We start from the raw sequence: 142,980 nt of genomic DNA on the forward strand, positions 1-142,980 counted from the left end.
AAATAGCTAGAAGAAGGATGCTGAATATTCCCAACACAAAGAAATGATAAATGTTTGAGATGCTGGATATGCTAATTACCCTGATCCGATACCTTATATTATATGTATCAAAACATCACTATGTATCCCATGAATATGTAACATTATTACTTGTCCATTAAAGAAAAGAATTTTAAGTGTAGAAAAAAAGAAAAATATGTAAGCTGATGAAAAAAGAAGGAAATATACATTTTCTAGCGTTCAAATCATACAGTGCTTGTCCTAAATACTGCTCCATTTGTCACTTGGAAGGGAAGACTAATCTTTTTTGGAACATTGCCATTATTTAGCATATAACTTTTTACTATTTCTTAATTATAAAGGTATCATTAAAAACTGCAAACTCAGTTTTTGAAATGTTCGATGCTTTTAAAAATTCAGGTCTTTTCATCTACTAGATAGGCAAAACAGATTATTGATGAGATTCTATTCATTTCATTCTAATGAAAATAGAAATGAAATAAAATGGAACAAACAATACATAAAATGTTTATTTGGAATCATTTAGAAAAGGTGCAAAAACAGCACAAAGTTCCCATAACCTTCACCCAGTGATGCAGTCTGCATGTTTGCTTCTCCAGAATTCATGGAATCCCCAGTGCTGGAGGCGGGGCCTGGTAGGAGGTGTTGGATCACGGGGATTTCTCATGAATGACTTAGCGCCATCATTCCCCTGGTGATTAGTGAATGCTTGCTCAGAGAGATCGGGTTGTTTAACAGAGTATGGCACTTTTCTCCCTCTCTCTCTTGATCCTGCTCTGGCCATATGACACGCTGGCTCCCTGTCACCTTCTGCCATGATTGCAGGCTTCCTTAGGACCTCACCAGAAGTGGACGCCAGCACCATGCTTCCGGTTCAGCCTGCAGAACCATGAGCCAATTAACCCTCTTTTCTTTATAAATTATGCAGCTCCAGGTATTCCTTTATAGCAACGCAAAAATAGGCGAACACACCCAGTCTCCTCTAATGGTAACATCTTACATGTCCGTGGGGCATTTGTCAACACCAAGAAATTAACACCAGTACAATCGTGTTAATGAAACTGCTAACTCGATTTGTGTATCACTGGCTTTTCTACTAACGCCTGTTCACTGTTCCAGGATGCAATGCAGGATTCCACATTGCATTCAGCATTGTGGTTTGTTGCTTTTTATTTTTTGTTATCCCATCACCTCATTCCAAAGGAAAAGGGCCTCAGTGATGCGCACGAGCTCAAAGAGAGCAAATACGGACAGCATGAGACAAGCCATGTCTCAGAACAATTTAGAGCAATTTCCCTCGCTGTCCATTGGTAGAGGAGCCCTCCTGTTAGAAATTGGCAGCAGCAGGCCACAGTGAAGACCAAGCTGGAGCGGGGAGCAGGGACCAGGACGCATGCCAGCATGCAATTGCAATACAGAATTCCAGCCCGGAAGCCCTGAGCAAGTTGGGGTATCTCCTCTGGCAGCATAATGAAGGGTAGCAGAACGGAGAGCCAGGGCTGCAGAGGCAGGGACAGAGGAGGCCGGCGGGGCCAAGTAGCGGAGTAACAGTCTCACCAAGGGGATTCCACGAGAAGATGATGAATCTCTCCAATTAAGCGTGTCATGGTTGGGCTTCGAAGCCATGGATGAAAACTGAGGTAAGATAATTATTTCCATGGGACGCCTGGTTGTGAAAAAAATCACACGGTCATAAAAATGAATGAGTCGCCCAGCCAGAAACACTAGAGAACTCAGTCAAGATTTAGAAACCGTGTGTGTTTAATGTTACTCTCCCAGTGGATTGGGTTCTCACAAAAGGTGCTAAATTAAAACCAGGAAGGGTGAATCTAGTTTTCTCACTGAAACAGTGTTTTAACCCTGAAGTTCCTGACCCCAGGTTTGATGCTTCTGCTGTAGAAATAAACATGTATACCACGTTTAGTTAACATAAATGACACGTGGCACACCTTTATGTTATATGGATTAAGACTTCTTCAGATCAGCTAAACAGGGCTATGCCGTGATCAATTCCATATAGACCTAAAAGGCAGAGCACCCCAGTGGAAAGAGTTCTGTCTTTCTTCAAAAAACATGCTGCTTTATTTTTTGGACAACTACTTAGAAGGTAAGGGTTCTCGTTATTCAGGGCCACGAGACTCACAAATGTTTCTGGGAGGGTACTTAGCACTACTCTAAGACTTTAGACAATGGATCCAGATATGCTGGGTGAAATCACCTCCCTCAGTTGTAAATTCCTTGTAGCCAGCAGTGGTCTCGCTGCAGCCTGACAGTGGAAAGTGATTCTTCCATTTGCAAGGTCCGCTATAGGAGTGCCAGCAACCTAAACAAGGCAGATGGAAAAACCAAGGACCACTCCTTCTTCCCAATAGAACAGATTTCCCACCCTTTGCCCTTTCTCTGCAGAACTGCTTCACCAAGTCAAAAACTCAGAGACTCATTTGAATGGTGTTTAACTCTAGGGCATGCACCACTGAACCAGATCCAAATCTATTACTTTTGATGGCAAAAACTGTAATTATTATTATTATTATTATTGAGATGGAGTCTCACTCTGTTGCCCAGGCTGGAGTGCAGTGACGTGATCTTGGCTTGCGCACTGCAACCTCCACCTCCTGGGTTCAAGCGATTCTCCTGCCTCAGCTTCTCAAGTAGCTGGGACTACAGGTGTGCACTGCTGCACCCGGCTATTTTTTTTGCATCTTTAGTAGAGGTAGGGTTTCACCATGTTGGCCAGGTTAATCTTGAACTCTTGACCTCGAATGATTTGCCCACCTCGACCTCCCAAAGTGCTGGGATTACAGGCATGAGCCACCACTTCCAGCCTGTAGCAACTTGTGCACCAGTGGTTCAAAGCCTCATGCCCTGCTCTGGACTCCACTTGAATTCATATGGAGACTAAAACTTTGTCTCTTGCTTTACCAGTCATGTAAGGAGTGAGGGGCTACAGATACAATGCTTCTCACTCAAGTCCCCCACCCCCCATCCCGCCCCACCTCCCAAAGGGTGAGAAGGGTTTAAGATCACAGAGATGGGAAAAACTTAGGAAACGTATTACACACGTTATTAAAATAATGGCAGATTTTTAAAAAATTCTCACTTGGGAGAACAAATTAAACAAGAGGCAAAACCATTTTATTTTAAATCCTTCTAATGACAGTGTTCTGAATTGAAGGGTACACTTCTGTGCCTTTGTAAGCAGAAGATTCTGACATACACTTTCCTTTTCTTGGCAAACCAAGGCCACTGTTAGGAGCTTTTGTTAGCCTGTGGCAGCTCCTGGGTTTACTTGCCGGTTTCTTAGACCTGCCCTCAAAAGTCAGGATGGTGTCTCTGGCTTCTCCTGCATCCGGCAGAGTCCTCCCTTTCTCCTCCGCAGCTTCCAGTGCACTGTGAGTTAAGAAACCAGATAGCCAAACCCAAGAATTCTTTGTTAAACAAACTGTCCTGGTGGGGCTTTGATCCCTGGGGTTGGGAGTAAAATGGCTGGAAAGGCCTCCTTTTACTTCTATCTGGGCTAGTGCCTGGATCTATTGGGGGTGCTGTTTCTCTACAAAATGCACTCAGAGTACATTTCGGAATTTTCAGTATCCACTTGGCCTGCCCATGACCCCCACCCTTGAGACTGTGAACGAGGACGTCTGGGGCGATGCTGAGAATGTTTTCGAAGATGCTCCCAGATGAGGCTGATGTCCACGTGAGATTGAGTGCTGCTGTCGCCTTGAGTCTAACCTCCGCATGAACGAGGTTGAACTGGAAGTCAGAATCTTAAAATGTCAGCCTCAGCCACACGTCATCTTTCTTCTCATAACCTCTTGGACAAACTCCTTTACTTCAGAAAACGAATTTCCAAACCACACACTATTTCATAGACCAAAATAGAGATTTTTATTTCTAAACACAAAGCAGATACATTTTTAAAAACATAAAACAACAGCAAAAACGTCAAACCATCTTTTAGAACACTGCTACTTCCAACTTGCACAAAAGGAAGGGGAGGAAAACGTCAATGCAACTTTAAAATATAGCACTAAGAAGAAACTCTGGGGTCCTGGTGTTCCTCCCTGGATGGCGGGGAAGGCTCCATCGGCTTTGGACTTGATATGAACCGAGATAACACACACATGTTCCGAGACAGTCGTTTGGCTCCAATACTGCTTGCCTTCCCAGAAAGCTTAATTTATTGCAAATGCATGTTTTACCATCACAAATAATATGACAAGAGTAGATATGGTCCCTCTGCATATTGTTTACATAATAGAACATTTAAAACAATGGAATGAGTTTGCCTTTGACATCAAAAATCATTTATGCAGCATCTACATGCACATATACACACAAAAGTGCGCACGCATACACATGCACACACTCACAGACACACACACACACACACCATGCCATTGCTTGGTCCACATTGCATGAAATACACCATTCCAGCTACATGAACAGGTCAGTATCAGGTCCAGGTCTCCAGGTACAAAGGATGAAGTGAGTTTGCTCACATAGACTTAGCTTAGGGTAGAGTGAATTTGTAGAGTGAACTTGTTTATGAGGACTGCGTTTATGCAGAGGTTGGACTCAAGGCGATCGCAGCACTCAATCTCGTGTGATTATCAGCATCATCTGGGAGTATCTTCAAAAACATTCTCAGCATTGCCCCAGACCTCCTTGTTCACAATCTCAGGGGTGGAAGTCATGGGCAGGCCAAACTCACTCTGCCCCACCTGCTGCATCCAGGATGGGTTCTTTTTTTTTTTTTTTTTTGACAGTCTTGCTCTGTCGCCCAGGCTGGAGTGCAGTGGCGCAATCTCGGATCACTGCAAGCTCCGCCTCCCGGGTTCACGCCATTCTCCTGCCTCAGCCTCCCAAGCAGCTGGGACTACAGGCGCCCGCCACCACACCTGGCTAATTTTTTGTGCTTTAGTAGAGACGAGATTTCACCCTATTAGCCAGGATGGTCTCGATCTCCTGACCTCGTGATCCACCTGCCTCGGCCTCCCAAAGTGCTAGGATTACAGGCGTGAGCCACTGCGCCTGGCCCAGGATGGTTTCTGAGGAGACATGGGGCCCTCCCATGGGAGGGATGACAAATGAAACTAAAAAATCTATCTGGGTGGATGCCCTTTGGAATGAGGGCTCTGGTCTTTTGGACTTGAAATGGAGGGAAAACATAATCATTCTTCCAAAGCTGGTATTGGAAACTTGCCATTTTTCCTCACACACACACACACAGAACGAGAGAGAGAAAGGAGAAAATTTAGGACCCATAGAATTAAGCCCTCTTTCACAGCAGGTTATCTGCTATCCTGAGAAAAAGAGAGGGCATCGTTTCTAAACCAGCCCAAGGAAATTCCCAGATGACACAGATCTAAGGGGTCATCTGACCTTCCCTTCTTTATGGAGAATGCCAGGGAGAGGCATAAAACTCTGGACCTCGGGGAAAACGTCCTGAGCCCAATGCGGTCTCCCTGGGTTCAGAGAGACCACAGGCTGGGGTCTGTTGTGCTGAAGCCCAATGCTGGAAGCCAGGGCTGCCCAGGTGTGCTTCTGCATGGAGATGTATGTGTAGTACCCGCACATGCTATGCTCACATACGCGTGCATCCCTCCCACGCCGCCTACTCCCTCACACGCACACACAGCTTCCTCTGTTCGCTTCCTCCTCCCCAATAAAACTTCTGGAATATGCACAAGCGACTGCCTCCTTGTTTCTCCCATGAGAGGAATTGGAGCTGCTCACCAGGCAGAGACTGCGCAAAGCCAACTCTGCCCTCTGCCTGCCCCCCAAGTGCTGGCCTGTCCGTGCTTTTCCAGTGGGAAGGTAGACAGTCAGTGGGTACCTGCCACCATCCCCTGGGGCCTCATCCTGATGTTGCCAGCTCCCATCAGCGGTAGGAGTCAACAGACTTCCCCGCGGGAGTGGGCACAGGAGGCAAGCCCTACTGCCCTGCTTTGGAATGTCACCCTCCAGCTAGCTCACCAGCTGCCAGAGTGATAGCAGCCCGCAGCCTGCAAAGGAAAGGAAAGCAACTGAGGCCCAGGGAACATTCCATAGAGTGGAGCATCGGGCTTGGAGTCAGTCTTGCCTGGGTACAAGTCCCACATTTACCACTCACCCCCTAGCTGGCTGCTCTGAGGCAGGCTGCTGACCCTCCGCACTCTGGTTTCTGTACCTGGTTTCCGATCATGACTCCATAGCACACAGGCTTTTTGAAAGTGTCATGACCATATTGCAGGCCCTCGGGGTATGTCTCCTTCCCTCTCTTTCTCATCCGAACAGGAAGACGGGCCGTAGGACTTTGTCCCTCATCTCCACAGAGGTGCTGGGGATGGGCTGGCTGGGTGTTCCTGGTTGCTGAGCTCAGAAGCAAGCATTTCAGAAAGGAAGCCCAGGATCCTCAGGGGAAACTGAGGTCCCTCCTTGTGATTGCTGTCTCCCGGCTGGACAAGGTGGTTGGGTTGGGGATGGTGTTACCATGACAACCGGAGAGCAGGTGCTGGGAGATGCTGAGTCCCGCTGACTGTGTTTTAAGGCCCTGAACATCCCGCTGAACCACTTGCTTTTAAACCCCGAGCCTGTGTTTTAATGTTCTTTTAGAAACAAATTCCTCCTTGTTCTTACTTTGAAAAACAGAAGGCGTTTCTCTCATACACAGAAGCTGAGAGAGAAATGACAGCTGGTTTTAAGTCCTCTTTGACTCTGGGCCTCTGCTGAAGGAGCCTGCAGGCACTGGCAATTGGGTGATGAGGGCCACCTGTGGGGTGCCCGCACCCACTTTCCCTTTCAAAGCCTCAATTGTCTGCTGGAAAACAAAGGGCTGGCCTGGAAGGGCTCAGAGATCCTCATTTTCCAAGATTTGCACCCAGGAACTTCTCAAGCTCAAGAAGAAATGAAAGCAAATATGCATTGCCTGGGCTGAATCCAAACATAAAGGAAGTGTTCAAAAGCTTAGCCCTGGTGCTCACGGCCAGGACAAAGACGGGAGGGGCTGTTCCTGCACAAAAACTCTAGCAAGCAGGGCACACCTATTTGTCGGTTCCCAAGTCTTGCAGGAAGAATGTCTACAATGCCTTTGGGTAGACCTGTAGGACTCAGGGACCCCTGAGACGAGGTGGCAGGCCATGGTGGCAGGTCACTCATCACCTGCAAGGATGATGCCTTCAAGTTCCGCATAAGGAGCATACGGCCAAGGCATGGAGGGTCAGGACGAACCCCGGTTTTTTCCTCCAACTGTAGCAGAGACAGCTAAGTCCCACTCCAAGCCACCCTACCCTTCATTCTTACTAGAAGGCTCCCATCTTTTTGGGTGCATGTTCCCAGACTCCTTGCAGATGTGGGGAAAACATGTGACACCACCCTGGTCAACAAGATGAGAACCAAAGTGGCTGGTGGAGCTTCTAGGAAAACTCCTCATGAGGAGGGCAGATTCATCTAACTCACTCCCCTCCTTCCTGCTTGGAACCCAGATGAAAAAGTGGAGGTACAGCAAGCATCCTGGGCCATGAAGTGACTGTGATATAAAGGAAAGAGAGTTGCAAAGCCTTGGCTCTGACATCCACAAGCTGAGGAGACGACACCAGCAACCGCCTATCTCTAGACTTCTCAGGAGGAGAGAAAAGTAAAGTCTCTCATTGGTTTAAGCCAAAGTTGGTCGGGGGAGGAGGGATTCTGTTACTTGTGGCTGAATCTAGGGATTTCTCTTCCAGATGTGAGCCCACCCGCACCCTCCTAGAATTCCTAATATTTCAAGGAGCACTAGACGTTCCAGGACTGACTTCCCTCCTTATCATTAGGTGCGGGGAGGTGGCAAGGAACTGGCCCAAGGTCACACAGCCCATCAGCAGCGGAGGTCCAACTCAACCCTGTCTAGTGCTGAGCAATGTTACCCTGTCATCCAGAGGGTGCAGAGACTGACCCCCACTCCTGGAACTAACTCCCTGAGCTCACTGGCCAAACAAGAACTGCTGAGGTCTCAGAGTCCTAACCTGTAAAATGGGTACAAAGTTGGAACAAGACAGTCTATGGAAGCCCTCCACCTCTGACAGCCTAAAAAAATCCAGGTATCCTCCTTCAACAGAGAACTTAGCATTTCCTAATCCATTTTGCCTCCCCTAGAAGTCCTACCTGGCAGTTCATCCCATTGTCTGCTTTCTGGGGCTAGTTTGTCTCACCCAAGTACTAGATGAAGGAAAAGTGATTTTTGATTGAGAACATCCTAATTTTAACATACATTCAAAAAAAAAAAAAAAAGAAAAAAGAAAAGGAGGCCAGAATTGAGAGCTTTCCGAGAGGGCTGGTACAGGTGTACGGATGTCAAACAGGTTTTGCTCACATGCAAATATGATTGATTGGCAGCTGCTTGGAGTGGTTTTGAGGACTGTGACGTTCATTGGGCTGGAGAGTAGGGAGTGGGAAAGGTTGGTGATCAACTATTGATGTCTGTCTTGGAAGCAGCAAGGGCTGTAGTTGCCCACACCTCCCTCCAATGCTGACCTAGACTGGTGACAATCAGATTGGGGTGAGAATTGGCTGAGTCCCCATGAGAGAGGGAATTAGGGCAGGATCCCACTGGGCTATGGACACAGAGGCTCCCTGGCGATCACTACAGACACCAGTGAAAAATACTCTGATTATAGAATCCAAAGGAAGCCTCTGGCATCTCAGGGTGACAGCCACAGGCACAGCCTCCCTGGGGGGGTCCTTCAGCTCCCCTCCTCTGGGGAGAAATCCTAGGCAGGGGGCAGAAAAGGGCAAGAGATTATCCTTGAGCATGGACACGTTGGTCACTGGGATGTACATGCCAACCCAGACAATCCCCAGTGGGGAAAAATGGGCTTTGGAGTAATGGAAATGACAATCAACATCCACTGCCTTAGCCTTGGGCCTCACCTTGAAGCCTCCAGGAGCCTCCCAAGCTGTGTTGTTCTGAGACTCAGCACAGCCCAACATCCTTCTGACCTCCTGAGGCTGAGTCAGTCTATTTTCCCCTCCTTCTGCCATGCCCAGGTCCTCTCCCTGCTCAGCCAGGCTGCCCTGGCCGCCTTGACCCATTTCCTCTGCCCAGCATGGTTCATAGTCATGATGGTGGCCTCCAAGAGGCAGCAAGACACTCTCATGCCCTGTCCTGAGCTCTCCCACTGTCTGCCCCGTGTGACTCTTCCAGTTTCTGTGAAGTGGGCCTGCCCCCTCTGGAGAGGCAGATAGGCAAAGTCAAGGGCAATGACCGCAATCCAGATGGGCATCTTCAATGGCACAAACCCTTTTCTTCATCTGCGAGCGCCCTGAGGGCAGGGACTGGGCTTTGCTCACCCCAAATCTCCCAGCACAAAGCCTGACACAGCCTGGAGAATGCTTGTTGCATTGGATTAAGATGCAAAGAGGCACAGGGCACGTCTGCCCACCAACCAGAAGAGAGAAAGCCGCAGACCCCAGACAGCATCCAAATGGCCAGTGGGAAGGCAGGGCCAGTGAGCACCTGGTTTTTTGTTTTGTTTTTTTGCGGGGGGCCACAGCTGGCAGGCTCCTGGCCTCCGCTGAGCCCGGTTGACACAAATTTCCGCAATGTCTCTCTTCCCATTTCTCTTTCCTTCTCTCCCTCGGGGACTCCTGCACTAAGCAATCCTCAAGCTGCTCTCTTCTCCCAACCATCTCTCGGGTTCCCAAACTTTCAGACGGCATGTGTTTTCAGGAAGAACACTGTATTGGGAGCAAAAGCAACATAGAGTTGGCAACTTTTTATTTTGTCTAATGAGGGCTCCCAAAACACAATAGAAACCATCAAAGAAGACAGAGCCACCTTTACCCATTCCTCATTTCCTAAAGGCCATTGAGCACCCTTGAAGTAGGAAGAACATAATCCTAGAATGAAGGGTCAGCATTTGGGTGAAATAAATCCTATAGAAAGAAAAACTCAAGGCGTTCCCTCATATTGTTTCACTCGCCTTTGGTCAGTGAAAGCTTGCCACTAGTGCTTGTCCTTGGAGGAAAGTTGGGAATCATGAAGGTACAGCCTGCCATTCCCATTCTCTTCTTCTCTCTCACTATCCTTCCCTCCCTCCCTCCCTCCTTTTCTATCTCTTCTCTCTTTCTCTTTTGCTCTCACTCTCTCTCTCTCTCCTCTCACCCTCAAATTGTGGTAAAATAAACATAACATAAAATTTAGCATCTTAACCACTTTTAAGCACACAGTTCAGTGCATCGAGCCTGACATCACCTCTTGCCTTTGACTCCCTCTGGCCCACTTCCCTGTCTGCCCTCTCCAGCCAGACCAGCATAAAGTGCAGGTCCCCAAAGCTTCTGCAAAGCCTCCTGGCCTCCCAGTCAGGCCTGGCTCCAGTCTAATAGAAGAGTTAAGATCCCCTCTTTACTCCCTAACTGTGGGCAGCCCCAGCCTCCCATCCCCTGCAAAGCAGGGCAGGATGATGCTGCCGGTCCCCGTTTGCCAACAGTAAAATCCATTAGGGAACCCCCAGTTAGCACAAACTGCCCACCTTCAGGCCTTTTTCTGCCCTCTGCCTGTCATTCTCTGTGGCCCCCAGGCTGCAGAGGGTCCCCAGCTTCCTTCCCCTGAAGCTGCCCGGAGACAAGCATCTTTGGACCCCTGGGCCCTGCAGGGAGCTCCAGCCACCTGCCCGAGGCAAACGGGGCCTGAGAGATGGAATTGGGTCAGGTCATCCATGACCCATTTCCTCTGGAAGGGAGTTGGGTGTCAGGAAACACATTTGCCTTGGGGTTTTTAATGTAATTCAACAAAGCACAGCCGAAGCTCTTATCCTGTGCTGGGCATTGGGGGTGTGGAGTTCTGTCATTCATGACTGAGGACCTCATCGTGAGACATTAGAGGGGCTCATCTTCCAGGTGAGCAATGTGAAGATAATGATGGATGGCCCAGGGGAATGTGCTGCTGGTGGCAACTCATCTCAGAGCTGAGGGCCAGTCCCTCGGGGAAACATATGGATGCTCCACTCTGGCCATGTCCCAGGCAAGCTGATGGGCAGGGAGTTCTGCCTGCTTGCCCAGGGAACTCCATTCCCAGAGGCTACAGAGACTGCAATCTGGTAGAACCAGCCCCAAGCCCCCCTCCAGCCTGGGCTTTGGGGTCCTCACTGCCCCATGTTGTGGGTTCGGACCCACTGCAGCATGAGCAAGGGCCTTCATATCTTTAAGCCACAGTGTTCCATCTCAAACATGGGGGTAAAACAGTATCAAGCCCTGGGGGCAGGTGTCCGTGGGGGAATTACACAAAGCGAGGCTGCAAAGTGCCACCCAAGGGGGTCACGCACCCACGAGCACCAAAGGGAGCACGTTCTTTGTCTCCCTTGTCAGTGTTCCCTCTGTCCTGCCACCACTGAGCACCTCCCAGGGTCCTGGCTTCATGTGCTGTCAGTACCTGCCCATCCCACCCCCTCCCAGCTCTTCTTTTTAAACACCCTCTGGGTGCTACATGTGCCTTTCCACATACAGAAAATGGGTTAAGAAAGGGGTGGGAGGGACAGGTAAGCAGGGATAACTAATTCATCAACCGACCCACTGGTGGCTCTCTCTCCCTCCTCCCCTCCCCTCCTGTCTCTCTCTCTCTGACACACACACACACGCACACACACACCCTGTGTTGGGCCATCAGAGTACCAGTTCTTATAAACTCTAAGACCCCTTTCATTTTGGAGACAGATGAACAAGACACACACACACACACACACACACACACGTGCCACAGCGCCACCTTTTCAAGCAGCACCTTAAAGCTCTGCATGGCTGTTAAAGAGGCTAGAAACTAAAGTCATAAGATCAATCGCCTGGCTCGCCTTTAAGCAAAGGAGACTGCACTTGCGCGTGGAAGCACCAGTAATTGGGCTGTTACGTCATATTACAAGTATATTTATAAGAAAGTACTGAAAATAGCAATTCTTTTTTAAAAAACAGTTGTGCAGACAAGCAGACTTGATGGCATCATTATCAAAATTTAAAAAATATAGGTAGATATCCCCACCCCTGCCCGCATGTTCCAGCTTCTCCTTCCCCAATATGTGGTATATGTGACAGGCTGCACACATGCCCGGTGGCTGTTTTTTTCCTGTAGTTGCCGACACGCAGGGATCACACCACAGTGAGCAGGGCACCGCCTGAGGGCCGTGGCGGCCAGTTGGGCTCTGGCCTTGCTGTCTCTCACTGTGTGGCCATGGATCAGTTTCTTCCCCGTTTCGGGCCTCAGCTTTCTCACCTGTGACATAGGAGAGTAGAAACCTGGCAAGCCCCCCACACCACAGCTCTGACTTCCAGGACTGGACATCTGTGCATGGCTGCCTGGGCTCGCTCAGCCCCTGGTTTTCCAGTAAGACGGTCGCCTGCAGAGAACGGCCCTCTGGCTCGGTTTCCAGATATCTGGAGAAAAGTGTGCTTTCTCTTCTTCCATGAAATCACATATTTCTCCAGATATTTGGAAACCAAGCCACAGGGTTGTAGGATCTACTTTTTGAACTTTTCATCCCCTGTGTACTGGTCCTGTAGAAATAAATTAAACTGAAGCAACTTGAGGGAAGGAACTTGATGGAAGGATGGAGCGTTCACAGGGCTTGTTTTCCAGAGAAAAGTATTGTTTGGAGGAGCAGAATTGTAAGCCTACAGCTTATCATAAAGCTGTTCAAAAAAAAAAAAAAATGGTCAGGCATGGTGGCTCATGCCTGTAATCCCAGTATTTTGGGAGGCTGAGGAGGGCGGATCACCTGAGGTCAGGAGTTCGAGACCAGCCTAGCCAACATGGTGAAAGCCCATCTCTACTAAAAATACAAAAATTAGCTGGGTGTGGTGGCAGATGCCTGTCATCCCAGCTATTCGGGAGGCTGAGGCAGGAGAATCACTTGAACCTGGGAGGCAGAGGTTGCAGTGAGCCGAGATCGCATCACTGCACTCCAGCCTGGGCAAAAAGAGCGAAACTCCATCTCGAAATAATAACAATAATAATAATAATAATAATAACTCAGAGCCAGGCTGTGAATGGAAATATACTGCCCAAGTCACATTCTGCTTAAAGCTGTAACAAATACAGGTGAGTTAAAAGAAAAACAAAAGGACGCTTTCTGAGTTAGGCCCGAGGGCTCTCCTTGGCAGCACGCGTTTCCTGCCCGTGAATATCCTGGTTGCCGAGGGCCGGGGCTCCCAAAGGCAGAGCTCACAGTGAAAGGCCAAGGGTCAGTGTGTGTGAGACAGCAGTGGTGCTGGGCGTCAGGCCCTCTTAGGGCCTCAGTTTCCTCTCTACTTAAAGGGCCTTTCTGGGTCTATAATACTTTATGATTCCAAAGCCAGACAGAAGGTCCAAGGAAATCCCCTCTGAAGCTCCTACTTGTAGTTGAACAGACAAAATCCATTTGTAAAGACTGGGCATTAAGTATTTTTTTTAAGGGGAAAATTTAGTGTTGATTTAGGACAAACATGATCCAGTTGCTAAGCACTTAGGAACCATCCCAGAGTTCCCTGGCAAGGAAGGGATAAGTTTCTGGCCTCGGGAACTGACATGGAGTCACCGCAGCCCCAGCTCAGGTGGTGCATGGAGCCCGGCTCGCCTACATCTGGCTGGAGAGGGCCTGGTTTTGGGTGGCCTGGGCCCTAGTCCCATATGAGAATGCACATGAGACCTCCTTGGCCCCGTGGACCTGCTGTCTCCAGAGTCCTTTCTGGGAAGGGGAAGGAGAGCCCTTGAGACAGGCCGAACTCCAAAGCAGATTCTCTCACCTCTGTCCTGGACCCTCGATCCCTGGCCCCTGGCATGGCAGATGCTTCCCTTCTGTCCTGCAGCTTGAGCTCTCGATGATGAAAACTCAGTCCAAGAGCGACAGAGGAAATGCATCTTTCCTGGGCACTGCTAGTGGGTGCTGTTCACGGAGTGTGCCTCACCATTCTGCATGGAAATCTTAAAAATAAAGCCTGTCTTCTTCCCTTTTCCCCTGAATGAAACACACAGCACAGGATCTCACCATTTCACGGGGGCTCGGTGTCATCACCAGGGACAGTCCTCATAGGTCTGTGTGATCAGAAGCCGCTGAGAGCTGGGGTTAGGGCTCCCGCGCACGATGCCTCCACGCGGCTGTACTTTCTTAGTTCGGGGATCTGCTCTCTGCAGCTCTTCTTTTTCTCCCTTGATATCGCTCTGTCAGTTGTCACTGCTATCACTGTACCTGCCTCTGGTCATTGCCATTTCTAGTTCTTGTACGTGGCAGCTACTCTCTGTGGCTGTTAAAACTAGACAAGCATACTTGTTCTCATTATGCATAAAGCCAGAGTCGCTGGGCGCCGAGTGAGGGTCTGTGCCGCTCTTCCGCATTGCAGCTCAGAGGCCTTTCATTACATCCGAGTTCTGGGATTGGCTTTGGAGAAGAGGTTGCCATGAAAGTGACAGGTTATTGTTCTTGCTTTCTAGAGTTGACTGCAGACCAAGTCAACAATACCACAAAATCCCATTGGAGGGAGACGCTGCTAGGAATTTTCCCAACTCCAGAGAGACCTCATATATGAAACTATACATACTGAGCATTTACATACAGATCGTATAAAAATTCTAGACATTGTTCCCTAGTCACATGTAGTACACATTTGGTATAAATAGACTAAGACAACACTGTATAAAAAGTAAGTCTGTTCTGGGAATGCTGACACAGCACTGATATGGATGCAGCTCTGCAGTCTTTGGCCTGCCCCTGTTTCCAGTTTCCCTGGCGGGCATCCTCAGGAGGGGCCCTGGGACTGCTGGAGGGTGGAGAACAAAGTCACCTGTGTGCCCCAGCGGGTTAGGTGGGTGGCGGGCCATTGTAGCGCAGCATGAGCGTGAAGGAGCGGGCGAAGTTGTTGGCCAGGGTGCAGCTGCGGTCCTCTTCCCTGATGGGGAGCAGGAACAGCAGGAGGAGGAACAGCAGCAGAAGCAGCTGCAGTGGGAGCGCCACACAGCACACCCTCCGGAAGAGGGAGCCCAGCCCTCGCCACCGCCGAGTCTGCGGAACCAACACAGCACAGGTGAGTGGGCTGGGGGACTCTGGGGGTGGGGGGCAGGTTCAGGGGGCGAGGAGGATGCCAGGAGCGGCGATGGCACTGAACTGACTGTATGACAGTACATGTCTCCGTGTTCTCATCGGTGAAATGGGGCTAATGTAAGTTTTGCCAGAAACAAAGGTTTCTGCAGTTTTCCCAAAGCATTCAAGGCATGAAAGGAAGAACAGAAAATACAGTTGCAGGCTCTGCCATTGTGACATATATCTTCGCTTGCCTGGTGTAGCAGAGGGCTGGCTATGAATCCTAAGGTCACCTGACTTCTCTGAACCTCAAGTTTCTCATCTACAGATAGAGGCAATAATGGTACCTACACGACAGAGTTGTCATGAGGATTCAATGAGGCAGAGCCTGGCACATAGTAGGTATGTACCAGCTGCTGTCATTATTAGTACACATCCTTAATATTGTCACCATCTAAATCATCGTCATCACCATCATCACCACCATCAAGTTCACCATCATCACTTTCTTCCTCCTGTCTTTCTTCCCTGTTTCCTCTTTCTCCTCCCCCTCTTCCTTTTCTTTTCTTTTCTTTTTCTTTTTTTCTTTTTTTGAGGTGAAGTCTCACTCTGTCACCCAGGCTGGAGTTCAGTGGCGTGATCTCAGCTCACTGCAACCTCCGCCTCCCAGGTTCAAGCAGTTCTCTCCCTCAGCCTCCCAGGTAGCTGGGATTACAGGCGCCTGCCACTACACCCAACTATTTTTTTTTTTTTTTTGTATTTTTAGTAGAGATGGGGTTTCACAATGTTGGCCATGCTGGTCTTGAATGCTGACCTCATGATCCACCCTCCTCAGCCTCCCAAAGTGCTGGGATTATAGGTGTGAGCCACCATGCCCAGCCCCTCTCTTCCTTTTCCTCCCTCTCCCCTTCCCTCTTCTCCCCTTCTTCTTCCTCCTCCTTTTATTTCATCATCAATTTCATCACCATCACCATCGCCATCAGTATCACATAAAGGTCAGTCTCACAAGTCCAAATGCCTAATGGACTTCTCTGCTACAATATCCCTGAGAGTGGTCAAGAAAATATTTTCTAAATTCTGGAGGGACTGGCGGAGTTTTGGCTTCATGGATGTCTGACTGCCAAGGAGTGCAGGGAAAGAGCTGGTCACTCAGAAAAGTGAGGCCCTCATGGTCAAGATGCTGCAGAGTGCAGGATGAGCCCAGCTTTTAGGATCCTAGCAGACCAGGTCCCCACCCAGACTCTGTTACTCAACAGCTATGTGTCCTTGGGCAAATCAATATTGGATCTTCTGTTTCCTGCTCTGCAAAATGGGGATCAAATACCTACCCCTATTTGCTGGGCTGTGGTGAGGGCTCAAAGCAAAAGTATATTTATGCCTCGATTGATAAATGTACCAGTTCTTACTATTAGTACTATTAGTAATTATTTATAATAATCGTGCTAGCAATTAGTAACTGTTAGTAACATTCATTACTATTAATATTAGTAATCATAGCACTAGTACTATTATCATAGAATATATGTGCTGGCTCCCTGAAGAACCGAGGTGCACCCTCCAGGACACCAAAAGCCACAGTCCCGTGATGATGATAGTCATCGTGACCATGGTGATGGAGGTGAGGGCAATGATGACAGTGATGCTTGATGATGGTGGTGATGGTGATAATGATCATGATGCTAATGGTGGTAGGGGTGGGGGTGGGGTGGTGACAGTAAGGTGGTGACGATGGTGATAATGACCATGGTAATGGTGAAAATGGTGATGATCATGGTGATGGTGATGGGGATGGTGGTGACTGTGATGGTGATTGTGTGAGTGATAGTGATGATAGTGATGGTGATGATGGTGATGGTAATGATGACAGTGATGGTGGCGGTGGTCATGATGGTGAGGGTGACAGTGGTAAGGATGATGGTGATGGTGATGGTGGTGGTGATGGTGATAGTGATGATGATGGAGGTAGAGATGGTGGTGGTGGTGATGGTGAGGGTAATGGTGGTGAGAATGATGGTGTTGGTGATGGTGGTGGTGATGGTGATAGTGATGATGGAGATACAGATGGTGGTGGTGGTGATAGTGATGATGATGAAGATAGAGATGGTGGTGGTGGTAATGGTGAGGGTAATGGTGGTAAGATTGATGGTGTTGGTGATGGTGATGCTGATAGTAATGATGATGATGGAGGTAGAGATGGTGGTGGTAGTGATGGTGACGGTAATGGTGGTAAGGATGATGGTGATGGTGATGGTGGTGGTGATGGTGATAGTTGTGATGGTGATAGAGGTGAAGACGGTGGTGGTGGTGAAGGTGAGGGCAATGGTGTTAAGGATGATGGCAATGGTGGTGCTGATGGCGGTAGTGGTGGTAGTGACGGTGAGGGTGACGATGGTGATGAAGAAGCACTGTTAAATGCAAATGTTCCTGGGAGGTTCTAACCTGGGCAGTTCTGTCTCTCTACCTCTCCTCTCTGAGTCAACTCATGTATTCCCCTGCTCCAAGTATCTCCTCCAGATGATAACACTTAACCCTGTGCCTGCAGCCTCAAATATGTTCACCCACCAAAGTCCTTAAACACTGATTTTATGAAACAGGCTGCTTATAACAATGAATAAGTACTCTTGGCTGCATGTATTTCAGCGGTGACTTTGGGAGCGGAGGGTAGGGGGTGACACATTGTTTAATGAGTGTGAGTTCACAGAGACGGTGGCTCTTCCCACAACTGCTGGGCTGGGTGGAGCCAAATCTCTGACACATGTGACCCATCCAGGGAGAGGGAAAAGAGGTAAAAGACAATGAGCTGCAGGGCCACCCGGTCTGGGTTTTCACTGCAACTAACAGCCTGTAATTAAGGATCTCCCAAATGGAGGGTCTGCTTACAAGTGTCCTTTTTTATTTGCCCCTCCATTCTCAGAGCTAACACTTTGCTTCTTCAAGAGAGGGGTTGTGCCTTGGCCGTGATCCTCTGGGAAAAACATCTTTGAAGGTCCAAAAAGTGTTTACACATACAAGTGTTGACAAGGGGTGGTCTTCTCAAAGGATTCCTGCAGCCTGCCCAGTGCCTGTTTACTTAGAGCTCACATCCTCACTTAAAGGTCCCTGGATTCCAAAATGCTCTTTAAAAAAGACATCTTTCAATATGTTTCTAAATGCTTAGAAACACACACACACACACGTCCATACAAACACAGACACACACACATATACAACCCTCTAAGAAGCCAACAAGAAAAATGACAATCTTGGCTTTTCCAAAGAGAGAAAGGGCTTCCTCAGGAAGTTATAAGCTCCCCATAGAATATGGTTTGGCTGTGTCCCCACCCAAATCTCATCTTCAATTATAGTTCCCATAATTCCCATGTGTTGTGGGAAGGACCCAGTAGGAGATAACTGAATCACGGGGGCAGTTTCCCCCATACTGTTCTCGTGGTAGTGAATAAGTCTCACAAGATCTGATGGTTTTATAAGGGATTTCCCCTTTCACTTGGCTCCCATTCTCTCTTGTCTGCTGCCATGTAAGACATGCCTTTCTTCTGCCATAATTGTGAGGCCTCCCCAGCCACGTGGAACTGTGAGTTCATTAAACCTCCTTTTCTTTATGAATTACCCAGTCTCGGGTATGTCTTTATCAACAGCATGAAAACGGACTAATACACCATCCCTGAGGGTAGGGAAGCAGGGGTCGATGAGCCCATGGGGGTGGGGAGGGAGTAGAGGAGTTAACATACTCATCAGAGGCTCTGACCAAGAATCCTCCAAGGTCTTACATGATGATCCTGAGACTCCAGATTTCTGAGGATTGCAGGCTAGAGTTCATCACAGTCCATGAGACCTAATCTTCTACCATTGGTGAAATGGGATGTGGGGAAAATAAAAGGTTTGGAATCTTGGGTTCTAACCCTGACTCTACCACTTTCTAGCTGTGTGATCTAGGGCATGTTGCTTAGCCTCTCAGAGCCTCAGTTTCTTCTCTGTTGGGAGACAGTGACACTTGCCTACCAATGTAGGAAGGATAAATGAAGCAATGCATGCTATGCATAAAAGGCACAGTAGGCACCCAACAAAGGCTTACTTCCTTTCTCCTCTGGCTGATGGGTGTGGGGCAGAGAGGCAGCTCCTGCAAGTCCCACAAGCTTCCCCTCCACCAGGGATGCAGGGATTAGGCACCATCATCACCTTTGGTCCCATCAGTGAAGAAAGCACTGCCCTCCTTAAATGCCATCTCTCAGCTCCTTAAAGACCCTCACGTCTTATTGCCGTAGGGCCTTTGCACGGGCTGTCCCTTGTGTCTGGAATGCTCATTGCCCTTCTTTCTCCACTCCACCTGGTTAGTGCTGACTGACCATTGTAATCTCACCCTGAGTCACTTCCTCCAGGAGACCTTCCCTGGCCTTACACATCCTCAGGGCACCCTTTCCTGTGGATCACTGATTAAGATCTGTGCTGCCCTTAACTCCTCAGAGGCGGGGTCCACATTAGTCTTGTACTTTACTGTATCCTCAGCAGTGCTCAGTAAATATTTGCTGAATGAATGAAACCATGAATATAAGGCTCCTTCCCTCCCTGCACCTCTGGCCATCCGCTTCTCCCTCAATACATCAGAGGCCACCCCGGAGACAGGGGCACCTGCTATCTGCGAGCTGTTCTCACTGTGCCTATGGTTCACTAGGACGTCTGGGCTCCACTTGTTAGTGAACTCACTAAACACACCCCCAAAGGTCCTGAGCTCTGCTCTTCACCTCACTCAGCGGCCTCCTGGGCACCTTGAGCATCTCTGTGAGGCCGACTTTCCTATGCCCATTTTATAGAGGAAGAAACTGAGGCTGGGAGAGTACCCAGTCCAAGGTCACACAGATAGGCTCAGCTCTCCAGTGTCAGTCAAGAGCCCAGGCTCTTCCTACTATCCCACGTGGCATTTCTCACAAGAAACAACAAATAAAACAACAACAAAAGTATCTGGGGCCTCTGTTGTTCAACCTGGATCTGTGGAGGGTGGGTGTGCTCTGACCTGGGGCCTAGAGAGAGGAAGTCACATCCCATCACCACTGAGGTTAAGGGTCTTACCCAGGACCTGTCCAGGTCTCAGTACCCACCACAAAGATGCTTCCAGGCTGGCACCAAGTGCAGGGCGGTGGAGGAGGCCCACTGAGTCAGCTGCAGGGCCCCCAAGGAAGCATCTAGTGGGCAGTTGAGGTTTTAGAACTGAGGCTAGAAGGACAGACCTGCATTAGAGATGAAGCAAGAGCTCACACAGCTTGAAGACGGTGCATAACCACGGGCGTGGAAGGAGGTACCAGGGAGAGTCACCTACGAGACGGTGCAGAAAGCCACAGGTGTGGGAGGAGATGCCGAGAAGAGAATGACCCAAGAGATAGTACATAAACCAGAGGCCTGGAAGGAGGTGCCAGGGAGAGCCACCCACCGGATGGTGCATGAACCACAGGCATGGGAGGAGATGCCAGGGAGAGTTACCCACAAGATAGTGTGCAAACCACAGGCATGGAAGGAGGTGCCAGGGAGAGTGACCCAGGAGAGGGACAGGTCCTGGAGAACCTGAGGATACCACCCAAGAAGAAAGGGGTATTGTATTTCTAGTGCCTCTACCCAGCCCCTACAGGTCACTACTTATCCATTACAAAAGCAATGGTAGGAACTTCACAGGGAGAAGCTCCCTAAGGGCAGCCACTCTTTTTTCTTTTTTTTTCTTCTTTTTTTTAAATTATACTTTAGGGTACATGTGCACAATGTGCACGTTTGTTACATATGTATACTTGTGGCATGTTGGTGTGCTGCACCCATCAACTCGTGAGCACCCATCAACTCGTCATTTACAACAGGTATAACTCCCAATGTAATCCCTCCCACTCTTAACTGATGATCAGAGTGAACACAGCCCACGTGCGACATACTGACGCCATGTGTCTCCTGATAAGAGGCACAAGTAAACCACAGCACCACTCTGTGACATTCCTGCCAGGAACCCATCACCAAATCCAATCACAAGGAAACAGCAGGGAAACCCAAACCGAGGGATATTCCACAAACTGTCCAGCCTGTACTCAAAAAGGTCAAGGTCAAGAAGAATTAGGAAAAACTGAGGAACTGGGCCAGACTGGAGGAAAACAGAGATGTGACAATAAATGCGATGTGTGATCTTGGATTGGATCCTGGACTGAGAAAAAAAAATCTACCAGTAAGACTGTAAGTGGTACGTCCAGACAATGGAATATAATTCAGTGGTCAAAAGAAATGCGCTATTGGACAGGCACAGTGGCTCATGCCTGTAATCCCAGCATTTTGAGAGGCCGAGGCAGGCAGATCACTTGAGGTCAGGAGTTTGAGACCAGCCTGACCGACATAGTGAAACCGTATCTCTACTAAAAATACAAAAAAAAAAAAAAAAAAAAAACCTAGCCCGGTGTGGTGGCAGGCACCTGTAATTCCAGCTACTCGGGAGGCTGGGGCAGGAGAATTGCTTGAACCCGGGAGGTAGAGGTTGCAGTGAGCAGAGATTGCACCACTGCACTCCAGCCTGGGTGACACAGTGAGACTTCATTTCAAAAAAAAAAAAGAAAAGAAAAGAAAAAGAAAAAAGAAATGAGCTGTGAGGCCACAAAGACACTGAGGAACCTTAAATGCATGCTGACAGGTGAAAGAAGTCAGTCTGAAAGGCTGCATAGTGTATGAAGCCAGCCATAGGACATCCTAGAAACGGCAAACCGTGGAGACAGCAGAAAGATGTGCGGTTGCCAGGGCCTGGGGAGAGGTGGGGAGGGATGAATAGGTGGAGCACAGGGGATTTTCAGGGCAGTGAAACTGTTCTGCATCATACTTTAGTGGTGGATACTGGTCATTAGACATTTGTCCACACCCATAGATTGTACAACACCAAGAGTGGGTGCTCAGGCAAGCTGTGAACTGAGTTATTAACAATGTATCAAGTGGTTCATCATCCTTAGCAAATGGACCACACTAACGCAAGATGTTAACTAATGTGGAAGACGGAGGGGGCTGGGATGAGAGGAGGTCTATGGGAATACTTTGTACATTCTGCTCAATTTTTCTATAAACCGAAAGCTGCTCAAAAACGAAAGTCTATCAATTCAAAAGAGACTATTGAGACAGCTTAAAATTTTAAAATATGGACTGTGGATTAAATAATAGTATTTCATTAACATTGAGTGTTATCAACACTGACTTAGATAGCTGGCAAACAGTAAAACAAAGAGAGAGCTATCAGGATAGAGGCAGCTGGAAGAGGAGGCCGTGGTCATCAGTCCCAGTGCCCCAGGGCCAGGTGTCATGAGGACAGCAGTTCACTGGCCTTAGTGAAGAAGTAGCTGCCGGGTACCTCACTGCGATGAATTTCAGATGAGTTGTGGGGTGGAAGGTGAGTGAGCAAGTGTAGAGAGTGCTTCTCTGGATCTTGGTAGTCAAGGACTAGTTTCAAATACTTCACCACCAAAGTTTTAGCACCAACTTGTTCACAAATCATCGAAGACTGACTGTTTCTGGGCTCTGTAGATGGATGGAGTGGCGAGGCCATGGGATGACACAGAGCAAGGTGAAGGCTGTCCCTGGCTCTGCCTTTTAGAGGTCAGAGACTGCATGGCCCTAGCAAAGCCCAGGCCTTTGGTTGTGACTAGGGAAGAAGCAGATTTGACCCGCCCCTGGAGTTCCACGGTAAGTCACAGGAGTACAAACTCAAGCTATGGTGCCTCTCCTGACTCCCATTTGACCCCATCCCACAAGTGAGAGAAGGGACCAAGGGGCCCAGAAACCATTTCCTCCCACTATAAAAGGAGAAGGCAGTTGTGAGTATTAAGGACCAAGCACATGCATGCCCAGCACAGTGCCTGACACACAAAAGGGATTTTTGCAAAGAGAGAAAGTTACAATCTAATATGGAATACTCACTGAGATTGGGTATCGCAGTAGCTCATCCAATCTAAGACGCTGATTAAAAAGTGCCTCATTATTTTACAAACCGCTAAGAAAGAAAAGAACAGCAACCAAGATGGCGCATCTGATTGGACAGCCCACATCAGTATGGGGGACCAAGGGAGCTGCACCTTCAACATAAGGAGAAATGAGAAATAAAGCCACCTCACAGAAAGGGGGGGCAAGGAAATTCCAGGTCTTCTCTTGGCACTGGGTGAAGGGTGGGAAACCAAAACTCTTCCTCAAGAGTCTGAACCACGGGCTGGAGCTCCCCAAGGTTGGCGGTCTCCGTTTACACAACCAGTGTGGTCCAAAGGAAACCCAAACAGAACGCAACCCACAAGCAGACATTTTAATTTAAAGGAATCTCAGGTTGGGGGTGACGGGCAGTAAATCTAAATCTTCACTGGAAGAACTACATTGTAACAAGACACCCGAATTCCAGAGATGTGAAAATGTGAAAAAATATGAGTCTTAAAACCTATGAAACATAGTCAAATAAATAAAATGCTACTCTCAGGTCACACAACATCTGGATCTATAGTCCAAGAGCCCACATACGAAATGGATGGGAGATGCCTGCTCTCTGTTTCCGCAAACTGGCACGGCCCTATTTCACCCTGGCTCACAGAACCTTTGGCCAATCCATCCCCAACTAAAAGTTTGCCTCAGGTAGGGCTGTTCCACCTCCCTGGGCCAATGCAAGGAATGCAATTGACTCACAGCACAACTGCAACTCAAAAAGCAATGACATTTCACGTGTCTAAATGCTGCAGGCAAACACGCCCGCGGCAGTGAGTTGGCAAGTGCGTAGGCAGCTGTAAATTTAATAAATCTTAATTATTCTGTTTATACAAACAAGCAGGCTGAAGCCACTGACGTAGCTGGGGCTTTCAGTGACTTGGAGCATGGAGGGAGGAAAAAAAGTGTGGAGAACCAACTGCTCATAAATAATTAGCTTTGGGGTAAGTTTTTTTTCCCTGTTTCCCTTTAGACCAAAAATAATACGTGGAATGTTTTTAAGTTGGCAAGATTACAGCCTCTGAAGACAGCACCTACTTTCTACCTGCCAGGCCTGTGGATGTGCATACGTGCACGCGTGCGCAGAACCACACACGTATACGCCACACCCCAACCCGCAAAGAACCACGCACACACCAAAGCGAAGGGAGGATTTCCCCCTCAGATGTGCTGTTGCTCCCTTTACCCTCAGAAAGAAAAGCAGGACGGTGTCTGCAGGTCTCCCAGGTCCCCATTCACACAGCACTTGAGAACCTACTATGTGCCATTGTTACAACACGAACTTTGCTACCAGGAGCTCAGTGAACTTGCATTTGAGTTTGGAAGACTGCGGCTAAATGACTCATTGGAGGTCACACACACTAATGGTGGAGCCTGGGTTTGAATCCAGAGTGGAAAGTGGTGGTTCTCAAAGTGTGGTCCCCGGGCCCCCAGCAGCAGCAACACCTGGGATCGTGTCAGAAATGCAGATTCATGGGCCACCCTAAAACTAATGAATCGAAAACTCCAGAGGTGGGGTCCAATAATCTATGTTTTAACAAGCTGTCCTATAAAGAAGCTATAGATGGTCTCTGTGTATTGGCCCCCACGTTGTTTACTTCTTCACAGTGGGTTGAGATCCATTAGCTCAAAAGCCAGCAAGCACCAAGGACAAATGTTTACACATCCAATTGTTTTAAACATAGCCCAAGTAAGCAGATTCTTTAGTCATTTAGAGCTTTCCTGCTTTGCATACCCCACCAAGCTGTGCCCAACGTCTTCTGGTCATAGACAAGATACACCTCAGGGCTACATGGATCCCAAGTGGTGTGACCTTCAGAGCTCTCTGATCCAGAGATTCCCATTGTGCTACTGAGAAACATCAGCTGGACACGTGTGCTCTGGCCCCATCCCCCTCTCTCCACCCAAGCAGGATGTACAGTCTACAGGACAGGTCGCTGCTCTTCTGTTCACTGATGTATCCCAGTGCCTAAAACAAAGCTTGGCACAAAGTCAGCACGAAGGAAGGAAGGAAGGAAGGAAGGAAGGAAGGAAGGAAGGAAGGAAGGAAGGAAGGAAGGAAGGAAGGAGGGAAGGAGGGAAGGAGGGAAGGAGGGAAGGAGGGAAGGAGGGAAGGAGGGAAGGAAGGAAGGAAGGAAGGAAGGAAGGAAGGAAGGAAGGAAGGAAGGAAGGAAAGAAGGGAGGGAGGGAGAGAGGAAGGGAGGGAGGGACAGAGGGAGGGAGGGAGGCAACATAGAGATAGCAATGAACACTGTGGCTATGAACATACCACAGTAACACATTAATTACAGGTTGTAGGAACCTGAGCCTGCACTGGAGGGCTGGTGTCAGCCTACAAATGTCACTACTCAAAAACATTTAGTGAGCACTTACTATGTGCTAGGCACCATGGCTAGACACCAGGGGGCCCAGACTTGACACCCACATGGATCCTGGCCTGGGGGCTGCATAGGTGGGGGCTTCCAACCAGAGAGAGGCTTGAAGTGCAGGAGCTAGAGTCGGTCTGGACACCAGGTCCTGGGTCCCCCGTCTCCCACCAGGACCCACCCGGCCGGCCTGTGTAGAACACCTGTCCTTTCTTGATGATTTTCCCTATCACGTGAGAAGTCTGTTTGTTATTCGAAACTGGGGTGTGTTGGGGGCAGGGTTTAAGTGATCAGAAGTACTTCTACTTTCATATACAGCAGTTCACACAATCTTCAAACTAAGTTCATGAAGTAAATAAGGTTGCCATTAATAGTTCCATTTTAGGCTGGGCACAGTGGCTTACGCCTATAATTCCAGCACTCTGGGAGGCCGAGGAGGGTGGATCACCTGAGGTCGGGAGTTCGAGACCAGCCTTGCCAATATGGCGAAACCCCGTCTCTACTAAAAATACAAAACTTAGCTGGGCGTGGTGGCACATTCCTGTAATCCCAGCTACTTGGGAGGCTTAGGCAGGAAAAGTGCCTGAACCCGGGAGGCAGAGGTTGCAGTGAGCTGAGATTATGCCATTGCACTCCAGCCTGGGTGACAAGAGACTCCATCTCAAAAAAAAAAAAAAAAAGAAAAAAAAATTCCATTTTATAGATGGGGAAAGTGAGCCCCAAGGAGCCAAACAACTCCCTCAAAGCCACAAAGCCAGTTGGTGTTGGGCCCAGAGCCCGGCCTTGATTTTGTGACTGCCCCGCCCAGTCCATGTGTCATCCACTCTCCTACAGATGTTACTTATGACACCAGCCTGAGGCCAAGAAGAAATCACAGATTTCTAGGAAACTCAGATTCCAAAGAATGAGAGATCTCAAGGAACTCAGAGCGCTGTGGGTCAGAGCACGCTGGAGGCTTGTGTCAGTATGGGCCAGTGCCTAGCAGGAAAACACAGCATTCGTTCTTTTGGAAACAGTGGCACCAGGGGACACCGATTTACACCTGGCTTTTCCAGAAATGGGGAGACACTCCGGGCCCCAGGGAAGTCTTCTGCAAGTCACAACGTGGAAGGTTAACAACATGGGGTTTGGATTCAGAGGCCAGAGACCACTGAGGGGCTGAGGCCTTCCTTGAACAAGTCACTCCAGGCTTGCCCCTTCTGTTTCCTCATGCTGAAAGTTGAGATTATACTGCCTCCTGGGTGTCACTGGGAGAGTTACAGGAGGGGCCCTAATCACAACTTAGCACAGTTCCTTACACACACAGTGGATGGCCAACACATAGCATCTCGCGTAAGAATCATACCTGTTTCTCATTGCTGTCATTATTACTGCTGTTATTGTTATTGCTTCGGCCTGCAAAGGCCGTGGGAGTGACTCTGAGCATGGCTCCATAGGGTAAGTGGAAACACCTGCCTAGTAGAACTCAAAGGCACGATCCCTCCCTCTCCTGTCCCTACTGAGCCCCGCAGACCCTCCACCACCAGGGTGGCCACACCGTCCAGTTTGCCCACAACAACCCAGGTTTCCTGGGACAGTCCCGGTTCACACCTGTTGTCACAGCGTAATCACTGGTAGCATCTTTGTCCACTCCCCAGCGTGTCCTGATTTGGGAGGGTGAACTCCAAGATCCCCTCTCTGCTATGTGCCTGTCACAGCGGAGGACTCTGCACACCCTGGCCAGCTTCCCCCCGAGCCTGGGGCTTCTTGAGACCAAGAATCCTGGGCCCCAGCACAGCGCAGCCCAGAGTTGATCCCCCATAAATGTTCTTTGGTCTTCCTGGAGCCTTCCAGAAAGCCCACGAGTCCTGCCCCAGTGTCACGGGCCCACCAACCCTCCAGGCACCCTGCCCGCTGGCTGTGTGGAGCAGATGGCAGACACTGTACCTTTTGGAATCCAGTCAGCTCCCCTGGAGAACTTTGTGTCTGTTATTTTAGGGAAGGAGAGGAAAAGGGGGAAAAAAAATAAGTTAAGTGAGTGAAACTTAAATCCCAACAGAGCCTGTAATGGAATATTCATTTTGTCAGGGGAGTGTTTCTTTAAAACTTCTGGTCATCTGGACAGCCTGAGCCAGCAGGTGATTCGATTTAATGAGCTTTTTAACACACTTCAGGCCCAGCTGGGATTCTGTCTGGAAAGGCGGTGGCCAAGGCCGGCTGGGGCCATGGCCGACCTGGCTTGGGCTAGGGTGACACCTAGCGGCCATCTCGGCTGCTACAGGGCCAGGAAAGCCTGGGGTGTCCAGCTTGGGCCTGGGGTCTGAGGCTGAAAGGGCCCTTAGGGGCCATCTCACCACCCTCCTCAGACTTAGGGACCTAGGAAACTTAACCTCTGTGCCTCAGTTTCCTCATTAGTTCACAGGGCATATAACAGCACCTCCTTTAAAGGACTGTTATGAGGACATAGCATTGAGCAAAGGTTATGATCATTACCAGTTTTGCTATTATTATTATTATTTTGTGTGAGGAGACACAGGGGCCCCCAAAAAGGAAAGTGCTTGCTCGACTCAGACACAGGGCAAGTTAGAGACATGAGGCTGGACCCCAGGGCTCCTGATGCCACTCCAGTGCTTCCCAAGGTCACGCCTACAACACAAGAGTGTGTCTGCAGGCTAGCTCTGCCACTGACCACCCATAGAGCCTTGGGCAAGTTTTTTCACTGCTTGGAGTCTCAGCTCCCCGTCTGGAGGCTGGAGATACAATGACTTGAGCAGAGGGGAACCATACGGACTGTATGGGACAGTGCACACAGAGCCCTCGGCTTGGGAGGTAGGACGCACTCCTTACACGTTAATTACAACGTCACTGCTGCCCTGATTGGGACTCCAGCCTCATGAGGTGGTTGGATGGCCAAATGGCATCACCTGAGTCAAGTGTCCGGGACCCTTGGGTGTCCCTGTCCTCTGTCTGAGTAGTCATCTCTGCCTGGTGTGTGAATGCACAGGGCAGGGTGGATGCGGGCTGAGCACTGTATCCTCAGGCAAATCCAGGCCCAGCTACAGTCCTGTCCCTGGAATCTGGGACCTGCACATCCTTGGCACCTACCAGCAGGTAGCCGGAATCCTTCAGCTTGGACTTGTACAGCATCCACTGGTAGCGCAGATCTTCCAGCTTGTCCGAGGTCCCCCTTGCTGGCCCGAGACGAAGGAGATGCTCAAAGAGATGCTGACCTTCTGGCACCCGAGCCTCCAGCTCCTAGGGGAAGCAGCAGTGTCATGGTGGGGTTTCCAAATGGCCCAGACAGCCCCACCTGGCCGGTAAGGATGGGTCCATCAAATTTCACTCAACAGAGAGGTAGGAAGGGAGGAGGCAGACAGAATCCATAAAGTGGGACTCCCATCTGTGCAATTCAAGCCAAGGCCTAGCCCTTGCTCTCAGGAATGTTACAGGATGGCCTCCTGCACAGAACGGGCAGCTGGGCTGCAGACCTCCAGTGGTTACTTCCAACTCGGACATTCCAGGACCAAGTCCTCCAGAGGGCTTGACTAGAGTTTGCCTCATTCTAAAAGTTGTCATTGTGAACAGGTCTTTCTGTTGGCATTATGAGCCTGGCAGAGTGGGGTTGGAATGTGCAGATTTTTCTCAGGAAATATAAGTACTGTGTTCCCTTGGGATGGAACCTTTTATTCTCAGGACTCCAGAGAGGTGGTGTGATGGGGCAGTAGGAGCGGGGCTATAAATCCGGGAGCCCAGGTTTCAGTCCTGGCTTTGGATCCTGACTCTGCCCCATCCCACTAGCATGTAATATGCGACACCTTGCTTAGCTTCTCAGAGCCCGCAGGAACGTATGCTGTACAAAAGCAAGGGGGTTTAACTTGAGGAACAGAAAGTCATTTCTGATACGGCTGGAATCGGGTGGTGGTGCGGTGGGGGGGAGTGAGAGGAGCAGCCAAATATGAGATGGGAGAGGCAGGCAAGGAAGATTTCCAGGTAATGGCCAACGAGATAACTGGGACCAAACCTCTCACTAAGGACAAAATATTTAAAGCATTTTAAAGGCATAAAAGTATTAACAAAAGAATGTGAGGCACACCGGGACACAACTTGGGAAAGAATGAAAACCCAGGGCAGTCAGCGCTGTGTTCAGACCGGCTTTTGTCCATAGAACATTTGCCAATTTGGAAGAAATAGCTGTAAAACACCTTTGCTTTTGGCAGCCTCACTGGGCTGGGGAGACAAAAGTCAAAGTCTGGGCCCTACCAAGGTAGAGATTCTGATAGGATTCATTCACCCTTTTGCTGAGCTCCTAAAGCCTTCACCCTGTAAAAAATGAACCAGAAGTAAACCTGGACCTTGCGGAGACTTGCAGCCCAGTTCAAAGTCATCTTAGTAGACCAGGGAAACTCAAGTCTTGAACTTGGATTTAGTGGTCCCAGAATGAAAGGTCCCTACTTGCCTGGCAGTAGCAAATGAAATAGACTCTGGAGGAAAAGATTATCCTAAATCAAATCTTTTTTTTTTTTTCCTTTTTTTTTTTTTTTTTTTGAGACGGAGTTTCGCTCTTGTTGCCCAGGCTGGAGTGCAATGGTGCAATCTCAGCTCACTGCAACCTCCACCTCCCGGGTTCAAGCAATTCTCCTGCCTCAGCCTCCTGAGCAGCAGGGATCACAGGCATACACCACCATGCCTGGCTAATTTTGTATGTTTAGTAGATGCGGGGTTTCTCCATGTTGAGGCTGGTCTCCAACTCCTGACCTCAGGTGATCCTCCCACCTAGGCCTCCCAAAGTGCTGGGATTACAGGCGTGAGCCACCACACCCGGCCTCTCCTAAATCTTAAATCACTCTTATACATATTTTGGCAAACACAATGTCTAGCACACAAAGCAGCCACACAAAGACACAAGAAACCAAGAGTAAGAACAGGCAGAAATAATATACAACAGAAATATTCATAAAATGCCTTGAGATATTAGAATTCTTAGATACAATCTGTAAAAAGCTATGTTTACTGTGTTCAAATAATTAAAAGATAGGCTTAAAAATTTAAGCAAGCATCTGGAAAGTATGAAAAATGATAGAGTTTCAGCTAAGACAGGAGTTACAAAATAAGAAAAAAAAGGTAAGAAAAATGATAGCCTAGATTATTAAAAGTACCAAATAGAAGTTCTAGAACTGATAACTACAACAACAAAAGTTAAGAACTCAATAGACATGTGTAACAGAAGATGAAACACAGCTAAAGAGAGAATTAGTAAACTGAAAGATGGATCAGAAAAACTATCCAGAATGCAACACGAAGAGAGAAAAGGATGAAAAATACACAAGAGAGAGTAAGAGACATAAAGCACACAGTGAGAAGTAGTTACATATGTTTAAATGATATCACAATAGGAGAGGAGAAAGGGAACAAGGCAGAGGTAATATTTTAAGAAATATTGTTAGTAGAAAAAAATACAAGTAACAAGTTTGGGAATTAAGAGAAAAAAAATAATGTTAGAGAGTTTTCCAGAAAGATCCTAGACCACAGATTCGGGAGTTAAAATGAATCCCAACCCAGATAAATAAAAAGAAATTCAAACCTAAAATTGCAGAAAAATAGGGAAACAGAAGTGAGCTGGAGCCTGGTTGAGAAAGGCCTTGAGTAATAAACTCAGGGGTTAAACTCCACAGTGAAAGGTTTTCATTAGGGGGAGGACAGGGTCATATTTGTCATTCTGGCTGTAGAATGAGCCATGACCTAGATGGGAACCCAACAGGAAGAAGGGAGGATCAGCTGGGAGGCTACAGCCATAGTCAAGGCCAAACACGGTAAGTGCCTAAATTCAGACAATGGTAGTGCGAGGAAAGAGAAACACAACATATCTAGGAGGTGGAATCAAGGAGCTTTAGCAACTGATTAGATGTGGGAGTGAAGAAGACAGAAGAGAAGTGGTAGTACAGTTGCAGAAATGGCTGTGGCTTTCCCCATCTCCCTCCCCACAGCCATATCCATACCCACTGCAATATGACTTTGCCATCCCTTCCATCAAGTGGTGGAGTCTCTTTCCCTTTCCTTGACTCTAGGCTGGTTTTGGCAAACAGAATGCAGGGGAATTAATGTTATGCTGGCTCTTAGTCTTGACCTCAAAAGTCTTTGCCTGCTGCTACTGCTCTCTTCCGCCCTGCCTCTGCTATGAGAAGTCCAGGCTGTGCCACAGGAGTATAAGAGATGTGTAGTCCACGTCATTCTCGTCTCTAATAGCCCACTAGCCCCTAGAAGTAGAGACACCCAACTGACCTACAACTGATAGCAGACAGACTGCAGGCCCTGCCCGGTTGAGTTCAGCCTAACTTGCTGTGCTTCTGAACCACGGGTTAAATACCTAGTTGTTGCTTTCAGCCACAAACTGTTGGGATGGTTTGTCACACAGCAATAGCTAAGTGACACAGGAGTCAAGTGATTAGTGGTGATATTTTCCAAGTAGGGAAATACATAAGCATGCTGAATACATGAATGAATGCCAGAAAAAGTTCTAAAATCTTTGAACCAAAAAAGTATAAAAGCCATTATCTACACACGCGGCGGAACAGCTCACAAACTGTGGGTGTGCTCTTTCTTTTGAAGAGCCCCCTGGTGCCAAATGCATCTGTGGGTGCAAACCCTATGGATGAGGGACCTTTCCTGGGGAACAGACCTGCAGCTTTGATTCTCTGGTCCTCAAGTCCTCGGCTGTAGAAGTTCTCATTGCGATGATTCTAACCAGCTTGGAATTTTCCACCTGCAACCACTGCTCAAAGTTCCTCAGGAGCTGGGAGAAATCTTCATGGCTCCCTTCTTCTTCCTGGAGAAGATTTACCTGTAGGATCACACATAGCCAAAGCGTCAGAGGTGAAAGAGGCCCCCTGGCCGTGTGTCCTGGGAATTTCACCTGAGGCAGAAGGGCGGGGACGAGGACAAGATGCCCAAAATGGTGACAGGAGAGGCCTGGGGGATGAGCAATGAATCTCTACTGAACATGGCCACATTTAGGGGCCAAGAACATTCCTCACTGTCCCCTCTCTGGTCCCCTGAGAGGTGACAGAAGCCACCGCCATCTCTTACCAGGGTGGCTATACAAATAGTCACCCTTCCACCATGCTTGTCCCCTTGGGGCTCCATGACTAGAGTGATCTGTCTATGATGCAAGCCCATTCGGCTAACTTCCTGGTTATCCACGTTGGTGCCTCTCACTCCTCCTCAGTGTGACCCGGGCGTCTTGGTTCCACTGCACGTGCTGCCTTCCCTGTCCTCTGAGCCTGGGTCTGGAGACGTGTCTTGGCCCCTCAAACTGGCACTCGAATTTCTCCCTCTGCTCTTCACACACACTGTCTCCTCTATTGGGAACACACCTCCCTCCCTCCTCTCCTCACTGCCACTCCGCCGTGAAAATTCAGCTGAGATTTCTTATCTTCCAAGAGGGGCTTTCCTGTCCTGGACCTGGGAACTGCTGCAGACTCCCGTGGCTCTGGCCTGTCTGCCAAGGTGCACCACTTTTTTTTGTTGTTTTTTTGGAAACCCTTATTTAACTGCCTGTGGATGCCACTCCCTTGCTTCTTTCTTTTCAACAAGCTCAGATTGTTTAAGGGCAGTAAGGGAAAGTGATGGGTGAAACAATGTAGTTAGTTCTTTTTTTTTTTCTTTTACAAAACATAGCCATGGCACAAAAATAGACCCATCTTGCTTGATTTTAGTTTCCATTCTGGGGCCAGAGGAAGTGTCCAGCCCCCATGCTCTCTCCCCTGCAGGTGCTACTGCTAGTGGCTTACAGAGGCGAGTATCTCCCAGACCCAGCAGCACGGGCCTATCCCGAGAGCTTGTTAGAAATGCAGAATGGAATTGTGGGCCCCAGCCAGATCTACTAACTCAGAGTCTGCATTTTATCTTATTTTATTATTTTTTGTTGATGGATTGATTGATTGAAATGGGGTCTTGCTTTGTCACTCAGGCTGGAGTGCAGTGGCACAATCACAGCTCCCTGCAGCCTCAAACTCCTGGGCACAAGTGATCCTCCCACATCAGGCCCCTGAGTAGCTGGGGTACACACAGGTACACACCACTATGTCCAGTTAATTTAAAAATATTTTTTATAGAAATGGGGTCTTGCTATCTTGCCCAGGCTTGTCTCAAACTCCTGACCTCAAGCAATCCTCCTGCCTCGGCCTCCCAAAGTTCTGGGATTGTAGGTGTAGCTCACCATACCCAGCCCAGAACCTGCATTTTAATACAAGGCTGGGTGCCCACTGAAAAGCTCTACACTGGATTCCAAGTTCTCTGAGGGTGGGAAGTGCTACTCACAGCTGTATCCTAGCTCTGAGCACAGTCCTTGGAACAAAGTAGCACTCAGCAAATGGAGGCGTGAATGAAAGAATGAATGGGAAAATGAATAATTTGATGTATTTGAATAACAAGGAATAACTTTCTTTTCAACAAAGCTCAAGTTTGCTTAAGGGCAGTAAGGGATGGATGAAACATGGCACAAAAATATTCCCATCTTGTACGGTTTTGGTTTCCAATCCGGGGCCAGCAGGAAGCTTTCAGCCCCGACACTCTCTTCCCTGCAGAGGCTGCTGCTAGCCTGGCTCTGCAGACTCTGGGATCTCTGAGGTCCTCTGTGGAGCAGGATCAATTGCTCTTTGGGCCACAGGTGGGGCAGGCTCAAATGAGACAGGATGTGGCCAAGTCCTCAGAGCAGAGCATGTTGCCCCAGACAGGGAGGCGCCTGTGCTGGAGACCCCTACCCATCTCTTGACCTGGGGCCTGGCCCCTTCTCCCACAGCCCTGCTACACAGACTCACCCGTCGACGATGCCTGGGAATAGGATCCATGGGGTTGATGAGAAATCCTGACTTCGGGATGTTGTTGGTGAAAACCATTTTCTTCCCTGAATCCACTTCCGTCCTCTGCAGGTGCCCGTTTCTGATGAGGCTGAGAAGACAAACTCAGCCCAGTCAATGCAGAGATGTGGTGGGAACCCACCAGGACATGGGAAAAGTAATAGAATTGGGGAAGCACGGGTGACGAGTCAGCGACCCCCATTGAAGTTTGTCAGAATGTTCCTGAGGCATGCTCACATCCGGTTTCTGACTTTAAACTCACAGTAACCTGTCATGAAGGTGCATATGCCCACTGATGCAGATGGGGAAACTGAGGCTCAAACCAGTATGGACTGGAGGCTAACTCCCAAGATGGGGACATTTCCTGGCTCCTCCTGCTCCTGCTAGAATAGTCAACTGGGCCAAAGTGTGAAGGTGCCCAAGGCTCCTGGCTCCACACTGGGCAGCACCCTGGCCATCTGCTCCACGAGCACCTGAGTGCCCCTGAGTGGGCAGAGGCGGTGTCCTAGACAAGGCTCAGAGCCTAGGAGGCACTCTCACCTCAGCAGACTTTCTTCCAGCAGCCTCAAGGCCCGCCACGATTCTGCCAGCTCCCTGAGCTCCGCCTGCACCACAGCAGCACCCTCCGGAGAAGACTTCTCCATCACCAGCCAGCCCTGCGCTTCCACCAGGGACAGCTGGGCCTCCTTCTCCGGGAATTCTGCCACCAGCCTCTAAAGGACACACAGACACACAGAAACATACACGGTGAAGGTGGAGGGAGGTTTCTGCTCCTCGGTGTGGGAACGTTGGCCTGTCAAGGTTGCTTCTTTGGGAAGTGGGTGAGGGAACCACTGCCTTACCTCAAACTCGGCCTCTTGGGACTCGGCATCCCCCGGGCCAGCCTCTCCCCGCTGTGCCTCCAGCTTTTGTGTGGTCACGGCGATCCACTGCCGCAGCTCCAGCAGTTGGTGGCTGAAGGTGCAGTGCTCCTCCACGCTCTGCCGACACCTGTCCACAAGGTCCTGCAGCATAGCCCGGGGAGCCCAGGGCGCCCTGAGTGCTGTCTGAGGGGGAGACCCCTGCACCACCTCCACCCTGCAGGGCTCTCACACCTGCTGGGGACCCCAGGGCTCCCCACCAAGTAGCACCACAAGAGGCTGGGCTGGCCATTCCCTCCGCACAGCACAAGAAATTTACCCTGGGAAGATCAACTCTGGTTTGAAGCCTGTCTTACTTTTAGGAAAACGACCAAGTCTAGGTGCGGGTGGGGGAAATCGGATCTCCTGTCCACCACTGATCCAAGCGTAAATTGGCCCAATCACTTGTGGAAACCATGGGTCAAAATCTACCCAAACAGAATGTGGCTGTAGCTGATGGCCCAGCCATTCCATTCCCGGTGCATGCCCCGGAAATGGGAACATACCCTCACCCAGGGGCATATATGTGACAGCCGCAAGCTGGAAACTATCCAAGTGCCCATCGAGAGTAGAATGAATAAATACACGGTGGTATATATTCACATAATGGAATGTTTTACAGCAGCAAGAATGAACAGTCTATAACCACATGCCATACAGTAGATGAATTTACAACCATCATGTGGAGAGCTAAAGGCCAGGCACAAAAGAAAACATTCTGTCCAATTCAATTGAAATGAAGGATAACATCAGACAAACCCAAGCTGTGTTGCGGGAAGCCTGAAGTCAGAGCTGCCCTTGAGGGTTGGGAATGGTGAGCTGGGCATGACCACAGGCACAGGGGCTTTGGGAGGCTGGTAATATTCTGTGCTTTATCTGTGTGCTGGTAACACAGATGCATTTAATTTTTAAAACATTCATCGAGCTGCACACTCAGATATTCACATTTAGTCTTTCTTTGTTCTTTTTCCCTGAGTACTGTTTCCTGGGCCAATCTATTGCTCAGCTCTCTGTCCCCAGGAAAGGCAGACACTGTCCCCAGAAGGGCAGCCATTCTCTATGCCCCTGACCACCCAGCTTGAGACCCTGGAGCTTTCTTTCCATAGCCTGCCATGAACCAGTCAGACCCCAGGGCCTGCCGTTCCCATTCCAGCTGTGTTAGCTGGACGAGGTCATGACTCTCTGCAGGGCTACCATAGGCCCTGCCTTCTGCATTCCACAGACACTGGCTGAGACCGCTGGATACCAGGCCCATACCAGGGGCTGGGGAGACTGCTGCCTCTGTCCTCAGTGAATCATCAATGAGGGCCTGAGAAGTTATCTAAAACTCCACTTCTCTGAGTTGTCCCTACCACTGTCCCCTCCTGGTCCCTGTGTGCCAACATTAGACCAGACGCCTCCAAGGGCTTCCCATGCATAGAGCTGTGATCTCCAACATGGGATACCTGCCCCCCAGGGGGACGCAGAGACTGCTTCGCTGTAGGGAAGGACATATTAGGTTAACAAGCCCTGGGTACCAAAATAATAAAATGGCAATTTCTCTTTAAAGAAGAATATAAACAATCAGAGTTGGAATATCATCGTTTGCAACACCTAGTGATGCTCAGTTAATGCTGCTTCTTATAAAGACTAATCGAGCCCATCATTTGGATGGAGGTATTAGGAGACTTCTGCTGCTTCTGTGGGTTTCTATGGGCTCCTGAGGAGTGAGGACAGTGTGTCCTATTTCTCTACTGCCTCGACCTTGAAACTACTCACTGCTAGTTTATTGAATGTAACTAAATGAATTCATCCAGACATCAATCGTCACTTAGACCAACGGGTCTCCACAGGTGGTACCTTATTTCCCGGAAACTGGTGGGGAGGGTTTGCGGTTGCTGAGAGAGAGGTGGTGAGGGTGACACTAGGAGGAGTGAAAGGGATGGGCACTCGCATTCCACCCTGGGGCGGACAGTCCACCAAAGCAGAGTTGGCTCACATCCCACACGATTTTCTCATGTCCTCCTAATATCCACAGCAGGAAAAAACCTGTTTGTCATGACCTGAGCTCAGACTCTCACTCCAATCAACACACAAATACAAAGAAGGTTTTGCAGTTTTAACAAACGTAGACTTCTCTAGAGCTGCACCCTTTGTGTAAGTGGACGGGAGACTGCTCTTGGCTTTGATCAAAGTTCTATCAAGCATTGTTCACATTTCAGAAAACCACATCACTAAAGGCCGTGATGGCTGTGCCACTTGACACGACATTGATAGCTGTCATGCAGGGAGGGCACGTTCTGACCCCCTCCTTATGTCTTGAGTGTGGCCATCTGGGAGTACTGACATATTGAAGGACAATATTGTATTATAATTATTTCATTTGATTTCTCTTTTCTATTTCCTGGGTGGGTAACTTATATTCCCTATGAATTTCAGGAGTGTAAAGAGGAGGTTAGGAATATTTGGTATGGAATAGGGTGTGCAAAGTCAGGTAGGATGGAGAGCTCTCACTGCCTCACTGGGTTTTTTTCTTGAGGTGTGAGCACCAGAGACCCTGCTTTATACTCCTCAGGGCTTGTTACAAAGGCAGACCCAGGACTGCATCTCGATCAGTGTCACAGTGAGGCCTGGAGTCTGCATTTCCACTTGTCCTCAGGGCAGTTTTGAAGGAGCTTCAAGTTCCATCCCCACTGCAGGAAGGGGACTGAATCCTGGGCGAACCCTAGAAAGAGCCAAGGTGGCCACTAGAGGGCACTGGCGATGATGCTCTGTGGCCTCCAGGCCTAGTACAGGCTGCTGGGGACCCAAGGCTGCCTGTGCTCTGGGCTGCCTAAGGATTCCAGCGGCCTGCTCTCTTCTTTTGCCTCATGGCCCTAATCTCGATAGGTAATTGTGCATTGACTTGTTTGCTTGATGATTAATTGTCCATCTACCCAACTGGGGCGTAACTCCCAGAAGAGCAGGGGCCTGGGCTGTCATGCTCTGCTACCTCCATCCTTAGGGCCACCTAGAGCACTGCCTGGCATATGGGAGGTGCTCAATAATTATCTGTTGTATGAATGAGGAAGGTAAGAAAAAAGGGAGAAAGAAAAAAGATAGGTTAGAAGGAACAAAGGCAGGAAAGGGGGAGAAAGGCCTCAGGCGTGTTGGATGACAGGGGTCTGCTCTCTGTCAAAGCACAGGCCCTTCTGCCAGCCCCTTACCTCCAGAGACCTCTGCAGGGCCTGGAAGTCGGAGGAAAGCTGGTCCATTTTGTGCTGGTGGTTGGGATTCTCCTGGACTAGAGGCCTCGCGGCCTCCATCTGTGCCCCCAGGTCCAGCCCCTCTTCCTGCAGCCCCTGCAGTAGAGAAGGGAACAGGTAGGCTAATCTTCCCACCTCTCCCTCCCTCAGGGTGGCTGATCAGGGCGGAGGCTCGGAGTGGGAAAGCCTGGGAGGGGTGACTTCCCCAAGGCGGTGCGGCTCTTTCATACCAACGGAAGTACCAACCACATGGCTGGTCTGATGGGCCCACTCTTAGGGCTGGAGAGATTTTAAAAATCAGACACCAATATTCTGGGACACCATGAAAATAAACTCTGCTACAGGCCAGATGGCATCTCCGGGGACAAGCTCACATCGGGACTCATAGTTGGCGACCACCTCTCATTGTGAAGAAACACGGCCCAATTTTAGTTTTAAAACCCAAAATGCACTATTTTTTTTTCTTTTTTTTTTTTTTGGAGACAGAGTCTTCTTCTGTCACCCAGGCTGGAGTGCAGTGGCACAATGTAGGCTCACTGCGACCTCCACCTCCTGGGTTCAACTGATTCTAGTGCCTCAGCCACCCGAGTAACTGGGATTACAGATTCCCGCCACCATGCCTGGCTAATTTTTTTTGCTTTTTTTTTTTTTTTTTTTAAGTAGAGACAGGGTTTCGCCATGTTGCCCAGGCTAGTCTCAAACTCCTAAAGTCAGGCAATCTGCTCACCTCCCAAAGTGCTGGGATTACAGGCGTGAGCCACCGCGCCTGGCCTAAAATGCACCATTTTTAATGTCTTCCAGAGAACGCTCTCAATTTGTGTAGGAGTTGTGCTTGGGTTTTCAAAAGAGAACTATTGTATCACATGCATTTTAAAAACCAGCAAGTTCCTTATCCAGCCAACAATGATCAACGGCCAGCCTACTTACAGTCCATGCTTCAGAACATTTATTCTTAATCCCAAAGTTGGTTTAACTGAACACCTGGCTCATTAAGAATACTTAGCAAAGCAATTCTAAAAACAAATACCAATGTTAGACTTTGGAACTGAGGAGTAAACAAAAAGACAGCTTGTCGTTTTGCTGAGCTCAAGACTCAGTTGTTTGAGGTCAGGAACCATCAGATAAACAAGCAGAGGTTCTGTTGAGATGAAAGGTCAGATCTCAACTAAGGGTCTACATTTCTGGCTCACGGCAGCTGTTGCTTTGCTGGTTACTGCTAGATGAAGAAGCTGCTTCCAGGTGCCGCTGAGCGCCTGGGCAGGACTGATTCAGGCCTCACACACCCCTCACCTGTAACCTTGAGAGCTGGGCCTGTTTTCCAGGAAGGTCCCTCTGAAGCCCCTTCTCAGCTTGGACCCTGGCTTGGAGGTCCAAGAGCTTCCTCTGCAGGGGCTCGAAAGCCGCTCCGAAGTCTTTGTGCTGAGCGAGCAGGCTCTGCAGACACACAGGACAGCGTGCGCATTAAGAGCGTTCCTCACGGGCACCGTGTTGTGAGACCTGACCTGGGCAGCCAGGCTGCTCTTGGTCTCGGCCAGCTCATGCTCACCAGGCACCACCCGCTCCAGGAAGCCTCCCGTGAGCCCTGATGGAGTTGGGTGCCTCTCCTTAGAGTCACCATAGTGTCCTCACAGAAGACTTTGGCCACATCCCTCTAGAACTGGGGCAAACTACACCCCTCCACCCACTGACCAAACCCCACAGGAGGCCTGTTTTTGTAAATAAAGTTTTATAGGAACCCAGCCATGCGCACACATTTACAGCTGTGTCCATGCTGCAGTGGTGGCACTGAGGAGCTGCGACAGAGACGGCCTGCCCTGCAGACTCTAAAACCTTCACTATCTGGCCCTTCACAGAAACAGTCTGCCAACCCTTGCTGTAAAACAGCACTTTGATGTCTTCCAGTAATTGCCTATTTATTTGTGTCCACCAGCAAGCTGTGAGTGTTTGAGGGTGAAGACCTTGGCTTCCTTTCTTCATCCCCCCAGCTCCTAGAACTGCACCAGGCCCTGGAGTTGGAGGGAACATGCATGGGAGCTGAAATCACGGACTGGGTCCTGGCTGTACCTGGGCAGGGTCCTGGCTGTACCCCATATGGACCATGAGCCACCTTCTTGACCATCCTGCTTCAGTGTCCTCATGTGTAAAACAAGAAAAATAACAGTGCCTCCCTCATCGTGCTCTTACGTGGATTCGATAAGATCAAGGATCTGGAGCTCTTAGCAACGCCCTGGCCCATAGCCAGTGCCCCATAGATCATAGTTATTATTTTCATCATCATTAGACGCTCAGCAAACATTTGTTACCTAGAAGAATAAGCTGTGCACAACGTGCCAGGCCATGTCATTGATGTAGAGTAGTCATTTTGAAATGTGTCGCTAATATGAGCTTCCAGCTCCAGGGTGGTTTAAATTTTACAAGGGCTCTTATTGCCATTTTCTTATTTGACCCTCCGGTCACTCTCTGCAGAAGACTGGACTGGATTCAATTCGATTGCAGGGGGTTTGGGGACAGGGCTGGGAGGCAGACAGGTGGTGGCTAGGAAGCCAGTTAGAGGGAGCATGCAAGAATCCTACCCAGTTTACACACGAGGAGCCTGAGATTGTCCGGGACAAAGGGATACACCCAGGGCCACACAGTGGCAAGTGGCAGAGCTGAGTTTAGAACATAGGGCCATCTGCCTCCCCAGCGGGTGCTCCAGCCCCGTGGCCAGGCCGAGTCCTGAGCAGACGCCCCGTGCTACACACCTGCAGTTTGCTTTTCCTCTGCAGAAGGCTGTTATGCAGCAGGTCTCTGTCCCTCACGGAACCCGCCACCTGCTCCAGGAGTGCCGTGGCTCTCTCCTGGCCAAAGACGCCAATCAGGAGGTCCTTCTTCAGCTGCAGCATTGTCAGCGGCTCTTTCAGGCGGGAGCTTTCCATCAGGGCCGCCTGTGGGAGACAGCTTCTGTGAACCACAGACCAGGCAGGACACAGCTCAGAAACACAGCCAGGGGCACAACTGTTCTGGTTGCAACTGTTTAGGAAGCTTACCTTTGTGCAGGTGTCTGAGGAAGCAGCAAACTCAAGTAGAAACAAAACGAGCTGGCAGGCATGCGCTGGCAAGACCCTGAGTTTTGGGGTCAACTTTGATTCCTCTCTCACCTCCCACATCTGTCTTGATACTCAAGCCTGAGTAACATCCACCTCCTACAGGCCTCAGAAGTCTGTCTCCTCTCCATGGCCTCTGCCCCTGACTGCAGCGCACCCTCAGCCTTGGGCACCTGGACCACACAGCTCCTGGACCACACAGCTCCTAAATGGCTGCTGCCTCCCAGTTAGTTGGCTCCCCACCACCGACCCACCACATTGCAGCAGAACCCAGACCCAGCCAGCTTGATCCTCTACTCAGTGATCCCCCATCACCAGTAACAGTGGATGCACCCCCAGCACTACCTGCAACAGTGTTTTGGACATTTTGAAGGGAGCTACAGGCCTGTAGGAGCATGATCAGAGAGAATTCAGGAAGGCTTCCCAGAGGAGGTGATACTCAGCACACTGCTGATGTGCAGGAGTTTGCCAGGCAAAGAGGAGAACTAAGGGGGCTCAGAAGCCTCCTATAATGGCAGCAGGCTGCCATACAGCCTGAACTCTGTACAGCCCAGACCCTACCTCCTCCAGGAAGCCTTCCCTGACCCCATTCCCAGCCTACACTCATTCTTCTTGCCCCAAAAGCCCTGCAACTCTTAGAGCCTGAACCAAGCCTCTGGCTCCTGTTGCCTCTCCAGCTGTTTCAGGTAAGCACCTCTTGCATTTCTAATCAAGAGTCTGGGGTTCTGGAAGTCAGAGGTTTTGTCTTTGGCCAGGGTTCTTTCATTTTATACCTGATGATGTTGCCGAGAACCCACTCTCAGACTGAAAACACTGAGCTAGGCATAGGGTTGGAAGAGAAAGAACAAAGATTCCAACCCAGGTAAGTCATTTCAGCTAGTGCCGTGGGAATTCAAGGCAGAGGTGGACACTCCTGGTTTGGGAAATCGAGTACTACTTTGGAGAAGGCAGTACTGATGACAGGCCTTGAAGGGTAGGTGTTTCTGGAAGAGGCAGTGTAGCCACAGCTGATACAGCTGTACTGGCATGACCTGCAAACCAGGGCATCTAGCTTGTGTTCAGCCACACAGAGGTCAAGCCTCTCACTGTAGGGGAGTCACCTCTACCCCCTTTTCACCAAGCTCAGACACAATATTATGGGAGTTAAGAGTTTAGGCTGGGGAGTTGAGATCATGAGTCTGGATTAGGTACTGGTTGGGAAGCTAGGGGCAGTTCTGAGCCTCAGTTTCCTCTTTTGTCAGATAGGTTCCCTGGCTCTGATCCCTCATCTGCAAAATAAGGAAGATCATGGTAGAAATGGAAATGAAACTACAGTGCATAGATATTCAAAATATGTGAATTATGACAATAAAAAATCAGCAACAACCTAAGCCTCTGATTGTGGAAACATTAAATTATGGCATTCTCCAAAACAGGATATTATCCAGCCATTGAAAATGATCACTTTCATTTGAATGATTTTAAATGATGCTGAGAACAAAAGCTCAAATGTGTGGAGTGAGAATATCAGAATATACAATTATAGAACTTGATCCCAAATACATAAACATTGTAATTAAATCTTCTGTCTCTTGGTGACCATATCTCATGGAAATATCTAAATGGATTTAATCAGATATAAAGGACAGATTTGGGATCTTCTGATCTAAAATTGAGGTTTGTGGCACATATGAAATTCACTCCAGGATGCCCTGAGGAGTACCTAGAAAAGATGTCCCACCATCCTTTGGAGCATGGGGCTTGAAGAAGAGGCCCCCTGGACCCTTGGAAAGAAAGGCCATGCCCTGCAGCTTAAAAACTATTAAGAGAGGTCTGGCACAGTGGCTCATGTCTGTAATTCTAGCATTTTGGGAGGCTGGGGTGGGCAGCTCACTGGAGGTCAGGAGCTCGAGACCAGCCTGGCCAACATGATGATAAAACCCTGAGTCTACTAAAAATACAAAAAATTAGCCAGGTGTGGTGGTGCATGCCTGTACTTGGGAGGCTGAGGCAGGAGAATCTCTTGAACCTGGGAGGCGGAGGTTGCAGTGAGCTGAGATCACGCCACTGCCCTCCAGCCTGGGTGATAGAGCAAGACTTCATCTCCAAAAAAAAAAAAAAAAAGCCATGAAGAAAGAAAACAAATTATTGGCCCAACATAAGCCCCAAGCAGAAAATCACAAGGGTAGATGTTTCAAAATGCAGGCACATGACCAAGTAGTGTACCCAAGGGTGAGCAGGGGCCAATCTTGGTTATTGGTTATCCCCAGTAATACCAAGGTGGCAGAAAAAGCGATGGAGAAATTGCCCCAACATGTTCATCCCTGTGGCTTGTGGGATAATGGGAGCTTTTCGTTTTCTTCTTCACATACCTTTACACTCTCCAAGTAGGTGTGCCTTTTATAATCAGAATGATTATACATCTCACACACGTTTGAGCCTTTTCCCACTCTTTGTGTCTAACAATCTCTAGACACAAAATCATTTTATGGACTTCAGAGTTCAATGATGTCAGAGACAGTACGTACAGGCATAATGGGGACACCATAATGGTGGACATCATGGCAGATGCTGTCTTCTGCTCATCCCACAGCCATTCCTCCTTCTCTCTTCCCAAACAACCAGCATTTTGGGACACAAAGTGCTCAGTTCCGCGGCACTGAGTCTAATTGGTGCAAACCAGTTACGGTAATCCCATCATCCTTGCCGGTGATTGGGCCAGGAATAATCATATGACCTTGACCAGCCAATGAGATGTAAGGGGAGTGTGCAGGAGTCGGGAGGAGTTGAAAGGCGGAAGTGGAGGTGGAGAGAGCCCCAAGCACCCGCGACTCCATCTGGAGCCAGTTGATATTCATGGTACAGGCATGTTTGGAGCCAAAGCAGCCATGCTGGGGCCAAGAAGGGAGACCTGGCTTAGACCTACAAAGGGCTTGGTCCTGGTGACACCACTGAGCTATGGCCTGGCACCCTGGACTGCCTGAATGTCCCTGTTTTAAGATACCGCAGGTCAGGTCAGGTTTCCTGCCGCTTGCAGCCGCAGTAAAGGCAATGGCCTGAAACGCTGCTCTCTCAGGACTGCTGATACCTCCACCTGGGAGGTGCTTGCGGGCGGGGAGCGTCCCTACGGAGCCCCGGGTTAACCCGGAGCCGAGCTGACCTCTGTCACTGTAACAAGCAAGCATGGACACTCCCTGTGCACCAGGACTCAGCAGACCAGGCGCAGTGAGCTCTCCCCAGATATCCGGAGGACCCGGCAATGGGCCTTGCCCTGGGAGAGAGGCTGAAACTCCATGCCCCGCCAGTGGCCCACCCCAGCCACACCCAGTTGGCAGGACCACGGTTACCTCGATCTGGGGTAGGAAGGTGTGAAGGGAAGGCAGGTCCTGCAGGCTGGCAGTGACCTCCAAGAGCCGCTGGGCCAAGGCCCTCCACAGCTGCAGATCCTGCAGAGGCCGCTGGAAATGCTGCCACAGCTCCACCCCCGCGGCATTGCGCAGCCTGGCACTCTTCCCCTTCAGGCTGCCAGGAGCGTGGAGGGAGAAAACGAGGGAGAAGAGAGAGTGGGTTCAGTCCAGGGATGAGGCCTCCACCAAGACCCTCAAGAGGCTCAGGGTGCACTGCTCCCAGGGTGGGCCTTCTCCTATCTCAGTTGCTGGGAGTGTCTGCAGCAGTAGACACAAGATGTAGCTGGAAGGGACTCTGGTTAATATCACTATGAAAAGGCATCAGCAGCAGGCCTGGGGTCTTCCTGAGGACAGACACCGGGGCTCCTTGGGACCTGTAGGCTCTTGTATAATTTACATTCCTGGGCAAGATACGGTGGTTCACACATGTAGTCCCAGCACTTTGGGAGGCCAAAGCAGAAGGATCACTTGAGGCCAGGAGTATGAGACTAGCCTGAGCAACATAGCAAGACCCCATCTCTAAAAAAAAAATTTTAAAATTAGCCAGGCATCATGGTGCAGGCCTGTAGTCCTAGCTACTCGGGAGGCTGAGGTAGGAGGATTGCTTGAGCCCAGGAATTCGAGGTTGCAGTGAGCTGTGATTGCACCACTGCACTCCAACCTAGGTGACTGAGCAACACCTGTCTCCAAAATAAATACTTAAATAAATAAGAGGCATGAGTGTTCTCTGATTCTATAGTAGGTATAAAGAGCTGGGAGTTTGGAGCCAGACAGGCCAGCTATGTGACCTTAAGTGGTTCAATATTAATAAGCCTCAGTTTTCTCACCTATGAAATAGGCAACACAGTGTCCCTCGCATATAATCATTTTAAGTGTTAGATGAGATGACACATGGAGACATTATTCTTCCAGTAACAGAAGAATAATTAATTCAGACTGGCCCTCCCACTGAGTACAAAAACAAAAGGCAAACAAAAAAATTGTTTGATCAAAGTTTTAAAAAACAAGTAATAAAAATGTGAGTCTAACATCCAAAGCTACTTTGACCCTGAGGGAACTTGCCAATCTGGAAGAAATAGCTGCAAAACTGACTTAGGATTTTGGCAGCCTCTCAGGATAAGAGTCTATCAAAAATGGGCAGATTCTGAAAACAGCACCTCACATGAAGCTGGGATCGCAAAGGTCCATGCCCTCAGGATAAAAATGCACTGCAAGCAAGCCAGTCCAACAGACGGATAGCCCAGCTGCATGACCAGGGAATACAAGCCTTGAAGATAAATTATGGAGACCCTAGACTAGTCCTGCCTGCCCCCAGGCATCTGGCAGAAGCAAAGAAAACCCTTTCTTGAGTAAGATAACGTCATTCTAGGCCCATTTAATTTCTACAAATAATTTTTCAAACACAATGTCCAGCACCAAGTCATAGGAAACCAGTACCTGAAACCTCAGTGAGAGAAACCAGAGAGAGAGGAAGACCCTTGGCCACTCTGTTTCCCTGCCTGCTTCATGCACAGGAAATTCAACCCCCCAACCCCAGTCCTACCCCTACTTTAGCATCCCATGGGGGATCCAGGCCACTGCCCCAGTTTTATAGATGTGGGCCTGAGCATGCTGTGGGATGAGAGACACACGGCAAAGAAGGAGCTCCCTTCATTCATTCTGAAAGAGCTCCCTGCACCAGGCAGAGGTGGGAGACGCGTGACAGCTGTGTGGACAGTTGTACCATGTTCAGAACACCTCGGAGGCTCACGCAGTGAGGACAGGTAACAGATTTCAAATCAACACTTGGCTCAGTTCCGCACAGGGAGGATACAGGGCTGCTGCTTTTGCTAAACTAGGAAGCTGGAGGTCCTGCTGTGCCTGAGCCCAGGGGCTGAGGGGGCAGGTGGAGGCTGGTCTGGTCTGGAGACAGCTCGGATGTTGAAGTGAGCACCCGAAGGCAGGGGAATGGAGTCTGTCTATTGAAAAGTCCTCCCTTTGGGCCATCACCCCTCCCCAGTGCTAACCTGCATAAAGAGTCATGATAGGATGGGTGGCTCAACCACTAGCCTGGATAAATACAAAGTTCAGGCCTCTTTCTGGGAGCAAATGCAGAGCAGTCAAAGGGGACAGTGTCTGAGCTAAGAGAGAACCTGCAAAAGCCAGTCATTGAGAGGTGCAAAGAATGATTTAGAAGTTACTATGTTGCAGGAGAAAGCAAGCCTGCCTTCTGGAGATGGGGAAATGTGGGTTCCAGCACACCCTGAGTCCCACCGCCCTCAGCCTTCCCAGATACCTCTGATACTCCTGGATGGCAGCGATGACACTGTCAGAGAGTGGCTTCAGGTCATGGGGGAAGACGATGAGCTCCTTCAGCTGGGCTTGCAGCCGGTCCACCCGGGGCTCCTCTGAGGCCAGCGCCGCCCGTGTTGCCTGCAGCACATGATGATACCACAGCAGGAGGATGAGGCTCCTCAACAGGATAAGTGTGTGTGTGCAGGGGGGTGACCGTGGCCAGTGGGAGTGGGCCAGGCTGGGCAGAAACTGTCACCAGGGGCAGGAACTTGGGTCCCACTCTTGAGCTCAATCCCTGCCCTCCCATCTCCAGCTCCATGACCTGGAACTCAGCCTTTCCTGTCTGTTGCTGGGCTACAGTTCTGCTCTTTTGTATCGCCTACCTCCCAGCATTGCCATGGCAAAGCTTGGAACCTAATGATACAAATAACTAATAACTCAAGGGACACCAATGCCAGGCTGAGCGCCCTGGGTGTCCCATTCGTTTAAGCCTCACAACAGTCCTGAAAAGCTAGTCTCTGTGTCCCAATGTTATTTACAAGGAAACTTGGGCTAAGAGCTGTCTGATGGTTGCAGAGTCTGCAGATGGTGGACCCGACATCAGAGCAGGGCCTCTTCATGCCTCTAAAGGTGCCTGTGAACCCGGTTATTATTCTCAGCAGGCCTAGAAGATATTTGCATGGACTATTCCTAAGTTGCTTCACTTCAATGTGTGCAGACACTCCAGACACAGCCTTTCCCTGCTATCCTGGGAAGTTCTGCATTTGACTGTGATCTGCAGGACTCCCAGTCCCTTGCTTGGCCCTGCTCAGTAGGAGGCAAGGTGGGGTAGTGGAAAGTGCATGGGCTTTGCCACAACACAGAGCTGGCCTGGAGACCCACCTCTGTCTTTTCCTAGCTATGCACTTTGGGCTGTTTCCTCATTGATAAACGGGGTCACTTTCACCAACCACATGGGTCGGGTGATATTGACAAGGCACTTGGTACAGAGCAGGGGTACATTGGTCCCTCCCCATCCCCAGCTCCCTCAATCCCAGGAGGCAGCCTTGTGCTTCTGCCCTTCTTGACCATACCGACCTCTGCTCGATCCTTCATTCACGAGGAACCGGGGGCAGCTCCAATTAGGCTTAGCCTGGGGTGACCCACGGATGAACAGGGTTTAGAGGATTAAGCTCAAGGGAGAAAGCACAAATAGAGGGAAGGATTTTAGGCAGTGGCTGGGGCAATACGGGCATAGCGGCTGCCACTATGTAGGCAGAAGGACACCGAATCTGCCCAGCCAGCCCTGTTCATTCTCAAAAATATTCCTATCGCTATTCAGTTAGTTAGCAAATGTAATGACGTCTATGAAAGTTTTCACAGACCAGACACAGTTGGTTTGTGGGAACTGGCAGGTTGAAAATCATTCATGAAGAAGCCCGGCATATCAGTGGTCAGGAAAGCTGGCTGGCCAGCAGGAATTCAGCCAAAGAAGGGCAAGGGTGCGGAGGGTGAGCAAGACTGGGGGCTGCCCTGGAGAGAGGCCTGTCCAGGCCACTGGAAGGACCCATCATCAACTTGAAGCAGTACAGGAACACCCAGGGCCCTCATTCCTGGGAAGGATGCTGCCCCATGGCTGGGTGGCCTGGCTAAGCATGACATTTTTCTAGGCTCACTTCCCTCCTTGTAAAATAAGACCGCATCCCTTCCAGCTCTGACATGCTGTGCTGGGACCTGTACTGTTATCAGGTTTAGTTTGCTGATTCCTTGGGAGGCTTAGGAGGGTGGACCCTGCCAGGTAGTTGCATTTCTGACCTGACACTGGATAAGCCACAAATCCACCCTGACTTCAACGTTTCAAGAAAACAGTCTCCCTGAAACAGACAAGGGTGCTGTTCTGGTCAGCAGAGGGATAACGCAAGTCATACCCAGCCCTCTGCTCTCTCGGGAGCATCCCAGGGTTGCAGTCCCGGAGGGGACAGACCCACTGATGTCTGGATTCCTGGTCCGTTCCTCTTGCTATGTTAATTTTCTAGAACTGGGAGCCTGAGCTGGCCCAGTGGTTGGAAGCATATGACCTTTAGTCAGATTACCTGGGTTCGAGTTAAAATCCCTATCTCCACCTATTGGATGTATAACCACGGGCAAGTCTCCCAGCCTCTCAGTGCTTCATTTCACACATAACAGAAGTTAAAGTAATTTTCCCAAAGCCACTCGGTTAGCAAGGAGAGAAACTAGGACCTAAACCCAGCTAGTCTGGCCCCAAAGTCCCCATCCCTCACCACTGTGCCATGCCACCTCCAACGAGCATTGAGGCACACAGTCCTAAAGGGTGGGGGGACAGTTCCCTTTGCAGGAAGGTGATCACTGCCGGGTAACCTGTTCTGCTACAAGATCGAACGAGAAGACAGCCCTGAAGAATATGTGCCCTTTGTTTCTCCCTACAAAACATATTGTTACGTATGGGCAAAGATTAGAAGGAAGAGGAAAAATATAACAACGGTGGCAGAGTGCAGGTAAGATCTGGGATGGCTTCCCTTGGAGATATCGCCTCTCATGGAGTCGTGATCCTGAGTTAACAATATATACAGACAGAGGTGGGGAGGGCCGTTGCTTATTATTTTAAAACTCTCTTTATCCACAAGTCAAGCTTCGGTGCGTATACCTGCAGGGAGGGGTGGGGAGCCTCCGATGGGATGTCGTGTCTGGTCTGGGAAGCACCCCCGCCAACGTGGGCCTCTGCTACTTGGCCTCCTAGAGGCCCATGTTTGTTCCCCATCATCTCCACACTAAGAGTTTCCCCTTCTGATCCAATATTCCCTGTTCCACGCAGAGGAAGCCCACATCTTATCCCACCACTGGGCAAGAGACTAGCTTTGAGGCCCAACCCTGGTTGCCTCATCCACCTCTGCTGTTACTTCTTCACAGACCCACCATGTGACTCTAGGGATGCTGGGGGAAAAAAATCTCTGCAGGCCCCAGCCTCCGCCTCCAGAAAATGGGGATAAACATCCAACTTGTCTACTCCCCGTTCAGGGAGCTGAAATATCAAGAATCCTGGAGAAGCAGAGTGAGTGTGCTCAGGGCTCAGCCCGATTCTCCATCACAGAGGAGGTCTGAGTGCCAGGACCCTGGGGCACAGACGGCAACCCGGGCTACGTGACTCGGCCAGACACGCTTACCGAGTAGCGTCTCCAGTGGGCCACCAGCTCATCCTCGGTCCCCGCCTTCGCCGCAGGCTGCAGACCCTCCTGGGCTAGCCTCTGCAGGACCATCCTGAACTCACTGAGCTCGGCCTCCAGCTGCTTAATCTGCTGCTCAAAGGCTCCCCTGGACTGCAGCAGGCCCCGCAGCCGCTCCTCCTCCTCCTCCCAGAGGGCACGCAGCTTCTCCAGAACTTTCCTCATCTCTTCCAGTTCTCCGGTGATCTTCTCTGCACCCAAAGGAGAGGTGTTCCGAATGACGCCCACAGACTGCTCCTCCAGCCTCTCCAGAGACTGCTCGCCCCTGGGAAAATCTTTGGCAATGTCCTGAAGAGGGTAGCGGGGGTGAGGGAAAAACAGGCAGGGAAAAAGAAAACAGTTGGTGCATCTTCCAGAGCAGACGGAGGACTGCCCTGCAAAACACTGATTCCTGGAGTCCCGTGTTAGAGCCAGAGGGGCCTTCCCAAGGGCTGGACTGTCTGCCTTAAGCAGCATGGACTCACCACCTGAGAACCTGATTCCTTCCCCATTAGTCTTTTTCAAGCCATTTGATTAAGTCAAGGAGGAAGTCTCTGTTGGGTGCTTCTGTCTTGAACACTTTCTGACATTTGTTTATCTTCCTTTCCACACCTTCAGCCGGAAACAGTGTGGAGCCAAATAGAACCAAAGGCTCCATTCGGTTTCATTGTATTTATTTGTGTGGTTATCTGCCCATTTGGAATCGGCACCATCTTTTCCATTTATGACAGTGATATGTTTTCTTTCTAAATAAATAATCATCAGTTTGTTTGTTTTTTTTTTAAAAAAGAGCCCATTTAAATACAAATATTAAAGAAATAGTTCAGGTACTGCACAGTTGTGGCAAAATTTATCAAGTGCTTCTTGAATTATTAAAGACATTCTACCCACTCACTTTGTGGAGGGAGTCAGGGGCTCACTGAAAGCCACACAGCAGGTGAAAAGTGGGGAGCCCACTCTCCCGAAGGCAGACCTGGTGCCTGCACCACGGTTCTTCTCCCTTGGCACCATTGCCACGTGGGCTGGATCGCTCTGTGCTGTGTGGGGCTGTCCTGTGCACTGTACGGTGGTTTTGCAGCACCCCTGGCCGCCACCTGGATGCAGTAGCAGCATCCACCCCCTCTACCCTCTTAGGACATTGCCAAAGATTTTCCTCGGGATGAGGAGTCTCTAGATACTGCCAAATGCCTCCCATTTGAGACCACTGGCCTAGACCGTGCTTCTGTGGTCCTGGGTTTCCAAATGCTCTGCTGGCCAGGGATTTCCATAAAGCGTTTAGACTAGATTCCACGCTTCTCCTCACGGGGGTCTGTGGGTACTTATATATTCTGTGGCACCAAGCACTGTCCTATTAAAGAAACTATGCCATAGAATCCACCCTCTGTGAGTGTCCCTAGGGTCCCTCTGGTTGAGACACAGCTGGGGATTACCTGCAGTGTGGAGAGGCGCTGCGTGATGGGCAGCTTGCATTTCCGCCCGAGGCAGCCATTCACCTTCTCCACCACCGCCTTCAGCCACAGTTGGAACTCGTCCACGCCTGCCTGGTACTCCTCATGCTCCCGGGCTACCTGCTCCAGCAGATCTACCCGGTCCTGCGGGAGGAGGAGAATCACCAGCCATGAGGGTCCCCAGCCCAGACAGCCCAAAGGCCAGAAAACCCGTAGCCTGCCTGTGTGTGTGTGTGTGTGTGTGTGTGTCTGTGATTGTGTGTGTTAGCAGGAGGTGCAACCAACCCCCAGCCCTTTCTCTAGACACAAAGAGCTCTCAGATACTCTGTTCTGCCTTACAAGCAATATGCCAAGAGACTTGGCTTTGGAGACCAGAGCATGTTGGCACTGGGCCCTGTCACTATGCAGCTGGTTTTCTTGTTTGCCACATCCTAGGAGTGGCATTCAAGACTGAGGCGCGGCAGCAGCAACAACATTAGCACTACTACTAATACATCACGCTATCGTTTTGAGCACTCACCAAGGTGCTGGGCATTGCTCTAAGAGCTTGACATACACGAGCTCAGTGAACTCTCCTGACCACTCCATAAGGTGGTACCATTACAATCCCAGTTTGACAGATGAGGACACCAAGATACAGAGAGATAAAGCGATTTGCCCAAGGGCACCCAGCTAGGAAAGCGCCAAGATTCAATCTGAGCTGGGTTGAATGCTAGAAACCAGTATTTTTGCTCCATTACACAACAGTGTCCACAGGGTGTGCAAATCAATGGCAAACTGCCCCATTTCCCCATGAATATGGTGATATGTGTTGCATGGGTTAGAGTCATCTCTATTTTCAGCCAGTCCCACCAAAGGTCTTAAAACAACACAGGGGCAAGATGATGTCCTGAGGGTGGCTGACATTTGGAAAAATGATGGTGTCCCTGCTATGAGCCAGACTGTACTCCTAGAGAGTAAGTTTTTCAAAACACGCCCTGATCACAGTGCTGTCTCCCCATATTCCTTCATGGCTCCCCACTGGCCCCAGGCCCAAGTCCAATCCTTGTAGCCTATCATTTCAAGGACAGGTCCCCATGATGTAGCTCTGTGGTCCAGCAGTCAGGACCCTGGGGTTGGGATCCCACTGCCTGTGGCTTGAACCTTGGCCCCACCTTAGGCACCTAATTAACCCTTCTGTGCCCAAGTCCCCTCATCCATATGGTATGGTTAATAACACCTGCCTCATTGGGAGAAAGTGAGATGAAATGGGCCAGAGCTCACACAGCTCCCAAAACAGACTGGCAACTGGTAAGAGCTTAACAACCTCGAGGCATTGCTGATCATCTCCTGCCTTCTCCAAGCTCTTCTGACACCCCCAGCGGGTGCCCACCTGCAATACTAACCCCAGGCTCCCTTCTCACTCTTGAGGCTGTGCCCATTGCCCCAGGCTGAATTAACGGCCTTCCGTCTGCGTTCCCAAACCACTGGGATGCAACTTCATCACAGCAGTTGTCCATGGCATCATCACCCACTGGGGGATCCAGGAGGCCCCTAGAAAAAAGGCTGCCCCTGTTATTTCATCTCCCGGCATCTAGCTCAGGGCATGCTCCGGGAATGCTTCCTGAATGGCAGGAAGCACAAATCTGGAGTGTTTGCCATCGGAGGGAAGTTTCCAAAGAGAGCCAAGAAAAGGGAAAAAGGAGACTCATTCAATAAGCACCTATGCTAGGTGTGTGTGAAACTTCAAAGCATTATCTTATTTAATACTCAAACAATCACAAAACCCTCCTATTCTGCAAATGTCCAGACTGGAGTTGGGATGTCACAGAACTCTCTTGCAGAAAAGATTTTTTTCTTGCAGAAAAGATTCCAACAGCAAGTGTCAGACTCCAAAATCATTGACTGTTTCTGTCAAGGGCCACCCAGAAAATGCTTTTAGCTTGGCCTGCCATATGGAGCTCCTCCATCGCCGGCATGCAACTTCTGTTGTAGCACATGAGTAGCTTCAGATAACGTGAAAAGAATGGCTGCATTCCAATAAAACTTTAATTATGAACACTGAAATGTTTTTCATGTCATTTTCACACATCAAGAAATATTTGGCTTTCATTTTTTCCCAACCGTTTGAAAATATAAAAGCCATTCTAGCTCATGCTTATAATCCCAGCATTTTGGGAGGTTGAGGCAGGAGGATTCCTTGAGCCCAGGAGTTCAAGACTAGCCTAGGCAACACAGTCAGACCTCATTTTTACAAAAAATAAATAAATACATTATCCGGGTGTGGTGGTGTGCACCTGTAGTCTCAGCTACTCGGGAGGCTGAGGCTGAAGCTAGGAATGGGCTGGAGGTGGTGCATGAACCATAGCTGGCTGACCTCAGCTCTTCATCGTGGAGCCAGGCCCTGTCCAGGAGGGTTCTGACCATCCATCAAGCTAAGTCAGACATTCTCAGCTGGGCAGAGTGAACGGGCAAATGCATCTGAAATGCACCCTTAGCTCTTTCAGACATGCCTTTATCTTCTTTGGGAAGCTCCTCACCGAATCTAGAAATATGAATTCATATAAACCTTGCAACCACCACTGCAAGTAGAAGAAAATATCCCCATTTTAGAAACGGGAAGCCCAGGCTTAGGACCAAGCCCTTCCGTAGAGAGCTGAGAAGTTCTCTCAAGGCTGGGCATGGTGGCTCATGTCTGTAATCCCAGCACTTTGGGAGGTTGAGGCAGGAGGATCGCTTGAGCCCAGGAGATCGAGACCAGCCTTGGAAACATAGTGATATGGCATCTCTACAAAAAATTTAAAGATTAGCTGGGTTTGTGAAGCACGCTTGTAGTTCCAGCTACTTGGGAGGTTGAGGTGGGAGGATTGCTTGAGCCCGGGAGGTAGAGGCTGCAGTGAGCTGTGACTGCACTACTGCACTCCAGCCTATCTCACCTGACAGAACAAGACTCTGTCTCAAAAAATAACAACAACAATAACAAATGTTGAGCACTCCAACTGGGGTTGTGAAAAACAGAAATAACATGGGAGGCACCATACATTCTTATTTAGAAACCTATTTTTATTTCTTATTTTTTGAAACAGAGACCCGCTCTGTCCCCTAGACTGGAGTACAATGGCCTGGTCTTGGCTCACTGTAACCTCTGCCTCCTGGGTTCAAGTGATTCTCATGCCTCAGCCTCCCAAGTAGCTGGGATTACAGGGGTGCACCATGATGTCTAGCTTTTATTCTCTTTTATGTCTTTTCTTTTTTCTTTTTTTTTTGTATTTTTAGAAGAGATGGGGTTTCACCATGTTGGTTAGGTTGGTCTCGAACTCCTGACCTCAAGTGATCCACCCGCCTCAGCCTCCCAAAGTGCTGGAATTACAGGCGTGAGCCACCTCACCCAGTCAAAAGCCTATTTTAAAGTTATAGTAATTGAAATAGTTTACAACTTGAATAAAGAAAGACAAAATTCTTACAAAACGTGGGCCCTGCTTGAATCTGAAAGTGGAGTAAGCGCGGGGGGCGGGGGGGGCGGCGGGGGACGAGGGAGGGGGGGCGGCGGGGGACGCGGGTGGGTGTGGTGCCCTTCATGCTTTCCGCCTGCAGCCCTAAGGATGGCTCCGAGGCCTCCGCAAGCTCCCCTGCTGGCTTCCCTTCCCGCAGGGTTATTTAAATCCGTCAAACCTCTCCTGGAGCTTCCTCCATCCACAGGAAAGGCTCATTCATGAAACAAAGCGGGTCAGGAGTAACAGGCGGAGGCTGAATGCTGGGCCCCTGGCCGCGCTGATGGTGATAGACGCAGCGGGGAGTGAACTATCCCATGGAAGTGCCGGCCGCAGCCCCAAGGGTGTGAAGGATGAGGTGCTGGCACCCGGAGAAGTCCAGGGTAAATAAAAGTCTGTGTGATGGGGAGCAGGTGCTCAGAGGGGACCTTGGCAGGAGGCGCGGGGATCCAGCTGAGACCTGTGCCAGGCATAACAGTAACAGGGCAGAATCCAGCCGTGCTGGAGAATGACAGGGTGACAAACGGGAAGGTGCTCAACCTTCTCGTTAGCCCCAGCAATTACACCATCTGCGGCGGGCAGAGCTGTCAGGAATGTCAAAACCCAACCAATTAACAAGGGTGGTGTGGATTTATGCCCCTGCAAAGGGCTGCACGAGCAGCTCTGATTCATCACAAGCAGCTCTGGTTCATGGCCAAGATGCCAGACAGACGCGCCTTCTGTGAGGGCCGCCACGGGCAGCAGCGGGGGGTGAGGATGCTGCCATGTGCCTGCCTTTGGGAAAACTAAATCAGGATTAAAAACAAACAAGCAAGCCCCTCCCCGCAGCCAGCCTGCCCTGTCTACACTTCACTTGCAAACGCTGTGGGGTGATAATGTGCCATTGCTCCCCTCTGGGCTTAGCCTTGGCCCTAGTCAAGAATCTCCCTCCATCAGGTGGTCACAAAGGCTCCAGTTCAGGGAGGACCCCATGGTGCCTCTGTGGCTCTGTCCCCATCAACCCTAGAGGCTGTGCTAATTAACATGTTGGACGTCAAAAATGGGTTGTCCTCGTTGGAGCAGTGGCCTGTTCCTAGCACGGCAAGCAGTGGCAATGGGCTCTCATAGGTAAAAGTAAGAGCACTAATCTGAACCTAGACACCAATCCCACCCCGAAGCCAGGCCTGGATCCCTAGGAAGGCACCAGGACAGATCTGTTGCTGGAGTCTGAGGACTGCCCTGAGAGAGACCTTTTATGCAGGGGAGGTCTTCATCAAATGTTCACAGCAGGGACTGGGAGGCCGGGTCCATCAAGGATCCCTGTGAGCTGCTGGGTATGTGGAGTCCCCACCCACCTTGGGATAAGGCTAGAATCCTCCCCCTTTGTCTGGGGTTGGAGGGCTGGGGACACCCAGGAGGTCGACGCGTGGGACTGCATCCCACCTTGCTGATGAGGAGCTTAGGATTGGGTGGTTAAATCTCTGGCCAAGGGCGATGGAAAAGTTTGCCCCTCTCAGGAGCCTCTCAGGCTTAGGAAGAACATAGCACCCTCTGGATCCACGAAAGCTCCATCCATAGAATCTGATGGATGCTATAGCTCCTCATACCTTACAAATGCATGCTCACACCTTCTGAATACAAGATCAAAGGGGCCGCAGGGGTCTGCCTAGCCCCTCCCCACCTACCCCTCAGTCCTCCCCACGACCAGCTTATAGAGGCAGGAAACACCCCCAGGGTACACCACAGCTCTCCTGTCTAAGAGCTGACCAGGCTCCCTGTGAGTGAGAACAAAGTCCTCAAGCTTGCAGGAAGACTTCATCAGGGGCCTTCAACCAACAGCTGAGAAAGTCAAAACTGAATTCACTTCTCCATGCAGGGTCCAGCCACCCCACAAACAACAGCACCCCATTTCCACATTGGCATCAGCATTGGCCAGCCATCTGGCAACTCCAAGGGCTTCCACCATGGAGGCAGCCTCCCCCTCACCGTCCCCCAAATCTCCCCCATCACTGCTGTCTCCGCACATGACGCAGGCTCCCACGCTCCTGCCCCAGGACACTGCCACGTGGGCCTTTGCCTCTTGAGAGCCCTGGACGCAAGGGCTCCCTCTTCAGCAGCTCAAACCTGCCTTTCACTGTCCCAGCCCGACCACAGAAGCACCCGGGGCCCCAGCGCATCCTGATGGTCACAGGTGCGGGCACTCACCCAGGACCTGAGGTGCAGCTATAGGGAGTACCACCTTAGGAGTTGCAAGCACCTCTGGCTTTTTCTACTGGGCCGCTGGTGTCTGACACATAGAATGCTTTTTAATCTAAAAAATGAGTCCAAAAGGTCGGGTACAGTGGCTTACGTCTGTAATCCCAGCACTTCGGGAGGCCAAGGTGGATCACCTGAGGTCGGGAGTTCAAGACCAGCCTGACCAACATGGAGAGACCCCCCATCTCTACTAAAAAAATTAGCCAGGCGTGGTGGTGCATGCCTGTAATCCCAGTTACTCGGGAGGCTGAGGGAGGAGAACCACTTGAAACTGGGAGGAGGAGGTTGCGGTGAGCTGACATCGTGCCATTGTACTCCAGCCTGGGCAACAAGAGTGAAACTCAGTCTCAGAAAAAAAAAAAAAGTTCAATAACAGCTTCTCCATCTACTTCATAGAAAGGTTGGGGGAGCAGATGAGGTCAAAGACAGGAAAAGGTTAGAAAAAACAGCTCTCACTGATAAGAGCTATGGTATCTATAGTGTTTTGGATCATGTGAGGGGAGAGCCTCCGGGAATGAAAATGAGGCTCTTAGAGGCAATCATTTCAGCATCTGGGCCAGAATTGATGCTCACGCAGCACCCCAGCATCCACCCTCACATACAAACATGCACACACACCCACGCACAGACATGCAAACCTGCACACACACCAACAACTTTTGATCTCATCTCTACACCCTGCACCAGGCGCTCTCTGCTGATTGGCACGAGCACCTGTTTCCTGTAAAGTCACAGCAAAGAGGCTGTGGAGCCAGGCACCTGTCCCAGCTGGGCCAGAGGGGCAGACCTGGAGTGAGAGAGAACTTCCGTGAAGCCTGCCTGTGCCACACGGGACTTGGCAGGACCGGATGACGGCCAGTTGGCTGCCTCTGCAAGAGCCAAGTCGAATCCCATCCATTCGGGACCTTGTGTAGTCTCCTGGAGCCTCCTGTCGCTTCTCTCTGCAGCCCTGGGGGTTGCTTGCCTTCAAACTGCAGGGGTGGCGTTCTCATTATTTCAATAGATAGTTCTGAGCACCTGCTGCATGGCAAAGAGCCACTGTTGTTACTATTTATTCTCACTGCTACTGAGAGTAGAAGTCCTTCTTTATATTGGCAAAATGCTTGCCAGTTTTCAAAGAGCTCACATGTAACCATACAGCCCCCACAACCTGGGTGCGGGTCAGGTGAGCTGCCCTGAGGCCACACAGCTGGGAAGCAGCAGTGCCTGGCCTGGAATCCAAGTCCCTTCCCAAGCGCCAGAGTCCTGTTGCTGGTGGATTCTCCAGCTCTGCTTATCATAGAGCTTACTTCCCTTAAACCGTCAGCATGAAGAACCCAGGAGACGTCCAGTTCCAGCTCTATAGCCAACTAGAGCGCCAGAAATGCCAGATAAAATGTAACATAGCAAACACTGTTTCAATGCAGACCCACGTCACACCGAGGGAAGAGACCTTTCCATGGGCCAGAAGTAAAGATGCCCAGGAAACCACCCTGTTAAGCTCACACAGGTGCCTGAAGTCTTGGTTACTAGAAGCTTGGGTTTAATGCTCAGGCTAGAGTAAGAAGTGAGACTTTGGGCTCAGAGGCAACAGAGACCACTGCAAAAAGACAGAGCCTCAAGTGACTGCCCGCCCCCACTAGCCATGGACTTGGGGCCTGTTGCATGATTCTGGCTTGGGGTTCATGTTTACAATATCTGCTTGATCTGGGAACCCCCAAGCCAATTCACTGACATAAAAATAGGAGTCATGAAGATAAACCTCCGGGGCAGCCCGGCTGAAGCCAACAGAAAGCCACTCTCAGGTGGTGTCCCAGCCGAGGGCTTCTGCAGACACAGCCTACTTAGGCTGAGCTCGGAGCTCAAAAGGACGACGCCTCCCAAGGAAACAATCCACCATGTCAGGGGACACATAGGTGCCTGACATGGAGCTTCAGCCTTAGACCCTGGAACTTCAGCCACTAGAACAATCTGATGGAGACTATAAAATACGTATGTTTAGAATGATTGCAAATATAAGCTATATCGGGGAGGAATGCAAAATCTCAGGGGGAAAATGACAAAATGTATTAAAAAGAACAGGGAGACATAATACAGAACCAAATGAAATTTCTAAAAAATATAATTGGACTTGGTAATTCAATGAACTGTTTCCTAATTAAGGCAAGAATGGGTTGAGGAAATGCAGACAGGGGATGGACACAGGGACTGGGGCAAGGGCAAGAGAGAGCAAGGAGGAAACACTGAAGGAGAAGGACTAAAGGGTAGAAGGAGGAAGGGAGGGGAGGAGGGAGAGAGGAAGAGAGAGAAAGGAGGAGAAGGGGGGGAAGCTGTTTGGATCAAAGTGAACATCACAGTCCACCAGTCGGTCAACACACCCATATGTATATTAAGCACTGCGCAACACTGGGTGTCTGGATGGTAGATAATGGTGGATGAGTGAGGGGGTGGTGGAAGAGTAGGTAGGTGAGGATTGGGGGATGGGTAGCTAGGTGGGTGGATGGTGGGATAAACGAGTGGGTCACGGTCGATAGTGGGTAGGTAGGTGGTGAAGGGGTAGGCAGTGGAGAGATGGATGAGTGAATGGGTGAGTGAGGAAGAGGTGGCTCGGTTGATGGGTAGGTGAATGGATAGATAGATGAATGGGTGGGCAATTGTTTGAAGAGACGAATAGGAGATTGGTTAGGCTGGCAGGGAAGTCGATGGAAGAGTGAGTCAACAGATGGGTGGCAGGATACGTGGATGAACAAATGGTGGGGTAGATAAGTGAATGGGGTGGTGTGTGGGTGGATAGTGAAGGGGAGATTTGGTGATTTAGTGGGGAGGTAGATGGGTGAGTGGGTAGATGGATGGGAGGGTGGTTGGATAGGGAACAGGTGAGTAGATGGATTGATAGTAGGAAGATAGATTGACAGGAGGTAGACAGCTTGAGAGTAGGCAAACAGTGGCTGGAATGGATAGATAAGAGTGGATACATGGATGGGTGGGTGAAGATGCAGCCCACTCAGCCTCACCCTCACCTGGGCCTTGGCCTTCACTGCATCATACTTGGCCTTCATTCTCTTCTGGGCATCTTCATCCACGCTGGGGTCCCCGATCCTGTTGAACAGGGAGGCTGCCTCCTCCAGCAGCCGGTCCAGGAGCACCGCCTGGTTGTCCACGTTGTGCAGCAGCACCTGGGCGTGGCTCAGCTGCCACTGCTTCTCCTTCAGGCCCAGCTGGAGCTCGATGTGGGGCTCCAGCGTGACCATCATCTTCTGGAACCAGCGGTAGAACTCATCTCGGGCCAGCAGGTACTCGCTCCAGTGCAGCCACACCCACTCGATGCGGCTGTGGGCACAGAGACCTCAAGGTTGTGAGGGAACCCGCCACCTGCCTCCCGGGTCGGGGATCCGTGCTGCCACCCCCTCCCCAATACTAGAGGGCTGTGGTCTGGGGATATGATGATGCCCTTTCTGGCCCCTGAGTCACTTGGGCAGCTGGTTGACACTCCAGGTTCTAGACCCTCCCTCAGTCCTACTGGATAAGACCCTCTGCCCAGTAAATAAGCTCCCTGTGTGAGGGTAGGAGCCAGGGGGAGCTCAGACTCCAAACTTCCTCCCAGAGCCACCAGTTTTGGGGATGCATCTTGGGGAGTCCTTTACCTCCAGCACCTTAAATCCTGGCCCTGAACTCCCACTATCAATGCACAGACACCCCCAATCATTTTTCTCTGGCACTGGGGCTCTGAACACAGTTTCTCCAGGCCCCTGGCACACGCACACCCACTAATATTAGGAGCAGACTGCGGTTGGGATGTGTCCAGGCAGCTGCAAAGCACCGCTGCATCTGTGGGCTTGTTGAACCCAATGAGGATGGAAGGCTGGGAGCCTGCGTGTGGGTTCCAGGGGTGCTGTGAACTCACTCTGCAACCCTGCCTCTTCGCTTGCCTTAGTTTCTCCATCTCTAACATGGAGGTGGCTCTATCTCCCCAGCCAACATCAAGCCACTTTGTTTGGAATTTCAAGCGCAAGGATTTAGAAAACAGAAAGCACTGGGCAGAGTCATTCCCATCTCCATGCACATCCTTGCTTTATAAAAAAGGAGATGATCCTGGCAGCTCTTGTTTACTGAGGGCCTACTTTGCGCCAAGCAGTGTACCTCGCTCTTGACACTTGCTATCCCCTTCTAACCTCCTAACAACCTTCAAGGAGCACTTGATCATTCCCATTGTCCAGAGGAGGTGCTTGAAGTTCAGAGAGGTCAGGTAGCTTTCCCAAAGCCACACAGGAAGTAACCAGCAGGACAAGAGTCAATGCCAGGTCTGTCCGAGTGTCTGCTCCCCACCACTCCCTGTCCCCACCGACCACCACCCAGCTCCTGGTACAGGCAGGGAGTCTGGCTACAGTGCCAGCAGGGCCCTAGGCCTTCTTTCTCCAGAGCCACTATGCCATGCTCTGGAGGATGCACACACGGTAAGTCTCTTGGGAATTGTTGGCAAAACATGCTGGGTTCCCGGTGTCTATTATCATCGTTCAACCTGATTATAATTAGAAAGACGCAGGCAGGGCTGGCCCTAATCCCAAGAGAATATCCTGTCTCCTGGAATCCCAGGACTAGAGAAATGTCTCTTGGGCAGAGGGCCCAAGCTAGTGCCGCGGTGGTCAAGGAGGGTCAACGGCGGCTGTGGACAGAGGCCCTGGATGCCCTACCTGTGACAGTGAGTCATGTAGGTGACCGTCTCCTCCCACTGGGCCTTGATGTCCTTCAGCTGGGTCAGGATCTCGGGCTTCCGGTCCCCAGGGCAGCATGCCAAGAGGGCTTCGGCCATCCGTAGCACCAGGTCCACCTTCACACGCCCCTCGGGCTCCAGTTGGCATATTTTCTGTTGTGGACACACAAGCCAGTTTCCAGGGTTGAGCCAAAGGCAGACAGGCACAGCCTCGGGAAGACAGTGGCAGGGTGCAAAGAGCCAGGACTCGAAGCCCAGAGGATCTGGGATTCACATCTCAACCCCTGCACCCCTTCTTGTGGGGTCTTGGGCAACCTGCTAATAGCTCTGAGGGTAAGAGGCGGGAGCAAAGGCGATTAGCATGCTGGGTGCTGTGCAATGAATGGTTCCCTCCTTCCCCACTCAGCCCATTTCTAGAGTGTGAACTCAGACAAGTTTCGTTCTCTCCTTGGACTTGGTTTTCTCATTTGTAAAAAGAAAGTATTAATCACATCTATCGCTCAGATTTTTTTCAGGATTAAATGATGAGAAAATGCATGTGAGGTACATGTCTCAGTGTACGGCGTGAGAATCTACCTCTCAGGGGGACAGCTGGCCCAACCCGGGGCCCAGCTGAGGCTCCAGAATCATCTCTGTCTTTTGCAGTTTGCACCAGAGGCTTGCTCCTGAGGCTGCTCCCACCAGAGACCAAGAGCAGCCGGGACACTGAAGCAGCTCCATTCCTGGGAGATGCTGAGTGAGTGACTGTAACTCACAGACAGCCCATGTTCCTGCTAACTGCCTTAGAACCCACAGCAGTCTGAGATGGCCCCTCCTGACCCTGCTCCTTCCTCCCTGCTCTTCTGGCCTTGGGGTCACATCTCCATCCCTCTGACCAGCCTCTCCTGGTTCCCTTCCTCCCCATATTCTCCCAGGGGTGATCCCCCTAATAAATGCTATGCACATTTTATCTCATCTTGGTGTCAGCTTCTTGGAGGACCAAGACCAACACATGATGTCCAGCAAAGAGTAAATCTCCAAGCAATGCTAACTGTTGTCATTGATGTTACTATTCCAGTTACTATTCCACTGTTATTATTCAGTGGCAGCCAAGGCTTGGTCTCTGCAGGCAAATATGACTGGATTCCAAACCCAGGGCCACTCCTCACTACTGATGTGACCTTTGTCACAGGAGTGACATTCTCTAGGCCTAAGAATGAGGGAAGATAAGCATTAGGTAATGTAGGGAGAGCCATGAGCACACTGCCCAGTCCACACTGCATCCCAGTCACTACTTGCTCACTATTATTATTATTATCCTTATCTTCGGATCTGTCTTTACTAACAGTAGGCATGGCCTAAAGCTCAAGCTCAGACCCCTAGCCTGTCTCCCCGGGGGCTGGCGGTCAGTGTCCTCACACTGGCTTCCCAGTAGCCTGCTTGTCTCTGACCCTTCCCCACGGCTGGGGTGAGGGAGGAGCTCCTGCCATGTGGAATGCGGCCCCACCGACAGCTATGTGACCCCAGGCAGGTCACTAGACTACTCTGAGATTCCCTTTTTCATCCTGAGACAACGATAACAATCTCTGCTTGTCCATCTCCCAGGGTTATATAATATTAACTTTAAAAACACTATTAGCCAGGTACAGTGCTGCATGCCTGTAATCCCAGCACTCTGGGAGGCTGAGGCGGGAGAATTGCTTGAGCTTAGGAGTTTGAGACCAGCCTGGACAACACAGTGAGACCACGTCTCTACAAAAAAAAAAAAAAAAAAAAAAAACCTTAAAAATTAGGCAGATGTAGTGGCACACGCCTGTAGTCCCAGCTACTTGGGAGGCTGATGTGGGAGGATTGCTTGAGCTTGGGAGGTCGAGGCTGCAGTGAGCCATGATCAAGCCACTACATCCCAGCCTGGGTGCCAGAGTGAGACCCTGCCTCAAAAAATAATATTAAAAATAATAAAAATAAAATAAAAACACTGAATTAAACATGGGTATAAGTTAGTGTACTTTGTAAACTGTTGAACAGTTATGTAGACCCTTCCCCAATGTGTGCAAATGGGCAACGGTCCCCATCCTTTTTGTTACTCCATACAATAATCATTGATGATGACTGATGGTGATGACGATGATAACAGTATAGAGGGACTTCCCCTCCTACGTGCATTACCAAACAGTGAGGCAAACAAGCTCCTTCCAAAGGCTGTCTCTGTGTGCACGTGCGTGGGGGGTGCTCAGGGAGTGAAGAATGGGGAGACGCCCCAAGAGAGGAAAGGGGGTTTGTTTGGCCAAGTAGCAGGATGTGGCAGGAGCCCAGGGGGTGATGGCCACAGCAAGTACCCAGACAGGGACCCCTAGTCCCTCTCAGCAGCAAGCAACGATGGGGCAAACAAAAGTACCATAGTGGCCAGTGTGGCCCGAAGACCCAAGGGTCAGTGCGGAATGTTCTAGACTGAATATGATTATCCACCCAGGACGTTTCACACCACCCAGGGGCAGGGTTCCACAGCATGGCTGAGGATGAATTTGTTGCCATTCAGAGAGAGATTTAATTTGATTAAAAATAATAGTAGGCCGGACGTGGTGACTCATGCCTGTAATCCCAGCACTTTGGGAGGCCAAGGCAGGAGGATCGCTGAGGCCAGGAGTTTGCAACCACCCTGGGCAAGATAGTAAGACCCCATCTCTCCAAAAGCATTGTTTTTTATTAAAACAAAACAAAACAAAACAGAACTAGCCAGGCATAGTGGCATATGCCTATAGTCCTTGCTACTCAAGAGGCTGAGTCAGGAAGATTGCTTGAGCCCAGGAGGTTGAAGCTGCAGTGAGCCATGATCACACCACTGCACTCCAGCCTGGGCAGCAGAGCAAGACCCTGTCACTAAAAAAATAAAAATAAGAAAAAAAGGGCCAGGCACGGTGGCTCACACCTGTAATCCCAACACTTTGGGAGGCTGAGGCGGGCAGATCACAAGGTCAGGAGTTCGAGACCATCCTGGCCAACATGATGAAACCCCATCTGTACTAAAAATACAAAAATTAGCCTGGGCACGACAGCGTGCACCTGTAATCCCAGCTACTCAGGAGGCTGAGGCAGGAGAATTGCTTGAACCCGGGAGGCGGAGGCTGCAGTGAGCCGAGATCGCGCCACTTTACTCCAGCCATCACACCGCTGCACTCCAGCCTGGGTGACAGAGCAACATGCCATCTCAGGAAAAAAAAAAAAAAAAAAGTAAGATGATGTTTCTGATTCCCAGAAATGTGAAAGGAGACTCATATTCCCCAAGCTAGCAAGACGGGCATCACGATAAGTCCAATTTTACAAACGGGGGAGCTGGGGACCCACGGAAACCACAAGCCTTAGGAATGATTCTCTGTAGCTGCCAGAGAAGTCTCCTCCACACCTGCTCCCAGTTGCAGCTCGGATGGAGTCCAGCTCTGAAAATCACAGGAGCCAACAACTCTGGGGAAGAAGTGAAATTCCATGTCCCTTGGCCACACCCAGAAGGAGCAGCCAGGTCTGGAATGTCCCATGTGGACAATGGCCCCTTCTCCAAAGCCTGGTGTCCTGACTGTGTGGTCCCCCAGGCCCCTGGACCTTTGTCCTTCTTATCCTCATGAAAGAGGCACAGGCTGGACAGAGGGGGACACAAAGACCTGAGACCCGCTGCCTTTTCAAGGGAGTGAGTTTGATGCTTCTTTACCAAAGCAGAGGAGCTGGCTGGTCCAAAGGCAGGCCAGACACCAAGCCGCCTTCCCCGACCTGGAGAAGAAACATCTGCCCTGAAAGATCAACCTGTAGGGTGTTTATTGGAGGCCTGAAGCCAGAGGAGGCCAGAGGCTGTGGCTGGGCTGGAAAAGCCAAATTTTGAGAAGTAGACTCCACTCTCTTTGACTGCCCTGATGATTACACTCTTTGGCTGGTGCGAGGTTCTTTTATAGCCCATCACCAGCAAGGACACAGTCCAGGAGCGCTTGGCAAGGGCTGCGCGGCCAAGTGGGAGAAAGTACTTGAATTGCAGTCACAAAATTATTCCAATTTGAAGCAGCCAATGAGGTCAAGGAGAAGGTGGGGAGTGGATGTAAGGAAACACCTTGGAGAGAAGAATCAGGAGACCAGGAAAGTGGAGGAATGGGGTTAAGCAGGGTTTTCCCTCAACCCAGCCAAGACCAGGTGACCCCCAGCTGAGCATTACGCTGGGTGCTAGGGTCCTGGATGAACAAGCTGGTAGGAAAGAGGGCTGCAGATAAGAGCGTAGATGACTGCAAAAAGGGTCAGAAGAGACCGCAAAGTTTGTATGAGAGCTCAAGGAGGGATGGGAGAAATCCAGGAAGGCTTTGTGGAGAAGGTGGCATTGGCATCAAGCCTGCAGGTCTCTAATTAAAGACAATTGGAGAAGGATATTTGAGCAAAGGTAGGGAAGTAAGATATATTGAAGGTTGAGTGCACTGGGAAACCAAGCTTTGGGAAACACCAGGATGCTCCTGACCAAGAGGGTGGCCCAGAAGCTGGTGAGGAAGCTGCCTGGCTCAGGCCAGGACCCAGATACAGGACAAGGGAGCCTGAGATTGTGCCACTGCACTCCAGCCTGGGCAATACAGCGAGACTCTATCTCAATAAACAAATAAATAACTACCTATACTGGACCTGGGAGTGTGGCTGGAAGCTCCTAAGACCCACTCCTGGAGGCTCTGGGGATGGTCAGGGACAATTGGTACACTGTGTATCCCAGCTTCTAAAACCACAAGAAACAATCGCCTCCATTTAGCCAGCTCTGTCAGCATACCCTGCACTGTGCATACAAGCGTGTTTATAAGTGATTCTCCTCAATCCTCCTTCCTTCCTGCAAGGCAGCAGCTATCACTCTCCCCGGAAGCAAGCTGAAGCTCAGAGAGCTCTGGGAAACCCTCCTGAGGTGTCACAGCCACGGCAGATTTTGGAGCCCAGGTCTGCAGGCCCAGTAGCCAAGCTCTCAACCCAGAAGTGATGGGTTCTCCAATCACACCTTACAGAAAGCTCCCATCCCATGAGGATTCTGGAGTTTCCCTTAACCCCTTGGGAACACGAGGGCTGAGGGGGTTCGCTCCTGCTCTACAGATGGGAACATGAGGTCCCGGGAAGGCATGGGACATCCCCCCGGCTGCATGGCTATTAAGAATCAGAACTGGATCAGAGTCCATGTCCTCGTCACTGCAGCAAACAGGCACTGGAGACAAGCCTAACAGAGTTGGTGGAGGAAGCACAAGGGAGATCCCAGAACCTGGGGGCAGGTCCCATGGGTAGGTCGAGAGGCACTAGCTGCCCCCTCTTACCAGCTGGCAACAGGAAAATGTTTTCTTTCTTACTGTGAAATTGGTTTTGAAAATGGCAAAACACACAATAAATGAAGCATGCCGGAGCTCCGTGGGAGGAGACAGTGGCAGAAGGTGCAGGCCATGACTGCCCTCTGCCTGGACTCCCACCCCCTCGGGGCCCACAGAAGTGCTGCCTCTGGCTTCCAGGGCCCATCCACCCTGCCTGCCAATGTGTCTTCATAAGGACCGCCCTTGACTTTGCTTAAACCAGAACCACCAGCTGCGGGGAAAGACCTGCCAGCAAAGGGTAGAAAGTTTGAAATGCTAAGCACCTTAACACAGTGAGCACACAGGCAGGGCTGTGATGCCCACAGACAGGGAAGGTCAGGAGCTGGGGCTGAGAAAGGGGGAAATTGGTCAGGAAAGATACACGGACAGGAGGGTTTCATTTCTTGTGTACACGCAGACCCAAACAAAAGAGCATTCCTAACAGAGGCAACACGTGAACAAAGAGTTGGCGATGGAAAGTCTAGGAGGTCTTCGGCCAATCGAAGGAGGGCATGAGCTTGTGAGGTGTCACAGTGGCTGGAGCTAAGGCCGGTGTGAGCTTGTGAAGGGTGACAGTGGCTGGACCTAAGGCCGGTGTGAGCTTGTGAAGGGTGACAGTGGCTGGACCTAAGGCCGGTGTGAGCTTGTGAAGGGTGACAGTGGCTGGAGTTAAGGCCGGTGTGAGCTTGTGAGGGGTGACAGTGGCTGGAGCTAAGGCTGGCGTGAGCTCGCGAGGTGTGACAGTCACTGGAGCTAAGGCTGGCGTGAGCTTGCGAGGTGTGACAGTGGCTGGAGCTAAGGCCAGTGTGAGCTTGAGAGGGGTGACAGTGGCTGGAGCTAAGGCCGGTGTGAGCTTGGGAGGGGTGACAGTGGCTGGAGTTAAGGCCGGTGTGAGCTTGGGAGGGGTGACAGTGTGGAGAGCTAAGGCCGGTGTGAGCTTGCGAGGGGTGACAGTGGCTGGAGTTAAGGCTGGTGTGAGCTTGGAAGGTGTGACAGTGTGGAGAGCTAAGGCCGGTGTGAGCTTGCGAGGGGTGACAGTGGCTGGAGCTAAGGCTGGCGTGAGCTTGCGAGGTGTGACAGTGGCTGGAGCTAAGGCCAGTGTGAGCTTGAGAGGGGTGACAGTGGCTGGAGCTAAGGCCGGTGTGAGCTTGGGAGGGGTGACAGTGGCTGGAGCTAAGGCCGGTGTGAGCTTGGGAGGGGTGACAGTGGCTGGAGTTAAGGCCGGTGTGAGCTTGGGAGGGGTGACAGTGTGGAGAGCTAAGGCCGGTGTGAGCTTGCGAGGGGTGACAGTGGCTGGAGTTAAGGCTGGTGTGAGCTTGGAAGGTGTGACAGTGTGGAGAGCTAAGGCCGGTGTGAGCTTGCGAGGGGTGACAGTGGCTGGAGCTAAGGCTGGCGTGAGCTTGCGAGGTGTGACAGTGTAGAGAGCTAAGGCCGGTGTGAGCTTGGGAGGGGTGACAATGGCTGGAGTTAAGGCCGGTGTGAGCTTGGGAGGGGTGACAGTGTGGAGAGCTAAGGCTGGAAAACAGAGCGGTGCAGATAGTGGGGGACTTTTGATGCCGGGTGAAGTTTGTTTTTTCTTGGTGGACAGTGAGAGCCATGGAAGGTTTTAGAGGAAGAAAATAACATCACGGGACCCATGTTAGGGGTGTGCCTTATACATGCTTGTGCAGTCACCCTGACTGCATATGTGTCTCCATTAGGCTGGGAACCCTCAAGAGCAGGGTGGGCCTCACCCACCTGCACAGCCCCAGCCCTGGCACAGGGATGGCGGAAAGCAGGGGCTATTCCACTCTTGGGTGATCTGTGAGGGAGCTTCCCAAACAGAGGGCAAAGGGAGCACAGCAGAGAGCTTGAACGTGAGTGAGAGGGCTCTCCAGGCACAGGAAACGGTGTGAGGAGACTCCATTTCCCAGTTGCAAAAGGCAGACAATGGCCCCTGCCTCTGGATGTGGTGGTGACACTGAAATCAAACATTGACCGAGAAAGGTGATGAGGATTCTTAATTCCCACTGTCCACTTCCAGAAAGGGCACGAGATATACGCAATACGGTGCGCAGTGTGCAGAATCGAGAAGACAACACACACAAGGAACCAGCTGTGGGGTCACCACTGCTTCCAGCCTGGCTGGGTGACTGGTTTGCTGCAGGAGAAGGCAGCACCCCCCAACTGCGAGCAACCATTGTTGGGTGATAAATTAGAATTATGGAGTATCTAAATGGATGTGACCCCAGAGGTGTGTAAGTCAACTGCTCCATTTACAGATGGGAAAACTGAAGCCCAGAGTGGGACAGAGACTTGACCAAGGTCACACAGCAATCTAGCATCAGCAAGGAGATAATAACTCCAGCTGCTGACTCTTAGCTCAGTATTCTTCCCTCTTGTCCCCAGGCTGTGGGCAACCCACCCTCAGAGAGGGGCACCACGATGCCAGGCCAGGCACTGGGCACCAGCACTGAGTGCTACCTGGACTTGTGCCAGGTGGGGTGGGTAAAGCCAGACTCCAGTTCTGGAGAAGCTCAGGAAGTCACTCCTAGCTGGGCAGAGCCCCTTCTCCTCTCCTCTGGGGGAAGACCTTGGCCAATCCAGATCTGGCAGGGACCCCAACCAGGCAGAAGCAGAGAAGGGGTGGGAAGCCCCCCAGCAAGGGCTGGGGGACCCACCTGGCTGCACAGGTTCCCCTTGCAGGGACAGCAGGGTGAGAGGACAGGCTCTAGTTCCTTATCATCAGAGTGTGTTCCAAGGACCGGCAATAATGGTATCACCTGGAACTTGCCAAAAGCAAAGTCTGGGGCTTCACTTCCACAGACCGGATCAGAGTCTGCACTTAAACAAAATCTCCAGGAGATCTGTGTGCACATCAGAGTTTGAGAAACACTGGTCTAGTCCACCCTTGCCTTTAACAGATAGGAAACCTGAGTTCTGAGGGCGGGGCAGGACGGGGCCAAGACCACAGGGCCATCTGAGGTCACGCCTCTGCATACCTCTGTCTCCCACAGCCTGGCCTCCAGGGCTGCGCGAGGCCCCTGCGTGTTGTCATTGACCTGCAGCTGATCCTGCACAGCCTTCATCCATGCCTGGGCATCCTCCACGCTCCTGTCAAAGTCCTCCTGGGGCTGCTGAGTCATGGCACCTGCAGGGGCTTAAGAAAGGGCCACAGATCAGTTCAACAGGCAGGAATGTAGGGGGCTGTGGAGAGGCCCCCGGCAGGACACCTGGGACAGGCCCACTCCCACCACCAGCCCTCCCCTGGCGCTCCTAGTCGGGCAATACGGCCAGAGGTGGGTGCATTTGTCAGGACTGGAATTAAGCAGGGAAGGAAAACAGGTCTGTCCTCTGGGAGAAGCAGTCCAGGGCTCTAGCCTGGCAAAACTGCTTTGTCTTCGGCCTCCCAGGTTCCCTGCTTCCTGTTCTCCCAGCTTAGGGCCCAGAGGCAATTCTCGTCTGTCTATTCAGATTGCACGCTCTCCAAAAGAGGACCTCAAAACCTGCAGTCCGAAATGTCTGGACCCATAATCGTCTTAATTTGAATGGCTCAAAGAGGCCTCAACCTAAGGAACAGAGTTCTGGGCATGGGCCAAGCCAAAACCAGCCCTGAGCTCTCCCTGAGATGAACCTCTCAGGCTGGGGATGGCCGTGTTAGGTGTATGCCATCCCCACTGCTCCACCAACCTGGGTCCATGGGCAGGCGCTGCTAAAGTTACCCACTGAGCCGCTCCCCTCTGACGTCCGCATAGTACTCCTCGCAACCACTGAAAACGAACTTAACGCTTGAGATGCAACCCGCTTGCTATGCCAGCCCAGGTAACACCTGCTGCTGGCATAGGTCACCCACCAGAGACCCCTTTTGCTGGACTGTCCATTTGACTTCCCCTGGGCTATGGCTGCAAAGTCTCAGATTTTCTCCTGTGACTTTCTTGAAATCCCAGTAAGTCCAGGCAAAACTCTTCCGTATTCCAGTTCTAGTCTGAGTATATAGCAACCACGTAACTGCTTTGAACTAAAGTTATTTGTATCTGCATTTTATTTAAAGGGATTTTATCTCATTTATCCTCCAATCTCCCACAATACCTTGTAGAGAGTAAGGCCAATGTTGTTAAATGAGCCCAGAATGGGTATAAAGTTTAACGCATCAAAAAACTCAACACGGCATTATTTAAAATGGCAAAACAAAACCAGAAACAACTCACATGCCCAATTATAGGGGATTGCTTAAGTAAGTTATTGTACATTTGCACTTTAGAATATTATGCAGCCAGCAAAAAGGGGCTTAAAATGAATTCATGAATGGGAATTTGTAGGATATAATGGCAATACCAAAAAAGAGACAAAATTTTATATTAAGTAGTCACAGCTCAACAACTAGTAAAAGCAAAACAAAACATTAACAAAAAATTACAGTCATAGCAAAAGGCTGGGGCCGGGCATGGTGGCTCATGCCTATAATTCTAGAACTTTGGGAGGCTTAGGCAGGAGGATCGCTTGAGCTCAGGAGTTCAAGAAAAAGGCTGGGACGTCTTGCCATTAAATGGTCTGTGTGATCAAGCCGGGGCTGTTTGCAGTGGCCTTAGCCCTTTCCAGGCCTGGCTTTTAAGCACATCCCATGGGACCCTCAGGCCTCTCTCTCCCGGCATGGGGGGAGAGGCACAGTGACCTTGAAGGCCACTTGGTTGAGATGGGTAGGACCACTGTTGAAAGTGTTTTTTTCCTTATTTTTTTCTATTAAGCAGTTAGAATTTACATTACAATTTTTATTACATTGCAGTAAAAATCATCACGATTAAAAATAAAAATTGTCTTCACTCATCAGTTAGTAAGTATCTACTGGGAAGCTGGGCACCCTCCCCAGGCCCTCCATGGGGCCAGAGGAAGCTTCAGGGGAGAACCCATGAAAGAGAAGGAGAAAATGGAAGAGGCCATCAGACGCGTGCTGGGCCAAAGGACGCGGGCTGGCCGGGGGAGGCAGGCAACCTAGCGGGCTGTGCTCTGGAAACCCGTCCTGTGATTCTCCCAATGAGTTGCTTTTCCTTCAGGCCTGTTTTGATTTTTTTGTAACAACTGAATATGTTCCCTGTAGCCACTCCCTGCTTTTGAATGCTTTACTTGAAAAGCACATTGGATGTGCAAGCATTTAAATGTATTTGTTTTGGCTCTAATTTCTCGGCTAGTGTGTGACTTGACTGGCTTCCAAAAACTCAGCTTTTATTTTTATTAAGCAAAGAATGGGAGGGACAGAGACGAGTCCCGCTGAATCTCAGATGATGGGACAGTGGGGAAGCGTGGCTCTAATTATCAATGGGCAGCGAGGCTTTAGAGCACCCCTTCTTGTTGGCAACGCCTGTGGCCTGTGAGGCTCAGTGGTTGGTGTCCAGAGGGTATAGAAGATGAAACCCAGGGACCCAGGGGGGTTGAGCAGGCAGGGGTGCCTCAAACCAACCAAACTGTGGGCTGGGCGAGGCTGCAGGCAGAGTTCAGGAGACCTGAGCCTCCTCTTGGCCAATTCTGCCTATTTTGCTTCAGTTCAATGAAACATAGGACTTAAGCACATGCTAAGAGCCAGACTTGATGCTACGACCACAGCATCAAATAAGCAGACAGCAGACACTATACTACTCTGAAGAAGCTCTCAGAGGAGCTTCTTTACCACCTCATGTGGTATAAGGGACAGTTGAATACAGAGTCTCTGAGGGACTTCTGAGGTTGTAGGTTGAGAGGGTCGATGTTACTGTGACCTCTGCACGCCAGGTTCTGGGGACTAGCTTCTGCCCTGGGACTATCAGACTGCTCTCGGTCCTCCCTTTCTCTGCCGGTCAGACCGCTCCTCAGCCAGCCTAGAGCACTGCTGCCTCTGTCACCACTCCCTCTAAGGCAGGCTGAGGTAAGCCAGCCCCCCACAACTATTGCACAGCCGCTGGTCACTCCCTGAACCCCTTGCAAGGAACAATGGTCTGGGGAACACTGTCTATTGGCAGAGGTCTACTCTTCCTGTAAAGGGTCAGGTAGAAAACATTTTTAGCTGTCTCGGGCCACATACAGTCTTTGTTGCATTGTCTTCCTTGTTTTTACAACCCTTTGAAAATGTCAGACCCATTCTCAGCTCACTGGCTAGACAAAAACACACCACAAGGGCACTTGGCCTACAGGCTGTTGTGAGCCAGCCCCTCCCTCAGGTGGTCCAAGGCTACAACCAGAAACTGAGGAAAGCCCAGCAGACAGCAAAGCTAGCTGGCTAAGTGACCCCACAGGCACGCGTCTGGGAAAGAGCCAGCCATGAGGCCAGAAGGATCTAGAATTGGTCCTAGTGGTCAAGACCCCATGACTCACTAGCTGTGTGGCATCTGGCTGGTCACTTAACCTCTCTGGATGTCCATATTCTCATCTGGAAAATGGAGATAACACCTAGATTTAATTAATTTAAAAACCCATCCAGGTACAGTGGCTCACGCCTGTAATCCCAGCACTTTGGGAGGCTGATATGGGAGGATCACTTGAGCCCAGGACCAGCACAAGCAGCATAGTGAGACCTTGTCCCTACCAAAAAAAAAAAAAAAAAAATTAGCCAGGTGGGAGGATCACTTGAGTCCGGAAGCTCCAGGCAGCACTGAGCTATGATGGTACCATTGCATCCTAGCCTGGGTGACAGAGAGAGATTCTGTCTCTAAAATAAATAAATAAATAAATAAATAAATAAATAAATAAATAAAATAAAATAAAATAAAATAAAATAAAAAATTGCCCAGAGCCTGGAGCACACACCATGCTTGGAAATAGTTCCTTTTTACCAAACGCACAGGTGTTGGGTGGAGGGTTTTCCTTCCTTGGGAACCTGCATCCAGACAGCAGCTGTCTCACCAGCTCAAGGCTGGAGCAGCATAGGAACTGGGTTACCGACTGATAGACTAATGAATCAGTGCACTAAGTGGCTGCTGAGTGCAGGTGCTGAGGATGTGGAGACAGACCAAGTGTGGCTCTGGCTTGGTGAGGTTCCATGTCCAGTGCAGTAGGGGTGGAGGGCAGGGATGGACGCACAGTAAGGCAGCTACAGTGAGGCCAGCACGAGCTTTGAGACAGGAGGTCAGGGGCCACGGGACCTCAAAGGAGTGGTTGTCACCTGGCTTGAGGAAGGTGGCTGGGAGGCACTGCCTGCTGAGGGCACTGGAGCTGGCAAGGGTTAGGCATTGGAGGGGCAGGTGGGAGACAGCGCCAGGCCAGGGTGGGTGGAGGAGGGAAGCACTCTGCACTCAGAGGGAGGCTGACACCGGGGTCACTGCACAGATGGCAGATACACACGGCCAAGGACAATGAGAAAAGGTTGCAGGAGTGAGCAGAGCCAACATGCCTCTCTGGGAGGGGAGAACTTTCATCTCTGGATTGGTTAAATGGAGATAGCATTAAAAAAAAAAAAAAAAAAAAAGGCACTGTGCATTTTCCAAACAATATTGCAAAATAACTGTGCTCGGAGGTAAAAAGAAGAAAAACAAGTAGTTTCTGTTTCCAAGCCCCGTCTGGGGACATCCCTGGGGTGTGGCTGCAGGCAGCGGGAGAGTGGGGCTCTAGGCGTGTCTCTGAGCTGTCCCCACTGAGTCAGTGAGAGGGCTGGCCAGGAGGGTGCTGACCCTTTCTAGGTCATGCTGGCGCTGATGTACGGAGGAGACAGAAAGGAAACAGCCTTGGGTTTGGGTTTCAGCGTCCATGTGGTTATCACAAATGACAGCGGAAGAGAAGTGATTTTTTTTTTTTTTCATGATGGAAAGCCCCGAGCTGGGGCAGATGGTGAGGCAGGCTTGAAACTCAGCACATGCTCAGAACACAGAACCTGGGTCAAAAGCCATGGGCCTGGAAGACCAGCCAGTCCCCCAGAGGTGAATAAGGCCTGTGGGCACGGCTGGAGACACAGTCTCCCCAGGAATGGACAGCAAGGATGCACTTTGGGAGAGGACGGGAAGCTTCCAGAATCTGAGCTCCAGGCTTTAGCCATCTTCTCAAAATGGGACACCTTAATCTGAGTCATAAAGAAAGCTCAGAGTGCTTTGAAGAAGCTGAAATGTCATAAGGAAGCATGTGGTTAACTCGGAGATACTGGCAAACATGATGCAGACCGAAAAGAAAAGGCCAGCCATGGAAGAGAAGGTACTAACACTCATGAAATAATGACAGGCCCACACCATGAGAGGCCCTTGTCCAAAAACCACCCCATTTGGGCCTCCTGCATCCCAGTCTGAAAGGCAGCCCCAGCCCATTTCAGGAGCAGCAGAGAGGGGAGCAGCGGGGCTGGTCTCAGGTGAGCTCTGTGGTCCATTAGCTGGCGGCCTGGGCAGAGCCTCCTCCCCACCCCGCCCCCAGGCACAGCAGGGGCATCTACCTCTGAGAATGCTGTGGGGCTGACTGGGGCAGGTGTGGGAGCACCTGGTCAGTAATAGGTGCCCGGAGCGGTAATAGGTGCCTGGAGTGGTAATAGGTGCCCAGGGCACAGGAGCAGCTGTTACTTTCCAAGATCCTGGATAAGAATGTGCAGACTGCAGTCACTGGCTGAGGGCATGGAGGCGCTTGCAGTAACACTGAGATTTAAACCTTGTTCTATTGGATTCTGAAGCCCTAGATTCTCACTAGACCACATTGACTCCAAAATAAAGTCGAACTTCACCTACCATGGGGGCATCCGATAGAACTGCCCCTGGGAGGAAAGCAACCCCGTGTGAGTCAAGGTCCAATCAGCAGAGCAAAGCCCCTCCGAGTCCAGCTACCAACCAGGAGGGTGTAATGAGGAGGAGGAGCTGAGAAGCTGCAAGGAGACAAAGGGAAGCCCAGAGATCAGCCCCTAGGCTGGAGAGACTAGGCAGGGAGGTAATGTTAGATTTACTAGACCCATGCTGGGGGCCGCTGAGCAGCAGGAACTAGAGCCCCAAAGGAGATACGTCTGCTGCAGGAGACGCCACCCGGGGTGGAGAGGCTGTCAGAGAAACCCCCAGCGGACTGCTTACCTCTGGTCCTGCCAGAAGCCAGTATAGGGGAGCTGGGACAATGCAGCCTGCAGGGGTCAGCTCTCCTGTGACCCAGGGCAGAGCAGAGGACAGGGAGAAATAGATGTGTGGGCCCCCAGGCCAGGGCTGCTCCTGTGGTCCATCGGGTAACTGTGAATGTCCATCTGGACATCAGCTCCCTTTGCCCTGATTCCAGGCCTGAAAGCAATTGGCCGAGATGCAATTTGGTCTCTGGAGGACCAGCCTTGCAGGAAGGAAAGGATACTGGCACGGAAAAGACGCGCGAGGCAGATCGCCTGCTGGGTCAGCACGTGGATTGCCAACTGGGGCTGAGGGCCCTGTGTCCTGGGGTCGCTGGGCACAGACCTCTCTCCCTCCCTTCCCCTTCCCCAGCTCTCCAAAGCTCAGGGTGCTGGGTGGGGCCCCTACTTGGCTTTGCAATGCCACTGGTGAGGGGCTGATACCCCATGAGGACCAGGTTCTTACCTCTGTCTCAATCCCTCCAACATCCTAACAGCAGTTTTTTAAATTCTTTGGGGCCACGCACGGTGACTCACACCTGTAATCCCAACACTTTGAGAGGCCAAGACAGGTGAATTATCTGAGGTCAGGAGTTTGAGAAGCCTGGCCAACATGGTGAAACCCCATCTCTACTAAAAATACAAAAATTAGTCGGGCGTGATAGCATGAGCCTGTAACCCCAGCTACTTAGGAGACTGAGGCAGGAGAATCGCTTGAACCTGGGAGGCAGAGGTTGCAGTAAGAAGAGATTGCGCCACTGCACTCCAGCCTGGGCGACAGCGAGACTCCATCTCAAAATTAATTAATTAATTAATTAATTAATATTATCTGGGAATTTGAAAACACTGTAATTCTTCTTGTCATTCAACGATCCAGAGGCTCCAAGAATCCTGCTCGGGACCTAACCCAATCTCCTTAGTGAACACCCCTGAAACACGACACTAAGCCCCTCCCGAGCAAAGACAGGGGCAATGTCAGTTTCAGGGAGTGACTGTCACGTGGCGGGCATTATTTGTCCCATTTTACAAAGAGGGAAACTGAGACTCGGAGAAGCAAACAGCCTGCTGAAAAGTGATGAACCCGGCTCCATCAATAACAGTAAAAGCCGACATTTACCCGGTGTTCTGCATGTGCCTGACCGTATGATAAAAGGTTTGTAGGTATTAACTCACTTATCCTACATAGGCCCAGTGACACATTCATATTATCCTACTTTACAGCTGAGAAAACAGGTTTAATGACACTCACACCGCTGCCCAAAGTCACCAGGACGCTAAGTAGCAGAGGCAAGACTTGAACCAAGGATGACCTGAGTCTAAACTCTTTGCTCTTAAATCCCCCAGTGCCACACAGCTTCCATGGCCCTCTCTGTCCCTCTGAGAATTCTAATGGGAGCTGCTGAGTTCCAGGAAGGTAACTCCAGAGCAGGAATCTCTCTTGAGCTGCAGCTCAAGAATCTAGAGTTTAGGACAACCAGCTGAGCCCCCCAGCTGCCAGGCAGCCTCTGTCACACTGTGCCCGCTCACTCCAGCCCGGTGCCAACCCAGCTGCCCACTGACATTCTGCTCTGGAACTCAGAAAGCGTTGGGATTCAGACCCAGGTAAACCCAGCTCCCATGGCAGGCCCCATTAGCAATTACCGCCTGGTGCCCCTGCTCTGGCAAGCTGGCCCGGGCCGCCCACCACGAGCTGACCCAGAGTTCTGGCATGGGTGTGCTCACTTGCTGTGACTCACTCGCTGTCCTGTGACTCATTCCTGCCCCGCCACACACATTCCCACCCCTATCCTCTCTTTCCCACTGCTCTTATGCTTGGATGGAATTTCAGGCACTGAGTTACAGCTGGTCTTAATCCCAAAGCTTTTTCCAGTGGATTCTGGGAACACAATTTTGTTTATTTATCGCAGAGGAGGTTGTACCAAGAGGACGGACCTTGGCAATCCTCTCCTCTGTGGCACTGGCCGAAGGTGACTCTCAGAACAAAGTGTGTGAAAGGAGGGATGGGAACTCAATGATGGCGCCCATGCATTATCTCATTTAATCTCACAGCAACTCTGCCAGGCAGCTAATCCAAAGTGAGGAGCAATTACTGGGCTTCATTCCATCTTAGAGGTGAGCAGACAGAGGCTTGGCAGGTTAAGGGACTGTACCAAAGCCGCGCGGGCTGCAGGGCCACACCGCCCTTTGTCCACCGGCTCTGCATGGTTACACAAGAAGTCCCACCTTGGAAGGGGTTGGGAGGCCCACTCTACAATTACAGTCACAAAATTACTCTACACTGGCCAGGGACTGCTTTGGAGGCAGGTGGTCCCAAAGCCGTTTTAAGTCAGCCCCGCTGTCACAGACCAGTGGTGCCTGGTAGGGAAAGCCAGCTGCTCTCTGATGCACCTCCTTTTCCAAATACGCCAACCATAGAACCCATTTCCAGTCTCTATTCAATGAATGAAACCCAAGTAACCCAGGCACAGTCTGGAGGACGCCAGGATTTCCACCCAGGAGTGCTGGCCTTAGCAACACACAAATACAGGTGTTTGAGAGGGAGAGAAGACATCAGGGCAGCTAAGAGGGAAATGGGACAGAGCGGAGGGGGCAGAGTGTGTGCAAGGTAAAAAGAGGTCCCCAGCTGCGGTAGGGATGAAGGCCAGGCTGCTGCAGAGGTATGTTCCTAAGGCAGGGTGGGCAGCTCCAAGGGGTGGGGCCTTAGCTCTTGGGGCCAGGTGTGATTGTCTCAGGCTCCAGAGACTGTGAAGGGGACAGCTCCCAGCAGGTTCAAGGGGGCTCCCAGGAGCCCTGGCCACAGAGTGACAGGGGCTGCTGGCACTGTGGGTGGAGCCGGTCAGAGGGCAGGCAGGCAGGGCACTGGCTATCTGCTGCAGGTCAGCACTGGGCAGGGTACCAGAGCACAGATCCCAGCCTGGCTGGAACAGTGAGTGCCATGGGCCACTGGTGTGATGTGGACAGGCCAGTTAATGCAGCGGGGTTGGTACTGGTTTTTCACACTGTGAGTGTGACTTACGCATGAATTGTGAAATCAACTCAGGGGTCTTGATCAAAAGTGCTTTGTAAGGAAAGAAGATAGAATAGAATGAAAAATATCACAGTGCCTCTCACGGACGAAGGATAAATACTGTTTTGTCAGACTTTTGCTTGTTGGATGGATGCGTTGCATATGTATAAATGTAGAATATATTTCACCGAGAGTTGTGATTTAAACAAAACCAAAATCCTTTGAGGAACGGTGGATTCGCTCAGTGATTCTCACACTGGCGCCTCCCTCAGAGACACCTGGGGGGCTTGTTAAACCACAGATGGCTGGACCCCCACCCCCAATTTATAAAAGTGGGGGCTAAGAATTTGCATTTCTAATGAGTATTTAGGTAACGCTGACACTGCCGCTCCAGGACCTCACTCTGAGAACCATGGGCTTGGAGGATGTCTCAGGCTCCGGTAGACGAAAACAGATGACTCTAACCGTGGGCGTGAGTGTGTATTTGGCAAATTCATCCACATGGTGTGGGGGGCAGTTGGGGCTGGGTGCTATTAGGTTTGAGTCCATGTGGGCCAAGACTAGAAATCAGAAAGCAATCCAAGTGCAAAGAACCCCTGCCCTTCTTGCCTCAGCTGCATCAGTCCCTTCTGTTTCTGAAGAGCAGAGCAGGCTTCCTCCTCTTGGAGAAGGACGAGTGAGGCGGGGCTGCTGGCTCCCTCGCCAGATTCCAATGGGCTTCACTTCACACAGCTTCCCTGGAGCCACCTTAATCAATAGACCTGAGGCATTCACTCAAGGGTGAAAAGGCACACATTCCTCAGATGCCCTGAAGGTAAACTGAGGAAGTCGGCTGCTCCCCGACCAAGGACAGGACACCCTAAACTACAGGTGCCAGGAGCTCTGCAGTCCCACCTTCCGATGGCCACCCCTGCCCCAGAGCCCCTAGACCTCCCAGCAATGCTGAAATGCTCAGCGGTTTTTTCCCTCTGCCCTCGCCAGGCTGTCTCCTCCCCCTCTCCCCTTACACCACTCCCTCTAGGAAACCCAGCAGCCCCACAGGCTCAGCTCAGATGGCTCCTCTTCCAGGACGCCTTCCCTGAATGACTGACCCAGCCATGGCCACTCCTATGCAGATTCAGTCTCAGCCTGGATCCCACTGGACGATAAATATCTGTCCCTTCATCTCTCCTGCTCCCTACTTCACCTCCCCCGTTGAGCTCAGCGCCTGCTCTGAGTTAATATGAATGAATGCAACTTCTCCCACCTCAACCCTGAGGACCAGCAGAGTCTGATTTGGGACAAGGGTCAGGGAGGGACAGAGGTGCGGACAGCAGCCTGCACTCAAGGGGTACACTGTACCCCCACCACCCCTTATCAGCTCCATCCGCACCATGCCAGGCAGAAGGGAGAAGGGCTGTGCCCTCTGGAAGCCCTGGGAAAGCAGCCCTTCCCCGACGGCACACCTTGCAGCGGAAACACACTCCCCAGTGCCCATAGATGAAATCCCCAGGACCCTGGCCCCAGAGGAGAGCTCCCATATGCTCTGGGGCCAGGCTAATCCCAGGTACCGAGCCAGGCCCCAGGCCCCCATCACCCTCAAGAAGATCTGGCCCAGTGAGGCAGAACCAGCCAGGATGTCTGACCCCTGGTCCCTGCACCTGCCTGTACCTTCTCCAGTGACTCACTCAGCACCCCTGATAGCATGGCACTGACGCCTGTCCCCCAGGCTATCCCCCACCCCTCTCCCAATGTCTTCTTGGCCCTGGGAGTCAGAGGTGCCAGGCCTCACCCTCCCCACCAGTGCCTCATGCCTTCTCAGACAGAGTCTTCCCCACAGAGGGACCCTCCTTGAACCCTCCAGACCTGCCTGGCCCGCTGGCCCTGCCTTCCCAGACATCTCCCTCTTCCTGGGCCATCTGTACTGCAGCCCAAAGAAGCAGGAACGGCACAATGACCACACACACCTCACCACAGTCCTCCTCGACCCTAAACCCCAGCGGCTCATGGACAGACCCTTTTAAAGCAATATTATGGCTGCACAAGAACACATCCTCAGACTGTGCTCTTATCAACAGGGACTGAGAAATGACAGCCTTCTACTGGATGAAAATGTCTTTCCATTGAAAAGGACTGTGCCAAAATATAGGGTTTAAACTTTTTTGTTTTTATTACACACAAATTTTTAAACTTCACATAAAACTCATTTCCAAAGTGGCTGCACCTCTTTACATACCCAGCAGCCATGTGTGAGCTCCAGTTCCCGCATGGCCTTGCCAGCACCGTAAGGTCAGTCTTTTCATCTTAGCCCTTCTGGTAGGTATGCCATGCTGGGTCCCTGTGGCTTGCATTTCTCACTGGTTTTGGCATTGGTGGTATAGGACAGCCTAGCTGAGCTCCCAGACTCTGTGCTGAGCGCTTCCCAGGGATCTCCTCCTTGAAAGCTCCTTGCTGTGCTGAGCACCAGGCCTGCTGGCTGAAGGCTAAGGGGGTGAGCAGCTGAGTGACTGAGTGACAAAAACACATGGCCAACAGGGACCTGCTCCAATTCTCAGGGTGCTGACAGCCAACTCCCTGAATGCAGGCAACACTCTGAGGACAGAACCAAGCACCATGAACCAACCATGAGCCAAAGCCAGTAAAAGCAGAAGACAAACGGAGTCACCCACAGGTGCATGGGGCTCTCTGAGCTCCCCAGCAGCACATCCACGGGGCCTGTCTCCCATCTCCTGCAGGTCCCAGACAGATTCCTGTGTAGGGCCTGGAATTTCTAAACAACTCGTGCAGCTGCCAGGGGGTCTCCTAGAATAAGGATTGGAAATCAACAACTTCTAAGTTCAGGGACCTGATTCCAGTCCAACTCCTCTGAACTCTGAGTCTGTTGTTCTCATTTGAACATAAACTGCCTCTGGGCACAGCCTTTGCCTACTTTCACCACAACACGTGGCATGGAACAGGTACTGACACACAGTAAGTGCTCACACACATTTGTGAATGGAAAGATACATCTGGAAAATATAAACTACAATACCTACCTCGGTTGGTGCTTAGTAGGCACTCAGAAAGTGTTCTTTTATTTGACTGTTTTTAGAGACAGGCTCTTGCTATCTTGCCCAGGCTGGTTTCAAACTTCCTGGGCCCAAGATTTCCGCCTCAGCCTCCCAAGTAGCTGGGAGTACAGTCATGAGCCACCAGGCCTGGCTTATTTTTTTATGAAAAGCAAGAAGTGTGGAGCCAGAATGGACATCTCTGTGCCCTCATTAGTCCTTGATTTCACGTGCTGCTGGCTCAGGGGAACTGAGAAAGGCAGGAATCAGAGGCAAGAGTGGGCCTCAGCACAGACTCTGTAACCCCAAAATAAGAGGCTTCCTTCAGGTCACGAGTGGGGGCAGAACAGGCTCTGGAATGGGGTTAGGGGTCATGGTTCCAGTGTGGGCTCCACCACCAACTTGCGCCCAAACCCCGGTTTCCTCAATGGTCAGAGGGGAGCAATAGTGCACACCTGACTCTCACCCGCTCTGAGATGAGTGAGCTTTCAGTTGGAAGGCTGTTGTGAAAGAGAGGGGCACGTCTGATTCACCCTGGGGCTTTTTCTAACAGAATCAGTTAGTAAGGAAAACACACGCTGCTGAGAGGCCCTGCCCTATCCCAGTGTAAAGGACTATCACCGTCATCTCTTGTTCTGGCAACCTAAAGGCTAATTATACCATATTTCCACGTTATAACGTGTAATAGCCATGGGTTATAACCGATTATGGCGTGCACAGCAGGCTGGAGTAAATGCTATATTTTTCCAAGCTCTAATTCCAACCTGCAACAGCTGGAGACCTTGGCAGGAGCTAGCTCTGTGCCCAGCTATTTTCTACAGCACTATACAGGGCTTCAGAAGCAAACATCCTATCAGGTAGATGCCATGACCAGCCCTTTATTACAGATAGGAAATAAGGCATAGAGCTGTTAAATAACTTTCCCAAAAGCATGCAGAGCCAAGATTGAACTTCAGGCAGGCCAGCTGCAGAGGCTTCCTGTTACCCTGAACCATACTGAGCTTATAGACAAGTGTCCAGCAAGCCCCCGGTCAGCATGCTGAGGTTGGCTGCAGAGCCAAAGGCGTAAGTCAAGCAAGAGCTGCTGCTGGGTGGCGGGTGAAAGAGCTATGAAGAGTTCCCCATGGTGGCCTGACTCCATAGCTCAACCTGACACTCTTCAGATATGGCCCAGGGCAAGTGTTCACCACGGTGGCCAGGCCTGCAGCCCTATCAGCAAGGCCGTGCATTGCCATCCACATTCTCGCATCTGCAGCTTGCGGCACGCAGTACCAGCCAGCATGCCCCAGTCAGCTCTGCATCATCTGTTGATGTGTCTGTCTTCCCATTAGAATGTCACCTTCAAGGGCAGAGGCTATGTCTCATCCCCTCAGTATCCTCAGGCCTGGGACACAGCTGGCACAGAGGAGGGCAGTGCTGCTTATTCAATAAATACACACAACATCAACATTCTTGGAAAGGCAGGGCTGGCTTTTCTGGGGCCAGATCAGGGTAGGGAGTTGCTGGAACTGCCCCCAGATTTGAGGCTGGCTCTAGATCTCAGGTGGTGGGGTAGGCCTCGCGGGATGACAGGACATTCCAGTGAGCCAATGAACGATGAAAGGTTCTGTGGAAACCGCCCAGCTAACATGTCACAGTTGGACCTGTTCTTAGGAATCCTCTTATCTAGCTGTGCCGTTTTATAGATGGGGAGACTTAATGAGGGAAACAGACCCGCCCAAGATCTGGCAGCAGCTCAGTGTAGAGTGATGGCCAAGACCTATCTTGTACCTCTGAGAAGGATCATTCTATTTCTTCAAAATGACTCACAGAGAAAGCAACAATCAACCCTCCTATTTACAGACAGTTAATTTTCAACAAGGGTGCCAAGACAATTCAATGGAAAAAGATAATCTTTCCAACAGTGGTGATGGGGCAACTGGACATCCACATGAAAAAGAATGAGGTTAGACTCTTACATCACACTGTATACTAACTCCAAATAGATCAAAGACCTACACGTAAGAGCCAAACCTATAAAACTCTTAAGAAGAAAACATAGGTGTCCATCTTCCTGACCTTGGAATAGGCAATGGTTGCTTAGATGTGATAGCAAAAGCACAATAACAAAATTAAAAAATAGATAAATTAGACATCATCAAAATTAAAACTTTTGTACTTCAAAGGCAAAAAGGTCAAAAAAAAAAAAAAAAAGTGACACCATCAAGAAGGCGAAAAGATGTCCCACAGAATGGAACAAAATTTTTGCAAATCACATATCTGATAAGGGACTTATATCTAGAATGTCCAAAGAACTCTTAAACTCAATAATAAACAGACAACCCAATCATAAAATGGGCAAACGATCTGAATAGACATTTCTTTAAACCATACCTACATCTAAGAAGGCCAATAAGCACACTGAAAAGCCCAGAAAGCACAGAAAAGATTCTCAACATCACTAGCCATCAGGGAAATACAAATTAAAACCAAAATGAGATACTAATTCACGCCCATTAGAATGGCTATAATCAAAAGAAGATAATAACCAGTGTTGGTGAAGATATAGGGAAGTTGGAACCCTTATATGATACTGGCAGAAACAGAAAATGGTGCAGCCACTTTGGAAAATAGCCTGGCAGTTCTTCAAATATTAAACATAGAGCTACCACCGGATCCAGCAATTCTACTCTTACACATAGAGAAATGAAAACATATGTCTACAGAAAACTTGTGCACAAATGTTCATGATAGCCAAAAAAAAGTGGGAGCAACCCAAATGTCCATCAACTAACAAATGGGTAAGTAAAACGTGGTCTATCCATACAATGGAATATTATTCACCTATGAAAAAGAATGAAATGCTGACATATGCCACAATATAGAGAAACCTTGGAAACATTGTTCTAAATGAAAGAAGCCAGTCACAAAGGATTGTGTACTGTATGATTTCATGGATGTGAAATGTGTAGAACAGGCAAATTTACAGAGGCAGAAATTAGATTAGTGGTTGCCGAGGGCTAGGGAAGTGGGAGGATTGGGAGTTGACCGCTAAGGAGTGCAGGGGTTCTTTTGGAGGTAGTAAAAATATTCTAAAAATGATTGTGGTGATGGCTGTACAGCTCTGTGAATATACTAAAAGGCAGTGAGGGTAGGCAACGTGGCTCATGCCTGTAATCCCTACACTTTCGGAGGCTGAGGTGGGAGGACTGCTTGAGGCCAGGAGTTTGAGACCACCCTGGCAAGACTCTGTCTCTATTTTTTTAAAAAAATAGAGCAGTAAGACCCTGTCTCTATTTTTTTAAAAAAGCACTGAATTGTACACTTTAAATGGGCGAATTGTATATTATATGAATTATATCTCAACAAAACCTTTTTAAAAACATCAGAATCCCAAAACTAGGAGGACCATTAAAACTGACCTAATCTAACCAACCACCTCTGCTTGAATTTCCTTAAAAATACACCCACTGAAGGCTCCCAAGACTCTTGACCACCTTCAGTGATGGGTGGCTCACTACCTCCTGCAGGCAGCCAATTCTGTTGTTATATAGCTCAGGCTCAAAGGAAGTTTTTCCTTCCAGGAAGCTAAAACCTGTACCTTATCAATGGGGTGCCAATGTAAAGGAAGCTAAGAAACTGCTTGAGATCTTTTTTTCAAAATGGAGAATAGTACGTTCCATTTACTGAGCAGGTATTAGGTGCTAGTTAATATGCCTCTCCCTCTCCAAGCATTTATTAATGCACTTGCTCTGTAAGACAACTTTCATGGTTGGTATCATCATGCCATTTCAGAGATAAGGAACCTGAGGCTCAGAGAGGTGAGATAACTGGAGTATAAAATCTCCGAACTGGTTTTGCCCAGGAGGCAGAGCTGGGATTCGAACCTAAGTGTTTGAACTCGGCAGCTGCAGCTGTCCCAGCTGCTGAGTCAGACTGCCTCTGAGAGCCTGACACCATTTCAGCCTCCAAACTGGTCTTATAGGCCTTATGTAAATGGCATGAAATTGTTGAATCAAACAACAAAACAAACAGAAGCAAACTCTGCCTCCCAAAAGAGGTGCTGAATGCAGCCTCATGGGATGGGCAAAGTGCCAGCTTGGGAGAAGAGGGGTGGCCACCAGTGGCTGCATCGCTGTGGGAAGCCAGCCGCCATGGACAGCCTTAGAGGAAAATAAAGCTAAGTGATGCACTCAGCGGCATACAAATAGCCTTGAGTGCCAGGATTCTCAACCCAACAGCCCATCATTTGGTGGTAGGAATTCCGGCGCGGAACAAACTCCCCGCCGTGAAAGCTACTCAATTCAATTCAACAGCATCTGTTGAGATAATTTTTTTTAGAAAATTTATACTTGAAAGGTAGGTCTTAATATTCATTCCCGTGTTATAGATGAGAACACTGAAGCTGAACGGTTTCATGGCCTGCCCAAGATTCAAGAGATAGTAGTTGGGAGGCAAGAATTCAAATCTAAGACCATGTAGCCAGGTGTGGTGGTGCCTGCCTGCAATCCCAGCTACTCAGGAGGCTGAGGTGGAAGGAGTTTGAAGTCAGCCTGGGCAACACAGTGAGACCCCTGACTCTAAAAAAAAAAAAAAAAGACTGTTTGACTTCCACATCCAGATATGCCTGGCGCTGTGCCACTTGGGCCTATAGGTTTCAAGCTCAGGTTCTCCAGATCACGAGCTGTAAATGAGAGTGCTATGGGTGTTAAATGCAGAGGCACAGATTCTAGAGAAAGGAGCAATGATTCTGATGAAGATTCCAGGAGAGGCTCATGGAGGAAGGGACACCTTGGCTGGGATGTGAAGGATGAGAAGGGTCTGAGTAAGATGAGAAGTAGGAAAGGGCATAACCAGTGGATGGACTGGTGAGACCAAAAGCTGGGAGGTGGGGAAGTGCAAGGCCAAGTTCAGGCTGCAGGACGGGCTTGGCAATTGTTAACAAAGAGAGATGGGAGGAAGCCGTACTGGAGAGTAGGCTGAGGGGATTGAACGGCACAGGATTCCAAAGGGTTGTGTGGGTTTTACTCTGTGGGCAATAGGGAGCCAGTGAGGGTTTGTGAGCAAGAGAGTGGCACAGCCTACCCAGTGACAGGACCCACACGCAGCCCAGGCAGCATCTGCTCAATGGTGTGAAAACCACATTGGACCAAGCAGGGCCCTTGCAACAGGGCACCTTAAGTCACATGCTAGGAGATGCCTTGCAAGGTGCCGTTTAACCCTAAGGCATCCTATTTATTGTAAACCTGCTCTTCAAAAAAAAGGCCATGGGGGCCAGGTGCAGTGGCTCATGCCTGTAATCCCAGCACTCTGGGAGGTGGAGGTGTGTGTATCGCCTAAGGTCCGGCGTTTGAGCCAGGCTGGCCAGCATGGTGAAACCCCATCTCTACTAAAACTACAAAAATTAGTCGGGTGTGGTGGCAGGCACCTGTAATCCCAGCTACTCAGGAGGCTGAGGCAGAAGAATAGCTTGAACCTGGGAGGCAAAGGTTGCAGTGAGCCGAGATCGTGCCATTGCACTCCAGCCTGGGCAACAGAGCAAGACTCAATAGAAAGAGAGAGAGAGAGACAGAGAGAGAGAGAGAGAGAGAGAAGCAAGCCATGGGTTCAGATAGAAGGGTCTTTTCTTAAGAACTGATTAAGCTTGCCAATATCTAATGAACTGTGAGAGCAGCCTCCATTCTTTCCAAGAGTGTCTGTGCCCAGTCTGTCCTTACAGTCCCTTTCCCAGCAAAATGCCCAGCCGGGCCCACCTTGGACAACGCTGTTTCACAGTTAAGGAGTCCCCTGCCTGCTGCTACCCTATCTCCTGCTCTGGGCTCATCTGCGACCCTATGGTTGTCCTGGTAGGTGTCAAGGTTATCATTGGGTCTTGACCTTAGGATGCCAAAGGAGACTCCTGTTGGTTGGGTAAAATGTTACCACATGCTACTCACAATGGCAAGAGTTCCCACGTGTGAGGCCTGTTGCATGCCAGGCACTGGGCAGACACCATGAAGGCCCCCATCAACCTTCAAAGCAGGGGTCATCATGCTGCCTGACAGATGGGGAAACTGAGGCTGGCTCTCCTGCCCAGGTCAGACAGTGACTGAGACACCAAGTCAGAAGCAAGCCCAGGCCTGCGTGGCTCCCGCGCCTGTGCCAGGCTGTAAAATGTCGGCAGAATGAGGAAGTGAATCAGGAAGGCAAGGGAGGAGGGTTCCTTTTTGACTCAGAACAGGATTTCCCATCTCCCTCCCAACTGACTGAGAGACAGACAGGGTGGAGGGTAAGCCCCAGCGGCTCAGGCCGGACCATCCCCTGTGAGCATTCCTGAGCTGGGACAAGCCCGAGGAGCCAGCCAGGCTTAGGGTTATGGCAGCTGGGCCTGCGAAGGCTTCCTCAGTGGGTCTCTCAAAGAGTATGGCTTGAAATGAATCAGGCAGAGCAGCTCAACAGGGCAGCGGCCCCAAAACCCAGGGCTCTCCCACCTCTCATTCCACTCAGAGGGGCCAGGAGAAGATGAAGGCCGTGCCCTAAAAGGACCCTAAGTGGATGGGCAGAGAGTTGGGTTGTGGTCATCTTGTCTTCTGACCAAGAACCATGCCAGACCCCAATTTGTCTCCTTTCCAAAGCTTGGGAGATGCTTAATTCATTTAATAACAATGACTTCAAAGCCCATGCCAGACACTGTGGTCAGTGCTGAAGCTCACAGAGATGAACCAGACAGATGAGCGCGTCCTGCCCTGACACAGCTCAGCGTGTCTTTCATCTTCCGGAAAGTGAGTGTTGCATTTGGAGGATTCTCCACACTGTGGACTCCCTCCCCTGCCCGCCTCCACTGCAGTCTCTATAACGTGGCATTTCCTAACACGGGATCTTCTGGAATCCACCCATTCATGAATGACCTGTGGGAAGCCCTGGCTAAATTCACATTCTAAAATGTCTCTGAGCAGGGGATTTTAACCAGCCTCCTCTGACATCACTGGAGTGGGGGTGCCTGGATGGGCCACGAGGGCTCCATGAAATCTTAGGAAGCTTGTTCTCCTGGTGAGAACGTCTGGGACTCCCCCCTGCTCCCCTAAGACCCCCTATCTCACAGAGGACGAAGAACATGCTTGCCACAAGCAATCCACGGTGTCCATCATTACATTCTCATTGTAAATGGCTCAGAATATTCTATGGAGTGAAGATCACAAACTTTCTTGAACCACCTCCTTTTTCTTGGATAGTTACATTACATTTTTGTTTTCTCCAGGCAACTCAAATATTTGCAGTTACCATTTATCTAACAAGTGAGCAAGCTGTGGACTCTTCCGGCCACAAAGCAGAGCTCCTGCCAGGCTCAGCCATCCACTCTCGTACTCTTACACCCAAATGGTATTTTTCTGATCCGGAGTCATTATTTTCTTAGGCCTCTGCACTTTCTCTTCAGCATCAGCTGCTGGCCCTCTTTTCAGGGCCATTTTAAACAAAGAAATAAAATTTGTGGTCACTTGGCCCAAGCTGGAAGATTAGGGCCAAGTCAAATCTGGATGGTGTGAGGCTCCAGGGCTGGGCCGAGGTAGGGTCTGGCAGGGCTCACTCCTGGTGAGTCACTGCCCCAGCCCCTGTCCCCCCACACAGGGATTCACAAAGGCTTGCTTTTCCTGGGACACTTCCTAACAGCTGCTAAGGATTCAAACCTGACTTTGCTGCCAAATAAGCTTAGCCCAGTATATTTAACTCCTCTGACTTTGCCTTCTCATCTATAATATGGGGATGGTATTAGCATAAACTTCTCACTGCAGGTCTGAAGACTAAGTGAGTTAATATTGGTAAAGTGCTTAGAAAAATGCTGGCACACAGTAGGTGCTATATAAGTGCCTGCTAAATAAATAATAAATGTGCAAATGTGACAGTTCTCCTGAGGGGAGAAAAAGAAGATGCAATATAACAGTCCAGCAAGGAAAGTTTGTGACATCCACCCACTCTACGGCATATTCTGGCCATTTATAATGAGAAATTAACGCCCTAGAATAATGTACGGTCTGCAGAGAAAAAGAGCAGACTGCAAAGCGCCGCACTCTAGGACAAGGGTTGGCAAACTGTTTCTAGAGACGGTCAGAGAGCAAGGGCTTTTAGGCTTTGCAAGCCATATGGTCTCTGTCACATCTCCTCAAATCTGCCATGGTAGCATGAAAATAGCCACAGATAGCATGTAAATAAATGAGCATGACTGCATTCCAACAAAACTTTATTTACAGAAACAGGTGGCATTTGACCAGCAGGCCACAGTTTGTCGACCCCTCCTGTGCAAATCATTCAGAAACTGTCAAAAAAAAGATGAAGAATGAAGCCGGATGCAGTGCCACGTGCCTGTAATCCCAACAACTACAGAGCCTTAGAAAGATCTCTTGAGCCCAGAATCCAAGGCTGCAGTGAGCTGTGACAGGAGCGCCACTGCACTCCCCTCCAGCCTGGGTGACAGGACAAGATCCCATCTCTTAAAAAAAAAAAAAAAAGGAAAAAAGTAGCATCACAGAGCAGCGAAATCATGGGTATGCTTCTAAGATTTCAATTTCCTTAAAGTGGTATTAACAGTTAAAAAAAAATTACAGGCTTTTAAAGTCACATTTTAATCACAAATAAAAGGGTTTTTTTGTTTGTTTGTTTGTTTTTTGAGACAGAGTCTTGTTCTGTCACCCAGGCTGGAGCGTAGTGGCATAATCTTGGCTCACTACAACCTCCACCTACCGGGTTCAAGCCATTCTCCTGCCTCAGTCTCCCAAGTAGCTGGGATTCCATTCATTTCGCCAGAAATCTGGGATTACAGGCATGCACCACCACAGCCAGCTAATGTTTATATTTTTAATAAAGACAGGGTTTTGCCATGTTGGCCAGGCTAGTCTTGAACTCCTGACCTCAGGTGATCCGCCTGCCTCAGCCTCCCAAAGTGATGGGATTACAGGTGTGAGCCACCACTCCTGGCCTAGAAATTAAAAGATTTCATTGTTCCACTAGACTTTCAGTAAAAGTTAAGAGTATTAAGTCCAGCATTCACATTACATGAGACACAAAAGGCACAGACTTTGAAGTATGTATAGAATAGGACTGCATCTGGCTTCTCCATCTACTAGCTGTGTGACTCAGGCAAGTGTATTCACCTCTCTGTTCCTCAGTTTCCTCATTTTACAAATGAGGATGACAATGGCACCCACAAGCATGCAAAGAGCCTGGCATTGAGTGAGCCTGGCGCACCGTAGGCCCTCAACACAAAGAAGCCACCTGTCAGTCTCCCCCAGGCTGGATCCGGCTGGCCCTGGGTCTATGGCAGCAGGACAAGGCGGACTAGAAAGCCTGGCATGCTTTACTTTCCAGCTAAAAAAAATACTCTCCACAGTTTTCAGCTCTAGTTTACAAAAACAACACAGAACCATTCGAATCTCACTTTTAATTTAATAACTGGCACCCCAGCCTGAGAAACGGTAGGGTTCATTTCAAATGGGAGTTCTTGGCGGGAGTGAATCTGAGAGCTCACTGAACCTTTAGGGAGATCCATGGCCCTGCAGTGCCTGGGCCCTTGACTGGCAGAGCCAAATCCATGCCTGGATCCAGAGGCTCAGGCACGAGGATGCTTCCATTCATTTCCCAGGAAACCTGCCAGTTTTACAGGAGGCAGTGGGACCAGAGTCCTCTCTTGGCAGAAACGAGCATCTAAAGGCTCAGGGTCAAAGGCTTTTCTGAATGAATGCTTCCTGTGCCTGACAGCCTCCACCCAAGAAAGTCCAAGGTGTTTAACAGGACATTCAAAGTCCTTCTCCATCCATCCCTGCAGCCTCAGCCTCCCCTACTTTCCATCTCCTCTGCTTGTAGCAGGAGCCACCTGTGTCTCCTGTATGCATCATTTCTCCCCTTGATCTTTGCTCCTGCTGGTCCCTCCGCCCTTCTCTGCCTGGCTACATTCACTCATTGGCTTTGGCGTCACCACCTCCAGAAAGTCTTCCAGGATTTTTCATAGTGTAGAGGACTGGGAACTAACACCTTACTAAGTACCCATGAGGAGTTTGTACACATCAGCTCATTGAGTCCTCCCACCCACCGTTAAACCAGAATGACTGGCTTCTTTTTGTAGATAAAGAAGTTGAGGTTAGATTCAAAGTGGCTAAGTAACCTGCCAAAGGTCACACAGCAAGCAATACCTTAGCAGAGCCCGGGCGGTTTTAAATTGTCCTCATTCTGCTGGGGCTGCAGGATGATGTCCACTGAGTTACCTAGAAGAGCCCCCTGTATCACTAACTCTTGTCTTTTTTTTTTGAGACGGAGTTTCGCTCTTGTTGCCCAGGCTGAAGTTCAGTGGCGCGATCTCGGCTCACTGCAACCTCCGCCTCCCATGTTCAAACAATTCTCCTGCCTCAGTCTCCCGAATAGCTGGGACTACAGGCACCCGCCACGATGCCCGACTAATTTTTTTATTTTTAGTAGAGACGGGGTTTCACCATGTTGGTCAGGCTGGTCTTGAACTCTTGACCTCAGGTGATCCACCCGTCTCGGCCTCCCAAAGTGCTGGGATTACAGGCGTGAGCCACTGCACCCAGCCTACCTCCTGTCTTATATCTGAAATATCCAGACAACCCTTGAGACCTTCTCCCCAGAACCTTCACCTCCTTGGAGTCCAAGGTCGATCATTAACAGGCTGTGCAGGTTATAATTAGTACCTGCTTGTTCCTGCCAGAACTTTGAGACGCCAGGTTTACGATGTGCCTGTGAGAAGCCAGGCACCCAGCCTAGGAACTGCCTTTTGTCCCACTGCTCTCTGCGGCTCCCAACCTGAAGGGGCTACCCGCAGGAGTGAGTGACTACCTTGCAGACTCGTAGGTGTCCTCTTGAGTCCCCAGACCTCAGCACCAGTGGCCGCCCACAGCCAGGCAGCAGAGAGAAACTGCCCTCTGGGACTCTGCTTTGGCCCAGCCAGACTCAGTGGGAGGAGGCTGCCTTCCTCCTGGAGCTGGCCTGTGTCCGGGGCTGAGCTCCCCATCAGACCCAGAGAACAATGCCCCACTGTTGTGTGCAGCGCTTGGAAGCTGAGCAACCAACTTCATGATCCCTGTTGATCCTCTCCCTGACAGCCCGAGGGACAGTGGCTGGCCATTTTAACACCTTTTCCCTTGCAGGACCTTGGATTGTCCCCAGCAGCCCCATAGCAGAGTCACTGACCCTTCCTGCTGCAGCTACAGCTCCGAGGCCACCCACCCAACTAGAAGAGGCGGACGGCCAGCACACGAGCCCCATTCTTTGTACTCCCAGTGGGGGAGGGGGAGTGGTGAAGCGGGAAGGACACACGCTTGCTTCCCACACCAGGCACAAAACCCCGTCTGACTTTCTAAAATATTTTCTCTCTCCTCTCAGACAATACTGGCTTTAATGAATTTCTCTAAAGGGACTGACAGTCCACACACTTTGCATGGAAGGCAAAAGCCACTGTGTCCAAGTTGACTACGCCACGACCCGGGGGACAATGCATGCCTTCTTGCCTCCATAGAATGGGCACATGTGCTGGGCCTCAGCAATGTCCGCTCCATGGAGCTGGTGACTCCATCCCAGCCTGCAAGCAGCTGGCAGGAGCTCAGGTGACTCATCTTCTCCTTTGTGTTTTCTTCGGAGCACACGCATCCTTCTCATATGTTCTCATTTATTTGCTTGCTTGTTGACTCTAGATCCTTCTAGAATGCGAGTTCCAACAGCACAAAGGCTTTGCCAATCTTGTCCATGACTCCCACCCCACTGCCCAGGACTGTGCCTGTCATACAGGAGGCCTCGCAGAGGAGCTGGTGAGTGAGGAAATGAACGGATCTGTGCTCGGTGTGTTCAGCTCCATTCATTCTCTCAAGGCACCTCCATGGGGCATCCAGGTGCCACGTACAGCAGAGGAAACACTAAGCTGGTCACCAGCCCTTGAGGAGCTCACAGCGCATGTGGGAGAAAGATGCCTTCACAAACAGGCCCGATTAGGGAACTGAGTGAGGTTCGGTTCAGGGGGGACACAGCAGGGCCAGGAGAAACTCCACTCAGAAGGAGGGCTGGTCAGGAGCAGTCACAGAGAAGGGGACTCTTGAGCTGAAGGGACAGTGGAGGAGGTGGCCGCAGGAGGGAAGGGCAGGGGGGGAAGGAACAAGATGTGTAGAGCAGCAAAGCATGAATTAGCATCTGAGTAGGTTGTCTTCAGCGGGGAAGAAATGAAGGTGGAGAGCCTCAAGCCTCATTCATTCATTCAACAGCATTTACAAAACACGCTGGCCTAGAGCAGGCAGGAGCTGGCCCCAAGCACGAGGGCGTTTTCTGCCTTTACAGACTCTTGGGGGAGCACACAGGCCCTTGAAGGATAGCACGGGGGCTCTGGGAACACTGTGAAGGGGCAATCTAGTCTGAGGGTGCAACAAGGCTCAGGGGAGAGATGATCCCCCCTTTACTCTTTCTACCAATGACTCGACCGCCCAGTGCTACAGTCAGAGTAGCGTGACTGTAACCTAGGATGACCAATTTATCCTGAGTTGATGCACACCATCCAGGTTTTAACCTTGAAAGTCCCAAACCCCAGGAAACCTCTTAGTCTTCGGCAAACCAGGGACAGTTGGTCACACTTACTTTCATCTTCATATCCCCTTCCAAGACCCCCAGACTGTCCCCCACTTCACTGACACCCCACCCCACCCCCACCCCCACCTTCCAGCCACTCACAGGGGCTGGGTTCCCGGAGCCTGCGTCCTCAGAACTAGCCAGGCTCACGAGCAGCCGAGAGGGAGACTTGCTCTGGGTTATGGACCGGACAGCCACCTACAGCCTGTGTGTCCTGCCTTTAAGGCCCCATCTTCCCCGGCTGGCTCCTAATCACAGCTGCCACAGGCTCTCAGATCCAGTCACTGTCTTCCTTATCTGAGCTTTATCTCCTGAGGCCTCCACAATCCAAGGACAGGCTTCCTCCCAGTCCTGTCTTTGTGCATTCAGAAGGAGACCCATTGTGGGTGCCCTGCAAGCAACCATATGCCAAACTGAAGCAACGAGCAACTAATTACGACACCACCATCTCCATTTTGCAGAAGGAAAACCAGCAGGGAAAACCGGTCAGGAACTCACCTCTGGGATTCATTTCACAAGGCCCCGAGGATTCCATTATTCAAAAGCAGTTACTCACAATCTTGACTTCCAGAGCCCTTTCCACTAGCCCTGCAGAGACTCAGAAACCACAGGACTCGGAAAAACTGAGTCTTCCGCAGATGCTTGTTTCTAGGTTTCTAAAGTAGAGCTCCATGTCAAGCAGCGAGTTTCCACCAAAGACATTCACAGAATACAGTCAGGTTGGTGCCACCCCAAGCTGCTGGAGGTCTGACTCCCAGTTTTGAGGCCCCCCAAACAATGCGGGTCTCCCCAAGAATCTGAGGCACGGGGATGAGGAGTTACAAGAGCTCTAGCTCTCATGGGAAAGGTGCTAATGATTAAATTAATCCCATTAGCCAGCCTCCAGATAAAGTGGATTTAATCTACCCTCAAGTCCCCTGCAAGGGCGTCGCATGGAAAGGGCTGGGTCTTGTGGCTCACACCGTTTTCTAGTTCTAGCATTTATTATTAGCTTGTGACCTTGGAAATGCCCCTTAACTTCTCTGGGCCTCCCCTACCATGCAGGGTAAGCATTGCCATCCACCTTTGTGTACCAACCTCTAACTCTTTATAGACATGAGAGAGTAATAGCAAACCTTCACCAAGGGCATGCTATCTGCCAGACACTGGGCTCAGTCTTACAAGGATCCTTTCACTGCTGCCGTAGGTCCTACTATTCCTGCCTATTTACAGATGAAAGAACTGAGGCTCAGAGAGGCTAAGCCACCTGCCGTAAGTCCCACAGCCAGTATATGACAAGTTTCCCCTGCTCTTAACCACTAGACCATTAATATTTGCTGAATGAGCAAACAAATTAACACTAGGTTCTATTTTAAACAGTAGACACAAGATTGAGACTTGTTTCAGAACTACTTTTTTTTTTTTTTTTTGAGACAGGTCTCTCTTTGTTGCCCAGGCTGGAGCACGGTGGTGTGATCGCAGTTCACTGCAGCCTTGACCTCCTGGGCTCCAGTGATCCTCCTGCCTCCACCTATCGAGTAGCTGAGACCACAGGCATGGGCCACCACGCTGAGCTAATTTTCTTATATTTTTTGTAGAGATGGGTCTCACCATGTTGCCCACGCTGGTCTCAAATTCCTGGGCTCAAGCAATCCTCCTGCCTCAGCCTCCCAAAGTGCTGGGTTTCCAGGTGTGAGCCACTGTGCCCGGCCAGAACTACATTTTTAAGAACTGAAATTCTTAGAAGAGTGACTAGCTCAAACCTGCAAGACTCACCCTCCACTGCAGACGGGGCTTCTAAACAGGAGGCTGCCAACCACGGCCCACTGCCTGTTTCTGTACAGCTCTCAAGCTAAGAATGTTTTCTAACATTTTTAAGTGGTTGGAAAAAATCAAAAGAATAATAATGTTTCATGGCATATGAAAATTATGTGAAATTCAAATTCCAGTGTCCATAAAGTTTTATTGGAACACAACCAACACCCATTCATTTACATAGTGTCTGTGGCTGCTTTCTCGATATGATGGAGAGCCAAAATATATTTACATATTTCCTTTCTGGCCTTTTACCAAAAAAGTTTGTTCTAGAAGCTCCAGAGGCCAGTGCTATTTATCAGCCCAAGGGAATTACCTCACCCCACCCTCTGCCTATCAGCACGGCATTCCTGCAGGTCCATTATCCTAGAAAATTCTACACTAGTCCTTTCAGCAAACCGTGACACAATCCGGATAGCCAGCTTTGCTGATGGGCAAAGGTTTCCAAATGCTAAGAATCGTGTCTTCATCAGGGCTTTCCATCTGGCATTTATCTTACTTACAGTCATTTAGGGGGCCTTTGCCACTAAGCTGAGGATACCCCACACCGTCACGGTTGTTCTGCTGAAACCATCTCCCCATGTCCTCCAAGCACTATCTGAATCATTGCTAGACTGGGCCCCACCCTCCCAGGGGCCCACGGTGTGAATTACTACATCAGTTAAAAGACAATAGGAGGCCAGGCATGGTGGCTCATGGCTGTAATCCCAGCACTTTGGGAGGCCAAGGAGTGAGGATCACTTGAGCCCAGGAGTTCAAGATTAACCTGAACGACATAGCGAGACTCCACCTCTATTTAAAAAAAAAAAAAGACAATAGGAGCCTCACGCAATCACTCACAAAAGAAAGGCTCACCAGCCAACTCTCCAGTGATAACAGGCAGGGGCCACCAGACACAGGCGGAAAAAGCTGGCCAGGGCCAGGCAGGGCCTGTTTATATCACATTCTGTTTCTGTTTCTGTTTCCCTTCTGGGGAGCTTAAGACCTGGGGGCAGGGGCCCTATTTGATATACAAAATCCAGGCCTGGGAAGCAGCAGTGCTGCTGGGTCCTGCCTTGGGATTCTGGGCGACTCACTTCCCTCCATGGTTTGGTTCACCCAAGCACCAGTGAAGAAGCTGGGCTCCTGTGGGCGCTGGGGTCTTGTAATGTTGCAGTCAATGAGTTTACATGGCAGCATTGTCCCCAGGGAAATGGCCCTGATTGCTGGACAGGTTGCTTCTCAGGCTGCCCCTATGGTCTGGGGAAGGTGGAGCAAGAGGGCAAATGCATTGAAACAGAGAGAATCTAGCTGCACTGTCCCTAGAGAACTCTGAGTAAAGCCACACTGGGAAACCCTGCTATGCATACAACCACTCTCAAGCCTGCTTACCCCACTCTCTGCCAGTCCAGGTGGCTGGTGCCAGTGGTCCTGGGTTAGCGATCTCATTGGGCAGCCCTCAGATCTGTCAGAATGTTGGGCCTTAGAGGTCATCTAGTTCCACGTCTTCACAGCGTGGCCATTTGTGCATTAGTCATGATTTTGACTATATCTGCCATGCAGACACATCCACATTTTTTTCTAATTAATATTCTTCAATTTGACCCATTTAAACTTATTTTAAATGAAGATTTTTTTCTTTTTACCTCTTTCTTTTCTTTTTTTTTTCTTATAGCTGGATTAAGAAATATATTTTTACCTTAAATAAAAAACAGGGTTGGGATCAATTGCCATATATCATAAAAAAATGAACATAAACAGTGTTTAACTCTAGATAATGTTGCTAGTTTGCACCTGGGGCCTGCTCATTGTTAGAGACAGAGGCAAGTGTGGGAGAGCTATTAAAAACATATTAGCAACTCACTGAGATGTTCTCCTAGACAAAATCCAGAGGTTCGCAACCATCCCTGTGCATCAGGATCACCTGGGGAGTTTTAAAAAGCTACAGGTAAGCAGCCCCACATCCAGAGAGCTCTCTAATTCATTGGTCCAGGGTGGAGCCCAGGTGGTTATGAGAAGGTCATATAATGAGAAAGATTAAAAGAAAAAGTAAAAAAGAAAAAAAAAAGATGGAGAGGAGATGAAGAGGGAGTGGCTGTCATTCAATGCCCTGGGTTTGTACCACGAAATTTATCCTGGCAATTACTAGTAGCCCCTAGTCCAAATTCACCAAGATCTGACCTAGTCTAAGCCCATCCTGAGGCTTAGGTATTGAGGAGGACCCCGAGGCTTAGGGTTGGGAATGAGACAGCAGGACCTGCTGCGGTGATACTGACTTTTTTCTCCATAGTTAATTCCATAAAAGAAAAAAGTCACATTGGCCAACTGCAGATGGCTGGTGCCCTGGGCAGGCAATGAATGGTCAAGGTGTGTGGTCTGCACCCTGTATACCTCTAAAGGGGGGACACCGTCTGTGCACACGGGCGCAGGCTTAGCTGGGTCGACTCTGGCCCATCATGCCTTCCTAGACCTGCCAGGGCACGGGCATCGGCCAGCAACACTTGAGCCAAGGGCTGACACACCAGCAGCTGTGCCCTGTTCAACTCACTGCCCGTGCTGGGGGCAGAGGCAGGCAGAAGTGCTGAGCTCCCTTCCAAGTGACCTGCATAATGGCAAAGTCACCTCCCCAGCTAATGAGCACCCAAAGAAAAGAGGGAGCACTTGGAGAGGCTGGGAAGGGAATCCATGGGAATGGGCGTGACCCAGCACTTTCTGTTTACTGGGAATCCCCGCATCTGTTATCTCATCTGAGCCTCACAGTGACTCTGCAGGGAAGGTGTGGCCAGCCCCATCTTACAGGTGTGATAGCCGGGCCCATAGAGGTTATGTGACTTGCCACAGGTGACAAAATCAGGGTTCCACCTCAGATCTGCAGGATTCCACCTGAGGCCCTGGAACAGAGAGAAACTCCACCAAAGTCGAAAGTCGAACTTCCTTTGCACAGACGGCACCAGTGACGCCTTGCTCTGCTGGCTAAACTAACAATAGTGATGACCCCTTACCTCCATGGGGTGGTCTGCAGTTCACAACACAGCCAGCAAGGCAAGGAGTGTGGCACCTGCACCCCCACTTTAGAGAAGAGAGTTGAGGCCCAGAAAGACTGTGCCTCTGGGCAAAAGTAAAGGGTCCTTCCTGGTGCCTCTCCCGACCTCCTGAGCTTCTCTCCCACGGAGTCACCGTCCCCTAGGATGGGACTGTTTAAAGCACACACCTCACCCACTGGACTCCTCCCACAGGGCAGGGCCATGTCTCTGGCGTCTTCCTAGTTCGTGTCCTCCTCAGCCAGTGTCAGTACGTTGAAGAAATGCCATTGCCCAAGGCACTGGTTACAAAACGGAAGAGCCCAGATCCCAGCCACAAACACGAGCTTCTTTGGCTCCCAAACCAAAGCTGGCTCCAGCTAAGCGCTGCATGACTAACCCTGCAGCTTCCTGCAGGAGACCCAGACAGGAACTTACCGGGGCTATCCTCTCACCCCCTCAAAGGAGCACATTAGCAAGTGAAGACTGCGACCAGAAGAGCTTGGCCTGGATCCCCCTCCCTGGGCATTCGAGTGGTTTCACCCAGAGGGAAGTGAGACAAGAGATGCCACAAGATGAAATTTTTTAAAAAATCAATTTTCTAAAATTATGCCTGAGCAAACCTGAGTTTGAAAAAGGCAAACAGATAAACAGGCAAATCACAGAAGCCAGGCCTGCTCACTGCCTGGTGCTGGATAAATGACAGAGATTAACCTGACAACCCCAACCGGCTCACACCCAACCCTACAACCACTGGCTTGTGGTCACCAAGTTCTCAACAGCTAGTGAACAAGTGGCAGAGGGGGTTCCCTAGGAGAAAAGGATGTGGTCAGAGAAGACAGGCTCCGGGGTGGGCCCTGGCTCTGGAAAACCTTTGGTGTTCCTAGCCCATGTGACACTGGTCCCACAGAAAGGATTTCCTTTGAGGAATGGCCTGGCAGTGTGAGAGCCACTGGGGACTGTGGAGAAAGAGCCAGATGCCTGGTTAGGAGGCTGAGTGACTCGCCACTTCCAGCCCACAGCACTCCTGGCGTGGAAGGGCCAGTGTAGCCTGGTAGTTACCTGCCAGAACTCTGGGATCAGGTAACCTGGGGTCAATTTCCAACTCCACTGCTAACTGAGGTAGCTGAGGATGGGTTAATTAACCTCTCTGCCAAACAGGAACAACATCAGAGCATCCTTCATTAGGCTGTTGTGAGGATAAAGAGAGAAAAGGCAGAGAGCACTTAGACATTCGGGAAGCACTGAGCAGATATGAGCCGTAAAGATGAACCATGCAGGAATCTTAGATGGCACCCAATGGACTCCATCGGCCCATTCACTCATTCATTCATTCATTCTAGAAATATGTACAGTATTGAGCAGCTTTGATGGCTGGGTTCTGGGCAGATAACAATCCCTGGCCTTATCTTCTTCTAGTGCAGAAGACAGACAATAAACTCAACTGCAAATAATTAACGCAAATAATTTCAGGGTGACAGGACAGAGCATGTTGGCAGGATGGGATGAGTGCCACTGCGTGGGCAGGAGGGTCCCTCTGAGGCCGTGACTGTGAGCTGAGATCTCAACGCAGAGAGGGTGTGGCCAGGGGAAGGCCTGGGGGAGGCACTTTTTAGGAAGAGGAAAGAACAAGAAGTCAAGCTGCAGGGAGAAAGACTTGGCACGCGCAGGAGAGAGAACATCAGATGTGAGCCCCAGGGAAGCCAAGAGATATTTGCAAGGTTCCAGGGCCAACCCCCACAGAACCCAGGAGAATGGAGAGATCTCCAAGAGGGCAGTCCCCTGCAGGGGCCACAGAAGGAGATGATGCGTATTGCACCTTCTCTCCCCAGCCTCAGGTCACGGCTCCAGAGCTCACTTTTTTCTTGTGTCCTGGAAATATCAGGATCTGCCCTTTATACTTCATTCAAGGGAGCTGTGAGCACCCCTAAAGTTTGTAAGATCCTATTTTAAAGCTTTTAATTTAATAAGAGCAGTAATAATGGCACACTCTCTCTGGGCTGGGAGCAGGGATGTGAGGATGAATAATCCTGTGTCCAGCCCTCAAGGAGGTCACAGGCTAGTGGGGAATCACTCTTGAAACTGTGGATTAGTATCAATGGCAAAGTGCAACGGGAACAGGGAAACAGAGATCACCAATCCTGTAGGAGGTGGCTGAGGAGGGCTCCCAGGAGGAGGTCATGTCTAGCCAGGTGTTGGTAGGAAGGGGCAGGGAGAAGGAGAGCTGAGCAGGGGAGCAGCTTGAGCACAGGTGTCCAGGTGAGAAAGGCCAGGATGAGCTAGGGGCCTGATGGTCCTTGAAGGTGGCCCAGGTTGTAGAAAGCTGGACCAGTTGGGAACATGGGACCTAATCCTCAGAGCAAGGCGGGTAAGCAAGGAGTCACCTGCCAGTGATCTGGACCCTCCTAGGGTGAGTGGGTGAACTGCACTGGCTAGACCCAGGTCCCCAAACACCTACTTTGAAGCTGTGGTCCTTGAATGAGAAAACATCTGAACTTCAAGGTACCTTAGAAATCTCCTAATCTCAACCTCTTTCTTTAAAGGGCAGGAAACAGAGACCAGCCCAGGTGAAGGTCAAATGCAGGCTCCTCCCATCCTTAAGGAATGAGGCTACCCCAGTGAGTCAGCCGGCTGCATTATTTCAGCAAGTGTCACTTGGGAGGGGCTCAGTCCTTTTCAGATCTCAAATAAAACTGTTGGCTTAAATTAGAGTCCAACCAGCCATGGTGGCCCACCCTGTTCTGTCCACGCCTTGGTGATGACCACACGGGCTGAACGCTGCCATTTCATCTTTATCAAGTAACCATCCCAAGTTGTGTTACACCACAAATATCAATGAAACAAACTCTTGGGGAAGGTGGTTGTAAGGTAAGAGCACTGGTCAGGGAGTTAGGAGATACCATCCTGGCCCTGAAGCACCTGCAAGACTTGAGCCAACCATTTCGGCTGTGGAGACTCGGTTTCCCCATATGTAAAAGTATAAGCGTAAATCATCTCTGAGGCTCGGGCTGGTTCCGCTGCAGCTGTCACTCCTAAATACTTCTCCAGCGCCCACACACAGTCTCTCTGGGCATGTACATGAGGGTTTGTTTCCTAGTCTCCGAAAGCTGCCTTACCCATGTAAAGTTCTCTGTCATTAGGTCCTTACTAAGCCCTGCCCCACGGGGAGGTATCACCAACCCCGTTAGATGGGAAACAATGGATTCACAGTGCAGCAACTGGCCAAGAAATGGATTCACAGAGCAGAGGGTAGACAGCAAGGGCTGAGACCTGGGCCCAGGCCTCCACTGCCCAGGGGAGCACCCATGCTGGGACACAGCAACCGTGCATTAGGAAAACCATCATCTGAAACTAAGCACTCCTGGAACATCTGTCCCTTAGAACCCTGTTGTCTGTGACAGGCACTTCTGCAGAGGGAGGGCAGGAAGAATACCTTTGATGAGAGAAGAAAGTGGGCAAGAATCAAAATGTGCAGCACTTGGCCAGGCACGGTGGCTCACGCCTGTAATCCCAGCCGAGGCGGGCAGATTGACTGAGGTCAGGAGTTCGAGACCAGCCTGGCCAGCATGGTGAAACCCCCATCTTTACTAAAAATACAAAAATTAGCCGGGCGTGGTGGCAGTCACCAGCTACTCGGGAAGCTGAGGGAGGAGAATTGCTTGAACCCGGGAGGCGGAGGTGGCAGTGAGCCGAGATTGCACCATTGCACTCCAGTCTGGGTGACAGAGCGAGACTCTGTCTCAAAAAAAAAAAAACAAAATTGCAGGACCAAAATGGGATGGATTCTCTCAACTCCCAATGCACCAGTGCCCATGCCACAAAGGCAGTGGGCTTCCTTGCAGGAGAGCAGCAAGGCAGAGGCAGAGCTTTAGCCTCTAGATCGTCTCTGTGATCTGACAGCTGGAAAGCCACCACCCAACTGTCCTCCACCAGGGCATTTCCCCACGGCCCGCCCAGGCTGGGCCGGGCTGCGGAATTTCAGCATCTAAGGAGTGAAGAATGTGCTCACAGCACAGCGCACTGAAAACAAAAGTGGTTCATCTCTTCTACTCCCCCTCTGGATGAAAGTCCTGCTCCATCTTCACCTGCTGAGTGATTTGGGTCAAGGCACTGAACCTCTCTGAACCTGTTTCCCCCAGGGAAAAATGGAAATAACCATACCTGCAGCACTCAATTGTTTTGGTGATCAAATATGCCAGCAAAAAATAGGATGAGTAAGGGGAGCTCTTTCCTAAGAGGACTTCCTGTAGGAAAGAAGATTCTAAGCACTGCTTATATGTTTTCTTTGAGGATGTCTCTGTTCATATAAGTTCTAGAAATGTGTGGTTCCATTGTAAAATGTAACTCTCCTCTGACTTTTAAAAAATAAAATGATCCTGGGCCAGGCATGATGGCTCAAGCCTGTAATCCCAGCATTTTGGGAGGCCGAGGTGGGTGGATCATGAGGTCAGGAGATCGAGACCATTCTGGCCAATGAGGTGAAACCCTGTCTCTACTAAAAATACAAAAAAAAAAAAAAAAAATTAGCTGGGCATGGTGGCACGCATCTGTAGTCCCAGCTACTCAGGAGGCTGAGGCAGGAGAATTGTTTGAACCTGGGAGGCAGAGGCTGCAGTGAGCCGAGATCGCACCACTGCACTCCAGCCTGGGAGACAGAGCAAGACTCCGTGTCAAAAAAAATAAAAAATAACAAATAAAAATAAAATAAATAAATAAAATGATCCTATCAGTTTAATCTCATGCATACTTCCCGTCTCTCTCCCTGACTGCCCTAAGGAGGAGGCTAGTGACCCAGGACTCACACTGGTCTGTCTGTCGGGTGGTATCCTCATGATAGTCACACAGGTGTGGCAGTCTGGAGAGAAGTGTCTTCCCTACGTGTGTGCCAGTGTTGACCTTGGCTGGGACACTTCCTTTTGTTATAAAACCAGCAGATTGGTCCAGGTGACCTGAGGTTCCTCCCAGCTCAAATATTTCAGGATTTTATGATTCAGAAGCATAAATCATTAGGCCAGGAACTTTACAAATCCTGTTGATCACCTGAGGTTATAAAGTGTTATTGTTATCTTGCTCATTGTATGATTTGGGAAGAGGGAGATTATGTCTCCTACATTAAAGAGAAGTATGTGTCATACAACAGGATTTGTTGCTTTATTTTTTAAATCCAGCCAGATTAACATTTGAATCTGAGGAGAGAGGCAGATTTTCTAAGAAAGCATCTGAAAATGCTCCAGATGATCTTTTAATTTAATTGGTATTATGTAAGATTATATATATATGTAATGTAATATATGTGTCTCCTATTTGCAAATGGTGAAGCACAAAAATATTTAAAAATAACACTCTTAGCCAGGCATGGTGGCACATGCCTATAATCTCAGCTAGTCGGGAGGCTGAGGCAGGACAATCGCTTGAACCTGGGGAATGGAGGTTGCTGTGAGCCAAGATCGCGCCACTGCACTCCAGCCTGGGCAACAGAGTGAGACTCTGTCTCAAATAAATAAATAAATATTAAAATTAAAAACAACACCTACAAGCCTACCACTGGACTGAAGAAACAGAACATAATGGATCCCACTAAGAATGAAACAGGCATCTCCCTGATCAATTACCCACTTCTCCCCAAAGATAACCACCTTGATTTTGCATTATCATTCCCTTACCTTTTTCTTTTTCAAACTGGCTTAACTTTGTGAAATAGAATCTATGTATAAACGCATGTATAACACATACATGTAATTATCCAATAACTACAAAGTGATTTCCTTTGCAACTGCCCCCCATGAGTCTCCTGACCCTCTCTCACCTTTCCTCAGCACATGTGGCAATGCTTGGCTTTTATTCAAGATAATCACCTTCTTGCTTTTTGTCATCATTTTACTTCTCAGCTAGGTGTCACTAAACAACTCATTGCTTAGTGTGCTTGTGTTTTGAGCTTTTACAATTGCCTTAGCAGTTCTCCATGGAGATGCTAGGATTCTCTATGCTGCATCTGCAGCCTAGAAACCCAGGCGAGAGATCCAGGCTGCACTCTGGTGTTACAGTGATAGCAGAAGGTGAGTAATAATAAAAACCATCAGTCCTATTTATGGTGTGCCCCCACCATGCCGGGCGTTCTACTAAGCATCATCCCCAGTTACCTCACTTATCCTCACAGCAACCCCGAAAGGGAAGTATTTAGAGAGGACAGAATTAAGGCGTCAGCTTCCCGAAGCTGTCTCCCATCCACTTCCTAGCTGCTCAGCCCCAGAACATCATCCCTCAGTCCTAAAGCAAAGGTTCCTTTTGGGATGGGAGGGTCAGGAAACACTATTGCTCCTGGGTTCCTATCTTTGTGTTCCAGTCGGGCTGCTTTAGGAATATATATATATTCAGAATCCATATTATTTTCCAGCAAGTACTGATGATCTAATGAAGATAAGCATCCTGTCTGGTCGGTACTGTTTTTCCAGTGATGAATGTACAACATTGTCCTTGGATTGTCTAGGAGAGGCCGTGTGGTATCAGGAAGAGCATCAGGTCAAAAGCCCTGAGTTCTAATCCTGGCTCTACCACATCCAGCCACAGATATCAGCCTCCTCATCTGTAAACGGGCCAGCAGTGACAGACTTGCCTACTGCCAGATCCTAGGAGGTGAGAGGCAGGAAGTGCTTTGGAAGACCCCATTGACACATCTGAGTCCCTCTGTAGCTTCTCTAGAACCTCCTGCCTTCCCCGGGGCCAAGGGCCAGCTTTCAGTGCTGGAAGGACTGTGAGGGGGGTGAGCCAGGACCACTCACCATTGACAGACAAGGGGAAATCAAGGTAGGGAGAGGAGGGGCAGAGCAGAGGGGAACCCAGGTATCCTGATGAGGCCCCTTCGCCTCAAACTGTGACACCTTCTCATATGTGCTGTGTCTGACATCATATGAGATGCTGATCAGGACAAAGCTCATTTAGTGCTCATGATGCCCTGCAAGGCAACACCTGCAGTGCTATGGTTAGCCCCTTTCCATGGGGAAGGACATTGAAGCTCTGAAAGGTGAAGCAACTTTCCCAAGGCTACACAGCCAGGAGCTGGCTAAGGCAGGACTGAACTCAGGCAATCCAACTTGACTGCCCTGATTCCTAACAGCTGGACAGTGCGGGAGACCTAGCTGCCCAGTGGGTTCCCAAAGCCTCCAGGGTGATTTTAAGGTTGAGCTGGGCCTGCCCAGTCTTGCCTCCCGGGGCCACCAAGCCAGGGCCCCCGGCAGCCTGCTCCAGGCTGCATCACAAGGCAAAGGGGCTGCCCAGGCATGGCCAGGTGCATGGCTGCTGGAGAGCATGCAAAGCACCGGGGCAGGAGGGTTGTTCCCATGGAAACAGAAAGGACTCCAACTCACCCTGAAGTGTACCTGCAGGGAGCCAGGTGCCAGGTGCCAGACTGTACCTGGAGGCAGAAACCTGAGTCTGGATTCTCACCACTTCCCTCTGTGCCACCAACACATCCTAAGGTCTTCTCCTCAGGACCCCCAGCAAGACACAAGTTCCAGAAATAAGACATCCCAGCCCACTTCCCGCTCAGCCACCCCCAGAGGGGCCTCTCTGGTTGAAAACAACGCCCGGGGCCAGCAGGCTTGGCACAGCTGTGGCTGTCAGCCTGCCGAGCGCTGTCCGGCCTGAGGAATGTGCAGACCCACATGTGCTGGAGCGTCCTGCTGGGGCACAGTGACAGGAAACTGAGCAAAACAGCTCGTTGGCACTGGTACGCCCCTCCCACCTCCCAGCTCCTGACTCCTGTGGGCTGTTAGCTGCCCTGGAAGTGCAGGCAGCAAGGCCAGGCCCTTTAAGAGAGCCAGGCAGTGTGGCTCTGGGCAAATCACTCCCCCTCTCTGGGTCTGTTTCTGCTTCTCTTGGTGGATGAGGGAGGCTGTCCTGCCAAGCTCAGAACGGCAGTGATTTTGACATGCTCTCCTTTCTGGGAGGACGGTCCATTCTCCTCATGCCCTCATTCACGTGGGATGGGGCATGCCCCCAAGACACATCAGGTTATCCCACTAGCAGCCCTTGGCTGTAGACAGCCCCTGCACCCAGTGCTGGGATAAGGGTAACTCTTCAGAGTTGAAAGGGGTGACCAGGGACCTGGGAAGGAGTCCCAGGGCAGCCCACGGTTGGAGCTTCAGGGCCAAAGTGGTTAACTAAAAATATTCATTATCACCCCGCCCAGGCTGGAGGCCCTGGCTTCCAGTTTTGAAGCAGAAGTCAGCTGGGCGGGGTAGGACACTGCTCCTGGGTTGACCAATGGGCCACATCAATGGGACTGCTGTTTGAGGTCAAGATCCCAAGACCCCAAGGGAAGTCAACATCCATCTGAGGCTCTCTCAGGCCCTGCAAGCCATCTCTGGTCTCACTGCCCTCCCCTTTAGAAATGTGGGAATGAGGCTCAGAGAGGTTGAGCTGCTTGTCAAGTTTGCACAGCCAAGAGGCGTCTGAACAAAACTGAGCATTCGGGGTTGGACTTCCCCTCCTCGCCGCCTGCTCTGCTCTCCCAGACACTACTGAGCGCACTCGCGGTCGCCAGGAGCGGGTCGGGGCCCCGCCGCGCGCTATCCTTGGTGACAGGTCAGCCCGCCCCTAGGGGAGGCAAAGGGAAGCCCCGAGGAGGCACTCGGCCCGCCTGGGACGTGCTGCCCCGGGCTTTAGGGCTTTTTCTTGCGGGCCGAAGCTCCCCGGGGTTGGAAGGAAAGGCTCGGGAATTTCGCAGCCAGCACGGAACGGTTGGATTTAAACTAAAAATACCCGCCCGCCCGCAGCTGTCACGCCGGAGCCCCCGCCCCCGCGCCGGGCGCGCCTCCCCAGGTCCCCCAGACTTTCGGCGCCCCAGATCCCCGGGGCTGTGTCAGAGCTGGGCCGGGGACTGAGGACCCCACCCGCCCAGGCCCCGGCCCCCGGCCCCCGGCCCCCGGCCTGGCCTCCCGGCCCCGTGCCACTTACCCGCCCGGAGCGTGGAGGAGCGCGGCGCCGCGGGTAGCTGGGGCCGAGCCTCCTTCCCTCCTCCCTGCGTCCCGGGCGGCTCCGGGGCGGGGCAGAGCTGGGGCGGGCCCGGACACCACGAGTACCCCCGCCCCCGCCGGGGCCCGCCCGGTGGCCCCGCGGGAGAGGCCGCGCCCCTCTCCGCACGCGCTCAACGGAGGCCCCGGGTGCGCAACCCCAGCCCGGCGGACACCCTGCGTAGCCCCGGGTACCAGGGCCGAGGAAGAGCCTTACCGCTCCCTGTCGCGGACCCGGGGTGGGGGTTAAGGGGGTGTCCTGTCCACAGTGGCCTGGAAAGCAGCCCGGAGCCCTGGCCCCTGTCTGTCTTCCCGACACACACACAGCCACCGTCCCTTTTCTCATTCTAGGGAATGGCGCGGAGCTGCCTCTCCCCCGGGAAAGTTGGATCTGTGCGTCCAGACTTGGAAAAGGGATTAGGACGCCGGCAGATCTTGCCCTCACAGAGCAGAGGTGGGGGCCTAGGAAGGGGCACATCGCCCAGAGGCGCGAAATCCAAGAAGAAAATGACACCCATCAGCTAGCCTCACGCGGGAAGAAAGGGCGGGGTGGTTGGGGCGGGGGCACTGGCACCCTGCCCATCCTCTCCCACTCCACAGTTCGGGCCCACAGTCCGGGAGTCGCAAGGAATGTGAATCACCAGGCATAATGTGAACCCCCAACAAACCCAAGGCCTCAGAATGCTCCTCCCCTCTCCCTCCCCATCCAGCAGAAACATCCTCCCGTCCTCCCAACCCCTGCTCCAGCCATGCCAACCCTTTAACCTTGTCCCAGAATGTCTAAACCGTATCTGCCTCTGTGCCTGTGCACATGAGGTTGCCTTGGCCTGGGGTTTGCTCCACAGTCTTCTGCCAAACTTCTACTGCTTGGTGGCTGGAAGCCTTTGCACCCTGGCGCTCACTCCCTCTCCTCCCAGGTCAGCAGTCACTGGCCTTCCTGTGCGTCCAGCCCGGCTTTGAACAGCCCTGGGCCCCAGTTCTTATCTTTTTCCGAGTAATTACATAGTTGCATGATTGACTCCACCGGCTCTGGATCAGATGAGCGCCACTAATGAGGGATACAAGTTGTAAAACTAGGTTTTACGTGAACTCCAGTCATCACAATTTAGGTGCGGCTAGCGATTTTACAGATGAGGAGTTAGTAACTGACCCAAATCCAGTGCTTCCGGGATGCTGTTTTCCTTTTTTGTTTCTTAGCAGGGATGCCAGATGTTTGCAGAACAGATCGTGTAAAAGTCAGTATCCTAAGAGATTAAATTGTAAAGCAGGACAAGATAGTTAATGGAGTGTGTGTGTGTGCGTATGTCTTTTCGAAATTGAGAGGGAGGTAGAAGAATTAGCCAAACCCCAGGATTCACTCTGAGGTAGACCCACACCTCTTAGTTAGATCCCATTTATTAAGCTGTAATTATTCACAGCATTGCTGAAGACATACACAAGACCCCTCCCATCTCCCTGCGACTGACTGGTTCCAAGTATGCTATTATTCGTGTTATTATCACTGTGACTCAATTAGGAGTGCTGCCGCAGGCCTTGAGGTTACCACAGTCAAACTGCAGGTGCAGGCGGTGAGTAACAATGATTATAATGCCTGCATCTGGATCATGCTTTTTGCTTTTCAGAATGCTTTCAAATGTGTCTCCTCATTAAATCTCTGCAAACATCCTCCAGGTAGTTAAGAAAAGTTTAACGAGTTTCGCCTGACAAGGGAAACCAAGGCACAAAGCGGGCAGGTGATTTGCACAAGGAGAGAGATGGCTCCCCCAGGCTGCTCCAAGGGTGGAGCAGGCCGCCGTAACTCAATGTCCTGCAGGAAGAGATGGCTGGGTATAGTTGGGAGCTCAGGCTCTAGTGACAAAGTGCCCAATTTGCAACTTTCAGCTGATTACTCATACTTGGTTTCCTTTTCTGTTAAATAGATCTAATAATAGGAGCTTATCTTGTATGGTTTTGTGCCTGGTATTTGAGCACCCAGCTCAGGTGAGCTGTTATGTTATGGTTCTGGGAATGGTATGATTGCTACAGTTTCTGGCACACAGCTATTCAGTCTTTCATCAAACATTCCTGAGTATCTACTATGTGCCAGTCTCTGGGAATACGAGGACGAATGAGGCACAGACTACTACCTCCAAGGAGGTCAGGGTGTAATAATTCTGTGTCAGGGCACCATGGTGCACAGAGATGAACTGTCCCTCCTGCTGCTGGTGCAGTGCAGAGCACCAGTTCAGAGCAGTGGAGATATTCACTTTCCTGGTCAAGCTTTGCTACTTATTTAGCTGAGTGAATCTTACAATGTAAGACTGACTTACACATACAGTGTACACATACAGTGTAATCTTACACTGAATGTGACCTCTTACAACATTGGTTTTTCTCATGTTAGATGGGGATAGTAATAATTTTTCATGGGTGAAAACACATGTGATAAACATATTTTATGAAATGCAAAATACTGTGCAGATAGTTTTATTATTATCAATGTGATTGTTATTATCTTGGGCTTTACAGGGCTTGCTGCTTTTCAGAATACTCTCCCATTCCATTGCTTTTCTTAGATAGAGTCTCGCTCTGTCACCCAGGCTGGAGTGCAGTGGTGCAATCTTGACTCACTGCAACCTCCACCTCCCAGATTCAAGCAATTCTCGTGCCTCAGCCACTTGAATAGCTGGGACTACAGGCATGCACCACCACGCCCAGCTAATTTTTTGTATTTTTAGTAGAGACAGGGTTTCACCATGTTGGCCAGCCTGGTCTCGAATTCCTGACCTCAAGAGATCCGACTGCTTGGCCTCCCAAAGTCCTGGAATTACAGGTGTGAGCCACCATGCCCAGCCATCCATTACTTTTCTTAAGCCTGATGTAAACATTACATCAAAAACAGAACCCTATTTTTTTATTTGATGCCAGTCTTTTTCCTCTCCAAAGTAGTCCATATGGAAGAAAAACAGAAGTTAAGTAAGCAATACGAAGGGATGGGGCAGTTTGCAACTAGGAAGTCCACAGTGCCTTAGTCCTCAGCATTACCTGCAGCTACAGAAGGGGGTGGACATGAAAACCCATCTGGAAAAAAAATCTGGCAAAGGATTGGGGGAAAAGCCCCTTTGTCATCTCTGGAATTGAACACAGGAAACCCCGCCCTGAGACCTTCCTTTCAGAAGCAGCCCAGAGAGAGAACCACAAGAAGGGCACTAAAATTATGCTGTTCGGAAGTTCTGACTCACTTGGCAGTGGGGGCTGTTTGTGCAACATACCAAAAAGCGAAGTTTTTACCACTCTTTCCCTGTGTCTGTTCCCTGCAGCCAGCATCTCCACCACCACTCATGGGGAAGCAGGAATCAATTTAATAAGCCTGGGGCAATTATCTGGGTCTGTTTCACATTTGCTGTTGGTTAGCCAGCCTCCACAGCAATCTGCACAATCTTCATTTTGTAAGCATGATGTTTTCAGTTTGCGTGTGTGTGTTCAGTCTCCACAGATAGATTACAGCAAAAGCTGCAATGGCTTTTCTGGCTAATAAAGCACCTCGTGGGTAAACTGAGGCAAGATAGTAGGAAGGAGGGACATTGCCCACGGTCCCAGGATAGGAATTGCTGTTCAGAACATTTACATTCCCATCTCTCCGTCTCTAGCCTGGCTTCCCACTTAGTGGTGAGGTACATAAGTGCTTTCAGCTTAGCATGGATGAAAAGCTCACATTAAGGGTGCCCACTTCTGGGGTGCCCCATTGGAGAGGTCTTGGTTTGAGCCTGGAGAGCTGGTTCTCATCCCAGTTCTGCTCTAAACTTTTCCTTCTTCTTTGTTTTTTCTTTGCCAGTTCTCCAAGTGTTAGCCTGTCCTTCCCTACTCGGGTGCTACATGTGCTTCTAGGGTGAGCACATCCAGCACCCTGATTTCTTCACTTCTCCATGGGCAGCTGCCACCCATCAACGGAGCAGGGGCACCCCTCTGGGTGGCAATGAGTCATCTCAGTACCAAGCAGGGTAACTGCAGTAACTCAGAATATTCCTCTACGTACATTTAATTGTGCTGCATTTATAAAATACAATTGTGTATAAAATACAGGACTGGATTCTCAGATGATGGGGTTCTAACCCTTGTTAAGGCTGCTAACTAGCTGTGTAACCTTGAGTCACTTCTGAGTTTTTGAATATGTGAAATGAGAGAATTGGAAAAGATTTTCTCTAAATTATTCCCCAATTTAAGTAACTATAAGAAATATATACATATACACACACATAGTATTACATACAATGTAATATATAATAATGCAATAAATACATTATGGTATATACTGTGTATACATATATCACCATATATACATTTTATATATATATAGAGAGAGAGAGTATTGGCCAGGTGCAGTGGCTCACTCCTCTAATCCCAGCAGTTTGGGAGGCCAACGCCAACGTGGGACGGTCGCTTGAGCCCAGGAGGTCAAGACCAGTCTAGGCAACATGGTGAGACCCCGTCTCTACAAATAAATAAATAAAATTATCCAGACAGGGTGTCGCATGCCTGGTCTCAGCTACTTGGAGCTGAGGCAGGAGGACTGCCTAGGCCTGGGAGGTCAAGGTTGCAGTGAGCCATGATTGCGCCACTACATTCCAGCCTGGGTGACAGAGTGAGACCCTGTCTCTCTCTCTCTCTCTCTCCATATATATCTTTTTGAAAACAGAGGAATCTTGTTTGTATTAAACAATCATCATTTAACATAACTAAACACTGCTACTATTATACTCCAAGGAGTAAATACTAATATAAACAAAAGTGTTAAAGGACAATCGATACATTTTATTCCTAAAAAATAAAATCTGGCTGGGTGCAGTGGCTCATGCCTGTAATCCCAGCACTTTGGGAGGCTGAGGTGGGTGGATCGCCTGAGGTCAGGAGTTCAAGACCAGCCTGGCCAACATGGTGAAACCCCACCTCTCTTAAAAATACACACACACAAAAAAAAGTAGTCGGGTGTGGTGGCGGGTGCCTGTAATCCCAGCTACTCAGGAGGCTGAGGCGGAAGAATTGCTTGAACCTAGGAGGCAGAGGTTGCAGTAAGACGAGATCACGCCACGGCACTCCAGCCTGGGTAACAAAGCAAGACTCCATCTCAAAAAAAAACAAAAACAAAAACAAAACCAGAAAATAAAAAATATACAAAATCCTTCTCGAAGAGGTTTGCCATGTTTCTCCCAACAGTGGGAAGCCTGGTCTACTTTTTCTGCTTCTGTTGGGACTACTTTAAGTGTATGTGGGTTTTTTGTGTAATTAAATGTTTTGAGACCACTGTAAATTAACATGCAGTTGTAAGAAATCATACAGAGAGGTCCTCATATACTTTACCCGGTTTCCCCCGATGGCAGCATCTTACAAAACAATGGTACAGTATCACAGCTAGGATACTGACAGACACCAACACGACACAAGACACTTCCATCTCAAGGATCCCGCACGCTGCTCTTCCCCGCTTTTCCATTCCCTCCTTAAACTCTGGCAGCCACTCCTCTGTTCTCCTTTCTATAATTCTGTCACTTCAAGAATGTAATAATAACGGAATCACACAGTGGGACTGCCCTTCTCCACTCAGTGCAGTTCTCTGGAGCGTCACCCAAGCTGGTTCCTGTATCGAGTCTGTGCCTCCTCATTGCCGAGCAGCAATCCACGGTGTGATGGATGCATCACGGGCTGGGTCACCCTTCCCTTGTTGAAGGACATCCGAGTTGTTCCTGGTTTTTGGCTATTATCAATAAAGCTGCTATAAACGTTTTGTGTGCACATCTGTGTCAATATACATCTTCACATCTTAAGTTTCAGCTGCTGGATCTAATACCCACTTACAATCCCACAACACTGGATTTTTCCTACTTTTTCCTAGTGATGAACACAGCTAGTGAAGAAAGATGTTTAAGGGTCCAACAGTTGCCCTGGACTGGGTCTTGAGTTGTGGAAATCTAACAAAAGCCAGTTACAGGGTTCCTGCCATCAAGGAATTTAGAGTCTGTTGGGGAAGCAACATTAAGACACATGAATCATTCATGGAACTAAGTAATGCTGCATGTCTGTCATATGTGAGACTGCACGGTACAAAACTGACTTGTAGAGGAATCCAGAGACAGGAGAGAGAAGGGAAGGCACGAGTGTTTGGGAGTCCTCTGGATAAGATGTGAGATATATCTCAAATGATGGAGACAAATGATGATATTTTATGTTTATTAAGGGCTTACCTACCATCTGCCACACACTGTTCTAAGCCTTTACCTATATTATTAATTTAATCCTCATCACCACCCTTCAGGATAGCTCCTATTATCATCCCATTTCCCAAATGAGGGAAAAACGGTGAAAACCTGGCCATTCACCCAGCTATTATGTGGCTCACCTAGGGTACACACTCAGGCAGTCTGACCCCAGCGCCCACTTCATCGCTGTGGATTCTGTCTCATAGCAATAGTGGTCACGATTCAATTCCAATGTGTTTCTTAGGTTATATTTTCCACACACAGCATATGCTACAGCTATGCTGAGCCTTCTGGGGGAAGGTTATTGATAAGTTCAAATACTTTTCAAACAAACCAACACCACTGTTAGTAACATAACAGGTGAGAAGTCTGTGTGTGATGTATCTGCTGGTGTGTGTGTGTGTGTGTGTGTGTGTAAACAGCAAGGCTGAAGCCTCCAGTTGTGTAGATTATCTGCATATACAGCAAAACACGCACACACCACACACATCAAAGTTCCCAGCTCTATATGGTAAAACATAGAGGCAGCTGAGCCCATTTCAGATAATGAATGTGGTTTTGTATTCTCTGAATTGCTACATACCAGGAAAGTCACTTCCAGGCTCAGCTACCTCCTGGGTTGCTAAACACACAAGATGTGTGATCGCGCTTCACTCACAGCACTGATGGCTGCTCACCCTTTGAGCTGTATCATTTTGGTTAAAACAACAGCATACTATGAGCCTGGCATGTTTGCTTGTTTTTGTTTTGAAATCTAAACGCAGCCTCGATAATGTCGGTGTTTCCATAGATGGGGTGGGTGGCAGAATGAAAATCTCCCTGGATCAACCTCTCCTGACTTGCTGTCTTTCTGGGCTCTGCATTTCCCAGTCGGCTGGCAGAGGCGAGTCATCTCACCTCCTCCCGTCTCCACATTTAGAAAATGGGGCCAGTTCTTCCTGTTTTCCCTGTAAGAGCTGTCATGAGATTCACATAAAGATGATGAAATGCACTACAAACTTGAGGTTCTGTGCAAATGTGTACTACCATTGTAAATTAAATCCTTCACTTACTATGCTTTCAAAGAATGTTTCACGACAGACACCAACTCAGGAAGAGTCTGTGAGTAAGGAAGACTTCCCCACTAAGGAGGAAAATGAAGCTTTCATTTTTTTTTCTTTTTTTATCCCTGGAGATACGTTTTTGAACATTGCTCAAGCGTTCTCTCCTTGCTTTGACAAGTGTGACTGTTCTGAACACGTGACCATATTAGAATCGCTGTGTGATAGGCAGAGTGCCCAGGAAGCCGGGGAGGCTCTGAGCCCAGCCCTGGCAGACACGCAGAGGCGTGGCCTTGGCACCCTCCTTAGGGCAGCGGAACCCATGCAGGGCACCTGCACCACCCCCACCCATCCCATATGAGCAGCCGGCGCTTGTCTCTTCCGGAAAGCCCACACTTGGGGCCCAGCCCTGTCCCTCTATCCGAGCGGCAGGGGCTGGTAAATGCCAGATAGGTCCACGTATCTCATAAAACCTGCTGCTCTTGATGACAATTCTTGACGGCCCAGGACACTTCCCTAACAGAGAAAGTTGTTTCATTGTCGTAGCCTAGTTCCAAAACCTTAGAATCTTATAGCCAACACCTGGCACGGAACACATGCAGAACAAACGTTTCCCAACCGGACTGCCGCAGGTCCTTGCAGTGGTAATAGCAGCAGCACCTGGCCTAAGATGTTAAAGAATTTTTATCTTAAATTTCTTCTTTGATGTTATAGACTTGGTATGCAGAGAAAAATGGCCAGTGTCACTCAATGCACCTCCTAGTTAATTAAAAAGCCCTATTCAGCAGACAGAAGCAACCTCTATAAATAGGCAAGAGGTGTCCTCAGGTATTTCAAAGCTCTCGGCCAGCACCTTGCCAGTGGGATGAGTGCACCAGCTTCAGCAATCGAGCTTGTTTCATCATCCAAACGGAAACATTTCTGCAAAATGACTGAACTCCATCTGCCCTGCTCACTAACTACAGAAATGGCCTAAAATAAGGGTTCACACACAGACAAAAGTAACAGTCAGAAGACACTTGACAAATTCACTAGCCCAACTCTATCATTACAGAGCCCCTTACACGTGAAGTGAAGCGCCCAAGGGCAACAAACACTGATTGCATCAGCCCACACTGTGTTTACCTCCATTACCAAATCCACAAGACCCTGGGCCCTTAGCTGGCCTCTCTCTGTGGCTTCCTTTTTTTTTTTTTTTTTTTTTTTTTTTTTTTTTTTTTTTTTAAGAGACAGCCTTGCTCTGTTGCCCAGGCTGGAATGCCATGGTACAATCACAGTTTACTGCAGTCTAGAACTCCTGGGCTAAAGTTATCCTCCCACCTCAGCCTCCCAAGCAGCTAGGACTATAGGCACACACAACTGCTCCCAACTAACTTAAAACTTTTTCTACAGACGGGGCCTCACTATGTTGCCCAGACCAGTCTAGAACACGTGGCCTCAAGCAATCCTCCTGCCTCAGCCTCCCAAAGTGCTGGGACTACAGGTGTGAGCCCCCACGCCCAGGCCGTCTGTGGCTTCTGGTAAATTCCTCTTCCGCAAATCACTTGCTCCCAGTTCTCCTCATGGCCTGTCCTTCCCCAGTTATATGCTTTCCCCCGGCTTTCTTCTCTGTACTCCTTCTTGCCCTCCCTGCCCAAATCTCCTTTATCAATAGATCCAGACCTGTAGAGGCAATAATATGCATAATCTCTCCCTTTATTTCAGACATAACCAGATGATTTAGATGTTCCTCAGGCACCTGGAAACAAATGTCCAAAAGTAATTCCTGACCTTACCTTTCCAATCCTCCTTCCCCCTCCCGCTGTATTCCCTGCATCAGCAAGTGTAGTCAGTGGCTAAGCAAAAACCCAGGAATAAGCCTGAATCTCCCCTTCCTCCCAGCCCCCTCCCCAGTCAGCCAGTCACCAAATTCTGTCATCCCTACCTTCAAAGAACTCAGCTTGCAGTGGTGCCCTTCCCCTGTGCCCCCCACCACACTATCTGCAAAGGTTAAATCTGATGACCCTCTTCTAAGTGGCCCCGTTAGCTCAGCCACCCCCAATCCATCCACACTCCTGCAGGGTGATCTCTCAAGCACTCGGCAGCTTACACTCCTCCTGGGACTTTCCCTCATCCAGAGGAGGAGAGCCCAAGCCCTTACCATCTGTCCTCCCCTCAGCTATGTCCAGTCCTGCATTTCTCAAGAAACGGCCCGGCATTCCCCCAGCGGGCCCAGGGGCCTCTGTGCCTTTGCCCTGGTTGCTCCCTCTTCCTGGAATGTTCCTCCTTTTTACATAGAGGTACTTCACCCTTCTCTCAAAACTCAGCTCAAGCGCCGCTTCCCTACTAAGCTTTTCCCACCCCTTAGGCGCTGAGCTTTTTCCCCTCTCTCCAGTTCTCAGGGGCATTCTTGCATCTGTCCCCATCACAGGACTGCGAGGTCCTTGGGATTTGGGAGCATCTTACTCCACTCTGTAGCCTGCTTAACAGAGCCTGTGGGCACATCACTGAATGTTTCTCCACCTCCCATGGCACCTGTGGTCGATATGAGTTTCACACAATTTGGGATTTGCTGAGATCCTGTTCTGTATTGTTCACCATGTTTTCTTTATTCAAAATTACGTATTGAACACGTAGTAAGTGCCAGGGATGGCACTGGGGCACCAGGTTTCAAAAATGAATCCTACCTAACTAGAAGCTGATGGCCTAGTGTGTGTGTGGTGGTGGGTGGGGAAGGAATAGGTAACATTACAATGCATACACTCCCTGAAGGGGTGCTGGCCCCCAATCACTGTGAAACAGGGCTGGGCAGTAGGACAAGTGAGGTGGTTATATTCTTTGACCCCTCTAATTGTGTGTCCTCGATTGACATCAGCATTTGCAGAACCACTTTATGGATGGCCCTTTCTGACCTAACGTCAGCTGAGCTCTCATCAAGCCCATTTGGTTTACAGTTAGAAAAATTCAACTTTACACCAATATTATTCAGTCCCTCAACACCCGATGAAATGTAGTAGGTACTTCGAAGGTATCTTCCATGAACTAACATGAAGTACGTAACAGAGTCAGAATAACTGTTTATCTGGCACAATGGAGTAATCCTTTTATTTTTTAACATCGCCTTAAGCTGTGTGTGTGTGTGTGTGTGTGTGTGTGTGTGTAGTTTTTGTTGGCAAGCTAAAATAAACGGCATGTTTCCTTGACTTTCTATTCAGAGCATGCGGAAAAGAATTTCTTTTTCTTGCTCGGAAGCATCACACAAGGCATTAATGCAGAAGGAACCGTCATGGGTGAAGGCTGTTCACCCCTTCTTACATCGAATGCCCCAGAACGCTGCTTTTTAAAAAGAATTCCAGAATATCTGCCTCTTAGTGCTTCACCTTTCACTTACTGTTCAGTCATTGTTTCTGCTTTTAGGGTGAGCCTTTTACATTTACTACTTCTGATCTGTTGTGGTTCTATTAGAAAACTAAGTCAGTTAGCTGTTCCCTAAAATAAGAATAGCAATTGGGTGAGAACTGAGAGGCTCTTCCTAGAATTGGGCAAAATGATTAATTCCCAGACACTGTATAATTACAGGGGCAGCCCTTATTGGCCCTTGCCCCAGCTTCCTAAGAAAAATAGACTAGTGCCCCCTACCTGCCTTGCCAGGAAAGACAGAGACTCATTCGATTATAACATGTGTTTCTCAAAACCAGAATGACTTTGAAAGATGTGTTATGCCCTGAACACAAGCAAAAATTCCTTCAAGTAAGAGGATATTATTTGCTCTGTAATTAGACAGCCAATAGTATGTGTGGATTATCACGGAGCTGTGGCTGCACCGTATAAAAAGATGAAACAATGGGAGTACACGTCGATTTCACATCGACTAGGTTGGCATGTCCCCTCAGGGCTGCACTCATACAGCTATGATATGAAAATGCCAGATCACCATCTATCTGGAGAGGGAAGGTTTGCCAATATGACGGCTTCTCAAGAAGAATTTTGTATTAAAATACAAAATTACTAAAATATTATAATACAAAATTATTTTGGTCACCCGATTTTGTCTATGTAATAAAGCTTATGCAAAAAAGTTTTTTTTTTTTTTTTAACAGAATGTAATTGTTTTATGATACAGTCTTTTTTTTTTTTAAGATGAACTTTTGCTCTTGTTGCCCAGGCTGGAATGGAATGGCATGATCTCAGCTCACTGCAACCTCCGCCTCCTGGGTTCAAGTGATTCTCCTGCCTCAGCCTCCTCAGTACCTTGGATTACAGGCACACACCACCATGCCCAGCTAATTTTTTGTATTTTTAGTAGAGATGGGGTTTCACCATGTTGGCCAGGCTGGTCTCAAATTCCTGACCTTAGGTGATCCACCTGCCTTGGCCTCCCAAAGGGCTGGGATTATAGGCATAAGCCACCACACCCAGCCTTATGATAGTCTTTTATTAAAACTCTTTCAAACTGTGGCTCACTAAAATTTGATATCAATTAACAGTATCTCACTAGGATACACTTTCAAAAAATAGTACGTTTAGAATTAGCAAATAGGATTTTTCTGACTGTAAAAGGAGAAAATAATATTTAAAATCCTCCATTTTTTTCCAGCAAAGGAAAGTGAACAATTAATGCCTCATCCCATTTGTAACCTGAATCATCCCTCCCCTCCCTGCAATGAAACTGGGGTCAATTTCTTTTTTGCTACATGAACTGTTTTCTATTTATTTATTTTTGAGACAGAGTCTTGCTCTGTCACCCAGGCTGGAGTGCAGTGGTGTGATCGTGGCTGACTGCAACCTCCACCTCCTGGGCTCAAGCAATTCTCCTGCCTCAGCCTCCCGAGTAGCTGGGACTACAGGCACCCACCACCAAGCTTGGCTAATTTTATATCTTTAGTAGAGCTGGGGTTTCACCACATTGGCCAGGCTGGTCTCGAACTCCTGATCTCAAGTGATCCGCCAGCCTCGGTCTCCCAGAGTGCTGGGATTATAGGCATGAGCCACAGTGCCAGTCCTAGACGAACAATTGAAGAAGGCTGGAGCAATGGGTTCCCACAATAGCAAGACTGCATTGTGAAGGCATGAAATTATTAAAGCTCAAAGATTGAAGTACAAAGTGAAATTCTGACTCACCATAAAGTGCATTTATGGCCTTGGCAATACATCTCAGCAATTATTCAAAAGAAAACAATTAAACTTCCTAAATGTTCTTCTGGCTGCAAACTCAGTACTATCAGAGGGAGACATAACGAACAGATAAATCTTCCTAACAGGTTTGACACACGAAACAGCAGCACTGGCTCCTTACTCTATCTATTCTGTGATCTAGGGACCTTTTCAGGTCTTTGGAATGTAATAATGTGAGTTATAAAAACTACTGGTTGAAAAAAAATGAAACACATAATACTATAAAACATTGCCATTAAACAGGCAGTTGGGGAAAATAAACAATTCTTTCATCACCTTTAATCAAAAGGCTTAACAAGTTTTATGATTACCACTTAATTCTTAATACCACTTTCCGGGAGATATGATTCAGGCCCATGTCCTTGTTATTAAATAAGGCAACAGAATGAAGTCCAACAGGTGTATGACTTTCAAGGCACGCAGCCAAGGAGCTTGGTCCTCAATGCGAGAAAGTAGCATGGGGACAAGAGGTACACAGCTTTCAGAAACAGCAGGCTATGAGCTTAGATTTTTTTATTAGATTTTTGGTTTTCTGTTTGTTTATTTGAGACAGAGTCTCGCTCTGTTGCCCAGGCTGGAGTATGCAGTGTAGTGGCGCAATCTCAGCTCACTGCAACCTCTGCCTCCTGGGTTCCAGCAATTCTCCTGCCTCAGTCTCCCAAGTAGCTGGGATTACAGGCACCCGCCACCACGCCTGGCTAATTTTTTGTATTTCTAGTACAGACGGGGTTTCACCATGTTGGTCAGGCTGGTCTTGAACTCCTGACCTTAGGTGATCTGCCCGCCTTGGCCTACCAAAGTGCTGGGATTACAGGCGTGAGCCACCACATCCAGCTATTAGATTTTTGGATTGAACATTTTGTCATTTTAATTTGCAAAGCACAAAAATCATCTGTGTATTTAGTATATATGCAGAACCAGCAAAGATAACTGAGATAGTTGATTTTCTACAGGACTTATTGGCGATGCTATGAATCAGCAAGAGAATAGAAATTGCATGTGAAGGCAAAAAACTTAGAGACACAAGTGCTAATGTCTAACATATTATATACGGGAAAAAACATAAAAAACATAATTTGGAGACCAAAATGTCTGAAAAGTGCTATCCTAGGGTTAATGTATGGTTCTAATGAATTCACGTATATACACAAAAATTTAACAAAAAAAGTACAATCTATGCAAGATGATAACACTTGGGGGTAAATATTTAGGAGCAGAGAAAGTACACACAGATTCCTTACAACCCTGCAGCCTTTATATGAAGAAATTCTTGAATTATATACAACCTTTAGCAGACATCAATTTGGATTTGTCCAAAATCCAGAAAGGGGAAAATAGATGTGGAAAAATCTGAGGAAAACCAAAAAGAACTCAAGTACTCAGCAACATTTAAGACCAGAGCCCAGTACTACACCTCTACCCAAACTCCAGGACAAAACTGGGTTGTCATGGCATCTGGGCTTTTCATAAACGCTCACCTAGCTCCCACAGTCTATTCTAGACTGAACTAACCAGATCTATAGCATGCCCTTTCTCTTCAGTGACCCAGTGACTCGGGTCAGGTGAAGGGAGCAGGAATTGTGTGACACAGTGGAGGCTGGCCTGCCTTCCTGTCTCCAAGATGTGGGCGGCTGTCATGAGCAAAGCCTCGGCCAAAGAAATATTAATAAACCAGCTGCCTTGTCAGATAGAGGTAGTGGAAATCCAACAAGCATTTCTAGCTCCACACTAGGAACTAGAAAAATTCTGACGGCTGGATTTTGCTTCAGTTCCTTACACATTATTTTTGGTATTGTCAGGGAATCCAGTTAATTCCAGGGTTGCAGTGATGCTCTAAAACTGCTAGATGTTAGCTCAGTGCACCACAGAGAAAGGTTTCAGGTTCTAGCTCAGGTCAACAGAACTCTGGGTCCCAAATGCTATTTTAGCTTAGGAATGTGTGGTGGTTTGGCTCCTTGTACAATCCAAGCAGCCACCTTGTCCTTAATATGACATTTGCAGAATGTTCTGGCCAGCTCAGATAGACACTTCTGTACCACACATTCTCATGCAAACACACCCTCTCATTTTCTAAGAACAAACAAGAATGCAGCACTGAGTATAAAAGGAACAGGGCCGGTGCAGCGGCTCACACCTATAACCCTAGTATTTTGGGAGGGCAAGGCGGGAGGACTATTTGAGACCAGATGTTGGAGACCAGTGTGGGCAACCTACTGAGAACTCATCTCTTCAAAAATAATTTTTTTAAAAAGGAAAGGTACAGAAACACTGACATGTGGAGTGCTCAGATAAAGCATCACCTTCAGTTCAATAATCTGAACTCTAGTTCTTCATTTGGGGCTGATAAAGGGGCTATCTCAGATATGTGAAGGTTTACACTATGAATTCAATGGTCAATTTGTTTTTGGAGAAGTGGATAGAAAACAGGAGTTCTACTAAATATAGTAAAGCCTTATCTATAAATAAACGCAAGAAAAACATTTTTAGGATGCCTGAGTCAGCATGTTTACATGGCATGATTATTTAGTTTGGGGTTTAATCCATCCTGTGACTCAAATCCCAGGATTCTCAGAAGTTTCTGAGTACTTCCCACCCTCACCTCTTCACTAATGTCCACGGGGCAGGAAACGATCACAAACTAAGGCCATTTACTCAAAACACCCAAAACATTTGGCCATAGATGCAGACTGATGACAATTGTTTATTTAAGTTGTATATTTTGTCATGTTTTCATCATAGGACTAAAGAGGAATTTTAAAACCAAAATGCCAAAATATAGGCAAAAGTTGATACTTTAGACGAAATATTTCGAATACTGTTTTCTTTGCTTCTTAAGATCACTGACATTTGGTGCTAAGTATTTCACCATATTTTGGGTTGTTTTATTAAAAATTTAAATTTAGATGTATTGTTTCAATTTCCTTGGTTTGGATACACGATCTGTTTCCTGCCCTTGGTCATGCTATCAAAACAGCTCCTTGAAAAAGCACCAACATGCTTTTCCATATCCTTAGCATTTCACACACTCTATGTTCTTATCATGTTCTACAAAAACACGGCAACTTTACTATGATTTAGCAAAACACAGGCTTTGTACTCTTCCTTCTCAAGGATTACTCTTAATCTTTAATGGCAGCTGCGTTCTCAACTTAATACAACGTTGAACAAACAAAAAAGACAAGTGCTTCTGAGCCCAATATTATACATTAGGTAAGGAACACGACACTCCTCATTACTGCTCGGTCTCAGGATATACGTTTGCACATTCTTCTCCCAATGTCAGTCAACACAAAAGCAGAATTAGTTTAGAGTGGGCAATGAGAAAGATGTCAGAATCAAAATAGACACAGGGAAAGTCACAAAGAGTTCGCAAGCATAAATGCCTGATAGCAAAAACGATCACAAAAGATTGCAAAACTACAATCCTGCACAAAGGCCATCTCAACCTTACACAAAAAATACATCTGCAATGCCTGCCGAGCAACCGCCTGTCCAACCTGGGCCTGGCGTCATCTTTGTTACTAATCCTTGTGGTCAAAAATAATTACCTCAAAACAATTATGTAACCCTCCTCATTTTTCCTTTAAAGACCTTTGTCTTCCTCAATCTCCCAGGATACACACGGTTAACTATAGCATGCATTTTCTCATTGCAATGCTCTATTCCTGAATAAATGCCATTTTCTTTTAGGGCGCCTGTTTGTTAAGTTGACAGCAATAAACAGTTTAGGTTTTTGGCAACAAATCACCAATATTTACTTAAAAACAAACAAAAAACTTAAACACAGCCATGAACAACAGGTTATTTTGGGAAGAATTTAATATATTCTCTATTGTTAAGTGCACCAGATGCTGGACTTCTGAAACAACAATTATGCTTCAGCATAACAGCATTTTCTACATATTTCTGTTCATGTTGTTTGTTCCTCTGATTTACCCGGAATCAATGAATCTGAAAAACAAAAAGATTCTTTAAGCACCTGGTAAATTTCAGGTCCCACATTAGAAAATGAGCAAGCATCAATAATATTGATGGAGGTGAAAATACGACACCGAGACTTCCAGGTAACGTCCCGAGTTTACTTTCATAGTTTACTAGGCTCAGGTTTCATGGCGAAGGATTATTTGAAAGACTCACTCACTGACATGTGCTGATTTTCTGATTTTAAATTTGAACACTCTCAAAGCATAAACAGATCACCTCCAGCAACACTGTAAAAAAATACTCAAAGTTTAAAAAAAAGGAGTAACTTGTAGCAGTACTTAGTGTCCAACAGAAAACACTCCATCTGCTAAACAATATCTCGACTGCAAAGCTTATCTTACTGTTGGCGGATAGATAATGACATAGCCCAGTCATTATCACCGTGGCAACAGTGACCAGAAACTATCAGAGGAAAATTGCACATGGAACAGCTGGCTCTCGAGCAGGCATGCCTCAGCTTCCTCTGGAGTATGCTTTTTCTGCAAGTCTGGTGTGCTAGAGGGTACTACCAACCCCATGCGGCTCCAAGACTACAGATTATATAAATCCACTGGTCCTGCTCTTCCGGATTTATTCTTCCCGCCAGTAGGAGCACTTACCACGTTCCAAGCACCGTCCTAGGCACTGAGGATACAGCAGTGAATAAAGTTGAGTGCCGGCTAGAGAAGTCAATAACCAAGCTAGTAAATCCTGTATATTGTCAAACACTGGTAAGAACAAGGGAGAACAGAAGAAGCAATGGGCCTAAGGAGGCTTGCTTTCCCTCCTCTGCACTCCCACACTGCTTTGTATCTGCTTCTCATTTGTCACGCTGGCTCCAAGCTTTGGGCACCAGGTCTCCCTGGACATTCCGCGCTGGCACCGCACCTAGCACCCAGCGGCTGCTCAGGAGACGTTTGTAGAACGAACGAATTCACTTCTTAGTTCCCCATTCAACAAACCTTTCCTGATCCTAGGCCCAACAGCTTAAAAGGCTGGAGGACCAACGAGGCTGGAAACTCAGAGGCGGCCGAACGCGGTGGCTCACGCCTGTAATCCCAGCACTTTAAGAGGCCGAGGCAGGAGGATCCCTTGAAGCCAGGAGTTCGAGACCAGCCTGGGCAACAAAGTGAGACCACCCTCCCCCCCACTTCCGTCTCTACAAAAAGAAAGGAAGAAAAACGAAACCCAGAGGAAATCACACAGGCAAAAGCGCTTTACAAACTTTAAAAATGAAAATTGTTCTAGAGAAATAATCGCGTGCCGGAGGCGGAAGCCCCAGAGCGAGCCTCAGCTCCCACGTGGCGGCGGAGCCGAGGCTACAGCCCGAGCGCTGGAACCCCGGTCAGGCTCCCGCTCTCCGCCACGACGAACCGCATTCGGCCGCGGCGCTCCGCAGGCGCCCAGGGACGCCCACCTAAGCTGGGAGAGGCGGATACTGGCCCGGCCTAGCTCCGCTACCTCCCAAGAGACCGGAACCACGCGCCCACCAACCACGTTGCCATGGCAATTCAACCACCGCCGACACCGGAACCGGAAACTTCATTGGGAGGTGACCCCTTCCCGGCATTCCGCGGAACGGGCAAGTCCCGCGCCTCTCCCAGTTGTCTCAGGGTATCCCAACTGGCCTCATTGGCTCACGGGAGGAAAGTCGTCTTCCCTCTTGTTTTGCCTCTCGTTGCCCTGCAAGCGTGACCCCGATGGACATCCATTCTCTCCAATTAACTAGCAAAGCGGTTGCCGACGGCCAATAGTAAGGCAGTAGGATGCGACTCAGGCATAAGGCCCACCTCCTACCTGCCGGACGGGACGAGCAACGTGATTGGTAGAATCGAGTAATTGCCGATCAGTGTTGTCCAATCACGGAGGGCAGTTTAGAGCCGGTCCAATGAGGGTCTCCAGTGGGTGGGTCGAACTGCCGCGAGCCGGGGAGCGCTCCGGGTGGCCAGCTGTGTGCCTGGGCTGTCGTGGGTTCCGGCGAGCGTGCGGAGATGAGCGGGTCCCTCGGCCGAGCGGCGGCGGTTCTGCTCCGCTGGGGGCGCGGCACGGGCGGCGGTGGCCTTTGGGGTCCGGGCGTGCGGGCGGCGGGCTCGGGCGCGGGCGGCGGCGGCTCGGCGGAGCAGCTGGACGCGCTGGTGAAGAAGGACAAGGTGGTGGTCTTCCTCAAGGGGACGCCAGAGCAGCCCCAGTGCGGCTTCAGCAACGCCGTGGTGCAGATCCTGCGGCTGCACGGCGTCCGCGACTACGCGGCCTACAACGTGCTGGACGACCCCGAACTCCGACAAGGTCAGGCCAGTGTGCCGGGCAGGCACCCTCCGCCCTGGGCCCAGGAGCATCGCTGCACGAGGCCGAGGGGTTCCGCCGCGCCGGGCTGGAGAGCGGGGCTCCATCGGCTGGGGTCTGTCTGGAGGTTCGAGTCGGGTTAGGGCGAGGAGTACTGTCCTGGAGTAGAGTTTGGGCTGCAGGTGTGGTTGATTTGACTGAGTCTTGAGGATCTGGGGCTCTCTACTGTTGCCAACTTGAGCAGTAGGTCAAGTCCTGAGGGTTCAGTTTTCCTCACTTCGAGCTAATATAGGCGTTTCGGGGCGGCTTGTCAATGACTGACTCGGAGGAGGGCGGCCTGCAGCCTGACTGCTCTGCACGGTTAGGAAACTCAGTAAGGACCCGCTGTGAGATAGGTACTTTCGCGGACACTCTGGGGAGGTTGGAAGCCATTGGCCTGCTCGTGGGTAACGGTCTGGGGCTGTCGATGGTGGGGAGAGGACTGAAGTTGGCTTTGAGGCTAGTGAGGTCGGAGGCTGATCTCTTTTGGCGCACGGCTCAGGGTGGCAAGCACCATCCTCTGTGGTTGCTACAAGCAAAGGGTTGGGACTGCTGTCGGCTGGTCTTAGTCGGGATCTGTGTTGTCGGGGAAAAGTCATGACATTTGGCTTTAGATACTCAAACACAGGGCTGAATGTATGTGGGCCAGGGCTTGGAGAGGTTTGTGGGGAAAAGAAGCAGCCCTGGCTCCTGGGCGCTGGACTAACTCACTGGCTCAGCCTCGGAGCCCAGGGGACCAGGGGCCAGATGGATCAGGCCAGGAGACGGGAGGCTGCAGCTAATTAGCATCTTTTCCAAGTACCCCAGGTGCATTCGCCAGTCTTATCTGAGTGGGGGAGGAGGAAGAGGCCAGGATAGTCAGGGTTGGTGGAGAACTGGGAAGGCTGTACCTGTTCCTTCTAGAGAGTGACTTAGGGTACCTGCATCCCAGTTAGAGACTTTCAGCGACTGAGTCCCTGCATGTCCCTAGCTAAAAAGAGGTGCCAGGTGTGTGCTAAAAAGAGATGCCAGGTTCTCTGTTACTCTAAATTTGAAATTACTAACCATAGTCATTCCTTACATTGATGAGACAGGCTGGTGTTTGGAAAAGCTTTGGGTCGAAATCCTCTTTTGTGGCTAATCAGGTGTAAAACTTAAGTCACTCAACTGCATTTGAGGATAATGAGACAATTTGGCAAAGTTTTTGTTAGGAAGACAAAGTAAAAATTACAGAAAGTGTGTATCATCTTACCTGGCACAGAAAGCACCCGGTAAATGGTAGCTGGCTTTATATAGCACTTTATGGTTTTCAAACGTATTTTTTCCCAGATTATCTAGTCCTTAAAGACTCTTGGTGATGAGTGATCTTCCATTTGCTGTAGGTGATAGTGGTGTGGGTGGGACCTAGAAGGCATGTTAAGTTGAGGAGTTGACAGGGCAGGTTCAAATTACCACGTATATGTAATATTGCCATGTGTTATTCTCATGACCCTTTTGTCTTCCTGGTCAACTAGAATGCCACCAGTTACTGGGCTCAGTTTTATCATGTACAAGGCAAAGGACCTGCAGTCTTCCTTCAAAGACAGCTTCTCTGCTTAAAAGAGGAGTAACTGTTTTGCAGTCTTTTAACAGAGACCTTGCAGGGGGTCCGCTGCAAATTGCCAATATGGCACTAATAAAAAGTTGTGTTGTTATCTCGCTTAGTATAATGTTTTGAGGTTTTTGGTTTGTGAATTTATTTTCTCTTGTTTAATATAACTGGAAATGAGATATGCTGGAATATAGCTAATAAACTGAAAGTAGGAGCAAAAATAAGAATATGTACTGATACCATTTTATTTTTCTGTCTTTTATCCATGTCTGGTGTCTGGTTTTGGAGTTTACTTTCTTAAGTATTCAAACAGCAGCAACAGGAATTTAACCCTTACATTCCTTGACCAGTGAGTTTCATCAGATTGCTATTTTGGTTAATAAATGTGTTGTATAGATATTGAATATAACATATACCTCTTTTATTGATTAGAAAAGTAAAGATTAGTGTAAGTATTAACATTTGGACTGGGGCAGGGTGGTAAAAGCACGTTCCCAAAATGGGGATTAGTTCAGCCAGGGTATTAAGACTCTTCCCCTCTTCTCTATACAGCTTTATTTACCAGGAGCAACTAATGGGCTGTCTGATGCTTGCTTTTGCCAGCCAAAGCTGTGTACACCAGATCCAAGGTCATTTCTAGTAATAGGAACAGAGCTCTTGCAAAACTGGCCTTGTGTTGGTTCTTATGCCAAGGAGACCTGAACTTTACAAAGGGCCCAAACCAGAGGAAAACATTCTTTCGTAGTTTTGGGTACTTGGTTCCCAGGAGTGTGATGCGGACAGATCTTAAGACTGTGACCCAAGGAACAAAGGTGACTATGAGGCAGCATTGTGTTCTGGCCTTCTCAAGACCTTCTTGTACTTCTCTTTTTATCTGGAGTGCACACAGAAGACAGTCACAAAGGGATCAGGTCCCAGTAGACTGACATCGCTTCCTAATCCTAGTCTTAATAAAGGAATGTATGCTCATGGAAGCAACTTGGAAAACACTGAAAAGTTTAAGAAGGAAAATCACCTATAATTTTATGGAAACCATTGTATTAACATTTGGATCTAGCTCCTAACAGCTTTTTTTTTAAAACACATCGAGGCCATGCTTGTCTATATGTAGTATTTTGCCCTCCAGGGAACATGTCTGATGCAGCTGCCTGTGGCACTGCGTGTACGGCTTATGCAAAGCAAGCTTTCAGTGAGCATTTCAATAAATAAATAAATGCTGCTTTTATTTGTCATTATATTGCAAACTCTGTGGCCTTAAAGACATTATAAACACTTGCTGCCGATTTAGATCATCACTGTAGTCCTTGCATCTGGAACAGTGACAGAATAGGGACTCAAATATTTGTGGAATAAATAACCATATCCTATTGTTGAAATTTTATTAAGCATTTGAAAATACGCTCCACCTTTTCAGTATCAGGGAATTGAAGACAGTAGTGAAACACGTGTCATGCTGGTGAACCTTAAAAGTTGGATAACAAGTTGTGTGTATGTGTTTGTGTGGTGCACATGTAGTAAGCTGCAGATGGCAGTATAAAATGGCACCAACACTTTGGAGGAGTAACTGTCAGTACCCAGTCAAGTTATGGGTGAACAGAGCCTAAGACCCAGCTGCGTGACTCCTAGGTATATATTTAGAGCGGGGGATCTGCAAACTTACCCTAGTAAAGGGCCAGAGAGTAAGTATGTCAGGCTTTGTAGGCAGGTGGTCTTTGTTGCATCTATTCAACTCTGCTGTTAGATAGCCTGAAGTCAGTCATGGGCAATATGTAGATGAATGAGCAGGCTGAGTTTCCATAAAACTTTATTTACAAAAATAGGAAGTAGACTGGATTTGGCCTGAAGACTACAGTTTATCCGCCCCTGGCCTAGAGACTGACTTCTGCATGAGGGTGTTAGGACATGGGTCCCCAGCCCCCAGGCCAGGGATCCAGGCCGTACAGCAGGAGGTAAGCGGTGGGCAAGCAAGCTTTACCGTCTGAGCTCCACCTCCTGTCACATCAGTGACGGCATTAGGTTCTCATAGGAGCACAAACCCTGTTGTAAACTGCACATGCGAGGAATCCAGGTTGTGCATTCCTTATAAGAATGTAACTAATGCCTGATGATGTGAGGTGGAACAGTTTCATCCCGAAGCCATCCCCACCCTTTCCCGGTCCATGGAAAAATTGTCTTCCACAAAACCAGTCCCTGGTGCCAAAAAGGTTGGGGACCTCTGTGTTAGGATACCTGTGTCGGGGCGTTCATTGTAGCGTGGCTTGCAATAATGAAAAACTGACAGGAAGGGATCTTGGTCTATTAGTAGCAGACCGGATAAATAAACTTTAGTCATATGATGGAAAGGTAAACGGTAGTTAAAATAAACTAGATCTAGTTGTATTTAACATGGCTGAATGTATTTAACATAGCCATGTTAAAATGTATTTAACATGGCTAAATACATTTAACATGGTATTTAACATGGCTCAAAAATACAATGTTTAGTCAAAAAGCAAGTAGCAAACATGTAATTATGGCATAATACCATTTGTATATGTAAATGTTAAAGATATAAAACAGTCCCATATATTGCAGATATGTGTGCAATGCACTTGTAGCTAGCTCATGGGCAGGAGTGACAGATGGCAGCTAGAGGGTAGAGGCCACCTCTGGTCAGGGACTCAGGTAGCATGTGGTTAAGAGTCTGGGCTTTTGTACTCCTAAAAGCCTGGATATAAATCCTGGTTTCACTGCACGCTGTCACTGTGAGTTTTGTTAAGTTACTTAACCCTTCTGAGCCTTACTTTCTTCATCTGTAAAGTAGTGATAATTGTACCTGCCTTGTCAGATTTTTGTAAAGATTAAATAAGATTATTTTTGTAAAACGCTTAAAGAGTGTGAAACTCAGTAATCCTTAATAAATGGTTTTTTTGGGTTTTGTTTTTTTTTTTTTTTTTTTTGAGACAGTGTCACTCTGCTGCCCAGGCTGAAGTGCAGTGGGCAATCTTGGCTCACTGCCACCCCTGCCTCCCGGGTTCAAGCGATTCTCCTGCCTCAGCCTCCCAAGGAGCTGGGATTACAGGTGCCTGGCACCATGCCCGGCTAATTTTTTTTTGATTTTTTGTAGGGACAGGGTTTCACCATGTTGGCCAGGCTAGTCTGAACTCCTGACCTCAGGTGATGCACCAGCCTTGGCCTCCCAAAGTGCTGGGATTACCTGGTGTGAGCCACCGCACCTGGCCTGAATGGTATTTTTATTACTTTATGGTATACTTAATCACTTTTTCCTGCATTATTTTCCTATGCTTTTTCTGTTGCCTATTTTTCTCAGAAAATCATTACTCTGAAGGGTGGGTGGTGGAGGATGTTGGTATGGAGAGAATGTCCACACTGTACCTGGTACTATGCTAGGAGCTCAATTCATTTCATTCATTAGATATCATGGAGTCTTCATAAAAAATCTGCGAGGCGTGGAGTATATTCCCATTTTACAGATGAGGAAACTGAGGCTAAGAGCTTAACAGATTTGTCTGAGGCTACATTTACAGGCTAGCAAACTGGATCTACTGACCCTTAAGCCTGTGCCTTGCCCACTCTGCCCCGTGCTTTGCTTTTCTTCTAGTGAGGGTCTACTGATGTCCGTGCTTTCAGCTCAGATCATCTTATCTTGACTTAACGCCATTCTCTAAATTAGAGAATATGAAGAAATTGTGACTCTCAGAGGTGGTGCAACTTGCCCAAGGTCACAGAGCCTAGTAGGTAAGAGACAGAGTTGGAACTCATATTAGATTCTGAAGCTACTATAGTGAAGTTCTACCAGGAAAAATAAAAAGAAAGAAAACTATGATTATGCTGCTCTTATAATTTAGTGTCCAAACCAGGAGTATTGTCCAGTGTTCTGAATGTGATGAATTTTGAAAAATACCTTTTGAAAGTTCTGGAAGGGAATTTTAAAGTACATTTCTGTCCTCTTTCTGGGTTGATACTTTGGAATATGAATTTGTTTGTATGGGTTTTTTTAGTGGAGCATTAGATATGCGTAAACTGACTTTGTAAGATAGCCTCTGAACTACCAGTTCCTAGTGTTACTCTGCCATATAACTTTGCAGTCAGCATTTTCTGCCCTGGATGGAATCACCACTGTCTATTACGTATGAAATAATGATTATCATTAAAATTCATTCTTGGATATGATTTTCTAATTTTCAAGAGTAGCTCTCCGATTCTGAGTTATTTCAAGTGATATTTGTAAGAACTACCACTGCATATTGCAGTTTTTGAAAAGTAAAGTGTGAGAGAGACTAACCATGTTTAAACAGTTACTTGTGAGTCCGCAGGATTCATTTTAATATTCAACTTATGAATATTCATTTTAATATTCAACTTACGTCTTTTATTATTAGGAGTTTCTCAGCTTCACTCCATAGGAAGCAATTGGCTATTTCCTTAAATATTTAAACTGGTAATCAGTTTTCTTAAAAATGGAAAATAGCATAGTCATGAAGAAGGGTGCCAACGTTTGGCCTTGATGTCAGCTGCCTGTTACACCTATTCATCTAAAAATTAAAGAAACAGCTAAATTTAATTTTGATACACTGTCAGCTGCTGTCAAGAACAGGCAGGTGGCTCACGAGAAGTTAGTATCACTTGCATGTGGCTGTGTGTGTTGGGTGTTCAGAATGTCTGAAAGCCTGCTGGTTTTGGTAGATTTGGTGGTGAGGATTCTGGGAGTCTCCCCTTCTCTCATAGTCAGGACATACAATCTGCAGGAACATAAAATTTAATGAATGAGGCAAGCCCAATGCTTTGATTGTGATACTATAAAAATGATTGATGAAAAGCAATTTTACTTTAGAAACATGTATTTTTAGGGTAAAACGTAGTTTTGGGTAGTTCTTAGGCAGCAAACTTATTTCCATTTTTGGTGTGTTTCAAAAATTATAGACACCCACCAAAATAAATCAGTAAAAACTGATTATTATGGAAAGCTTCATGCAATATATTACTCATTGAAACAAAACAGATGGTTCATGCACATAAATGATTCATTTGCATAAAAGGTATTTAAGAAAGTTTAAGAGAACGAAAAGAAGATCATGTTTACTTTAAACATTTCTTAATCTCGCACCCAGCTCTCAGTCATCATAAAGATAAAAGTTTGTAATCGGCATCATTGTAAAAAGTAAGTTTTGATAGACTTTGTATTTGAGGACAGAGTTTGAAGAAAGTAAAAAACACACAAATTATGCTAGTTGTTTTTGTTGACATAGCATCAAACATCAGCGTGATGAATAACTTGAATTCATCAGGGTATTCTAGTATATCTAGATGTTTGGCATTATAAAGACATTTTGATGATTAATGGAATTTACCCTTTATTAGCAACTGCCAAAGAGCTAGCTGATGTTTCTTCACCAGCACCCAGAGTGGCTGAGAGGTGTCCTGTTGGGAGGCCTGGAGCAATGTAACCCTTTCTTAATATGTGACGTCTGGAAAAGGAAGATAAAGCCCTTGGTTAAGGGGCTTTCTCTAGGACTGTCGTTAAGAGCAAAGGCAGGTTTTTTTAATAAGGCAGTAACTTTTAAGAAAAAAATAAATTATATATTGGGACTTGTGATATAACTGAAATCAGTAATTTTATTTGGAAAATGATAATAAATTATAGGGTATCAAGAGCAAGTTTTTGTAGTTTTAGTCTGTTTACATAAAAATCAATTTGTGTAAACTGTACTATACTTGAACAATCTATTGACTTTTCTGTTTTGTTTACCCATATGCTCATTTTGGCCATTTAAAAATATCTGTGTAAATATAAAAGTGTCACATAAGAGTTAGTTCCTATATGCCATGCTTTGACCATCTTCGTTTTTAACATGACCAATACAGGCTTTTTAATGGCCGGCTATGTTTTTGAAAGGACAGTCATCTCAACATACAAGCAGAAAAGGAAGTAGAATGATGAAGAGGAATGTTAAGAGTAATCTTTTATGTCTTAAGATTGAAGCCACATTTCTTTCTTACCATTTTGTTACAGTCATCGTCCTTGTGACTCAGACTTGAACAGAGTAGTCACACAGCTGCACTGTCACAGAGCATCCCTCATCTCCTCTGTGTCCTCAGAGCCATTTGCACACAGGACTGATCACATGCTTGCTGGTTGGGTTTCTTGGTTGCTGTGAGCTCTGGAGAGTAGAGCGGGTCTCAGCCCCCGAACCCCCCAGCCCTGGACAGGGCCCTTGCTGAGCTCTGGGCCTTCATTAGACCTACCAGTCTCTTTGGGTTCTGCACAGAGCCTGATCATCCACTCCACAGAGAGCCCATCACAGTGGCTGGATAGATGGGAACTGACAACCCATAGCCGTGGGACAGGAATTTTTCCCTGGGTAAAAGTAATTGTTAAAAACAAAACAAAACAAAAAAACTCAGCAACTCATCATCTCGAGCAGAAGTAACTGATGGCCTGCACCAACCTAGACAGTCACAGTCATGAAAAGCGCACAGGTGGGATTGCCCGAATTGGCCGTGAATTACCGTGATGGATCCATTTGGGTATGAAGTTGGTTGTGACATTTCTTCAAGTTTGCTTCACCTGAAGCTTGACTAGTAGATGAAGAATTATGGCCTTATGTATCTTATGTGACTTGCATTACCCAGTCCAGTCCTCTGCCATTAATCTGCAGTATATCAGGTATTTTACTGAGGATCTTACTTACCTAATTCTCACAAAAACCTTGTGAGATGAGGGTGGAAACAGGATGAGAAGTCAGGTGACTTGTCTGAGGGTGGATGGTTTGTAATTGGAAGTTAGGGCCTAACCACTGATCTCTTTGACACGAAAACTCGTGCTCTTAGTAGCAAACACAGTGCTCTTAAGATTGGGGGAAGCCAGGGAGGGACAATGGGTTGTCTGCTACTAGTGGATCAGAATGACATATTTAATCACGAAAGGTTCAGCTTTCACCATTTAAATAACAAATAAATGTTCTTTCTCCATAGGCATTAAAGACTATTCCAACTGGCCCACCATCCCGCAAGTGTACCTCAATGGCGAGTTTGTGGGGGGCTGTGACATTCTTCTGCAGATGCACCAGAATGGGGACCTGGTGGAAGAACTGAAAAAGCTGGGGATCCACTCTGCCCTTTTAGATGAAAAGAAAGACCAAGACTCCAAGTGAGGGCGGCCAGGTCCTCACTGAGCAGAGAGGGAGCCGTTCATGTCAGAGACTCACTGCCAGAAAAGCCTTACCCATTTTGGTTTTCACTATTGAGACCGCAGCTGCTTGCACTGATCATTTTGGTTCGTGAGCAGTTGGGTGATTTTAGTTTGTCTGGTGTTTGGGCTAAGAATATTTTATTGTGGACTTAATTCCAACCACTGCACTGTAACGATTCAATGCTGTATTATGAGATTGCTGTAAACAAAATTCATTCTTGTATTGTCGCTTATTCTTTGCCTGATTCAGGAGTTAAATAGGAGCTTTGGAATCATTATTCGTGACCCCTCTGCAAATGTGTCAGTCTCCAAAGACAGTATCTCCCCCCAGATTTTGTGTAGCTTCCTTTGTTACGGAAAATGATGGACAAAAAAAGAAACTGTGATAACTGAGGCGTTGGCATTGTTTTTTAAAATAAACTCCAGCACAGGGATGCTGTGCATGCCTGAGTTAATTCTGAAGTGCATGTGTCTGTAAGGATTTGGAGTGCCTGCAATGTTTTGTGTGTGGGAAGTAAGGGTGATTCTCATATTCTTCTATTAAATTTGCCACAAGAATTGCCATTGAGCCCTGGTCTACTTTTTGGGGGAAGCTGCTGTTTGGATGGTGAGTCAACTACACAGCTGGAGGCGTGGGTGGGCTGGAGGGAGCAGAGGTGGGTGAGGCCGGAGGCGGCGGCCCCACCTGCCTATCTCTGGAGTCCTGTGCTTGGCAAACTGCTACAGTTAGATAGGGAGACATCGGCAGCAGTCCACCGAGCTAGGGGATTTAATGAGTATTTTACTTCTTAAAAAATGGGGCCCTTTTTCAAAGAGGACATAATTGGGACTGTGGCAGAGATTCTCCCAGTGTCTGGTGTCTTTATAAGACTTTTCCACGATTTCTGCATCCCAAGACTGGAGCCTGGTAGAGCCTGGGGCTGTGCAGTGGCCGTGGGAAGGAAGCCCACCCTCGTGCGGCGTGCAGGCTTTGTTCATCTTCAGGGACTTAAAGAGAGCACTTGTCTAGAAATGTGGCTTTACGAGGCAGAGGTGGGAAGAAGGATGCATTTTCTCATGGAAAGGGCAAAAAGGGACAGGATGGCTCCTTTTCCCCAGAGCCATTCTAGAGGCTGTTCTTCGTTGCTTATTTAATCTCCCTGAGTTCCTCTTGAGAATACTCTGAAAACAGACTTCCTCCATGAGGTCAGGCTAGAACTGGATGGAGTTGCCCCTGCTCCCCTTCCCCAGAGGTTTTGGAAGGGGAAGGAAAGCTGTATCCCCCCGCCCCCCGCCCTGGGACTGCCCCATCAGATGAGAGCACTGCTCCTCAGTGATCACCCACGTCACAGTGTCAGAGAAAGAAAAATAGATTATTCTCAGAAAGAAAGGTTATTACATTCATTGTCTGCTATATCCCATGATACCTTTATGTCTGCTGTAAGCTAAGGGACCTTAGGATCTTAGAGGAGGTTAAAACACATCCATTGGAGCCATTTGGTTTAGAAATGAGGGAAGCAGGAGCACTAGAGGGATCCACCTTGTCCTGTAGACAGAGTCACCATGAATAAGTCACTTCATACTGCCTCTGGATGGATATAGGCCATGGACCAGAGGCCGGGTCTGCAAAATTGTCCCTTGCTGTCACATCTAGTGAGGAGTGTGGTACATATTCACAATTTTGCTTCTTTTGGCTTTTCCTTAAATCTGCCTGGGTACCCTTAGGTTTCATCTGAAAAGTGGAATGATGAGAAACATTGATGGGAAGCATCAACGTGAGAAACCTCTCTAGAATATGATTAGAGCTAGGAAAAGGCTGCCAAGTGAATAATTTGACCCATGCTTATGAGTCATAGTGAGATCATATCGAAGTCATTAGGGAACTTAATAAGTTGAAGGAATCACTGGGCTCTACCAGGAATGTAAGTGTTCTTTCTCAGAGTTAATTAATAAGTTTTTCTATATGTTTAACAAGCCTTTACCCAGTAGAAAATTGAAGATGCTATCTAGTGTAAGTCTGAATAATTTTGATGGTCTGCGTAATAAGAATTTGCTGTGAGGAGACACAGAGTTTCCTTGTGCAAACAGCAGTATCACACACCTATTTAAAATGCAAGGACTGCTCGGGTTTTCAGTACAGTCCATTAGGCCTGTATTAGTGTGATTATATTGTCTATTTGTCATAGCTTCAGGGTCTGTGTTATTAGACCCTTAGAAATAGATCACGTTATTTTAGAAGATTAAACATTTTATGATTTCAGGTAGTTTTAATTTTTTTTCATGGATTGGTAGTTACATAAATGTCATTACGCTTCATTTAAGCTATGAGTTTTAGAGAGATCTTAGGACAGAAGATAACTTTTAAGTTGGGTTTCTTTTTTACAAGCCATAGCTGCCAGCTTAAGAGAGAATTCTTGTTACATTCGTTAGGTTTACTTAGATATTTTGACATAAATTATATTTTGAGAAATCAGGTCCCTTGTTTGTGACAGGAGGGACTGTACTAAGGGCAGAGGAATGACTTGGGTTGGCAAGGTTTTATTGGTGCAAACTGACTGATTGATTGAAAAAGGGTCTTGCCCTGTTGCCCATGCTGGAGTGCGGTGGCCTGATTATGGCTCACTGCAGCCTTGACCTCCTGGGCTCAAGCGATCCTTCCCACACAGCCTCCTGAATAGCTGAGACTTCAGATGTGCATCACAGCACCTGGCTAATTTATTATTATTATTAGTTTTTAGAGACAGGGTCTCCCTATGTTGCCCAAGCTGATCTTGAACTCCTGGCTCAAGTGATCCTCCCACTCTGGCCTCCCAAAGCGTTAAGATTACAGGCATGAGCCACTGTGCCCGGCAGAAACAAATTTAAATGTGAGGTGAGAAAGCTTTCATGTTGGTTCCTGTTCACCGACAGGAAAAGATATATATTAGGGGAGGGCCACACAGAACACTGATTGTTTTAAAAATTTAACATTCCACTTAAGAACTGTTTAGTAAATCTAAAAAACAGCTTTAAATTGTGCCTGAGAAGCATATAATAGCTACTGTGAAGCAGAGCAGAGGAATGGTGAAGAGAAAAGGCATTTTAAGGTCCAGGGGCTTACGGAGATGCATGGGGTGACCCAGGAGAACTCGTGTAAAGCCACATTCCCATCTTATTTCCTGAGAGTAGCATCACTTTAGGTCTGAAAGCTATGTGGGCATTTTGCGTAAGGGGAGCATTGTTTTCTTGGCAGTCGCCTTGGGAGCCCAGTGCAGTTGAGCTGAGGGTGGAGTCTAAGCCAATAGATGCCACTGAAGGTGCACCTCACCTCAAAGATCCCTATGCCAGATTGAGCCAGAATAGCCATGTTATTCCCCTCCTTGTGAACCTCCCGGGGCGCCTGGATGTGTCACAGTGAAGTCTCTCCTGCCCCAGAAAGCCTTCCCTGATCCCAGACGGAACAGACCCCTTAATCCACTCTACAGCCCTGTTCTTTGCTCATCTCCCCAGAACCTAACTACCTTTTACTCGGCTTTGTTCAAATCCCCTCTGGCCAGCATACAGAGTGCCCCGAAAAATATATTTAGAAAAGAGTGAAGAATTTCCTTTCTTCATTCCTTTTGGATTAGTCACAAGAAGTGTTAGGCTGTTAAAGGTTACAGCCTCACAACGCCACAGGAGCTAAGAGCTGGGACTCAAGTCACACCATTACAGGTTACAGGTTCGCAACACAGTAGTAGCTAAGAGCTGGGACTTAAGTCACCCTCCCCGGATTTGCATGCCAGCCCCTGCTGGGTGTGCTACTGACCTCAGACGACTTAGTAACCTCCCTTCCTGCTTAAGTGGGCAAATAGCAGATGCCACCGACCTCAGGCGTGTTACAAGCTTAGATGACAGCACCTTATCGAGAACATGGCTTATAATGAGCTCTCCTGTAAGTTGACCCTGACAGTTAATGTTGGATTACACCTGGACTTTGTACCATGCTGTGGTATCCACCACCGTTTGGAGGGTTTAAGGGAGTAGAGAAGGACAGGCTGATGAACAGAACATTGTCCATGTTTGGTTGCCTCGGGAACATAGAGACTCATTGTTGAACGCAAAGGACAAGATCTAATCCTTGTGATCATCTGTCAGCGGACTGCCCAGCAGCCCTAGGGGACGGCAGGGCCTTCAGCCAGAAAGAATTCCCTGTAAAGTATCTTTCCTACGATTACAGTTTGACTTACTGCCACCGAGTTTTATTTTTAAAAAGACTGCTTCTATTTCATACCGAAGTGGAGGGTCTTTTCTGAACGGATATGTTAGACAGTTACTGTGTTGAGTTATGCTTCAAAGAACGCAGTTTAACCTTGAGTGAATTCTGATTTAGCAGTAGCAAGGATTGTGGCACTGGGTTCTACTGTACCTCATTAGCCATTTTCACAGGGATTCATTTTGCCAGAAGAAGGAGGTAGAAATGTTCTCCGGTTCCTAGGAAATTTGGTGAGCAAATGTGGAAAGTATTTCCCGATTATTGCTGTGTCTTCACTAGTCCTGAGCAAGCTATCAGCTTTGATCATCACCACCACCGATGAAGAAACCTTCCTGGGGAGGCCGTGCTGAGCCCGAGTCTGTGGGGACCTCTTCTGGCTCCGGACCCAGGCTGGGCAGAGGCTGAGACTTGAGCTGGGTGTCAGATACCCCTCACCCGTTGCCCTGAACTTGAGGGTGTTAGGGTGCAGTCAGAGTCTCACATAGGTATCATAATATTTCAGATCTCAAGGAGAACTTCACAGTTGTTCAGTACGTTTAAAAGTAAATTGCAATCCTGGGAAACTAGCCGCACACTTCCTGTTATTTTGGCCTTTTGAATTGTTTGGTTTTTTGTTTGTTTTTGAGATGGAGTCTCTCTCTGTTACCCCGGCTGGAGTGCAATGGTACTTCTTGGCTCACTGCAGCCTCTGCCTCCCGAGTTCAAGCGATTCTCCTGCCTTAGCCTCCTGAGTTGCTGGGATTACAGGCACCTGCTACCATGCCCAGCTAATTTTTTGTATTTTCAGTAGAGACGGGGTTTCACCATGTTTGCCAGGCAAACTCCTGATCTTATGATCCACCAGCCTCAGCCTCCCAAAGCACTGGGATTACAGGCATGAGCCACTGCGCCTGGCCTTTAAGTTGTTTTTTAACTTTTGTCCATGATTCCTTAGTAAAGTCTCCTTAAAATGATTCTTGGGAGAGCAGAGGACAAGGGGCGGTGTCAGTTACACCTGTCTAAGTTACTTCAGGTGCACTTCGTAAAAAGTGTGGTGGGATGTCCATATCCTAATCCCCGGCATGTGTGACTGTGTTACCTGGGGTAAGTGTAAGCCGTGTTTAAGTTCAGGATCTTGAGATAGAGAGATTGTCTTGGATCACCTGGGTGGGCCCAGTGTAATTACAGGTGTCCTGGGCAGGAGGGAAGCAGAGGTGCCAGTGATGTACTCTGAAGAGGATGGAAGGGGCCGCGGGCCAAAGACTGCAGGCAGTCTCTAGAGCTGGAAAAGCCAAGGAGACGGATCCTCCCCTGGAATCTCCAGAAAGAACACAGCCCAGTGAAAGTCATTTTAGACTTCTGACCTCCTGCCCTGTAAGATTAAAAATTGGTGTTGTTTTAAGCCACTAAGCTTGTCATTTGTTACAGCGGCAAAAGGAGACTAATACACCTGGCTGCCTGGATTTTATGGTGGACACTTACTTAGTATGAGCAGACAGTGGGAAGGGTCAAACAATTATTGAGCATTTACATCCGTAATTTGGTCCTCACCAAAGATCTGCAAATGTGGGATATTCACTCTTCCTTTCAGAGGATGACACAGAGACTGGGAGGGGTCAGGTCACTTGTCCAAGGTCACTACTTGGTAGAATTCGAGCTGTGATCAAATCCATATTGTAGCGTCCTTCGGAGGCCCGGCTCAGTGAGTGCAGCCGCTTAGTGCAGCTGTGGCCGTGGTGTCCAGAGTGTTTGCCCTGTAGCCCTGAGAATAACTGAATTTGAGCTTCAGTTTCCTATTGAAAGAGCCAGGGAGGCCAGGGATTTTGGAAGTTGCCCCTGGCCATCCACTATCAAGTATGTGAAGGAAGCAGAGGATCCCACCTCTGAGGTCAGACAAATAGAAGGTGAATGCAAATAACGCCTCCTTGCAAATGATGCCTCCTTGCAAATGATGCCAGGGAAAGTCTCCTGGGCCCCGTGTGTTGTGCGGACAGGTGGCCAGGCCAGAGGTCCTGCTGAACTTCACTGTGAAATGCCAGACAGCAGGAAGTAAACAAAGTGCTTTGTAAGCGAGCTCCCGCGGGCTGCTGGTCTTTCCCTGCACTTCCGTCCGACCTCGGTCACAGCCCTGGGCAGGCTCAGCTATTTCTACCCATACTCAGGGCCACCTGTTGCCCCAAGTTCTCACTTCCTGGCGGTGTCCCTCTGCCAGCCCTTGCTGCTGCCCCCACCTTCCTCTGTCTGCCCCCCACCCCCCAGCCTTTTCCTTGGTCACAGTTGTCCTTTTGTTCCCTGTGGTTGTCCGAAACATGGTCAAATAGGGTATAAGCTTTTAGTATCCCATTCATTTGCAATTTTAACCTTATTTTTAATAAAATAATGCATGTATATAATTAGTCAAATGATACTTTAAAAACTACAGTATAATGAAAAACAGCACTCTCCTGCCTTTTCCCTTTTGATCCATGGGTCCTGTTCTCTATAGGCAACA

General features: G+C 49.1%; 2 protein-coding genes, 1 long non-coding RNA gene, 1 other non-coding gene and 1 pseudogene across 4 annotated transcripts; 1 reads left to right on the forward strand and 4 right to left on the reverse strand.

Annotated features, from left to right (window-relative positions):
• Window positions 1-5,020: 5,020 nt before the first annotated feature.
• On the reverse strand, window positions 5,021-7,203 carry LOC112628420 (annotated as a pseudogene).
• A 7,266-nt stretch (window positions 7,204-14,469) lies between these two features.
• On the reverse strand, window positions 14,470-108,822 carry SYNE3 (spectrin repeat containing nuclear envelope family member 3). Its single transcript, XM_025392778.1, has 18 exons — window positions 108,768-108,822; window positions 70,397-70,554; window positions 62,075-62,247; window positions 60,404-60,713; window positions 51,682-51,843; window positions 50,213-50,560; window positions 47,053-47,189; window positions 44,718-44,892; window positions 41,050-41,232; window positions 39,596-39,739; window positions 38,267-38,401; window positions 35,025-35,186; window positions 34,723-34,895; window positions 34,144-34,273; window positions 32,004-32,165; window positions 28,433-28,582; window positions 27,275-27,313; window positions 14,470-15,002 (listed from the first exon to the last, which is right to left on the reverse strand). The coding sequence occupies exons 2-18, from the start codon at window positions 70,538-70,540 to the stop codon at window positions 14,802-14,804; spliced, it is 2,928 nt and encodes a 975-aa protein (XP_025248563.1). The 5' UTR covers window positions 70,541-70,554; window positions 108,768-108,822; the 3' UTR covers window positions 14,470-14,801.
• Window positions 108,823-125,051: 16,229 nt separating this feature from the next.
• On the reverse strand, window positions 125,052-126,987 carry LOC112629320. Its single transcript, XR_003120575.1, has 2 exons — window positions 125,834-126,987; window positions 125,052-125,201 (listed from the first exon to the last, which is right to left on the reverse strand). It is a non-coding gene; the product is annotated as an uncharacterized LOC112629320 (long non-coding RNA).
• On the reverse strand, window positions 125,499-125,773 carry LOC112629585. Its single transcript, XR_003120679.1, has one exon.
• A 12-nt stretch (window positions 126,988-126,999) lies between the features above and the next one.
• GLRX5 (glutaredoxin 5) lies at window positions 127,000-136,857 on the forward strand. Its single transcript, XM_025392876.1, has 2 exons — window positions 127,000-127,499; window positions 136,081-136,857. Exons 1-2 carry the CDS (start codon window positions 127,205-127,207, stop codon window positions 136,257-136,259), a joined length of 474 nt encoding a protein of 157 aa, XP_025248661.1. The 5' UTR covers window positions 127,000-127,204; the 3' UTR covers window positions 136,260-136,857.
• The last annotated feature ends 6,123 nt before the right edge of the window (window positions 136,858-142,980 follow it).

The sequence above is a fragment of the Theropithecus gelada genome, chromosome 7b, assembly GCF_003255815.1.
Source record: "Theropithecus gelada isolate Dixy chromosome 7b, Tgel_1.0, whole genome shotgun sequence".
Classification (NCBI taxonomy): Eukaryota; Metazoa; Chordata; class Mammalia; order Primates; family Cercopithecidae; genus Theropithecus; species Theropithecus gelada.

Excerpts from the sequence above, each read along its gene's own strand:
- GLRX5 (XM_025392876.1), top strand. The coding sequence starts at position 127,205 with ATGAGCGGGTCCCTCGGCCGAGCGGCGGCGGTTCTGCTCCGCTGGGGG. Across the intron at positions 127,500-136,080 it reads CGACCCCGAACTCCGACAAG|GCATTAAAGACTATTCCAAC; the intron begins GTCAGGCCAGTG and ends CTTTCTCCATAG.
- SYNE3 (XM_025392778.1), bottom strand. The coding sequence starts at position 70,540 with ATGACTCAGCAGCCCCAGGAGGACTTTGACAGGAGCGTGGAGGATGCC. Across the intron at positions 47,190-50,212 it reads CCCACTGGAGACGCTACTCG|GCAACACGGGCGGCGCTGGC; the intron begins GTAAGCGTGTCT and ends CATGTGCTGCAG. Across the intron at positions 34,274-34,722 it reads CTGGAAGAAAGTCTGCTGAG|CCTCATCAGAAACGGGCACC; the intron begins GTGAGAGTGCCT and ends TTGTCTTCTCAG.